This window comes from Heterodontus francisci, chromosome 16, assembly GCF_036365525.1.
Source record: "Heterodontus francisci isolate sHetFra1 chromosome 16, sHetFra1.hap1, whole genome shotgun sequence".
NCBI classification, from domain to species: Eukaryota; Metazoa; Chordata; class Chondrichthyes; order Heterodontiformes; family Heterodontidae; genus Heterodontus; species Heterodontus francisci.
The window spans coordinates 39499021-39643199 of record NC_090386.1 but is presented as its reverse complement, the minus strand read 5'-3'; the positions used below and the strand labels follow the sequence as shown (position 1 = coordinate 39643199).

The 144179-nt window shown below is 44.7% G+C and overlaps 1 protein-coding gene across 1 annotated transcript; it reads left to right on the top strand.

Moving 5' to 3' along the window:
• The first annotated feature begins 31108 nt into the window (after positions 1 to 31108).
• On the top strand, positions 31109 to 143434 carry LOC137378264 (bactericidal permeability-increasing protein-like). Its single transcript, XM_068048504.1, has 15 exons — positions 31109 to 31276; positions 33270 to 33402; positions 39446 to 39560; positions 49880 to 50008; positions 54460 to 54615; positions 62451 to 62514; positions 65601 to 65664; positions 71727 to 71818; positions 72753 to 72929; positions 94779 to 94838; positions 102318 to 102485; positions 102577 to 102644; positions 112180 to 112222; positions 129917 to 129980; positions 143325 to 143434. The coding sequence occupies exons 1-15, from the start codon at positions 31109 to 31111 to the stop codon at positions 143432 to 143434; spliced, it is 1611 nt and encodes a 536-aa protein (XP_067904605.1).
• The last annotated feature ends 745 nt before the right edge of the window (positions 143435 to 144179 follow it).

The following is a 144179-nucleotide window of genomic DNA, read 5'->3' as shown; positions in this document are numbered from 1 at the left end:
ACTATGTTTGACCTGATGCCATGAGAGATCATGGGGTCCAGAGTCGATGTTGAGGACTCCAAGGGCAACACCCTCCTGACTGTATACCACTGTGCTGCCACCTCTGCTGGGTCTGTCCTGCTGGTGGGACAGGAAATACCTGGGGATAGCGATGGCCGTGTCTGGGATATTGTCTGAGAGGTATGATTCCGTGAGTATGACTATGTCAGGCCATTGCTTGACGAGTCTGTGGGACAGCTCTCCCAACTTTGGCACAAGCCCCCAGATGTTAGCGAGTAGGACTTTGCAGGGTCGACAGGGCTGGGTTTGCCATGGTCATTTCCTGTGCCTCGGTCATTGCTGAGCGTCTATCCAGTTTAATTCCTTTTTGACTTCGTAGCAGTTAGATACAACTGAACAGCTTGCTAGGCCATTTAAGAGTCAACCACATTGCAGTTGGTCTGGAGTCACATGCAGGCCAGACCAGGTAAGGATGGTAGATTTCCTTCCCGAAAGGGCATTAGTGAACCAGATGGGTTTTTACAACAATGGTTTCGTGGCCATCGTTAGACTATTTTTTTTAATTCCAGAATTATTAATTGAATTCAAATTCCACATTCTGCTATGGTGGGATTTGAACCCATGTCCCCAGAGCAACACCCTGTGTCTCTGGGTTACTAGTCCAGTGACAATACCGCTATGCCACCGCTTCCCCGCTACCTCCCACTTTTCCACTACTGTGAATTGCACAATGGCAACATGTCAAGCAATTTTCAAATTTGCACTGTGCATGGTCCATGGCAGCAGAGAGTTCCTAATAAAGGAAAATCCATGCACCAAAATCTATTTCTTCCTCCAATGGGTTTGTGTACAATGGATAGTGAGGTTGCCAGTATAACAAAATATATCAGTAGGGAGGAAAGGTGAATATTTCCAGCAGCAGCAAGTCAGTGTGGTTCAAGAATGGAAAATATAACTAGACATCAACATATTCAATCTTATTTCATGTAAAATCTGTTCACTCAGCTTGCACAATACAAATTCTGTCTATCTTGAAAACATTAGATTTTCTGATCCCTGCAGTCCAGAGGCAGTGTGTGTGTCTGAACCCTGCAGCCCTGTGGCAGCATGTGTTTGATCGCTGCAGTCCAGTGGCTGTGTGTGAGTTTGGTCCCTGAAGACTTTCTCTCTGGCAGTTCACTGTGAGTATGGGAGGGATAGAAGAATCCTAGTATAGGAATAGGAGGATAGAGCAGATGAATGCGTGGCTGAGGAGATGGTGCAGGAGGGAGGGCTTTCGGTTCCTGGATCACTGGGTCTGTTTCTGGCAAAGGCAGGACCTGTACAAGTTGGATGGGTTGCACCTGAACCGGAACGGGACCAACATCCTTACTGGGAGGTTTACTAGTGCTGTTGCAGGGGCGGTGGTGGGGGGGGCGGGGGGGTGTTTAAACTAATTTGGCAGGGGGATGTGTAGATGAGGGTAAAGCAGTTGATGTAGTCTACATGGACTTCAGTAAGGCTTTTGATAAGGTCCTGCATGGGAGATTGGTTAAGAAGGTAAGAGCCCATGGAATCCAGGGCAATTTGGCAAATTGGATCCAAAATTGCCTTGGTGGCAGGAAACAGAGGGTAATGGTCAAGGATTGTTTTTGCAAGTGGAAGCCTATGACCAGTGGTATACCACAGGGATCGGTGCTGGGACCCTTGCTATTTGTAGTGTACATTAATGATTTAGACGTGAATATAGGAGGCATGATAAGTAAGTTCACAGATGACACAAACATTGGTGGTGTCATAAATAGTGAGGAGGAAAGCCTTAGATTACAGGACGATATAGATGGGCTGGTAAGATGGGAGGAGCAGTGGCAAATGGAATTTAATCCTGAGAAGTGTGAGATGATGCATTTTGGGAGGACTAACAAGGCAAGGGAATATACAATGGATGGTAGGACCCTAGGAAGTACAGAGTGTCAGAGGGACCTTGGTGTACTTGTCCATAGATCATGAAGGCAGCAGCACAGGTAGATAAGGTGGTCAGGAAGGCATTTGGAATACTTGCTTTTATTAGCCGAGGCATAGAATATAAGAGCAGGGAGGTTATGATGGAGCTGTATAAAACGCTAGTTAGGCCACAGCTGGAGTACTGTGTACAGGTCTGGGCACCACACTATAGGAAGGATGTAATTGCACTGGAGAGGGTGCAGAGGAGATTCACCAGGATGTTGCCTGGGCTGGAGAATTTCAGCTATGAAGAGAGATTGAAAAGGCTAGGGTTGTTTTCCTTAGAACAGAGAAGGATGAGGAGGGACATGATTGAGCTACACAAAATTATAAGGGACATTGATAGGTTAGATAGGAAGAGACTTTTTCCCTTAGTGGAGGGGTCAAGAACCAGGGGGCATAGATTTAAGGTAATGGGCAGGAGGTTTAGAGGGGATTTGAGGAAACATTTTTTCACCCAGAGGGTGGTTGGAATCTGGAATACCCTGCCTGAAGAAGTGGTAGAGGCAGGAACCCTCACAACATTTAAGAAGTATTTAGATGAGCACTTGAAATGCCATAGAATACAAGGCCATGGGCCAAGTGCTGGAAAATGGGACTAGAATAGTTAGGTGCTTGATGGCCGGCACAGACACAATGGGCCAAAGGGCCTGTTTCTGTGCTGTATAACTCTATGACTCTATTTTGACCTTGAAATTCAAATTTAGTAAAATGCTGATTGCCCACGTACTGCATGTGTGCTTCATTGCTGCTTGTGCCTATCATGAAACACAGAAGGACATTAAATTAGTTCCACCAAACCTCTATATTTAGAATGACAAAATAATCTTGTGGACTGCATGACAGTCAACTAAATGAGTATTACTACAATGCATATTTCAGGTGACCAGTGAAGCTTCCATCCAAAAATAGGCACTATGAACTTCTAATTATGAACTTTTAAAGACTTAGATTCCTCTGATGGCATATTTCTAATGCAGTTGCATAACATTCTTTGGTGCATTAGTTTAACGCAATTGATTTAAAATAGCAAATGCATTTAAACAAACCAGTTAGCAGTGTGATACCAGTTAAAAATTAAACCTCCTGGTTGTTAATAGATTGGAGTCTGCATAAACATAATCCAACCATCGCATTTCTTAGTAACGTACAGAAATATCTGTTGATTCAGCTACGATATGAACTATAGATTTAGAATAAATTTAACGTTTGCCTCTTTCAAAGATTTCAACTCTTGTCTCCTCTGTTGGTTAAGCTGGCAAACACACTGGGCTGAACTTTTCCAGGAGGTGAGCTTCAAAAACGGCGCAGCGCACGTGCAAGATGTACGCTGCAGAGCTGCCACGATATTTAGCACGACATCTTATTTAAATAGATGGGGCAGACCGACCCCTCTGATGACATGGAGGGAGCAGGCACTCCATCCCCGGCGCCACTGTGCAGACGTCGCTGCCATTTTTAAAGGACTTAGAGCCTTACTGACAGTTTCAATTATTAAAGGGACAGTGTATGAGAACTTATTAAAAATAATGGCTGAAATATTTCCAGCCCCTCTTCCACTGCCCCAATAGTATTACATATCATTCCTGCCCTCTCCCCCGCTGAAATACTTACTTTGAATATATGACCTTCCACACCACCACCCCCGCCCCCCCCAGAGTTCAGAACCTTTTACCCTTACCCCTTCCATCATCCCCTCAACCAATCAGGTAAACTTTTTCCCTCTCCCCACCCTCCCACCCTGAAAACTTACTTGCTCCCCGCTCCCAACCATTGTCCCACCTCAGACCTCCAAATGGAGATCCGAAGGTGCGGAAGTTCAGCCAACCGGCCGGAATATCGCAGCGGGGCAGCTGTCGCGACGAACTACGTAGTAATTCATTTAGTTACGTAAATTAAAATATTATAATGAGGCTGTCATCGCTAAGCTGCCGAGGGGCTGCCACGAGGCCTCACCACCGCTGGTAAAAGGGGGTGGGCCTTCCCAGCATCGAGGCCCGTGGCGGGCCTCTCCTGGAGGTATATTCCAGGCCCCCGCACCGCGAACTCTGACGTCAAGAAGCTGGTAAAATCCAGACCACTATCTAGCATGTTACTGAGCCAGAGATAAAAGCATAAAAAGGTTAAGGATTACAAAAAGCTATTCATCCCATTGCAATTCAGTTATCATCATAACTCTCTGACTGTTGTATCCATTCTTACTTTGAAGACCTTTAAAATGTTTCGCTCTATTAAAACATTTTGCAGCTCATTTTAAACATTCATTATTCCATCAGCAAAGCTATGTGTTTCAAAACTATTTCTCACTCACATAAAAATGTGTTTTCTTGGCTAAACATGAAATAACATTTTGGATTTACTTATTATAAGAATCATAGAATCATACAGCACAGAAAGCGGCCATTCAACCCATCATGCGTGTGCTAGATCTTTGAAAGAGCTGTCAGTTTAATCTCACTGACCTGCTTTTTCCCCATTGCCCTGCAATTTTTTTTTCCTTTTCATGTATGTATCCAATTTCCTTTTGAAATTTACTATTAAAAGGATGGTGGAGGCAGATTCAAGATCATGGCAACTCACTGAGTAAAGAAATCCTCATCTCTCTCTAATTCTTTTACAAATTAACCAACAAATTATTTAGGGTTCATTAAAAATCCTTTAGATCTCCTGAGTGCAATGATAAGCAGTGACTAATTGCAAGTCCAGTTTGAGCAGACTTACTTTTTCTTCACTTTTTGACACAACCTTAACTTATACTTTACTAAGAGCCAGCATGACATGTACATGTTTTATATATATATCAATAATAACACTGCACATTCATGTGTGAGCTATGGATCCTAATAATTCTCTTTATATGACATGTTTTTCAGTCCTTTAAAAAAGGGCCTCTATTTCAGGGTTTCAAAAATATTAAGAAGCCTCTTATTTTCTTTTTATTATTCATTAATGGGATGTGGGCACCATTGACTAGGCCAGAATTTATTGCCCATCCCTAATTGCCCTTGAGAAGGTGATGGTGAGCGGCCTCTTGAATCACTGCAGTCCATGTTGGGTAGGGATACCCACAGTGCTGTTGGGAAGGGAGTTCCAGGATTTTGGCCCAGCGACAGTGAAGGAGTGGTGATATAGTTCCAAGTCAGGATAGTGTGTGGCTTGGAGGGGAACTTGCAGGTGGTGTTACATCGAAAATAGGAGCAGGAGTAGGCCATCTGGCCCTTCGAGCCTGCTCTGCCATTCATTATGATCATGGCTGATCATCCAACTCAGTAACCTGTTCCTGCTTTCTCCCCATACCCTTTGATCCCTTTAGACCCAAGAGCGATATCTAACTCTTTCTTGAAAACATACAATGCTTTGACCTAGACTGCTTTCTGTGGTCGTGAATTCCACAGGCTCACCACTCTCTGGGTGAAGAAATTTCTCCTCATCTCAGTCCTGAAAGGTTTACCCCGTATCCTTAGACTATGAACCCTGGTTCTGGACTCCCCCACCATCGGAAACATCCTTCCTGTATCTACCCTGTCAAGTCCTGTTAGAATTTTATAGGTTTCTATGAGATCTCCCTTCAGTCTTCTGAACTCCAGCGAATATAATCCTAACCAACTCAATCTCTCTTCATACGTCAGTCCCGCCATCCCAGGAATCAGTTTGGTAAACCTTCGCTGCACTCCCTCTATAGCAAGAACATCCTTCCTCAGATAAGGAGACCAAAACTGCACACAATATTCCAGGTATGGCCTCACCAAGGCCCTGTATAATTGCAGCAAGGCATCCCTGCTCCTGCACTCGAATCCTCTCGCTATGAAGACCAACATATTATTTGCCTTTTTTACCGCCTGTTGGACCTGCATGCTTACCTTCAGTGACTGGTGTACGAGAACACCCATGTCTTGCTGCATATTCCCCTCTCTCAGTGTATAGTCGTTCGGATAATAACCTGTCTTCCTGTTTTTGCTACCAAAGTGGATAACCTCACATTTATCCACATTATACTGCATCTGCCATGCATTAGCCCACTCAGTCAACTTGTCCAAATCACCCTGAAGCCTCTTTGCATCCTCCTCACAACTCACCCTCCCACCCAGTTTTGTGTCATCTGAAAATTTGGAGATATTACATTTAGTTCCCTCATCTAAATCATGAATGCATATTGTGAATAGCTGGAGTCGTAGCACCAATCCCTGCGGTACCCCACTGGTCACTGCCCTCCATTCGGAAAAAGACCCATTGATCTCTTTGTCTCCTGTCTGCCAACCAGTTTTCTATCAATCACAATACACTACCCCCAATCCCATGCATTTTAATTTTACACGCTAATCTTGTATGTGGGACTTTGTCGAAAGCCTTCTGAAAGTCCAAATAAACCACATCCACTGGCTCCCCCTCATCAACTCTACTAGTTACATCCTCGAAGAATTCTAGTAGATTTGTCAAGCATGATTTCCCTTTCATAAATCCATGCTGACTCTGCCCGATTCTATTATTGTTCTCTAAGTGCTCTGCTATAAAATCTTTGATAATGGACTCTAGAATTTCTAGAAAATGGAACCCCACTACTGATGTCAGGCTGACTGGTCTATAATTCCCTGCTTTCTCTCTACCTCCCTTTTTAAATAGTGGGGTTACATTAGCTACCCTCCAATCTGTAGGAACTGTTCCAGAGTTTACAGAATCTTGGGAGATGACCAGCAATGCATCCACTATTTCTAGGACCACTTTCTTAAGTACTCTGGGATGGATACCATCAGGCCCTGAGGCTTTATCGGCCTTCAATCCCATCAATTTCACCAACACCATTTCTCTACTAATAATGATTTCCTTCAGTTCCTCTCTCTCACTAAGCCCTGTGTTCCCCAACATTTCTGGTATGATATTTGTGTCCTCCTTTGTGAAGACAGAACCAAAGTATGCATTTAGTTGGTCAGCTATTTATTTGTTCCCCATAATAAATTCCCCTGTTTCTGACTGTAAGGGACCTACATTTGTCTTCACCAATCTTTTTCTCTTCACATACCTATATGGTTGTTCCCAACCATTTGCTGCCCTTGTCCTTCTAGGTGATAAAGGTCGTGGGTTTGGAAAGTGCTGTCTAAGGAGCCTTGGTGCATTGCTACAGTGCATCTTGTAGATGGTACACACTGCTGCCACTGTGCATCAGTGGTGGAAGGAGTGAATATTTGTGAATGGGATGACAATCAAGCGAGCTGCTTTGTCCTGGATGGTGTCGAGCTTCTTGAGTGTTGTTGGAGCTGCACCCATCCAGGCAAGTGGACAATATTCCATCACACTCCTGCCTTGTGCCTTGTAGATGGTGGACAGGCTTTGGGGAGTCAGGAGGTGAGTTACTCGCTGCAGGATTCCTAGCCTCTGACCTGCTCTTGTAGCTGTGGTATTTATAAGGCTACTCCAGTTCAGTTTCTGGTCAATGGTAACTCACAGGATGTTGATAGTGGGGGATTCAGGAATCGCAATGCCATTGAATGTCAAGGGGAGATGGTTAGATTCTCTCTTGTTGGAGATGGTCATTGCCTGGCACTTCTGTAGCGTGAATGTTACTTGCCAGTTATCAGCCCAAGCCTGGATATTGTCCAGGTCTTGCTGCATTATTAACAGGTCATTCTCTAGCACCTTCAGTCTGAGAACTCCCAGAACCAGCATCATTCTTTCAATTTGCCATGGAAGGGCATTGGTTCTGGAGTATGTGAGTTTAAAATGCAAAAGAAAAGACTTGATCGTCACCACTTTTCCCAAAGATGTGTCAAAGTACTTTACATTCAATCCATTAGAGTGCACATGATTTTATAGGCAAAATTGGCTGACAATTTGTCCATAACAAGTTCCCACAAATAGCAGTGAGATGGTTAAGAGAAAAATATTGGCCAGGACACCATGAAAATCCTGTTTCATTGGTTTACAAGCAGGTATATGAATCCTTGGTTTAACATCCCATTCCAAACAGGCCCACTAATAATGTTATATAATAAAAGCAAAATACTGCGGATGCTGGAAATCTGAAACAAAAACAAGAAATGCTGGATTCACTCAGCAGGTCTGGCAGCATCTGTGGAAAGAGAAGCAGAGTTAACGTTTCGGGTCAGTGACCCTTCTTCGGAACTGACAAATATTAGAAAAGTCACAGATTATAAACAAGTGAGGTGGGGGTTGGGCAAGAGATAACAAAGGAGAAGGTGCAGATTGGACCAGGCCACATAGCTGACCAAAAGGTCACAGAGCAAAGGCAAACAATATGTTAATGGTGTTTTGAAAGACAAAGCATTAGTACAGATTAGGTGTGAATATACTGAATATAGAACATCAGCAAGTGCAAACCTGAAGAAAAACAACCTGAAAAAAACAGTGGGTAAGCAAACTGAACAAACTAAGATGAAATAAAATAAATGCAAAAAATGTAAAAAGGAATGCAAAAAAAAAGGAAGAAAAAATAACTAAAAATGAAAGTAAAGTGGGGGGCTGTCATGCTCTGAAATTATTGAACTCAATGTTCAGTCCGGCAGTCTGTAGTGTGCCTAATCGGTAGATGAGATGCTGTTCCTCGAGCTTGCGTTGATGTTCACTGGAACACTGCAGCAATCCCAGGACAGAGATGTGAGCATGAGAGCAGGGGGGAGTGTTGAAATGGCAAGCAACCGGAAGCTCATAATGTTGCAGTTTTTCACTTTTACACTGTGCTCAAGTCCTGCAATGAAGCTTGAGCCCGTCAGGTAAGAAAGTGGAATAGGTGGGCTTAAGACATAGGGCAGCACAGTGGTTAGCACCGCAGCCTCATAGTTCCAGCAACCCGGGTTCGGTTCTGGGTATTGCCTGTGTGGAGTTTGCAAGTTCTCCCTGTGACCGTGTGAGTTTCTGCCGGGTGCTCCAGTTTCCTCCCACAGCCAAAGACTTGCAGATTGGTAGGTAAATTGGCCATTGTAAATTGCCCCTAGTGTAGGTAGATGGTAGGAGAATTGAGGGAAGGTGGGAATATGGGATTAATGTAGGATTGGTATTAATGGGTGGTTGTTGGTTGGCACAGACTCAGTGGGCTGAAGGTCCTGTTTCAGTGCTGTATCTCTCTATGTAAATTCTATGAGACCAATTAAAAAGCATGAGCTTAATGGGCCTAAAGATCTTTTCCCATTTTAAAAAAATCTGTTATTATGATGAGAACCATTCAGACATAACATTAACAGTGGAGTTGACATCACCAGTTTCTTATGTGCTGTAATTCATGCCTAACATGCTGGTCCCAAAGAATGCTACTTAGAAATGCGCATTTCCTTCCTCTTCCTCATCCACCTTTTAGAATAATGAGCAGCATTCAAAAGTTATTTGTAAATTGTTTCTAAATTTGAAAATGATGGCATATTTTGTGTTTCAGTCTGTCTTAGGTATCTTGTAGTGTGCAATGACATTGGTTACTTCCGTAAGCGATCTGAACATCTTGTGTTTGTGAGAGTTGTGTATATGATAGTGTGATTCAAAGGGCATAACAATAGTACCACTTGCAACCTGAACCAAATAATCATGTCTACTCCTTCAATCTTGGGACGAAGTAAACAATTGGTGAGATGAGACTTGATTCAAATCATTATTCTGCTTTATCGCATAGCACGTGAACATACAGAAAGACAGTTATGATCAGATTAACTTGTTTCAATCTCTTGTCTTCACACGAGAATACAAAATAATGAACAAACTACACCTCCCCCATCAATCGCTCATCTAATTTGACTTATACAGAATAACTCCTCCAGTTCTGTTCTTTAGCCCAATGCACTAGCTCCAGTACCTGCAGCCTTCTGTCTATTAATCTCCTTGCCCCACTCTAGTAGCAGCTTTTAGTTAAACGCAACTCACCCCTCATGCATATTTAAGGTTATTAATTTAGTATAGTACTCTAGTTTCAGACTTAAGTACATCTCTTGCGAACTCATTATAAAATTCTATCATGCTCTGATCACTCTTCCCCAGACAATCCCTTACTATGATATTACTAAATAACCCTGTCTCATTACAAAAGACAAGATCAAAAATAAACTCTTCACTAATTGGTCCCATGATGTTTTGCTCTAAGAAACTATTGCGAATGCAATCCATGAACTTGTCTACTTTTGCCAATTTGATTTGTCCAGTCTACATGAAGATTAAAATCCCCCATGATTATTGCATTACACCTAATAGTTTTACCATTAGTTAGCCTTGCCCTTGCAAGTTCCAAAAGTTCTGTAAAGGGAGCATGAATATTCATTTTGAAAATGTTAAAAATATTCCTCAAACCAATTTGTGTTACCTTTATATTTAATTAGCACTGTCATGGCTTCTTGCAGTGAAATTCAGCATTGCAATGTTGATCAATGGAAGAACTCCATGTAATGCAGGAACATTGAAAGAAGGGAGTGGCAAATCAACATTCTACACAATCACAAACTCAGATACACAGGTTCCAAATGTTAGAGATGAGACATTATCCACCTGGTAGGAAGGTGAATCATGCTTGGGGCAGACTTAAAAGTCTTACAGCAGCTAGAAAAAATGCAGTGCCTGTCGTGATTAGCAAATTAATGTCACAATGTCTGGTTTTGGGCATGAGATATAAAATACATCAAACCCTATATTGTAAAAAATCCCCCATCTGGAAAGTTTGCAGAGATAGGGCTAAGATAAATTTTCAGAATTTTCATCTTATTATCTGGTAGAAACCTCAGCTGAAAAAATACACTATATTTTACTTCACCACAGCTTTTTTTTAAATGTCTCACTTTTTTTTGAAAAGCATGCCTGATCTCGGTACTGTGGATCTTTCAGACATTCCTGAATTTCAAAAGTCGTTCAGAATACTAGAGGCAATGTTTCATCTATCAGCAATAGCTAAAATTCCCCATCAGGCAGACATTCAAATGTGTGCTATTTTTGGCTCAGTGATCAGCAATCCCATTCCTTTGTATACTATTGTACCAAAGGCATTAACCTGTTTACTTTATCAACTGTTATTCTATTCTCCTCATTCACTACTGTGATAATACTTCTGAATTTTCATATACCGTGCCCCAGAGGGCAGTGCCGAACTAGTTGGTGTTTAGATTGAGGACAGTGACAAAACTCTCCAGCTTTTCAAATGATACCAAAAATGAAATGCCAGCCTATATCAGTGTTCTTGTCCTAGAGTGGCTTGAAGTCAAGACCTCCTAACCCTAGGTAAAAATGCGAATGACTGATTTGTAGGGATTCTCAGCATTGTGCCAATTGCAGACAAATCATTCATTGCTGTTTTCTCCTGACAAAATAGTACTTTTTACTCACGTACTTTTCTCCTAAAATTCCCATACACAGGAAACTCAGGCCCAACGTTTTTGTCATTCACATGTGTATTTTATGCCATAAATTGGCTTCAATCAGAGATAAAACTCGGTGTAAGACTATAAGAAAATTAGGGATGATAACGGCCATTCAACCTATCATGTGTGTGATGTTGTATAATAATGGCATCATTTAGACTGAAATTTACATGTTCTTCTCATTATATGTGGAACATTTTAAGAAATGGCAACAGCTCCGATGCGTAAAAGTTATTTTTAATTTAATGGCCGCTAATTCCATGGACGTTCAGCAAAATAAAATGTGTGTTGCTGTTCAACATTAAATGTTGTTCAGATTCATTTCATCATTGTAACTTACAATATTACTCAAATTATACACAAAACCATTCTTACTGCAAATAAAAGTCTGCAACTGAAAAATATCAGTCATGAACTGTAATTGCAATCATTGTTTTGCACAGAAAGAAAAAACATCTATTCATTTCACAATGAATGAAATGTTAATCAGCCAAAAAGATAACAATATGCTTGGAAATAACAATCATATGCAGGACAAATCAATTTCAGCTGAAGATAATACATATATAGCCATTGGCAGGGCATGAGTCGACTTACTGAAAGTTGAAACTCTAGCTCCATCTATCTGAATGAATAGCTGTTTCTCCAGACCCAATTATCGGTAATTGGAATCTCCACATTAAAATAGCTATAGACATGTTGGGGAATATACTTCAAATTCCATATATTATCACCGATGTTGTTAGAAGGGTAATGTTAGGAATAATACATAAAAACAGTAAGAGCTTGCAAATCAATTTAAACATGCAGTCTTGTATGTACTCTTCAGAATGATATGTCAAAATGCATTGCATTTTAAAGCAAACTGATTGACACTTCAAATGAATGACACTTAGCAATTCAGCTCACCCACACACACTTTAAAGTCACCTATACTTTGTATGCTGTAAATTGTAAGCAAGATTAAGTCGATACATCACTATTTGAAGTCTATCTTATGTTATGAATCAACCCAAATTTGATACACAGAGATTGATTCCTTAGAAATCACATTCATTGAAGCAGAAAAAACACTGGAGATTATATAAGATAAGGAGAGTTTGTGATGTTGCAAACATAAGAATATAAGAACTACGAGTTGGAGTAGGCAATTCAGCCCCTCGAGCCTGCTCCGCCATTCAATAAGATCATGGCTGATCACATCTCAGCCTCAACTCCACTTTCCTGCCCGTTCTCCATGACACTTCAACCCATTACTAATTAAAAATCTGTCTATCTCCTCCTTAAATTTACTCAATGTCCCGGCATCCACCGCACTCTGGGGAAGTGAATTCCACAGACACTTTGGGAAAAGTAATTTCTCCTCATCTCTGTTTTAAATCTGCTACCTCTTATCCTAGAACTATGACCTCTTGTTCTAGATTGTCCCACCAGAGGAAACATCCTCTCAATGTCTACTTTGTCAATTCCCTTAATCATTTTATATACCTCAATTAGATCTCCTCTCATTCTTCTGAACTCGAGAGAGTAAAGGCCTAAACTGCTCAATCTCTCTTCATAAGACAAACCCCTCATCTCTGGAATCAATCTAGTGAACCTCCTCTGAACTGCCTCCAAGGCAACTACATCCCTCCTCAAGTAAGGGGACCTGAACTGTATGCAATACTCCAGGTGCGGTCTCATTAATGCCTTGTACAGTTGCAGCAACACTTCCCTACTTTTATATTCTATTCCTTTAGCAATAAACGCCTTTGCCTTCCTTATTACCTGCTGTACCTGCATACTAGCTTTCTGCCATTCATGCACGAGGACACCCAGATCCCTCTGCACCAAAGCATTCTGAAGTTTCTGTCCATTTAGATAATAATTTGCCTTTCTATTCTTCCGACCAAAGTGGATAACCTCACACTTAACCATGTTAACTCCCTCTGCCAAATTTTGGCCCATTCACCTAACCTATCCATATCCATTTGCAAATCTCTTATTTCTTTCTTGCAACTTACTATCCCGCCTATTTTAGTGTCAGCTGCAAATTCGGCTATAGTACCTTCTATCCCTGCATCCAAGTCATTGATATAGATTGTAAATAGTTGGGGCCCAAGGACTAAACCCTGTGGCACCCCACTAGTTACATCTTGCCAACCAGAAGATGAGCCATTTATCCCAACTCTCTGTTTTCTGTTGGTTAGCCAATCCTCTATCCAAGCTAATAAATTGCCCCTAACCCCATGTGATCTTACCTTGTGTATTAACCTTTTGTGCGGCACCTTATCAAATGCCTTCTGGAAGTCCAGATATACTACATCTACAGGATCCCCATTATCCACTTTGCTTGTCACAGCTTCAAAGAACTCTAGCAAATTAGTCAAACACGATTTACCCTTCATAAAACCATGCTGATTCTGATGGATCGCATTTTGACTTTCTAAATGTCCTGTTATTACTTCCTTAATAATGGATTCTAATAATTTCCCAACGACAGATATTAAACTAACTGTCTGTAGTTTCCTACTTTCTGCCTCTCTCCCTTTTTGAATAAGGGCGTTACATTAGCTTTTTTCCAATCCACTGGAACCTTTCATGCATCCAGGGAATTTTGGAATATTATAAACAATGGATCCACTATCTCTGCTGCCACTTCTTTTAAGAACCTAGGATGTAGGCCATGAGGCCCTGGGGACTTGTCTGCCTTCAATCCCAATTGTTTTCTCAGTACTTTTTCCCAGTGATGATGATTTTTCTAAGTTCCTCTCTTTCTATAACCTCTGCATTACCTGTTACTAATGGGATGGTACTAGTGTCCTCCACCATGAAAAGTGAGGCAAAATACTGATTTAGTATCTCCACCATTTCTGTGTTCCCCTCTATTAACTTCCCAGTCTCATCCTCCAAGGGACCAATATTCACTTGAGCTACTCTCTTACGTTTTATATACTTACAGAAGCTTTTGCTATCTGTTTTTATATTTTGCGCTAGTTTTCTTTCATAATTTATCTTTTCTCTTTTTATTACTTTTTTAATAACCCTTTGTTGATCTTTAAAAGTTTCCCAATCTTCCAGCCTGCCACTGGCCTTTGCAATATGGTATGTCTTATTTTTTGTCTTTATGCTATCCTTAACTTCCTTGCTTAGCCAAGGATGTTTTTCCCCCTGTTAGAATCTTTCTTCCTCTTTGGAACATATTTAGTTGGGAGGAATTGAATATCTCCTTAAACATCTGCCTCTGCTCATCAACTGTCCTACCTTTTAGTCTTCCTGCCCAGTCCACTAGGGCCAAATCTGTCCTCATGTCTATGTAATTACCTTTGTTTAACTCTAGAATGCTAGTGTGGGACTCCAGTTTCTCGCCCTCAAACTGAATTTGAAATTCCAGCATGCTATGATCACTCTTCCCTAGAGGATCCATAACTATCCTCTAAAACCCACCAAACAAGGCTGGGTTTTCTGGAATGAGTAACATTTATGGCCCAAGCTGTGCCTTCTTATATTCTTAAGTAAAGAAATGATTGTGTAAAATTGCTTTGAAAATTTGAGCATCAGTTTGCCTATCCAATATTAGAATATTCTACTCAGATCAAACTTTGATATTCCAGTTTCCCAGCACAAGCAATATGATATAATTATGAGTTCACATGATTGTGCCCTGAATACATAATGTCACTGTCCACAGCTTTTATATAATTATGGTATCTAATTTCAAGATGTGATAAATGCAATTCATGATAGATTGGAAGGGATCAAGCATAATTCGAAATATTGCCATAATCATACAGATTGAGCAGGGCTTTTGACCTCTACTTAAAATAAGTGTGAAGCCAGCACCACCTACCCTCAGCAAGTGTCAAGAGGCCCTTAACTATTTTCAGGTTTGGGTCTCATTTGGTTATAGCTGGCGAATTGCAAGCACTAAACAGGTGCTCCACTGCTATTGGCCAGTTACTGGAGGGCTGGCCCATACACAGGAGAGGTTGGTCTTGGGAGGGGAACTCATTCTAAAAAGTGGGGACAAGCACTGGCAAGCAGCAAGCCACAGTATTTTTGTGAAGCCAACAAGAGCCCTCCTTTTCCTAGCCCTCAAAAAATCAAAAAAAAAGAACATTTGAGGCTGTTTTATGGAGCAACCACCAGCGTACATTTCAAGGATCACAGATGGTTGCTCACTGCCTGGTACAAAATTAATCATCTGTATGCTTGGGGTCAACTTGCACAGTTAAGTCATCACCACCCAGCTCTATCATTCTTGATCCTTTGATTTTCTTCTCAAATTCATCAACCACCCCCAAACCCTACCTTCCAACCTCACCTCAAATATCAAGACTATCCATGCAGCTGCCTCTACTGTATTCTTTCCTTCTTCTTGGCCCCAAGGCCCAGCCTTCACAGTCTCCCACCCTCAAAGCCACATCTCTGCAGCTTCACCCCATCTTCTCTTCTCTCTCTAAGCTCATCTCAGCTCTGAGACTTACCTCTATCTCACCCATCCCTTTCTCAGACAATACCTGACCACCCATTCCCCTTCCTAGTTTCCGCGCTAGCTGAGATTATCAATGGTTCACTCTCCTTAGGTGTCCTCTCCCCTTCAATGCCATCATTATCACCACTCCCTTCTTCATAAACACCACCCCCCAAAGTATCAACTTTCATAAATATCCCCTATGTCCAACTCCCTATTCAACCTATTTTGTTTCATGCCCATCTCTCCCACAACTTGCTGTTCAAATCCCTTCAGTCCAACATCCACCCACCTCACAGCATTGAAACCGCTCTCACCAAATTCACAGGTGACATTCTTTGTAACTAGGACTGTGATGCTTTATCCCTTCTCTTCTCCTCAACTTCTTTTCAGCATTCAAGTCCATTAACCATCCTGCTCCAATGCCTCTCCTCCATCATCTAGTCGGCTGACCAGGCATGGTTCCATTCCTACCTCTCCAAACATAATGAGCTGCAACTCCAGCAATAGCATTTTTTTCCATCATTCCCACTGTCACTTCTGGAGCCCTCCAAGAATCTAATATTGGCCCCTACATCTTCCTTATCTACATTCTGCACCTCATTGACATTCCACATTTCTGCCTCTCCACCATCTCCCTCAACCCCTCAATTGCCTCTGTACTATATGTCTGCTAATCTGACATCCAATTTTCCACACCACTGCAAAGGAAAAAGCCACCGTCTTCAGTCTCCAACACAAACACCACTCCTTTGCCAATTCCAGCCTCTCTCCAGCCACTGAGTCAGTTTCCACCAAACCGTCTGCAACCTTGGTGTCATGTTCAACCTTGAGCTCCAATTCAGACTCCTATATTACTACCTCCCATCTTTTCTGAACACCCTATCCCTCTGACTCTGAACTTTACGTATCCCTTCTTACCGTTTGCTTTCCATTGGTAGTGAAGTATTCAGCTGCAAGAATCCTGCTGCCTAGAATTCCCCTTCCAAACCCCTTGATCTACCTCTTCACCTTGAACAGTATGTAATGGAACCGACGAGGGAGCGAGCTATCCTAGATCTAGTCCTGTGTAATGAGACAGGAATAATTAATGACCTCATAGTTAGGGATCCTCTTGGAAGGAGTGATCACAGTATGGTTGAATTTAGAATACAGATGGAGAGTGTGAAGATAAAATCCAATACCAGGGTCCTGTGCTTGAACAAGGGGGACTACAATAGAATGAGGGAGGACTTGGCTAAAGTAGACTGGAAACAAAGATTTTATGATGGGACAGTTGACGAGCAGTGGAGGACTTTCAAAGCAATTTTTCAAAGTGCTCAGCAAAAGTATATTCCAGTGAAAAGGAAGGACTGGAAGAAAAGGGGTAATCTGCCATGGGTGTCTAAGGAAATAAGGGAGGCTATCAAATTGAAGGAAAAGGCATACACAGTGGCCAAAAACAGCATGAAACTATAAGATTGGGAAAACTTTAAAGGTCAACAGAAAGCCACAAAAAGAGCTATAAAGAAAAGTAAGATAGAACATAAGAAAAAACTAGCACAGAATATAAGGACAGATAGCAAAAGCTTCTATAAATATATAAAACGAAAAAGAGTGGCTAAAGTAAACGTTGGTCCTTTAGAGGATGAGAAGGGGAATTTAGTTATGGGATATGATGAAATGGCCGAGGCATTGAACAGGTATTTTGTATCGGTCTTCACAGTGGAGGACATTAATAACATGCCAGTAATTGACAAAGAGACGAACGTAGGTGAGGTCCTGGAAACAATCATTATTACGGAAGAGGTAGTGTTGGGCAAGCTAATGGAGCTAAGGATTGATAAGTCTCCTGGTCCTGATGGAATGCATCCCAGGGTACTAAAAGAGATGGCGAGAGAAATAGCAGGTGCACTGGCAGTAATTTTCCAAAATTCGCTGGACTCTGGGCTAGTCCCAGCAGATTGGAAAACAGCAGATGTGATGCCACTGTTTAAAAAGGGAGGTAGACAAAAGATGGGGAATTATAGACCGGTTAGCTTAACCTCTGTAGTGGGGAAGATGCTTGAGTCTATTATCAAGGAAGAAATAGCAGGGCATCTCGATAGAAATTGTCCCGTTGGGCAGACGCAGCATGGGCTCATGAAGGGCAGGTCATGCTTGACAAATCTTTTGGAATTCTATGAAGACATTACGAGCAAGGTGGACAATGGGGACCCAGTGGATGTGGTGTACCTAGATTTCCAAAAAGCCTTCGACAAGGTGCCGCACAAGAGGCTGCTGCATAAGACAAGGATGCATGGCATTAGGGGTAAAGTATTAGCGTGGATAGAGGATTGGTTGACTAATAGGAAGCAGAGAGTGGGGATAAATGAGTGCTATTCTGGTTGGCAATCAGTCACTAGTGGTGTGCCTCAGGGATCGGTGTTGGGACCGCAATTATTTACAATTTATATAGATGATTTGGAGTTGGGGACCACGTGTAGGGTGTCAAAGTTTGCAGATGACACTAAGATGAGTGGCAGAGCAAAGTGTGCAGATGACTGTGAAACCTTGCAGAGGAACATAGATACATTGTGTGAGTGGGCAAAGGTCTGGCAGATGGAATACAATGTTGATAAGTATGAAGTCATTCATTTCGGTAGGAGTAACAGTAAAAAGGATTATTACTTGAATGGTAAAAAGTTGCAGCATGCTGCTATGCAGAGGGACCTGGGTGTCCTTGTGCATGAATCGCAGAAGGTTGGTCTGCAGGTACAGCAGGTAATTAGGAAGGCAAATGGAATTTTGTCCTTCATTGCTAAAGGGATTGAGTTTAAAAGCAGAGAGGTTATGTTGCAGCTGTATAAGGTACTGGTGAGGCCGCACCTGGAGTACTGTGTGCAGTTTTGGTCTCCTTACTTGAGAAAGGATGTACTGGCACTGGAGAGGGTGCAGAGGAGGTTCACTAGGTTGATTCCGGAGTTGAGGGGGTTGACTTATGAGGAGAGACTGAGTAGATTGGGATTATATTCATTGGAATTCAAAAGAATGAGAGGGGATCTTATAGAAACATATAAAATTATGAAGGGAATAGATAAGATACAAGTAGAGAGGATGTTTCCACTGACAGGTGAAGCTAGGACAAGAGGGCATAGCCTCAAGATTAGAGGGAGCAGATTTAGGACTGAATTAAGGAGGAACTTCTTCACCCAGAGGGTTGTTAATCTATGGAATTCCTTGCCCAGTGAAGTCGTTGACACTTCTTCAGTAAATGTTTTTAAAGCTAAGGTAGATATCTTTTTGAACAATAAAGGAAATAAGGGATACGGTGAGAACGTGGGTAAGTGGATCTGAGTCCACTAAAAGATCAGCCATGATCTTATTGAATGGCGGAGCAGGCTCGAGGGGCCGGACGGCCTACTCCCGCTCCTAGTTCTTATGATCTTATGAAAAGTCTTCTCAAAACTCTTCAAGCAAGTTTTGTCTCCTCACTATCACTCTCTGACTCGGCATTGGTTTTTAATGATGTCCAACAGTAAGGCACCTTTGAATATTCCTTACATTACAGACACTGTATCACTCATTTTTTTATTATTATTCTGATTGTTATTATTGTAGAGGTAAAGTTCCAAAGGTTCAAAGTGATGGTCTTGTTAACAGACTGAATATGTACATCCAGTCCAAAGCTAAACTCAGGCCTGTGTACTAGACCAAAATTCTACACTGTCACATTCAGACAGCGAGGATGGTGGAATTGAGTGAGAGGGTGTATGACTTCTGACAAGAGCCAAACAGGATGGTTTCAGTTTTGCCAATGTTTCGCTGGAGAAAGTTCTGGCTCATTCAAGAGCTGATGTTGTATTTACTGTCCATCAATATAGCAAACAGTCACATATTCAAGGGTTGTTGCAGAGAGGTAAATGTGAGTGTTGTCAATCCAAATAAGAAAGATGTTGAAGACCTTACAGGCAATGGTGTTGAGTAGTAACATGTATAAAGTTAGATGGGGCCAAGTTGTAACATAATAGCACATTGGTGGTGGCCATGCGGATAAAGGAGGAGAAACTATTGCAGGTGATGTGCTGGTTACTTTGAGAAATGTAGGAATGGAGCCAGGAGAGAGTGGCGCTACAGAAGAAAACCACAGAAGTGAGGCAATGGAGGAATCTAGAGTGGTGAAATATATTAAAGAGCACAGAGAGGTTGAATAGAACAAGGAGGAGCAAAATATCACAGTCTATCACTAGTGATTTTGCCCAGAGCAGTTTCTTTGTGGATGAAAGTTAGACTTAACCATTTCAATTTTTACCTCCATCAAGCACTGCCAGCTGGCATACATGGGCCATAATGGACTGGGGAAAGAGGCAAAAAGCTGTTAGTTTGGATTTCCTTCCCTTTTGTGCACCAGATGTATTTCTGTAGGACGGTGGAATTTTTTTTTAATTCATTCATGGGATGTGGCCAGGCCAGCATTTATTACCCTTCCCTAATTACCCTTGAGAAGGTGGTGGTGAGCTGCCTTTTTGAACTGCTATAGTCCATGTGGGGTACGTACACCCACAGTGCTGTTAGGAAGGGAGTTCCAGGATTTTGACCCAGCGACAGTGAAGGAACGGTGATATAGTTCCAAGTCAGGATGGTGTGTGACTTGGACGGACCTTGCAGGTAGTGGTGTTCCCATGCATTTGCTGCCCTTGTCCTTCTAGTTGGTAGAGGTTGTAGGTTTGGAAGGTGCTGTCTAAGGAGCCTTGGTGCATTGCTGCAGTGCATCTTGTAGATGGTACACACTGCTGCCACTGTGCGTCAGTGGTGGAGGGAGTGAATGTTTGTGAATGGGGTGCCAATCAAGCATGCTGCTTTGTCCTGGATGGTGTCGAGCTTCTTGAATGTTGTTGGAGCTGCACCCATCCAGGCAAGTGGAGAGTATTCCATCACACTCCTGACTTGTGCCTTGTAGATGGTGGACAGGCCTTGGGGAGTCAGGAGGTGAGTTACTTGCTGCACGATTCCTAGCCTCTGACTTGCTGTTGTAACTATGGTATTTATATGGCTATTCCAGTTCAGTTTCTGGTGAATGGTAGCCCCTAGGATGTTGATAGTGGGAGATTCAGCGATGGTAATGCCATTGAATGTCAAGGGGAGATGGTTAGATTCTCTCTTGTTGGAGATGATCATTGCCTGGCACTTTTGTGGCACGAATATTACTTGCTACTTATCAGCCCAAGCCTGGATAAGTCTTGCTGTATTTCTACACGGACTGCTTCAGTATCTGAGGAGTCACGAATGGTGCTGAACATTGTACAATCATCAGCGAACATCCCCACTTCTGACTTTATGATTGAAGGAAGGTCATTGATGAAGCAGCTGAAGATGGCGGGGCCTAGGACACAACCCTGAGGAACTCCTGCAGTGATGTCCTGGAGCTCAGGTGATTGACCTCCAACAACCACAACCATCTTCCTTTGCGCTAGGTATGATTCCAACCAGCGGAGTGTTTTCCCCCTGATTCCCATTGACTTCAGTTTAGCTTGGGCTCCTTGATGCCATACTCAGTCAAATGCTGCCTTGATGTCAAGGGCAGTCACTCTCACCTCACCTCTTGAGTTCAGCTCTTTTGTCCATGTTTGAACCAAGGCTGTAATGAGGTCAGGAGCTGAGTGGCCCTGGTGGAACCTAAACTGAGCGTCAGTGAACAGGTTATTGCTAAGCAAGTGCCGCTTGATGGCACTGTTGATGACACCTTCCATCACTTTGCTGTTCCCAGTTGGATGACATTATTTCACTCTGCATGCTAATTTCCAATTTTGAGCATGCGGAACACCAGATACAACCATGTCCATAGGTAATGGGGAATATTCCATACTCCTGTGTTCCCAACAGGTAGTGAAGCCCATAGACTTAATTTTAAGGAGCAGAAAAGCATTGGCTCTTAGCTGACCAATCAACAATTAAACTCAGAGTAACCTCACACAGTATTTGATTTTTACTGCTGAACTGGAAGATTGAAACAAGTCATTTTTCTGAAGACAACTCAGAGCAAAGAGTTCATATATCCTTAAAGAATTGTCATGTAATGCTGTAGACATGAATAACTCCGAGCCACAATTTATCATACTCCCACACACTACTTTGAATATAGATAGAGGTAGGATTTTGTCTTTAGTGTTCCCCAGACAAAGCTTTGGGAATGTGGGCATGAAGTTCTAAGACAGGAATGCAAAAAGCAAATATTACTTCACACTCACATAAGCTCTTATTCAGAAATCTAACACTTGAAAGATTTTTATGAATAGAATAGCATTATGCTTTCTATTTATCTGAAAAATAAATCAATTTATAATATATGCCATTCACCGGAAAATAAAGAACTCTTGATGCATTAAACAATAAAGTACAGAACAATTCAGATAAAAATACAGTGCAGACCAGGAAATATGTCAATGCACTTTAGTTTAAAGTTTTGTCCCTTACGCTTTAACCACCAGGATAAACATACCAAAGTCAGCTTAAAAGTAGACCAGTAATATGATGGCCTAGAGCCAGTCTATAATGAGCCCTGTGCAGTCAAACTGTGGGCTCAACTAGTTTCCATGGGGGCTAATTAAAAGCATTAGATCTCTGGCAGAATGAGTTTATGCCACATTTCGTGTGAGTTCCATTCTAAATAAATCAAAGCATTTAAAGTGGGATTTTTCTGAAATACAAACATGACTAATTTTTTCCATCAAGAAATTTAATACATGCATCTTATTGCAGTCCTGCACACTGGTAAACAGGAGTCAGTCTGAAATCTCATTAAAAGGAACAAATGCATTGTTTTTAGAAACTGTTTTCCCTTTAAGCTCTGATGTTACAAGGGGAGAAATTAGGGCAAATGCCACTCAATCTTTCACTTGCAGCAACCTAATTTGGCAGGATAGAAGTCCCTTTGAGGCTTCCAATGGTGCTTTTACATTTGGTAGAGGAAGAGCAGCTTTTAATGGATAAAAAGGCATTCGCAACTAGACCTCAAGCATAATGTACTCATCCACCCTTACCTCCAACACTCATTTACTGTCCTAGACAAACCTTCCAGGGCATCTTCAGCACCTTCTTTTCACAATAGCTCATGCTGTATAGCTGTGCCATTTCTTGGAAGCTATCCATGAAATAACTTACACCATGTCAATGGATCTACCTGTGAACATTAAATCTTTTACATCATACTGCTTCCAAGCCACCACCAAGAACATGTGTTGAAATTGCTCTCCACAGCTATATCACGAAAGTGATAGACAATGTTTGTAAGGGGCAACATGTTCATCACTTTCTCTGTGGAAAGGAGACACTACACAGAACTTTCCCTGGATTGCAGGGTTTCCAGGAGTGCAGAGTATCACAGATGGCATCTATGTATTGCATAGTCCAATGTACCCAGTTGTCACCTCCTGGCAGGAAAGGTACATTGCTTTCTTTTGGGATGGCACTCCGGAGAGTCAAGCAGGGAAGTTCTTCTTGCACACATCTTATAAAGTAGCAAATCCATTTGAGAGGCATCAAACAAGGGTTGCATTCTGTCACTTGCTTACAGACTTTGGGGGCAAAATTCACCTCATCAACGTCCTGGGCACTAGGTGTCCCCTTAGGGTTCAAAAATCGCTTCCGCGGTGCATACAGATACTTCTGATGTGAAGCACACAGGATACCATCTTGGTAAAGGGGTTAGCAGGTGCATACTTAACAGTCCACTGGAACCATGCACAGCAGGGAGATCATGACATCAATCAATCAATGTGCATTGCTTAAATAAAATACTGCAGACGCTGGAAATCTGAAATAAAAACAAGAAATGCTGGAAATACTTAGGTCTGGCAGCATCTATTGGAGAGAGAAGCAGAGTTAACATTTCAGGTCAGTGACCTTTGATCAGAACTTCATCAGAAATGTGCATTGCGTATTTGACACCAATGCTGCCAATGGCCTCTCTTAACCTTGCACAGCTGAACATGCATTAAGGAGTATGAAGCACTATTTAAAGGGTTCATCAACCACTTGCATGTTAGCTGATGCCTGATTTCTTCTGGCTGTTGCTTTGATTCCTCATGTATTTGGTGCTTTGTTTAGTTGTTGCAAGTTGTAAAGATCTACAGGTAGTTGTGTGGCAGGTGCTGAAGAACTTTTTGCTGACTTCAAAGCTTCTGCACAAACCAAATTCTCCCAGACATGGGTGCATTGGTAGACATTCCCTTTGGAATGGAATGATTGGGAGAATAAGCAGAGGCCACATGGAGCAGGACAAGGTAATAAAAGTGGAAGGAGGGGGATGGGGAGAGGGGCTCTCATCTGGAGGCCATATCTGCTGAGGGTGTTTAGGGAGTAATTCTCCTGCCTGAACCTCAGCGATGTTTGTTTGAGACATGTGCGCTTCAGTAATGATGTCATCACTTGAATCTACTGCCTGCTCCACAACTCTAACCTCAGAGTAGGACAAGGACCATGTTGCCAGTGGCTCCTTCCAGGCTGATTCTGGTGATCTTAGTAATATCTCTGTTTGCAGTACACTGTTCCATAAGGGAGGTCACTAAGCATCATGGTTCAAAGGAAATTAATTTCATTTTATTCCCTCTTGCCATAGAGAAGCAGGCAAGCAACCACAAGGGTTTCCAAGGATTGTGGGCCATTGACTGCATGAAAATTGCTTTGCACGATTTGTATGTGTCGCCTGCCATGTACTTGAACCAGAAGGGATTCAATCCCTTCAACATGCAGCTGGTGCATCATGCAGGTCAATATCTGATATCCCAGCAGCAGTCATACAGTAATAGTATTGCTGCCACAAGAAATGTGATAGAGCAGACCATTGGTGTGCTGAAGCAATGTTTAACTCTATGCACTGCTCTGGAAAAGCCCTGCAGTACTCAGCTTGAGTGGGTCTCAAGACTTGTGCTGGTATACTGCATGCTGCACAACCTAGCCATCATGAGGGAACCACCCGTGCCACCACCTATCAGGCAAGAAGCTGAGGAGCAGGAGCATGAGGAGGTGGAAAATGAGGAAGGGGAATGGAGGCTGAAGCCGCGACAGTTCCTTTCTGCCCAGGCTGGACATGAAGAATTAATTCAATTACAATATTGGTGACCTCAACAAAAATTTTCTATTCATCAACAGGTCCCATCCTCCTTACCTTCCCTCTGTCACTATCAGATTGTCCTATAGGCTACAATGCAAAATTAAAAGCCAATACAAACTACACATTCCAAACCAAATTTATAAATTAAATCATGACCTATTGCAAACAAAATTAAATTAATCAGCTTGTGCATTTCCTTAGTGCCTGTCTTCCAGGTGCCTTTGCCTGTCCTGGTGCTCCCATTCAGGGCTACCCAAGTGGCTGCAGCATGTCTGATGGAAGACTGCTGAATTTCAGTGCGAGAGTCTTGAAGAACAACCTCAAGCAGCTGTGGGCCTAGAAGATTCGGCTTCAGACGGCACGAAATTGGCATGGGCGGCAGCAGCCTGGACTGGCATTCTGACAGGCAACAGCAAGAGTACTGGCAGGTGTAGGAAGACTGCAAGTTCGTGCTTCATAGGAACAGAGGAATATAGGAACAGGAGTAGGCCATTCAGCCCATCGAGCCTGCTCAGCTACTCAACTAGATTATGGCCGATCATCTACCTCAATGCCACTTTCTCGTACTATCCTCATATCCCTTGATGTCATTAGCATCCAGAAGTCCATTGATTTCTGTCTTGAACATGCTCAATGATTGAGCTTTCACAGCCCTCCGGGGTAGAGAATTCCAAAGATTCACCACCCCCTGAGTGAAGAAATTCCTCCTCATCTCAGTCTTAAATGGCCTACCCCTTATTCTGAGACTATGTTACCTGGTTCTAAACCCAGCAGCCATCGAGCCACGGCCACTCCCCCTCCCCGGGGCAGTGCCTCAGCAATCTGAGTAATATGATGGAGAACAGATTGCTGGACTGCTATGATACTCTGAAAACACCTTTGAACACTGGTATTTAGAGCCATGATAGCAGCAGTCTGAGCCTTTGCATGACAGCAAGCTGATATTGCATGACAACCGTCTGAGCTTCTACTACAGCACTCAGGGTTTTGGTGGAAGCTGCTTGTGCTTAAATGGAAGCTAAGAACATCAGCCTTCAGCCATCATGATCGGGCTTGATTTTCAATTTACAGTTGGGAACCCGACACCCGGATCATTTCTGGGCCCTGACCCTGTGCCACACCTGCGTTGTCGCGCGCACTATCTTTACATGTAAACGCGCTAATTGGGACAGAGGCGAGCTTTGCATCCAAGTAGCAGGTGCGAGCATTACTAGGAGGTGGGATCTGCCTGCAGAGCATGAGCAGCAAAGGCACAATAGGACTTGATGCTGCCTTGTAGAGGAGATAAGGCAACACCTAGGAGGGCCAGCAGTCTAACCGTGCGGGAAAGTGGTGAAATGAGAGGTAATGCACATGATCTGAAGCAAGATCCCTCAGGTCCGGAGATTTTTCACCCTTTAAAAAAGATTTTAACTTCTCCCCATATTGAACCCGGCAGCTGTGCTCTAATGTGCACCAGACTGTTTGGATTCACTGATTTGCCAATTGAAAATTGTATTCTCATCCTCTCCAATCTGTTAACAAGCTCCTCAAGGAGCTTAACAGGTCATTAATTGAAGGCAAGCAAGCTCCCGACACCCTTTGCCCCACCCCGCCCTCACTTTAAAAATTGGAGCATGTTCCGGAGGGGTCAGGAACCAGAGACCCCTTCTGAGAACACAATCTTCAGTCTGTGCCTGCACCTGAACTCACCCTTAAAGTGCTTTGAAAATCCGGCCCAGTGTCCAGATGTGTACGAATGGAGTTGGCCACCAGTTCCACATTGGAAAGTATGGGCACTAAGCACCCTGCAAAGCCCTGTACTAAGTTGGTGACGGACTCCTCCAAACTGCTAGCCATTGAATGCAGGCTTTCTGGCAGGCCTGACAATGCACCCGTCAACTTTGTTCTGTAGCCTGCCCATCAAAGTCCTCATGTGAGTCCTCTGCAACAGAATTCATGTGCAACCTCACTCTCCAGTGTGCTGGCATCTGCACTATCTTTGCCACCGCCTTGGCTGCAGCGCACATGTACTCGGTGTCTCACCACATGCAGATTCCGCCTCTAATATATCCTGTAAATATGCGCAGTGTCACTATCTAAGCTGGTGGCTGGAAGTGTGAAATCAAGTGACAGTCCTGTGCCTTCACCATCACTGCCTTCTTGGTCTTCCTCCACTGCCTGGGAAGGTTGCAGTTTTTAAGAATCTGAAAGGGAAAAGGGACAAGGGTAAGATTGTGATGAGGCGAGTGCAAAAAATAAGAAGTGCATCTTTATGCTATCTGCATCATGTAAATCAGGAGAGTATGGGATGAGTGGGTAGTGGGTTGTGAGAAGAGAAGGATTAGGGTACCATCATCTGCAAGGGATTAAGCCCCTCTACTGGTCACAGCCTCAGCAATGGCCTTCCTCTAATGGTCTATGCCGTCTCCTCTATGGGGGTTAGAACATGCAGGTACATCTCTTCCCCTCTGGTTAGTTATGAGCCACCTTCTCCTGCAAGAGAGAGGGAAATGTGTCAGCCATGGCTCAGTTGATAGCACTTTTACCTCTGAATCAGCAATTGTAAGTTAAAGTCCTGCTCTAGGACTTAAGCACAGCAATCTAGACTGACACTCCACTGCAGTAATGAGGGAGTGCAGGACTGCTGGAGATGCTGTCTTTTGGATGAGACATTAAACTGAGGCCCTGTCTGCCCTCTCATGTGGATGTAAAAGAATCCAGGGCACTATTGTGCAGAAGACCAGCGGAGTTACCCCTGGTGTCCTGGCCAATATTTATCCCTCAATCAACATCCCAAAAACAGATGATGTGGTCATTATTATATCACTATTTGTTGGAGCTTTCTTTGCAAAAATTATCTGCCACATGTTCTACATTACAACAGTGACTACACTTCAAACGTACTTCATTGGCTATAAAGTGCTTTGGGGCATTCGTTACTTGCCTGTCATGGTTGAATAGCTGGTAGTATATGCAAGGTGAGAGGCTTACAACAGTCCCAGGTGTGTGAGAGTAAGGTGAAGCATATGAATGTGAGATATGCGTCCTGATTGATAAAGATTGTTGACAGGTGAGTGATGGGAGGTCAGGTGAATTGAAGTGTCTGAGGCTAATGGTGCATTTGGTAGGATATGGCATTTGCAGATGCTTTCACTGACTTTGACTTCTCGTGTGAGATCATTAAACTTCTTGTGGCACTGTGTCCAAGTACTTGGGGCTAAATTCCTGGCACTGACCTTCGCAGCTATCTGTCCCCACTCCCTTTTCATTATGTATCTGCAGGGCCTCTGTTTTCTTGCAAATACAAGACATCTCTCATTCTTTCCACCTCCTCCACCGAGGCCTCCAGTGCATCACCAGAAAACCTTAGTGTATACTCTTTTTTGTCCAAGATATACTTTATTCATAAAAATCTGTAAAAAATACATTACAAAACAGTTCCAAAAAGCACCAAGCCAAACAATACAAAGAGTGCAAAGGAGATCAGTTTCCTTCAATACTGGAGTGAGTTGCTTCACAACCCTTCCATTTCATTTTACATGCCATGTACATTTTACAGCAAGCAAATATTTTCTGGCTACAGTTCGAGGGGTTTTCCATGGATCCAGCCCCTCAGTTCACCTTGGTGGGGGGGACCTTACACAGTGGTCTTTCCCCATTGAGCCTTTGCCGCAGCCGCCCCTAGCTTTAGTGCGTCCCTCAGCACGTAGTCCTGGACCTTGGAATGTGCCAGTCTGCAACATTCGGTCATGGGCAACTCTTTGCGCTGGAAGACCAGCAAGTTTCGGGCAGACCAAAGGGAGTCTTTTACTGAATTGATAGTCCTCCAGCAGCAGTTGATGGTTATTCTGTTCTTTTTTCTATTTCCAAAATATATCTTATTCATAAAAATCTGTAAAAGATACATTACCAAACAGTTTCAAACAGCACCAAGTCAAAAAATACAAACAGTGCAAAGGAGATCAGTTTCCTTCAATACAATCATGAGTTGCCTCACAACCCTTCCATTTCATTGTCATGCCAGATACATTTTTACATTTTACAGCAAACGAAAATTTTCCCGATACAGTTCGAGGGGTTTCCCATGGATCCAGCCACTCAGTTCAGCTTGGTGGGGGGACCTTACACTGTGGTCTTTCCCCATTGAGCCTTTGCTGCAGCTGCCCCAAGCTTTAGTGCATCCTTCAGCACGCAGTCCTGGACCTTGGAATGTGCCAGTCTGCAACATTCGGTCGTGGACAACTCTTTGCGCTGGAAGACCAGCAAGTTTCGGGTAGACCAAAGGGCGTCTTTCACCGAATTCATAGTCCTCCGGCAGCAGTTGATGTTTGTCTCGATGTGCGTCCCTGGGAACAGCCCGTAGAGCACAGATTCCTGTGTTACAGAGCTGCTTGGGATGAACCTCGACAAAAACCACTGCATCTCTTTCCACACCTGCTTTGCAAAGACACATTCCAGAAAGAGGTGGGCAACCGTCTCTTCCCCAGCACAGCCACCGCGAGGGCATTGTGCGGAGGGGGTGAGACTTCGGGCGTGCAGGAAGGATCTGACGGGGAGGGCTCTTCTCTCCACCAGCCAAGCTACATCTTGGTGCTTGTTTGAAAGTTCTGGTGATGAGGCATTCTGCCAAATGACTTTGGCGGTCTGCTCGGGGAACCATCCGACAGGATCCACCATCTCCTTTTCCCGTAGGGCCTTGAGGACATTTCGTGCAGACCACTGCCTGATGGATCGGTGGTCAAAGGTGTTTTTCCGCAGAAACTGCTCCACGAAGGATAGGTGGTACGGCACAGTCCAACTGGATGGAGCGTTCCGCAGCAATGTGACCAGGCCCATCCTTAGCAACACCGAGGACAGATAGAACCTTAGCACGTAGTGACACTTGGAGTTTGCGTACTGGAGGTCTACACACAGCTTGATGCAGCCACACATGAAGGTAGTCATCAGGATCAGGGCCACGTTGGGTATATTTTTCCTGCCCTTATCCAGAGGTTTGAACATCGTGTCCCTCCGGACCCGGTCCATTTTGGATCCCCAGATGAAGCGGAAAATGGCTTGGGTGACCGCCACAGCGCAGGAGTGGGGTATGGGCCAGACCTGTGCCATGTACAGCAACAACGTGAGCGCCTTGCATCTGATGACCAGGTTCTTACCCACAATGGAGAGAGATCGCTACCCCCACATGCTCAGCTTGTGTTGTACCTTGGCTACTCGCTCCTCCCAGGTTTTGGTGCACGTCCCGGCCCTTCCGAACCATATCCCCAGCATCTTCAGGTAGTCTGACCTGACGGTGAAGGGAACAAAGGATCGGTCAGCCCAGTTCCCAAAGAACATGGCCTCGCTCATTCTGTTCTCTCCCATGGTCAGGCATTGAAGATTGTTACACAGCACTTTTCCCAATGATTTCAGCACCTCCAGCAGCCACATTGCAGCTTCCCTTTGAGAGTTGCAGGCTAATTTTAAGCAGTGCAAGCAACTAACAATACTGGGCCCCCTGCTGATGCGTGTAGCCAAAGAACAGTGCAATTAACGCTGGCTGCATGCAGCAATCATAATAGTGAGCAGACAGTTGATCTGCTTCCTACTTTACACCAAATGAGCATTGTGGGTAATCACACATCACGATTGCTGCACCCATTATCAGGGGCTCTCCAATTTAGCCCCCTTAATTTATCACTTCCACATTTGCTTTGCTTACACTTTATTTTTGCCCAGCACTTCTACACTCTCCCTACTCACAGCATTACAAAGAATGACATATTTTGAATGTATATTGAACCTTTATAAAGGCTGAAATAATATTTTCTCTCAAGTGCAACCATTTACCGAGAAGTGGAGACATCCTTTTAAATTTGAGCTGACAGACAGATCTTCCACATCCTCTATTAAGATAGCTCCCAATTCAAAGAGATGTGATGGGAGCTTATCCTCATTATTCAAATGACCTGACCCCACAAAATCATGCCAGTCAGCAAAGTGGACTTCTGGCTACCTGCCAAACATTCCTAGCACATATTTTGTCATGACTGCAATATCAAGGCATATTATTCACTAACATCTTAAATTAGAATTAATTAGCTACAAAAAAAGTTGGCAGCAATTGTTTTTTTTTAAGTTACTGCCAACTTATATTTCATAGTGATGGGACAAATTAAGCTCTGGGTGAAAAAGATCATAATTGTGGTTTCCTTTTAAAAATTAAAGGCACAGATGGAATTTGAAGGAATTCAACTAATTAAAATCAGAGTTAAAAAAAAGCAAAAAAAAACTCCAAAGTGATTCATGACAACGCTTCGTCATCGCCGATGTCATCAGGATGCACCGCGGTGCGCACATGCGCAGAGGGTCTCCTGCCCTCTGCGCATGCGCTGCGGTCCGGCTTGCCACAGACGCTTTGCGCATGCGCAGATGACATCATCGCGTTACGTCGTCCCTCGGGCAACGCGCCAGGTTGGCCTCTGTGCATGCATCAATCTTCGGATATTCACGCATGCGTCAAAGCTTCGGCGCGACTTTTTGAGTGGAAGGAGGAGAGGTTTCGTCGGGCATTTTCTCTGAATTATTTAGTCGTTTTGGAGACTTGCTTCATTTTTATTAGACACAGGAGATTGTTCCAAGGTAAGTTGCTCTGCCTTTGTAAGTTGCTTTGAAAACATTTGGTGGGGAGAGGGAGCATGCAAAATGCAGGGACCAGACAGTTGCAATGCCTGAAGTACTGTGGAGAAGTAGGGGAGAAGCAACTGGATTGGGCATCCGCAGCTGGAGGGAACGGCTAAATGGAGAGGGCCGGAGGCGAGAGGCCGTAGAGAGCTGCGGGGAGCGAGTGTGCGAAGACCTTGGTGTCGCCGGGTCCAGGGACTGGCCGGTAAGTCTTTTGCTGTTGTGTTTCTGGCGCATGCACAGAAAAAGGCACTCCTCTTCCGCTCCGCTACTCCCCCCCCCCACTCTCCTCCACCCCCCCACTCCCGCCCTTCCCCCCCTCTCCCCTCCCCCCCTCCCTCACCCCCCTCCCTCTTTCCCCCCTCCCTCACCCCCTCCCTCTTTCCCCCCTCCCTCTCTTTCCCTCTCTTTCCCTCCCTCCCTCTCTTTCCCCCCCCACCCCACCCCTCCCTCTCTTCCCCCCCACCCCTCTCTCCCCCTCTTCTCCCCCCCTCCCTCTCTTCTCCCTCCTCCCTCTCTTCTCCCTCCCTCCCTCTCTTCTCCCCCCCCTCTCTTCTCCCCCCTCCCTCTCTTCTCACCCCCCTCTTTTCCCCCCTCCCTCTCTTTCCCCCCCTCTCTTTCCCCCTCCCTCTCTTTTCCCCCCTCCCTCTCTTCCCCCCTCCCTCTCTTTTCCCCCCTCCCTCTCTTACCCCCTCCCTCTCTTCCCCCCTCTCTTTTCCCCCCCTCCCTCTCTTCCCCCCTCCCTCTATTTCCCCCCTCCCTCTCTTCCCCCCCTCTCTTTCTCCCCCCCCTCTCTTTCTCTCCCCCTCCCTCTCTTTCTCCACCCACCCCCCCCCGACACCCTCAATGCTGCTCTCCCCGGCCCCCACGCTGCTCTCCCCAGCCCCCGCGCTGCTCTCTCACTCCGGCCATTGTATACTGCCACGTGTTCGTTAGGTGTCCTCTGTGTGATTCTTTGAGCAGCGCCATCTTTAGTCCTGGCAGCTGCTACAGTCGCAATCTGTGACGTTTTCGTGGCACATGCTGTATTTGCGCATGTGCCAAAACAGCGCCACCTACCATTCGCGTTGTCAACAAATGCGGTCGCATCAGACACTCATGATTAGAATATATTGGGAAACAATAGTTTACTGCAGATTTGACCACAAAAACTCACTTTCAATTATGAGAAATATAAATCTCACCAATTCATGGAAATTCAATTTTAAAGTTTTGGACAAACATTTAGGTTCTCCCCAGGAAATAATTTAATAAAACTTGAACCAGTCAAGAATGTTGGTCACTTTACAAACACTTACATTTATATAGTGCCTTTCACGACCTCATGGCATCCCAAAGCACCTTACAGTCAATTCGGTACTTTTGAAGTCACAATTGTAAAGCAGGAAATGCGGCAGCCAATTTGCGCATGACAAGGTCCCACATACAGGAATTTGATAACCAAATAATCTGTTTTAGTGATTTTGGTTGAGGGATAAATATAGGCCAAGACACCAGGAAAAACTCCGCTTGGAAATAGTACCATAGGATCTTTTACGTCCACCTGAGCGGGGAAATGGGGCCTCAGTTTAAGGTCTCGTGGGGCAGTGTCATGAAATGTGGGCCTGAAAATTTGAAAACATATATTTCTTCAGTATTATTAATTTAAATAATACTGCTGCGTGAAAAAGTGGACTAAAATCACTTCCGCTGAATGTCAGGACAATTTGATACAAAATAGGGTAGAATGGGATTTTTGCGGCATAAAAACTCATGAGAGGTTGTTTTAATTTTTACCCTATAGATTCAAGGCTTCAAGGAAAAGATGAATTGGGCTGGAGATCTTGTTTTCTGCACTCTTTTTCTCCACACAGTCAGTGTGTGGACCATTAACCCTGGATTTGAAGGAAAAATCACCACCAGAGGAATTGATTATGGTATGTTATCACAATTTAATATTCTATTACTTTAAAGGAGAACATAAGAAATAGGAGCAGGAGTAGGCCATTCAGCCCCTCAAGTCTGCCCCGCCTTTCAATAAGATCATGGCCGATCTGCCCCAGACCTCAACTCCTCTTTCGTGCCAGCTCCTCATATCCCTCAACTCCCCAAATGTACACAAGTAGGTGCAAGTGGTAACACTTTTCACATCAGCTTTGTATGAAGTTTGATGAACAGTTGCTCTACAATCATCCACATATTTTGTAGTCATTAATGGAATAACAATATTGTAGAACAGAAATCAATATGAAACCAGGTAACACTGAATCTCCATTTCTCCAGGAGGATACGTAGTTGCTTTATGGTTTTCAAAGTTATGTTCAATGAGATTTTCCATGTGTTGGCTAAGACTTTCTTCTCCTGTATTTAAATTGCACTTTCTGTAAATGCTGTTCTTCAACAATCCCTCCTTGCTCTCATTACAACAAGGTAGCTTGCATAGGCAATATCATGCCACCTACAAACTGTAATTAATTTTACGCACCTAGTACAAGAAATGTGGAATCTAGCAGGGATGATCTACCCCTTTAGCACTGGGAAACAATAAGGGTTGCCTGCCTATGCTATGGTTCTGATCTCTTCAATAGGTGGGAACACAACATTATGACTGATCATATATTTCAGGTGAACTACAAATTTGTATTGATTGCATGCACAAAGTTATATAGAAAGTTATATAGAAGTACAAATAAATCAGAATATAAAATAGCAATCCTGCAGCTAACTCAGTGACAATTTAAACTATTTACTGAGGTCAATATAATGAGATGCTTCAAATTATTAGTTGTCACACATTTAAACTGCTTATTTTGATGACCGTTTTACACAAGTGAAGCATATTGATGAAGCCTCAATTTTTACTTAGTTTTCATTTATTCATATCATGAATTACTTATATGAGTATATGAAATTGATGGGAAGGAAAATTAATCTGGTCCATCAAACCTGTCCCACAGCATGATGGCTGGACTATTATGACATACTAATCAAATTTCATTCATTTATTCTCATTTCTATTATGTCGTGAAGTCCAGTGATTTTCCTGCCAAGTGCTGCCACGGCCTCGTCCTAGGCCTCAAAGAAAAATTATTCATCAGATAATCACGACTCTTCTGCTCACTTTTGGGGTCATTCCACCTCTCCTGAATAGTCTCATTGCAGCACCAGCCACAATTCCCTTCTCATCAGTGGCAGCTTCTCTTTGGTGTTAGGGATCAAAGGGAGAGACTGCATTGACAAAAGACGGGCCAAGACCTCAGCAGAGTTTGGGGGATGCGTAGAAGTCCTGCGCTGATCCTGCTCCAGTGGTAGGAGGAAAAAGCAGCCAATATTATTTCTTTCACTGTATGTTTCATTGTCAAGACATTCATAATCACTGTTAGGAGCCTGTAATAAAATCTATATTTTCATTTATTAATAATTATGAATGTTCAAGCAGAAACATACCATATTATATAAAACTGAGGTTTAAGAAGATAGACATTTGGAACAAAACATTAGGGATGTAGGAAGAGAAGGAGGCTATTCAGCCCCTCGAGTCTGTTCCGTGATTCAGTTAGATGACAGCTGATCTGTTTCTTTAATCCATTTACCCACCTTGGTTCCATGTTCCTTAATATCCTTAACTAACAAAAATCTAGCAATCTTAGTTGTGGAATTTTCAATTGATCCCCAATCACAACAGCTTTTTGGTGATGGGGGAAAAAGTTTCAGATGAGTTTATTTATATTAATGCTTGAATCGGTTGGCAAAACTGTTGCATTTGAATCAGACCCCACTACAGACATGACCACCTACCCTAGGCTATTAACAGAGTGGAGTACTGAGGAAGTACTGTATTTTCCAAAGTGCCTGTCTCCAGATGAAATATTAATCTAATATTCCGTCTGTTGGTTCAGGTGGACGTATAAGGTCCCATGCCACTATTCAAAGAAGACCAGGAAATTCCGCTGCATATCACCAAAAAACAGTTTTTAGTTGATGGGAGCTTCTATGTAAATTAGCTGTTACTCTTGTCACAGAACAATAATGACTGGAATTCAAAAGTAATTAATTGCTTATAAAGCATTTGAGATGTAATGAGGAGGTGACATTAAATAAATACAGGTTCTAAGAGAAAAAAAATTAAAGCAAAAAAAAGCAATTTTGGTTAGCTTCTAATTTTTTCCGAGTGATTACGTTTCTGTTTACAACTTCAAAAATCAGGAAACACAGACAGCCCATGTCTCCATTTGGTGTCTCTCATTCCTCCCCTGAATTTATGTAACTGTGGCAATGGAACAATTGGTAAGAACACCAGACTAAGTTTGTCTGAAATCAGACATGGTCTCCTGCTCCGAGCAGTAATAATATCTGAATAGATAAGGTTTTGCCTAAATTGATGCTTACATATACCAAATTGTGACTACACTGTCTTTCTTACCTCTGGACTTGACTTACCCAACCCACTCTTGAACGGTCACCCACATTCTTCCCTCCGTACACTTGAGGTCATCCAAAACTCCACTGCCACATCTTAACTTGCACCAAGTCCCGTTCACCAACTCCCCTATGCTCGCTGATCTAAACTGGCTCCAGTTAAGCAACACTTCAATTTTAAAAGTCTCATCCTTGTTTTCAAATCCCTCCAATGCCTCTCCCCTCCCTATTTCTCTAATCTCCTCCAGCCCCACAACCCTCTGAAATATCTATCCTCTTCTAATTCTGGCTTCATGAGCATCCCTGATTTTAATTGCCCCATCATTGGTGGCTGTGCCTTCAGCTACCTAGGCTCTGGAATTTCTTCCCTAAACCTCTCCACCTCTCTTTCCTCCTTTAAGACGCTCCTTAAAATCTACATCTTTTGCCAAGCTTTGGCCATTTGCCTTAATATTGCCTTATGTAGCGCAGTATCAAATTTTTAACACTCCTGTGTGTAGGATTTGTGTCCAGTTAACTTTTGGTCCAGACATGAGAATTATGAGAATAATGGAATGTACTCAAACTTCTGGATTAAACAAACAACTTTATTAAGTTAGCTCAAAATATATCTAAACCATACAAAACAAACCTATACTCTCCTATGGAATACTTAGCACTTACAATAAATTGTTCAAAATATGAAGCAAGCAAAACATAAATACAATCACTTGAGAGTGGCCAACTTCATGTTGATTAGAATTTCCCAGTGACTGGCCAGGTCACTCTTCCCTATGGCTTCAGCAACAAGCTTCTGCAAACAAATAATCACTTTTTATACCCTTCTTTCAGTGATGAACAGGATGTGCCACTGACAGGGCCTCACTGTCCAGAAAAAGTCCTTCATAACCATACATTATTCAATGGAATGTCGAGTTCTTTGTTTGAACTATGGAGTTAAAGCCTGACCTGACATTATCCAGCTTTCATGAGTTCCTGAAGCCTTAAGCAATCAGGTTTTACACTATCTTCTTATCTCTTCCTGTACTGTCTCAAAGAACAAAGAAAGAACAAAGAACAGTACAGCACAGGAACAGGCCATTCGGCCCTCCAAGCCTGTGCCGATCTTGATGCCTGCCTAAACTAAAACCTTCTGCACTTCCGGGGTCCGTATCCCTCTATTCCCATCCTATTCATGTATTTGTCAAGATGCCTCTTAAACGTCTCTATGGTACCTGCTTCCACCACCTCCCCCGGCAACAAGTTCCAAGCACTCACCACCCTCTGTGTAAAAAAACTTGCCTCGCACATCCCCTCTAAACTTTGCCCCTCTCACCTTAAACCTATGCCCCCAGTAACTGATTCTTCCACCCTGAGAAAAAGCTTCTGACTATCCACTCTGTCTATGCCGCTTATAACTTTGTAAACCTCTATCATGTCGCCCCTCCACCTCCGTCGTTCCAGTGAAAACAATCCGAGTTTATCCAACCTCTCCTCATAGTTAATGCCCATCCAGACCAGGCAACATCCTGGTAAACCTCTTCTGTACCCTCTCCAAAGCCTCCGCATCCTTCTGGTAGTGTGGCGACCAGAATTGCACACAATATTCTAAGTGTGGCCTAACTAAAGTTCTGTACAGCTGCAGCATGATTTGCCAATTTTTATACTCTATGCCCCGACCGATGAAGGCAAGCATGCCGTATGCCTTCTTGACTACCTTATCCACCTGCATTGCCACTTTCAGTGACCTGTGGACCTGTACGCTCAGATCTCTCTGCCTGTCAATACTCCTAAGGGTTTTGCCATTTACTGTATACTTCCCACCTGCATTAGACCTTCCAAAATGCATTACCTCACATTTGTCCGGATTAAACTCCATCTGCCATTTCTCCGCCCAAGTCTCCAACCGATCTATATCCTGCTGTATCCTCTGACAATCCTCATCACTGTCCGCAACTCCACCAACCTTTGTGTCGTCTGCAAACTTACTAATCAGACCAGCTACATTTTCCTCCAAATCATTTATATATACGACAAACAGCAAAGGTCCCATCACTGATCCCTGTGGAACACCACTAGTCACATCCCTCCATTCAGAAAAGCACCCTTCCACTGCTACCCTCTGTCTTCTATGACAGAGCCAGTTCTATATCCATCTTGCCAGCTCACCTCTGATCCCGTGTGACTTCACCTTTTGTACCTGTCTGCCATGAGGGACCTTGTCAAAGGCTTTACTGAAGTCCATATAGATAACATCCACTGCCCTACCTTCATCAATCATCTTCATCACTTCCTCAAAAAACTCAATCAAATTAGTGAGACACGACCTCCCCTTCACAAAACCATGCTGCCTCTTGCTAATAAGTCCATTTGTCCATTTGTCTCCTATGACCAGTTTTCATTCTTCCCTTAAAGAATCTCTTTTTCTCTTTGTTCCTATTGGCATGCTTTCAGTTATTTATGTTCATAATGGTTATCCAGTCCCAAATGATTTTATCAGACAATTGAAATATAACTGAATCACTAAGGCCCACACACTAATTTACATTTGCATTCCAGCAAGCATAATGACTTAACACAGCTTCGAAGCATGATTGTCCAGTGGCATAATCCTATATGATGAATGTGGGCCTCTCAGCCAAACATTCCGTGGCCTTCAAAGTGTGTTCTCTGTCACAATCTAGTGGCTCTTGCTTATCTGTGAAAAAGCAGCGTGCTCCTTTCAGCAGGTTACTTTACTTTGAAAAGCCTTTTGGCCTTGCAAAACATGCTGGTAAAAATTGGTGAATTTTAAACTTGGTCAAGTTGTATCAAATATGTATTCTTACACGTGAAGCACCTTAGGCCATTGCATTATAAATAGAAATTGTTGTTGAGTTGGGGGCATGATGTTGGTGGGGGCTCAGAAGCCTGGGAGCAGGGAGTTTGGAGGCCAGGTGGAGGAGATCAGAGGCCTGGGGTGAGGGGAGTCGGAGGCCTGAGGAAAAGGGATCCTAGCTCTCGAGGCTGAGGGCAAGTGGGACCGGTGGCCTTGTGGGGAAGTTGGCGTGTATGGTTTGGGTCCGGAATCTGAGTTTTAAGACTTCAACATTCGACCAAAATCCGCTTTTGTTATACTGTAATGTTCCCCCCTATTTTTCAATGAGGATGCTTCAATCTGATTGATTGAAGAAATTCACTGATTCTGCTCTGCTCACAAATTCCACATATTCCCCCGTAGAGGGTGCCATTTTGGATCAGATGACCAATGGTAGCAAGTTTATGCTGAACAGTCCACACAAACATTGTGGGTAGTGTAGTGAACCAAGTGATATTCCTTCACTGCTGACTGCAGAATCCAATATGTTTTCAAGTCCTTCATAATGGTGCTGATACCAGGATCATTGAATTACAGAACCTGGTACCAAAGGCTGGAGTCTGATGATATAATAATGTCAATTATGGATATTGAATCACCACATGGTTTTGGAAAGACAAATGAAAATCACTGAAGACTTTTGATAATCACAACACCCCATCAAGATTAAAGTACATTTTGCTGTTTCAAATTATTTGTAAAAAACTGGTACTATTGTTTTTCAGGTTGCCAGATCGTAATGTCTGTTTTACAAAATAGGTTGTTTGGTATGAAACTTCCAAGCATTTCAGGCAGCAAACACATTAATGTCTTACAACAACTTCAGTACAAAATAGACAGGTATGTTAATTATAGTTTCTTTGATTATAATTATCTAAAGGGTGTGTCTGTATCTTATCCATTAGAGACTCAGTTTACCTTAAATAAGTGTCATCAAGCATGGCTTTTACACTTGAGAGCAAATAGCATTTTCCAACAATGCAATAACAAAGTCTAAGAGGGGGAAAGGCATTTATACCTTTTACACTTTCTGATTCAAGGATTGAGTCAAGGTTCATACTTTCTTGTTATCCTTTCCTATGTCTGGATATTGAAATCCCCTTACCGCATAACTTGCCATAATTCAGTTTCCAGCAGCACCATCATATCTGGAAGTGCAATTCATTTTTGACCATTTTGGATTTGTAATTGTTCTTACATTTGTTGAAACCTTAGTAACTCAATATCTTAAGGCAAATATTATGCTAAACCAAATTGGTTTAAGTTCAAAGATTGAAATCCCAAGGGCTGTTCTTACAGTCCCATTGGTGCTTCATGCTAGATAGCATCCTTTCTCCAGTGTGGTAAATCAATGGTGGCTTCTGACAAATCATATCACAATGGTAGTGGGTAGTGAATGAACTCAGGACTCCCAAATCTTGGTTGCTCATTTACCAAATGTCCCTTACATTCCTGCACATCCTTGAACATCTTGGCCCCAAATTTGCATAAGACATGAACTCCACATAATGCCATGATGGTGCTCTCCAGGGCTAAAGCTACTAAAGTATGTAGGATCAGTGGGAGAGCACTTAATTTGTATGGACCCGACAGGTACTCACACGACTATGGGTGCATCTTGGGTGTCTTCCAGCTGACACAGACTAGAAGCTTTGGTATTTGCTGGAACTGGTCCTTCTCACTGCCTGCAGAGAAGCTATTTTTCCACCTCTTTGGTCATCTTTGTAACAATATTTTTAATCAAAAAACTTACCAGTTTATTTCCCTAATCTGGCTGCCCTCTCCCCTCACCTATAGGAATCACTTGTGCTGGCTCGAGGTTAGTACATCTGACGTCTCTGAGCAAACCGGCCTCCCGCCTTACACCAATATCGACTGAGACTGGGCCATTGGAACTCCCAATATCCCTTCGCAATGGAAAGCAACCATGTTTTAAGTGAATAGAGGTTCACTCAAGGTCCCTGCAAACTCCCAGTGATGTCCAGGAACCAACATAGGATGTAAATGCATTGGAGGTAGTACAGCAAAGGTTTACTAGACTAATACCTGGAATGGGCGGGTTGTCTTATGAGGAATGATTGGACAGGCTAGGCTTGTATCCACTGGAATTTAGAAGAGTAAGAGGCGACCTGATTGAAACACAAGATTCTGAGGGGTCTTGACAGGGTGGATGTGGAAAGAATGGTTCCCCTTGTCGGAGAATCTAGAGCTAGGGGTCACTGTTTAAAAATAAGGGGTCGCCCATTTAAGACAGAGATGAGGAGAAATTTTTTCTCTCAGAGGGTCGTGAGTCTTTGGAATTCTCTTCCTCAAAAGACAGTGGAAGCAGAGTCTTTGAATATTTTTAAGGCAGAGGTAGATAGATTCTTGATAAGCAAGGGGGTGAAAGGTTATCAGGGGTAGGTGGAAATGTGGAGTCATCAGTTTCGCCATGAACTTATTGAATGGCGGAGCAGACTCGAGAGGCCGAGTGGCCTATTCCTGCTCCTAATTTGTATGATCGTATGTTCATAAAGCAAGGTCAAGGCCCATTTGTGGGATCGTCCGCTGCACACCCACCAGAGATTTGTTGTGAGTGTGTCAGACTGTCTGTGCAGATTAGAGGGCCTTTTTATTTGTGGCTAAAAGCAAAGTGCATCTTTCCTGTTTACGTGAGTTAGCTCCTTTTGTGGAGGAGGAGATATTTTTAGTGGCCTTTCAAGTGAAGATGTTAATTCTAAAGCACAGAAATTGTCTACTTTTTGACATTCGGCAAGACCATCAAGACCACCTAGGTCAAGCATAACACAGTCCAGATGTTAAGTAAACCTCCCTCATTTTGGCTTAAATAAACCTTAAATTCAATTTCAGAGTAGCACTAGTGTGACTTTATTTTTCATTATATAAGCTACCTAAGATATATAATTTAGTGTCAATTTGTGCTGAATTTATGAGAGGTTTTTAGACAACGTTTAGTTGAAATTGTATCTTTAGCATTTTGCAGCGTTGAATGAGGCCATTCAGCCCACCACACCTGTGCCAGCTCTCTGAAAGAGCTGCTACATAATCCCATTCACCTGCCTTTTTGCCATAACTTTTTATTTCTATTCGTAAATGCATATCTACTTCTCGTTTAAAAGCTATGGTGAATTCTGTGTATACACTATTTTCTGACAGGGCACTCCCATGTTTTAAAACAGCATAAAAATTTCCTTAACACTTTGTCATTTTGTACTGATTTAAGCCCTCTGGCTAATAATTCATCAACCACATAAATAGTTTATCTCATCTAAAGTCATTATCACCTTCTATTCTATCTCCTCTCAATCTTATTTCTTCCAATGAAAAGAATCCCATTTTTTCTATTCTCTTCTCATAACAAAGACCTTTCATCCTTTGTATCACCTTGGTGAACCTAATCTGGACACTTCCATGACTTTGAATTTCTTCCTGAAGTACCTAAAACTAGGCACAATATTCCAATTGTAATCTAAAAAATGAATTATATAGCTTTGGTGCTGCCCTGTTTATTAAATCTTGGATCCTTTATTTTGTTTTTATAACTTTGTCACTTGGTCCTCCCATTTTTAAAGATTTCTATATCTGAACCTCTAAGCCTTTCTGTTCTACTATTTTAAAAATTTTAACATTTAGTGTATATTTCCTCTCAAAATGTTATATTCCTCTTCATTAAATTGCATGACATCTACCTGCCCAATCTACAAACCAGCCTATACCCTCCTGAATTTGCTCACAGTTCTCTTCATAGTTCCCATTTTTTATTTTTGTGTTGCCTGCAAATTTTGGCACACTATCCCGTACACCAAATTCAACAAATATAAGCAGCTGAATTTGTGGGAACGGAGGCAGGGCGGCTCCCGAAAATATCGGCATTGGGTGGTGTGTCAATTTCAAGGCATCGATACCAGTACCAACAATAATCACCAAGGTGGGGTAAGGGCAGGACAGGAATCCACTCTCCTCTCAATTAAAGCCAATTACATTATTGAAAAGCCCATTAAGAGCCTGACAGGGATTCAAATTCAAATTTTTAAAGAGGTCATAAAATTTTTATGACCGGTGAGAAAGGGGTCTAGGGGTCCTTCTCAGCCTTCACTGGTCTTACCGTAACAGGGTTTAATTTTAAATACACTTTGTTTTTCGCTCCCCTTGGTGAATCCTTGTTCACTGCTTTCCAATTATGAGGCAAAGAAACCAGCACAAACAGGTTTTCTTAGGTTTAAAGAAGAAAGGTTGAAATTTATTAAACTAAAACTTAAACACTAATTCGGTTAATGCCTACGGATGCACGACGTGCTCACGCTAGCATGCATGCGCATACATACATGCAGATAGAGACAGAAAAGAGCAGAAGAAATAAAGTGGAAAAGTTTGAAGCAATCTCTGAAGAGGGTTTTTGTTACCGTTCTTAGAGCTCACTGTAGAGTCCTTGATTGTAGGTAGATCTTGCTTTTTGTTGGGACACAGTATTCTTCTTAAACCTTGATCATTGTAGGAGAATTTTCTCTCTTGGGGTTCATGTGCCTTCAGTGGATTTGGAGTTCCATGAGAAAGAGATGGGAGAAGACATCAGAGGCTGTGGAGAGCCAGCCAGGAGAGGTCTTTTCAATCCAAGAGCAAACAGACACTCTGAGTTCAAACTGTTTGTACAATTCAGAAAAACCCAGGTTGCTAAGTAGGTTAGTCATGTGACTAGTTGGTCTGAACAAGTCTGTTTGTGGATTCTCTGGTCTTCGCCGACCCTGGAATGTCTCCTCTTACACACAATAGCTGGTGCTCAAAGTCCATTGTGGGTTAAATTGGAGCAGCGAATAGCCCCTTTGTCCTTCACAAGCACTGTCTGTTAATATGCAAATGTCTTTCCAGCCAAGGGCCTGGTGATTTTTTTTTTAACAGGTCCATTCTTCACTTCAGCAACAGTTTACAAATCAATGATCATCTGACAAAATTAATGTGCCTCATTCTCGGCAGGGTTGTGGGGGGGGTCTGCATGACAAGGTGCACAGGTAACATGCGCCTTCTGAAACAGATCAGGTGAGGGGAGGTGGATACTCAATGGAGAGCTACTCATGGCTGCCCCAGGACATCACCTCAACCCTATAAAAGGGTCAGTGAGGCAAAGGGGGATTCAGCTCTTGCTAAAGGAGTGCCCTTGGCACTGCGAAGGTGGCAGGGAGAGTGGGCAATCATGCCCAGGCATTGAACAGGGCTGTCACCTCCTGGCATTATTGGGGTAGAGGAGCAAGAGGCAAGATTTCCAAGGATAGTTGAGCAGCCACCAACCCAGAGGATTTTGGGCCCACTGGCAATGACGAACAATACCCTCTGTAGAAAAGACAGAACCCCAAGCAGCAAGAGGGTACAGGAGAGGAAAGAGGGGCAGGAAGGACACAAAGCCATTCCCTCAGGACAGAATCTACTGCCAAAAATGGAGCTACCTGGAGATGACTGAGACCCACTGCCACAGGAGACTGTGTCTCTCCAGGCAGATAATCACAGGTCTCTGTGACCTCGTCGCCAAAGACCTCACACCTCGCAGCTCTGGTTGCCATGCCCTGCAGTGGTCATCAAAGTCACTGTGGCCTTGAACCTTTTTTGCTCTGGCTTCTTCCAAGAATCTGCTGCAGACCTTATTGGGATCTTGCAGGTGGCAGCACACCACTGTATCTCACTGGTCACTGAGACCCTCTTTGCCACAGCTGAACAGTGCATTCAGTTCATGACAGACACGGACTTGCAGGGACATTGAGCAATGGGTTTCACCACCATCGCTTGATTCCCCTCGATGTAGGGCATTATCGATTGCACCCATGTGGCATCAAGGCACTGACTGACCAGTCACCGAGATTCATCAACAGGAAGGGCCTCCACTCCCTCAACCTTGAACTGGCCTGTGATCACAAAAAGAGCTTCCTCCATGTTTGCACTTGCAATCCTGGCAGTGCCATGACTCCTTCATCTTCCACTAGTCCAGACTGCCGCGGATCTTTACTCTAAACCCCAGAGTGTGTGGATGGATCCTAGGGGTCAAGGGCTGTCCCTTGAAAACATGGCTACTCATCCCATTATGGGAGCCCCATTCAGAAGCACAGAGGTGATACAATCAGAGCCATCTGCTCAATGGGACAACCATTGAGCAGGCACTGAAGATGCAATTCTGGTGTCTGGATCGGTCAAGTGGCACCCTCCAATACCCTCCTGCAAGGCTTTTGGTCATTATGGTGGTCTGCTGCACTCTCCATGACATGGCCCTCCAGAGACGTGTGGACCTTGATAATGGTGAGGCCCTAAAAGGAGACAGCTCATCAGGGGAAGAGCAGGAGCAGGAGGCGAGAGGAGGAGCAAGTGGAGCCAGAGGAAGGTATCACAGAACAGAGATGTGTCCCTGCTGCACAGAGAGCTGGCCGGGCACAGCTCAGGGTGCAAAGGGCTCATAAGGAGGCAATGAATGTCAGGGATCTCCTGATTCAGCTAAGTTTCAACTAAGCCCCTCTGACCCAGGTTGAAGGGCATGGCCTGGAAGGAAGTCTGAGATAGCTGTGCTAACACATGGATGGAGGATGCAGTCTGGAACATCTAATCACTATTAAGTGTATAGAGAGGAAAACAGTTGCCAGAGACAGCAGGAAGACACAACAGTGACCCACTTAATACGTCAGTGTGCAATTCCTGCATGCACTCCGAATGCTGCCACGTATTGGTCTCCAAGAGTTTGGCCACTCTCTATATGGAGGAGCTCATGTGCTCATAGCCCTGACCCATGGTGGCACACATGAGCTAGATGGATTCCTCCATCCTCTTCCCAAAACCCTACACATTTCCTTCTGCTGTTAAAGATAGAGCCTTCTATTGAGTGACTCCTGAGGCCCTGCACCCTGTCTGTCCTCTGTCCTCTGAATTGAACTGACCACAGCTCCCTCTGGCTCTGGCACCTCCTCCTGCCCACTAGTGCTGTGATCATCACCCTGTGCCACCATATCTACACGCACACCAGGACCCACCGAGGTGAGAGTATCTGCACTGGTGCACTCATAAGGTGTGACAGTGCTTCTTCTTCTTATCCCTCATAAAGCTCAGGTCCTGTGGAGGTTGAGGGAGAGCGTGCCCTGGGTTAGGCGTCTGCACCTGTTGGAGACAGAAGAGATGATAGCCTAGCAGTGCTCAGTCTAGCCAATGTTACACAGTGAGGGATTGACTATCGGACGGGATGGAGTGCTCTGCACCCCTTAATGACTACTTTGCTCTCTGAAATTACCAGGTGCAACAGGAACTATAGTCTCACCAAGCCCAACTGCCTTCTCCACCAATTTCCCGGCTATGTCCAAGGCCTCCTCCATGGGAGTGATTCAATAGAGGAAGGGCACCCTCCTCTCATCTGATCCCTCTCCCTTACGTTGTGAGCACATTTCTCCTGCAAGGACAAAAGAGATAAGGCACCACTGTCATCTGTGTCCAATGTCATTTGCTCCTATCCATTAGGATATGCGTGTCACAGTGGTAACAGGTCTTCATCAGCACTATGGCTGTAAGCCATTATGAGGAGTCAGTAAATAGCCTGGGCATGCACCCTTCCCATGTTCAGGAACAGCATGCACCTTGAGGCTCCTCAGATGTTGTGGTTGCTGGAGGGTGTAAGCCCTGAGACCTGTCTGGAGAGATGGGGTTCGCACTCACCTTACCAGAGCATGTGAGCCAGTCTAATCTTTTCCAGCACTGGTTTCAGGATCTCCATGTCTCACCTGCCATTCACAGCAGCAGCAATCTCGAGACAGATCTTCTTTGATGTCAGTTGGTGGCCTCCTCCTGCCACCCTCCAGAAAAAGGACCTCCTTCCTCTCCCTCATGACCTCCAAAAGACATTGAGGACCGCATCAATGAAGCAAGGGGCATCCCTGCCCCGGGTGCTGGTCCTTCGGCTTCTCCTGCATCATCACACCTCCCCTTGGATGAGTAGCAGGCTTTGGCACGATGCACAGTTTTCTTCCGGACAGCCAGTAGCCTCAGTAATGGCTGCTTTGGGGCATCTAAATCAGCCCCCCACTTCACCTGACACACCTCCATTCTGTCCCCACTGGCTCTAATTGGACAGGAAACCCGTCTCCATACCAATTAAGGGCTTCTCCATGTGTAAATCAGGACTTTAATCAATTTCCCACCGGAGGTGGGTTTCTGACGCAAAAGTAGACCAGGCTCCTTAATCCCATTTCCAAGGTAAAAATTCAACCCAAGGTGTTTATGTTTGGGGAGAATTTTTATTTTCCAGAGAGACCTGGCTATACAGAAAAAGCTAAAGAAGACTTGACCATATTTATAGTTTTAAACTGTCTGGTATTATTATTTTAAACATTATTAACAATCCATTTTAAATCCACTCTATATAGTTTACATAGAGCTGGCCTTTAAGAGCTCACCACTGATCTCAGCAGGGCCACATGCCAAAGAGCCACCACAATCTCCCGCGCGGTGGTTCATTTAAATGGCCAGAGCCGCCAGCTCCGCCCAATCAGGTGGAGGGGCGGGCTGTCTGTCCCCAGCAATGGCGTCAACTGCCTATCCACAGGCGCTGGCACCATTTTTAAAGGGCAGCCAGCTCTGCCAGCACATTTAAATTTTTAAAGAAGGAACCCCCAAAATTAAATAAATTAATAACGCCCCTTTCCCACCTCCCAATAACAATTACAGTAACTATTTGCCCTTCCCCCCAAAACACTTACCTTTTACATCTGACCTTCCCCCCACAAACTGCACAAAGTTTAAAGATCAACCCTTCCCACCATCCCCTACACCCATTATATTTATTTGACCCCATTCCCCCCAACCCACATTGAAAATCTTACCTCCTCCACCTCCCCACCAGTGAGGTGCCATGTTTCCCTGAACAAGGATTTGAAGGCATGGGAGTGCTGGCCACCGTGCTGAAGATCGTAGCAGGCTCTCAAGATTGCAGGTAAGTCTATTTAAATGTATTCAATTTATTGATTTGAATATTTTAATTGAGGTCCCATTGCACAGCGGCGGGGGTGGGGGGGTTGCTGCCACAAAGCCTCGCCGCCGCTGGGGGATCAGGCTGGGCCCTCACGCATCAAGGTCTGTGGCGGGTCTCATCCTCAGCTGCCTTCGGGCCCTGCCCACCACGGAACCCGACGCCTGGGGGAGAACTAGATCCAGCTCATAGTATTACATAGTATTTACAACACTGAAACAGGCCATTCAGCCCACGGGTCCCTGCTTATGTTTATGCTCCACACAAATCTTCTCCCACCCGTCTTCATCTAATACCATCAATATATCGTTCTATTCCGTTCTCGCACATGTGTTTATCCAGCTTCCCCTTAAATGCATCAATGCTATTTGTCGCAACAACTCCTTGTGGTAGCAAGTTCCATATTCCAACCACTCTCTGGGAAAAGACGTTTCTCCTGAATTCCCTATTGGATTTATTAGGCACCGTCTGAGATTCATAGCCCCTAGTTCTGGTCTCCCCTGCAAGTGGAAACATCTTCTCTATGTCTGCCCTGTCAAATCCCTTCATAACCTTTTCAGCCCAGGCCAGGAGGCCCACATCCAGCACAAAATGCAGCACAAAGAGTTTTATAAACTGTGATTATTTAATTGTGCATGGATTAGTATACTAATAGTTCTGATGAAAGGTGATCGGCCTGAAACGTTGGACTGGATTTTCCTTGTGGACTTCTGAACCCCGTGTCAGGCTCAATGGGATTTTCTCTGGAGTGGCCAATTAATGGCCAGAGGGTGAACTTGCCATCTTATTAAGGATGGACAGCAGGCTCTCGAAGCTGGAGGGCCAGTCAGAGGCCTTCCAGCTTGAAAGCAGCAGCAGAATGCAATGACAGGTAAGTGAGGGAGAGGGTGCTTCAAAATGGAGGCGATCTCTAGCTAACTTTTTGAAATATAAAATAAAAGAAGGTCTTTTCAGCCCAGTCGCTGTGATGGGGGAGCCCCTCTACATGGCAGCCTACAGCTGCTGCAGCTACCGAAAAGCCCAGTCAGCCTCCTTCAATTGGCCTTAAGCGGCCGTTAACAGGCCCACTGTTTGCAGCACTCAGTGCAGGCAGATAGCACTGCTGCCCATTCACTCCCCATCCACCCATCCTGTCTCTGGATAAATAGCCCTGGGGCGGGTTGGAGCCAGGAAACCAGTATGCTGGCCGGCAGCACTATTTTTAGCACCTGTCCTCCTGCCTTCCCTGTTCCGGGTGGAGCTCAAAATCCAGCCTGTTAACTCTGTTCCTCTACCCACAGATGCTGCCTGACCTGCTGAGTATTGTCACCATTTTCTCTTTTTATTTCAGATTTCCAGCATCTGTAGTATTTTGCTTTGATATTATTTGTCATGTATAACCGTTCTATTGCCTTAAAGTTGTTTATACTCAGGTATAACAATTTAAATGACAATTTTTGATGAAAAAATTAATTAGAACCATATCATTTGAAAGATGAAACATCAACAAAACATCATCTATTGTAACAAACTAAAAGCATAATAACTTGCAATTATATAGTGCCTTTAGCATACCAAATGTTCCAATGTATAAACAGGCCAGGCTGCAGGCAGCTACGTTTTCAATAAATTGGAGCTTATAGAGAGTGAATAACGAAGGTGGTGGACTGATGGATTAGATTTGGAGGCAACAATAGTGAAAAAGAGCTTTGGGAGGGATGAGACAGGCAATGTTGCAAAGGTCCAGGCCAAGTTTTGTTCAGACTGAGAAAGTAGCAAATGACATTGTTAGTATTAGAGCAGGGTTTATGTTAAGTGGCAAAAATAATAATTTAACTCTTCCCAATACTCACTGAAGGAAGTTGCGATTCATCCAAGATTTAGGGTGTAATTTTAACCTAATGCGTCCAGCAGGTAGCTGATAGAATCGGCCACTCATTTTACACAGTACATGAATCCTATGAAAATGCATCACTTGAACATTGGAACTGAACTTATAATATATATATCAATCTATGTAAGTATGTGAGTGTACATGAGTGAATTTATTCACATGTGCACAGATGCATGTTTTTTCTTGGCCAGCATCACTGAAGTATCTGAAATGGAAATCTTTCATGTTGTAGGCTCAGGATACTGCATACCCTTATTGTTCAAATTATAAACATAATTCATTCAGCAGACTTTTTTTTTCCAGGATTACCATTAGTAACGTGAACTTGCCAGATATGAGTATCACCTTAGTCCCTAACATCGGATTAAAAGTTGCTATGTCTAATGGCTACATTGAGACGAATGGTAACTGGCAGATCATATCAAATATTTTGTAAGTACTCCTTACTTCAGAAAATAAGTTACAGCAGTATTATTTGAATCATTTATCTCGACTGGTACCCTTTGGGACTCATTTTGGAGACCTATTTACAGTCTTATTGTAGAATTAAGTCATTCCAAATACACCAGAAACAAACTCTGAATACACCAGATTTGAGCAATGCCTCATTTCCATTTAGAGTTTGCATTTTCTTTCCACATATTTGTGTTCATCGCAAACAGGTTATGGGTCTAAAAATCTGGCAGAAGTATGGCAGAAGGGCCATAGTTAGCTCAGGATCCAAATATGCCATGACAGTCTGATCCAGCATTTTTTGTGTCGCATTGTGAGCGGGTAAAGTCAATAAGGCCCCAAGAAGGCCACTGATGTGGAAGGCAATGGGGCTGCAGTCCCCAGCCCAACTGACCCCCAGCAGGTCTTTGGTGGTGATATGGTGATACAAAAGTGGGCCCATCTAGTGATCCAAGCCGGAATGTGGCCTTGATTCCTGATGAAAAGAATTACTTTTCTGAAAATAAACTTATTTAGATGCAACCTCCTTGCAAAGTGAATTTGTTTGTGGGTGGAGCATGGACAGAGTTTTCCAACCTCTGGGGGGACCGTGGGCAACCCTTGATACACACCCATGGTTTAGTCAGCTACCATTGGCAGTTAACTGAAGGGACTTCCCCATAGCCCAAGCAGTTTTGGCAGCATCAATGCCACAGGTCAAGGTGAGCACATCCCAGCCTTTTGCCAGATACTGCCCACCACACCCTCTCCTGCAGATTTTCGGCCCATGTTTACAGAAACCGCCAGATGTATCACAGGAATTTTAGCTGCAACAATCTGTCATATTTCACAAATGTTCAGTCCATAGGGAAGCAGTGGCATAGTGGTATTGTCACTGGACTAGTAACCCAGAGATCCAGGGTATTGTTCTGGGGACATGGGTTTGAATCCTTTGAATTCAATTAATAAATCTGGAAATAAAACCTAATGATGGCCATGAAACCATTGTCGATTGTTGTAAAAAAAAACATCTGGTTCACTAATGTAGGGAAGGAAATCTGCTGTCCTTATCTGGTCTGGCCTACATGTGACTCCAGACCCACAGCAATGTGGTTGACTCTTAAATGCCCTCTGAAGTTGCCAAGCAAGCCACTCAGTTGTATCTAACTGCTACGAAGTCAATAAAGAATGAAACTGGATGGACCACCCGGCATTGACCTAGGCACCACAAACGACAACAGCAAATCCAGCCCTGTCGACCCTGCAAAGTCCTCCTTACTAACATCTGGGGGCTTGTACCAAAGTTTGGAGAACTGTCCCACAGACTAATCAAGCAACAACCTGACAAGAGTCATACTCACGGAATCATACCTCTCAGACAATGTCCCAGACACCGCCATCACAATATCCACGTATGTCCTGCCCCATGGACAGGACAAATCCAGCAGAGGTGGCGGCACAGAGATATACAGTCGAGAGGGAGTCGACCTGGGAGTCCTCAACATCAACTCTGGACCCCATGAAGTTTCATGGCATGGGCAAGGAAACCTCCTGCTGATTACCACCTACTGCACCACCCGCCCACCCCCCCACCCCCCCCACAACTAATGAATCAGTACTCCTCCATGTTGAACACCACTCGGAGGAAGCACTGAGGGTGGTAAGGGCGCAAAATGTACTCTGGGTGGAGGACTTCAATTCCATCACCAAGAGTGGCTCGGTAGCACCACTACTGACCGAGCTGGCCGAGTCCTAAAGGACATAACTGCTAGACTGGGTCTGCGGCAGGTGGTGAGGGAACCAACAAGAGGGAAAAACATACTTGACCTCATCCTCGCCAATCTGCCTGCCACAGATGCATCTGTCCATGACAGTATTGGTAGCAGTGACCACCGCACTGTCCTTGTGGAGATAAAGTCCCGCCTTCACATTGAGGATACCCTCCATCGTGTTGTGTGGCACTATCACCGTGCTAAATGGGATAGATTTCGAACAGATCTAGCAATGCAAAACTAGGCATCTATGAGGCGCTGTGGGCCATTAGCAGCAGCAGAATTGTACTCAACCACAATCTGTAACCTCATGGCCCAGCATCTCCCCCACTCTACCATTACCATCAAGCCGGGAGAACAACACTGGTTCAATGAAGAGTGCAGGAGGGCATGCCAGGAGCAGCATCAAGCATACCTCAAAATGAGGTGTCAACCTGGTGAAGCTACAACTCAGGACTATCTGCATGCCAAACTGCATAAGCAGCATGCGATCGACAGAGCTAAGCGATCCCATAACCAACGGATCAGATCTAAGATCTGCAGTCCTGCCACATCCAGCCGTGAATGGTGGTGGACATTTAAACAACTAACTGGAGGAGGTGACTCCACAAATATCCCCATCCTCAATGATGGGGGAGCCCAGCACATCAGTGCGAAAGATAAGGCTGAAGCATTTGCAACAATCTTCAGCCAGAAGTGCCGAGCTGATGAACCATCTCGGCCTCCTCCTGAAGTCCCCAGCATCACAGATGCCAGACTTCAGCCAATTCGATTCACTCTGCATGATATCAAGAAATGACTAAAGGCACCAGATACTACAAAGGCTATGGGCCCTAACAATATTCCGGCAACAGTACCGAAAACCTGTGCTCCAGAACTTGCTGCACCCTAGCCAAGCTGTTCCAGTACAGCTACAACACTGGCATCTACCTGGCAATGTGGAAAATTGCCCAGGCAAGTCCTGTACACAAAAAGCAGGACAAGTCCAACCCGGTCAATTACCGCCCCATCAGCCTACTCTCAATCATCAGTAAAGTGATGGAAGGTGTCATCAACAGTGCCATCAAGTGGCACTTGCTTAGCAATAACCTACTCAGTGATGTGCAGTTTGGGTTCCACCAGGGCCACTCAGCTCCTGACCTCATTACAGCCTTGGTTCAAACATGGACAAAAGAGCTGAACTCAAGAGGTGAGGTGAGAGTGACCGCCCTTGACATCAAGGCAGCATTTGACCAAGTATGGCATCAAAGAGCCCTAGCAAAAGTGAGGTCAATGGGAATTAGGGGGAAAACCCTCCGCTGGCTGGAGTCATACCTAGCGCAAAGGAAGATGGTTGTGGTTGTTGGAGGTCAATCATCTCAGCTCCAGGAAATCACTGCAGGAGTTCCTCAGGGTAGTGTCCTAGGCCCAACCATCTTCAGCTGCTTCATCAATGAACTTCCTTCAATCATAAGGTCAGAAGTGGGGATGTTCGCTAATGATTGCACAATGTTCAGCACCATTTGCGACTCCGCAGATACTGAAGCAGTCCGTGTAGAAATGCAGCAAGACTTGGACAATATCCAGGCTTGGGCTGATAAGTGGCAAGTAACATTCACGCCACACAAGTGCCAGGCAATGACCATCTGAAACAAGAGAGAATCTAACCATCTCCCCTTGACATTCAATGGCATTACGATCACTATCAACATCCTGGGGGCTACCATTGACCAGAAACTGAACTGGAGTATCCATATAAATACCATGGCTACAAGAGCAGGTCAGAGGATAAGAATCCTGCGGCAAGTAACTCACCTCCTGACTCCCCAATGCCTGTTCACCATCTACAAGTCAGGAGTGTGATGGAATACTCTCCACTTGCATGGATGGGTGCAGCTCCAACAACACTCAAGAAGCTCGACAACATCCAGGACAAAGCAGCCCACTTGATTGGCACCCCATCCACAAGCATTCACTCCCTCCACCACTGACTCACAGTGGCAGCACTGTGTACCATCTACAAGATGCATTGCAGCAAATCTCCAAGGCTCCTTCGACAGCACCTTCCAAGCCCACGACCTTTACCACCTAGAAGGACAAAGGCAGCAAATGGGTGGGAACACCACCACCTGCAAGTTTCCCTCCAAGCCACACACCATCCTGACTTGGAACTATATCACTGTTCCTTCACTGTCGCTAGGTCAAAATCCTGGACCTCCCTTTCTAACAGCACTGTGGGTGACCCTACCCCACATGGACTGCAGCAGTTCAAGAAGGCGGCTCACCACCACCTTCTTCAAGAGCAATTAGGGATTGGCAATAAATGCTGGCCTAGCCAGCGACGCCCACGTCCCATGAATGAACAAAACAAAGTCTACAGATATAAATCAAGCTGAATAAACAGAGCTGTGATTTAATGTCAAGGGAATTCTTTTAATTTTATAGCCTTTGAAGTCTCTGAAGTTCACAGGTAACCTGAGAGCACAACAGCACACATAGCTTGTAAAGAAAGATATTAATGTCAGGATATTATTATCTTTCTGCAAACATAATTTAATGATTTATCCATCAGAGTAATTAAGTTTGTTTATTGCTTGGCCTGTTAACCTGCAAGAATTAACATTTTGAGCATTCAGTTCCAGCATCAATTAACATTTGGCATTTACAAATTTTAACTTATATTGGATTTTTTTTCTGCAGCAGGACTCACGGTACTGTAAAGGCACAGATCAGCAACATCGCCATCTCATTTTACCTTAAGTTTGGCAAAGCTAATACGGGCAGGCCTACAGTATCAATAACGGACTGTGCAAGTTACATTTCAAAACTCCAAATTTATGTTTCAGGAAAAGCTGGGTAACTGCTCTTTCTCACACTTTTATACTGCATTTTTCCTTCATATTTTGTTATTTGTTGAGTAAATACCAGTGTTTGCATTATGATATTCCAAATGTTGCCAGACCCGTTGAGTATTTCCAGCATTTTCTGTTTTTATTCCAAATTTCATAGTCAGGTTACACACATGCGCCCAATGTCTGCGACTGTATAACCTGACCATGCACATGCTCTTTGAGATTTAGAGTGTGCATTGAAAAACATTTGTCAGTGAGGCTAGCAAGGATGAACTTCAATCACAAGTTGCATTAGATTTTTGCAAGACTGATCCACATTTATCATCTCTAAGTTCTGATGATCCCATTCATCATTTTGACTACCCTGCCCTATCCAACTTTTCACTTCACTGCAGTTTTCCTGGTCTTTCTGTGATTTTAAAGACTAATATGCTCATGCTACTCTGAACTTTCTTCTCCTATTCTTTCGAAACTCTAAATATATTGTCCTTTTCTGCAACTTAAAGTTGATATAGAGACTTATTGCGCCAATTCTTATTGTAAATCATACATTCCCAGATTTCAGAACTATGGAGCTCTTTATTCCCCGCCCACCCCCCAACCACTCTCTTCTCTACTCTTTATCATCTGAACCCTTATAAAACCCAAGTTTGGCTCCACATAATGATTACTTGTTGTCTTATCTTCTATTCTTTTCATTCTCGGTAGTGTCCAGCATGGATTCTTAGCTCTTCACCCAGGTTCTTAATTTAATAAAAAGATTGATCTATTTATTACACTTGTCAATCCTTTCAACTCTCAAAAGGACACTGCAGCCAAAAAAATTAAACATTTATTTTTTGGTTGGCGAGGAAGAAAGCCACTCATCCCTTTCATCAGAATTACATCATGTGCACGTGAAGAAATTGACGCTGATTTTCTTCTGGTCAGTTTCCAAAAATATTAGTTTTTCTCAGTTGTAAAAGTCGGGAAAATTAGATGGTCACACTTAACCCCAGGAGCTGGATTTTATGGAGTGACAGGCCGCTCAGGCCAATAGCGGGGTGGGGACGACCCGCTTCAGCAGTTAGTGGGAGCCGGGGCTGCCGCCAGGCTGCCATCCCTACTAAGCACGGTGGCCCACCAGCTTAGAGCTGCCGGCAAATCAGAGGGCCAGGATCACCAGCCTCAGCAGCGCCACTTGTAGCAGTGGCCACTGCTGGGGCTGCACCTGCAGAATGAGGGCACATCGATGGCCATGTGCCCTCAAAGGGGAGCACCGGGGTCAGTCAGGATGGGAGGTCACTGAGTGTAGGCGGCACCGTTGCCATGGGGACAGCCATTGCCGCCGGGAGGCCCCTCCATGGGCCAAAGAGTGTCTGATCAGGAGGGCCCTCCCCACCCCAGGAGCCTGCTGAATGGCTGACAGGGTTTATCCAATAGTCTCCCCACATGGCGGAGGGCCCCCCGAGCACTGGTAAAATGCCAGGGGATGTGGGAAAAGACCCTTTAATTTGCCACTTAAGTGGCTCAATTGGACTGCGGGGAGGCAGGCTGTCTGCCACCTTTCCCACCACTGGCAAGATGACATGGTTGTGGGAAGACAATAGGCATGCTACCCGTCACCTTCCCGCACCATTTGCCAGCCTTTCTGCTTCCCAATCTATCCCCGACTGGTAAAATCCAGCCCCAGGTCTCCACCCCCATTAAGTTGTTCTGAATTTCTTGGGCTTTCCCCAAGAAGACAGAGCAAGGCATGCACCGTCAATAGTCATAGGCCAATGCTGCCATGGTAATAAGGCAGAAGGGGGCATTCCCCACCTCCACCTTAATTTCTTGTGGTTGTGTCTGAGGGGACAATCATTTCCAATAATGTCCCAAGGCAATAGGCCAGAAGCTCGGACCTCACTGAGAATGGAGATCTGAGCAGGCCTCTCAGGGCGTCTGTCCCCAATTCACAGTGCATGACCTTACTAGGATGAGCCAGTGCAACCGAGCCATATTACAGACCTGGCCACCAAATATTGGGAAAACACAGAGAAGTGGGCAAGTGGATTGCCCCAAAGTGCTCTCCGCCTCTACAGTGCTCAGACAAGGGGGGATGGGGTGGAGGGAACAGGAAAATCAGCCTATTATGTTTTCAATATGATTACCATATGTGTGGGCAAACAAAAGGTAGTTTGTCAAACAGTTTTGCACTGAAACTTTTCACAATCATTTAGCTTTCTATTATGGGTGACAAAGTTAGAGGAATTAAGGTCATAAGGTCATAAGAACTAGGAGCAGGAGTAAGCAATTCAGCCCCTCATGCCTGCTCCGCCATTCAATACGATCATGGCTGATCTTATCTCAGCCTCGACTCCACTTTCCTGCCCGTTCTCCATAACACTTCAACGCATTACTAATTAAAAATCTCTCTATCTCCTCCTTAAATTTACTCAATGTTCCGGCATCCACCATACTCTGGGGTAGTGAATTCCACAGACTCACGACCCTTTGAGAGAAGTAATTTCTCCTCATCTCTGTTTTAAATCTGCTACCCCTTATCCTAAAACTATGACTTCTCGTTCTAGATTGCCCCACTAGAGGAAACATCCTCTCTACGTCTACTTTGTCTATCCCCTTAATCTTCTTATATACCACAATTAGATTTCCTCTCATTCGTCTAAACTCTGGAGAGTAAAGGTCTAAACTGCTCAATCTCTCTTCATAAGATAAACCCCTCATCCGTGGAATCAATCTAGTGAACCTCCTCTGAACTGCCTCCAATGCAACTACATCCCTTCACAAGTGAGGGGACCAAAACTGTACGCAATACTCCAGGTGCGGTCTCACTAATGCCTTGTACAGTTGCAGCAACACTTCCCTACTTTTATATTCTATTCCTTTAACAATAAATGCCAAAATTCCATTTGCCTTCCTTATTATCTGCTGGACCTGCATACTAGCTTTCTGCGATTCATGCACGAGGACACCCAGATCCCTCTGCACCAAAGCATTCTGAAGTTTCTGTCCATTTAGATAATAATTTGCCTTTCTATTCTTCCGACCAAAGTGGATAACCTCACACTTATCCACGTTAACTCCATCTGCCAAATTTTGGCCCATTCACCTAACCTATTCATATCCATTTGTAAATTTCTTATTTCTTTATTGCAACTTACTGTCCCACCTATTTTAGTGTCAGCTGCAAATTTGGCTATAGTACCTTCTATCCCTGCATCCAAGTCATTGATATAGATTGTAAATAGTTGGGGCCCAAGGACTGAACCCTGTGGCACCCCTCTTGTTACATCTTGCCAACCATTTATCCCAACTCTCTGTTTTCTGTTGGTTAGCCAATCCTCTATCCAAGCTAATAACTTGCCCCTAATCCCATGTGATCTTACCTTGTGTATTAACCTTTTGTGCAGCACCTTATCAAATGCCTTCTGGAAGTCCAGATCCCCATTATCCACTTTGCTTGCTACAGCTTCAAAGAACTCTAGCAAATTAGTCAAACACGATTTACCCCTCATAAAACCATGCTGACACTGATGGATTGCCTTTTGACTTTCTAAATGTCCTGTTATTACTTCCTTAATAATGGATTCTATCAATTTCCCAACGACAGATGTTAAACTAACTGGTCTGTAGTTTCTTACTTTCTGCCTCCCTCCCTTTTTGAATAAGGGCGTTATATTAGCTTTTTCCCAATCCACTGGAACCTTTCCCATATCCAGGAAATTTTGGAATATTATAACCCATGGATCCACTATCTCTGCTGCCACTTCCTTTAAGACCCTAGGGTGTAGGCCATCAGGCCCTGGGGACTTGTCTGCCTTCAATCCCGATAGTTTTCTCAGTACTTTTTCCCTAGTGATGATGATTTTTCTAAGTTCCTCTCTTTCTATAACCTTTGCATTTCCTGTTACTATTGGGATGGTACTAGTGTCTTCCACCGTGAAAACTGAGGCAAAATACTGATTTAGTGCCTCTGCCATTTCTGTGTTCCCCTCTACTAACTCCCCAGTCTCATCCTCCAAAGGACCAACATTCACTTTAGCTACTCTCTTATTTTTTATATACTTATAAAAGCTTTTGCTATCCGTTTTTATATTTTGCACTAGTTTTTTTTCATAATTTACCTTTGCTCTTTTTATTACTTTTTTCGTAGCCCTTTGTTGATCTTTAAAAGTTTCCCAATCTTCCAGCCTACCACTGACCTTTGCAATATGGTATGCCTTAGTTTTTGTCTTTATGTTATCCTTAATTTCCTTGCTTAGACATGGACGTTTCTCCCCCTCTTAGAATTTTTCTTCCTGTCTGGAATATATTTTATTTGGGAGGAATTGAATATCTCTTTAAACATCTGCCACTGCTCATCAACTGTCCTACCTTTTAGTCGTCCTGCCCAGTCCACTAGGGCCAAATCTGTCCTCATGCCTATGTAATTACCTTTGTTTAACTCCAGAACGCTAGTGTGGGACTCCAGTTTCTCGCCCTCAAACTGAATTTGAAATTCTAGCATGCTATGACACTCTTCCCTATAGGATACTTAACTATGAGATCATTAATTAATCCCACCTCATTACACAATACCAAATTTAGAGTAGCCTGCTCCCTGGTTAGTTCCACAACATATTGCTCCAAAAAACAATCTCTAATACCTACAATTAACTCTCTCTCGAGGCTACCCTTGCCAATTTGATTAATCCAGTCTATTTGCACATTAAAATCACCCATGATTATTGCAGTACCTTTCTTACAAGCCCCCAGTATTTCCTGGTTTATTATGTGCCCCACTGCAGAACCACGTCAGCAGACGTGGTCTCTTCAGACTACTAGAAAAGATCGGATGTCCACCAAAGCTACTAAGTATCATCACCTCATTCCATGACAATATGAAAGGCACAATTCAACATGGTGGCTCCTCATCAGAGCCCTTTCCTATCCTGAGTGGTGTGAAACAGGGCTGTGTTCTCGCACCCACACTTTTTGGGATTTTCTTCTCCCTGCTGCTTTCACATGCGTTCAAATCCTCTGAAGAAGGAATTTTCCTCCACACAAGATCAGGGGGCAGGTTGTTCAACCTTGCCCGTCTAAGAGCGAAGTCCAAAGTACGGAAAGTCCTCATCAGAGAACTCCTCTTTGCTGACGATGCTGCTTTAACATCTCACACTGAAGAATGCCTGCAGAGTCTCATCGACAGGTTTGCGTCTGCCTGCAATGAATTTGGCCTAACCATCAGCCTCAAGAAAACGAACATCATGGGGCAGGATGTCAGAAATGCTCCATCCATCAATATTGGCGACCACGCTCTGGAAGTGGTTCAAGAGTTCACCTACCTAGGCTCAACTATCACCAGTAACCTGTCTCTAGATGCAGAAATCAACAAGCGCATGGGTAAGGCTTCCACTGCTATGTTCAGACTGGCCAAGAGAGTGTGGGAAAATGGCGCACTGACACGGAACACAAAAGTCCGAGTGTATCAGGCCTGTGTCCTCAGCACCTTGCTCTACGGCAGCGAGGCCTGGACAACGTATGCCAGCCAAGAGCGACGTCTCAATTCATTCCATCTTCGCTGCCTTCGGAGAATACTTGGCATCAGGTGGCAGGACTATATCTCCAACACAGAAGTCCTTGAAGCGGCCAACATCCCCAGCTTATACACACTACTGAGTCAGCGGCGCTTGAGATGGCTTGGCCATGTGAGCCGCATGGAAGATGGCAGGATCCCCAAAGACACATTGTACAGCGAGCTCGCCACTGGTATCAGACCCACCGGCCGTCCATGTCTCCGTTATAAAGACGTCTGCAAACGCGACATGAAATCGTGTGACATTGATCACAAGTCGTGGGAGTCAGTTGCCAGCATTCGCCAGAGCTGGCGGGCAGCCATAAAGACAGGGCTAAATTGTGGCGAGTCGAAGAGACTTAGTAGTTGGCAGGAAAAAAGACAGAGGCGCAAGGGGAGAGCCAACTGTGCAACAGCCCCAACAAACAAATTTCTCTGCAGCACCTGTGGAAGAGCCTGTTACTCCAGAATTGGCCTTTATAGCCACTCCAGGCGCTGCTTCACAAACCACTGACCACCTCCAGGCGCGTATCCATTGTCTCTCGAGATAAGGAGGCCCAAAAGAAAAAAAGAACTGCAGAACTACTGTTTGGGGACCTATAGATTACTCCCATTGGGGACTTCTTTCTCTTGCTATTTCTTATTTCTACCCAGACTGATTCTATGCCTTGATCTCCAGTGCCTATATCATTTCTCACTACAGCACTGATCTCTTCCTTTACTAACAAAGCTACACCTCCTCCTTTTCCTTCCTGCCTATCCTTCCAAAATACTGAGTACCCTTTGATATTCAATTCCCAAACCTGGTTTCCCTGCAACCACTTCTCAGTAATCGTCACTAAATCATACCCATTCATCTCGATTTGCGCTATTAACTCATTTATTTTATTCCGAATGCTTCGTGTATTCAGATACAAAGCCTTTATGTTTGTTCTATTATCAAATTTCCCTACTCTTGTACGATTCCTTGGTGCAATATGACATTCACACGTCCTGTCCCTTCCTTTTATTTTTTGGTAACTATCAGCCTCATCACTAACCTGCACTCCTACCTTCCCCTTTAACTTTGACTTCCTAAGTTTCCATGCAACTGAACCTTCCCCCCTTCCCCCCAACTATTTAGTTTAAAGCCTTATCTACAGCCCTAGTATTTAATTGTAGCTGCAGCAATGTGAATTAACAGCAACAATGGCTCCAATGTTTCTCTCCTATGCACTGGGGGAAACATCCTCATCTTGGTATAGGTCAGCCAGGCTAGCACCCATACACAGGGCAACCAGAGAAAGTTGGTGACAAGTCATGCCCTTTCTCAAATCAAAGTCAGAAAGGCTTAGAAAGCCAAGTGTCATCCCTCCTATCCAAAGTGTTTCATTGAATCATCAGTATACAAAATTATGAGGGGCATTGATAGGTTAGATAGGAAGAAATGTTTTCCCATAGCATACAAGGCTACAGGCCAAGTGCTGGAAAATGGGATTAGAATAGTTAGGTGCTTGATGGCCGGCGCGGACACGATGGGCTGAGGGACCTGTTTCTGTGCTGTATAACTCTATGACTGGGGCTGGAGGCATTCTGGCTGATATTTTTGGAAATGCCTGGATCTCCTGTCATAGGGTATGGAGAACATCAGGCCTATGCAAATGATCTGATCATGAAAATCCAGGAACTTGAGTATTCTCCACCTGACATGTATGCAGACAGGGGAGAGAAGAAAATTGGAGCCAATATCTTTTAAGATGGAGTTATTTCACTGACACAACTTGTATAAGTCAACTGTTAGCACTTGGGAATCCTGAACAACTTCGATATTTGCCAACACAAATCACTACAATCAGGATTTTTATGACTCCCCCACTTCACCCACTCCAGGCAAGTCCAGTGGCTAGTGCAGCAAATATGATTTTCTCCTCTATTCCAGTTGTTGCCAGCACTAAGGACATTTGTTTCCACATGCTGAAGGCAGGAACGTCCATCGAAAATGGGAGTTCCCACTTCCCCTACATGGGGCAGACATCAGGGCCATTAGCACTGGCAAAACGGAAAGTACTTCATTGACTGTAAAGCACTTTAGGACATCCTGAGGATGGGAATGGTGCTCTATAAATGCAAGTCTTTATTTCTGTTCTTTCTTTCACTAGTCACTGGACTTGGCTGGGGGCATAGATTTTATCAACTTGACTGTATACTGTGCATAGAGGCTGAAAGGATAGAATTATGCTAATAATAATAATTACATTGCTTACCTAAAATTTTCTAAAACTTTGCAGTTGATTAATATTCCATAATTGTTCTTTTATATCCAGCTGGTTGTACAACCTAATCATCAGATGGTATGAACCATCCTTAAGAAGATATCTGAGTGACAAGGTATGATATGAAGCATATTTAATTTAACCAAAGTTACGCGTGCGAATTGGGAGCAACTCCAAGAACTCTATCCACCGTTATATGTTATGAATATAAATAACACAATATAATGGCAATTCCAAGATTTTGTGACAAAAAAGAATATTTTTTGTGAACAGTTTATTTGATTTTCAATGTTATTTAGCAATTTAGATGTTAGCACGTGAGCAAAGTTGTTTTCTTACAGATTTTTAAGAATACAGAACTTGCTACCACAAGCAGCAGTTGCAGCGAATAGCATAGATTCATTTAAGGTGAAGTTAGATAAATGCATGAGGCAGAAAGAAAGAGAAGGATATGCTGATCAGGTTTGATGAAGTAGGATGGAAAGAAGCTCATGCAGAGCATAAACATTAGCATAACCAGCTGGGCTGAATAGCCTGTTTCTGTGCTGTGATTCTATGTAATTCAATGTAATAAAAATATGGTGAAAAATGCAAGGAGGAAAAGGGAAAATTGGGGTGGAAAATGAAAGAATGCATTATTATTTTACTCTTTTTTTTAGAGAGAGATACAGCACCAGAACAGGCCCTTCGGCCCACCGAGTCTGTGCCGACCAACAACACCCATTTATACTAACCCTATTTTAATCCCATATTCCCTATCACATCCCCACCATTCTCCTACCTACACTAGGGGCAATTTACAATGGCCAATTTACCTACCAACCTGCAAGTCTTTGGCTGTGGGAGGAAACCGGAGCACCCAGTGGAAACCCACGCGGTCACAGGGAGAACTTGCAAACTCCGCAAAGGCAGTACCCAGAACCAAACTGGGGTCGCTGGAGCTGTGAGGCTGCGGTGCTAACCACTGTGCCACTGTACCACCATAAGTATTTTTTAATTTTAAATATTACATGCAGCTTGCTTCAATAAGTTTGGCAAATCCTAAAAATAACATGTAAGAAAAACATGGATATTGGCTAATGCTATCAAAGGACAAATTTCAGCTAGGATGTCTATGAGAAGATTTTTATTTTATTAATAAATGGAGGAAGAACAAACTTTATTGTGCAAATGCCAATATTATTTAAAATAATATTACCCTCTGCTAAATTATATGATACTGGGATCAATGAGTATTGTGCAAATAAATGTGGCAAACATCTTCCATTGAAGCAATCTTCCCCAAGAGATTTTGAAGTCTCTATCTTCCATCACTCACCCTTCTTAGAAATTTTACCTTTTTATATTAGCTTCTGAGCATCATATCAAATTTCGATAGGCTATTTACTGCATTTTGTGTAAATATTAATAACTGTTCTAAAAAAATATTTGCTAACTATTTCCTTCATTGACAGAATGTTTAAATATTTATAAACCTGAGTTAGTCAAAGTAAACAATAAGGCCTCCAGAAGAATGTCTTTTGTTCATAACACATAGGAGCAGTACGACTGTATGATATTCATGTTTGTACATGTAGCAAAAAGGCCCAAGCTATAGAAAACCTACTGCAGTCTATCTAAGTGGGGAAGGGGTGCAGACTAGAAGAGTCCCTGAAAGTTAAGATTGAACAGGCAGCTGTATAACAAAGACTTGACAAATAGTCCAGGTTCTGATCAGAAAGGTACCCTGAGCATAATTTAGGCAATTTTGCAAAGAAGAAAATGCATCCCGCTTGCTGAACATATCATAAGCTATGATGTCAATAAAAATGTCACAAATTAAAATAAGATACTAAATTAGAATTCTGTATTGTTAAATAATTTACCACCCTTGACTTATGCAAAGGACTTCTTCCTCTATTTTTATGGATAATAAACAAAAGAAATTGACATTGGCCCAAAACAAGTAACACAATTCCAAATTTTTACCTGAGGCTCGATAAACTATTCTTTATAGAATTCCCAAAATTTTTTCTCAGTTTCAAAATACAGAATATAAAAAAGCCTATTTTAAAGAACGATTAAACAACATGTTTAGCAAGTTGTTCAGTATTTTCAAAAAGCCATTAAACAATCTGAGATTCTTCATTTTACAAAATAAAGGATACCAATGTATGCAAACCCAAAAATAATATGGGCAGATTAAAGGGTGACTGCAATATTCCAGCTCCTGATTCAATTCTTATGCTAATTCAATCTTCTGTATAGTACAGGTTACATCATAACAAAATAAGTTGAGGAGTAATAACATGAGGATTCCAACATACAAAAACAATGGAAGCTGATGTTGGAGTCAAAATATAATGCAAATAAATATTTTTTGCAAATAATTGGAGTTTTTTAAATTGTCTAAGTTTACGTATTTAAGAAAGACAGAGAAATTAGTGCGTTAGAACATCCCAGAGTTAGTGCTTTGAAATATAAGATTCTGTAACAAAGGGCTGAATTTTACATCCCTCCAAAGAGCGGGATGGTAGTGGGAGTGGGGGTGGGGGGGGGGGCACGTAAAATGGAGTGGGAGGCTCCTGGAGCCCTTCCTGCCCTCCTGCCTCAGGCCAATCAAGGCTCTTGAGTGGCCACTTAACGGCCACTTAAGGGCCTTCGCCCGCCTCCACAGGGATTTTACCCGTGACTAGTCGGACAGTCGAGGCCCAAGGTAAGCTGCCTGACAAAAGCAGGCATCTCTCTGACGGCCCGGTGCCCGATGGAGGGCCACCCCTGCTGGCCCAACCACCCCCAACACCCATATGCCCCCGTCCCCACCCCCCCGTCCCCCCAATCAACCACCCTTGCATTGCTGGGGCACAACCGATTACCCCCGGCGAGGCTATCAAAACTCATCATTGTTCCAGGCTCCCCGACATCTTCTTCTTCAAGCTGGCCTGTAGTCCCAGCAGCTCCGGTGGCGTTGCTGGGACAGTTAGCTGCCGGCCCTCTGTTTGGCCGGCAGCTCTATTAGACGGAAGTTCCTACCTCAAGCGGGTGGAAGTCCTGCCTCACACCAATTAAAGCCTGGCGACCCACAAAATACGGGTCGGATCCCCAGGCGAGGCGGAAACGGGTTTGCCACCGACTTTTCAGTTGGTGGCCGGCTCCTGTCTGCCCAGGGTTAAATCCCAGTCAATGTTTTAATTGTTGCAATAATTTTCTTTACTTTTGCAGCTCTGTCTTGAAGTGCAGAAAATCTTCAGTGAAAAGATACATCCGTTTCTCCACACTGTGCCAGGTGTGAAAAAAATATCAAATACTTAGGCTGCAATACTATAAAATAACTAGCAGATATGGCCTAGCATTGCTTATGGTAAATTGTATAATATACTGTTTCATAATGATTGGGGCATTATCCTATTTAAACAAAATATATTATATATATATAATATATATTGTAGCATAGACAAGACACCATTAAGTACAAGGAAATCTTTATCAAATAAAGATAGTAATTATAAAAAATGCAATATATATCATGTTGCAGTATAATATAAAACTAAGGATGGCCATATTTCCTTCAGTAAGAAATTTGATCAGTGCTACGATACTGTCAGGAGAATTGGAGAGGATTGGCCCCACCTCCTACGAAATGAACTCCCCTCCTGCACCCAGACACCAGGGTTATGAAATGGATGGTTCTTCTTGTATACTGCCACCAAAGCTCCATTAGGAGTGCAGTAGAAGGTCTTGAAATAAGACAGGAGTCAGATATGCCATATAGATATATCTGGCATAAAGCGTGAGAGAAGTGTTGTGATAAGAGGCCATAAAGCTAACGTAGGGAAGAATCTGAAAAAAAATTCTGAATCTGAAATATTGACATCAAAGGAGTGGTGTAGCCTGAAGAATTACAACTTGTGTTTAATTTAGCATATAGTTAAGGCAAGTGTTTCGTTTATAATATAATTAAGTCAAGTGTTTAATTAATTAATCAGATTTAAGGTCTTAAAATCAACTAAACAGAGGATATTAACAATAAAGGATCCTGAATTTTATTAAATTAAAATCTGGTATATAAATATAACAAATAGGATTTCAGGAAATAATAAAATAAAGTTAATAAACAAAAAAGGCTAATTAACTACAAATTAATCTGAAATCAAGCTAAATCCATCAACAAAATATAATCTAGATCTCAAGTAATTCTACTTCATCTAGAACTGAATTAATACTAATAAATAAATAGGAAAATGGGAGTGCAGGGTATCTGTCAGGACTGTAATATGTTCGAGATTGTGGACTGTGCTGAGTTTTATGACAAAGTCAGAAGTTCCGTTGCTGGGGCAGAAAGAGGGAGTCGAGCCCAATTCAACTGGCAGCAGGAACCGGGGAAGCATATTCCCGGCGGTGGCCAAGTAAATAGCCACCGTGTGGGGCTGCCATCCCTATTAATGATGGCGGTCCACCCGCAAGAGCTGCCCGCCCAATCAGAGAGCCAGCAGATCAGCAGCCTCAGCAGTGCCACTGCGAGCAGTGGCCGTAGCTGGGACTACACCTGCAGCATGGTCAGGCGACCTTAAAGACAGGTAAGTGTGGTCTGGGACCCCAGGGCCAGGCAGACAGGCTCCAGCAATCGGGGTTGGAGGCGCCGTTGCTTCAGCACAGTCATTGCTGCCAAACGGACCACCTCAAGAGCCAGGGAGTGTCCAAGAAGGAGGGCCTCCATGTCAGAGCCTGCTGGAAGGCTGCCAGGTTTCACTGGACGGCCTCTTTATGCAGCGGTGGGACCCCTGCTACTGGCAATAGCTCATGGAGTCAGGAAGAGGCCTTTAATTGGCCACTTATGTGGCTGAATTGGGCTTTTGGTGGGCAGTTTGTCTGTCAGTTTTCCCGCTGCTGGCAAAATGGCATGGCAATGGCAAGGCATCGGGCATGCCCCCCAATGTCTTCCCCCACCATTTTGTCAGCCTCCCAGCCCATCACCAAGGGGCTGGTAAAATTCTGGATTAACATATCTGCAGTCAATGTCTCTGGTTGCAGACACTGTGCCTCAGTCTTTGAGCTGGACTGCAAGTTAGAAACACTCCCAACACATGAGGGATTAGGATGGGAAAGGGGTGTTGGTGAAGTGGGGGGGGGGGAGCGGTTTGTGCAATTTTCTTCAATGTTTGGTCACACTTCAAAGGAAACAACAAGTGCAGTAAGGGGAGATTGTAATGGCTAGTCACTAGGGTAAAGGAAGCCAAGGGGAGATAGAGAATGAAATCCCAGCGTCAATGGCCCTTTCCAATAGGTACATTGTACTTGCTACTTGTAGTTGCAGGTGGACAGGCTAGAATGCAAACTATGGAGCAGGTGATAGTTTAAGGGGTGCAGGTTTGGGGGAAAAGAGTAGAATAGAAAGATTGTAGTTGTCGAGGATTTAATAATTCAAGAGATAGATAGCGTCCTCTGCAGTCACGCCCAAGAATCTAGAAGGGTGTGTTGCCTACCTGGTGCAAAGGTAAACAATATCTCAGAGCAGCTGCAGAGGAACTGGAAAAGGGAGGGGAAAGATCCAGTTGTTGTGATCCATTTTGGGACCAATGGCATAGGGAAGAAAAGAGAGAAGGGTTTACTACAAGAATATTAGAAGTTATGAACTAAATTAAAAGAAAGGACCTCATGGGTGGTAATCTTGGTATTACTACCTGAGCTATGTGCTAATTGGCATTGGAATATCGAGCTCATGAAGGTGAACACGTGGCTGTGGAAAGGCAGGGTTCCTTTTCGCAGTACACTGGCACCAGTACTGGAAGGAGATGTACCACTGGAATGGGCTCTGTCTGTGCCAGAGTTGGACCAGTGTCCGAGCAAAGAGGATATATAGGATTGTGAACAGGACTTTAAGCTAGTAAAATGGAGGGAGGGATCTGGTGAAAATAACAAAAATCTGCGGACAGAAGGGGGAGATGAGAATTAAGGAAGGCCAAGATATGAAACAAGGGTATCATGTATAGTCTTGGAATAATTACAGTTATAAAACAGAAGTATGAAAGGTTTGTTAAAAATAAAGCAAAAAGAACAATTAGAGATGAATTAAACCGCCTGTACTGCAATGTACACAACATCTGAAATAAAACAGGGAGACGGGAGGCAATAATCCATAACAAGGAACCAGATATGGTAACAGAAACGGAAACATGGCTGCACAAAGAACAGAACTGGCAATTAAATGCTGCAGGTTATAACATAATCAGAAAGGGTAGGAAATGAAGAACGGGGTGAAGTAACTGTACTAATTAGAGATAACATCATGGCAGTAGAAAAAGGGACATAACTAACAGAAGGTTAGAAATAGCATCCATATGGATTGAAATGAGAGATAAGAATGGGTCGATCATCTAATAGACCACTTATTAGTGGAAAAGAGGTGGAGGAAGAACCATGTAAACAACTATGTAAAATGAGATAATTGATAAACTAATCAAACTTCGAGAGAATTAAACCCCTGATCTGTATTTTTTTGCATCTGCACATATTAAAAGAAGTTGGGGAAGTGATAGAGAGGCATTATTGTATGTATATAAAGATCATTAATAAAGGGAATAGAGTCAGAGGACAGGCAGGCAGCTAACGTGATTGCTATATTTAAATCGGGAGATAGAACAAGTGCAGGAAACTATAGACCAAATAGCTTAACATCAGTGGTAGGAAAAATAATGGAATCCTTACTCAAAGATGTAATAGAAAAACATTTGGAATGAGAAATCGGGATCATTTGTGCCCATTATTTGAGCTCTACAAGTGGCCTTTGAATTCCAACATGACATCCATGGTGCACAAGCATGCTTGTGGGGCAAAATGTGCTGGACGCCATATGAATGGAAGTCTGCAGAACGTACAGATCATGACGTCAATCAGTGTGCAACGCTGATTGGACACCAGTGGTGCCATTTATTTTAGAGTTCAATGTTCCAGCCAACGCCCTCATTTAACCTTGCACAACACAGCACATTAGTTGCTGTTTGATTTCACTTGGCTGTTGCTTCAATTCTACAAGTTTGTGATGCTTTCTATAGTTGTTTCAAGTTCCAAATGTCTGCGAGGAGTGGTGTGGCAGCTGCTGAAGGAATTTTTGCTGACTTGAAGGCTTCTGCACGAACAATTGCTCCAAATGTGGGTGCATGAGTATGAATTCCCCTTGGAATGAAGCATGACTTTGAAAATGAACAGAGACCAAGCAGAGCAGGATAAGCTACTGGAAAAGGGAGGAGGAGGAGGGGAGAAGAACTCTCAGCTGGAACGAAGAACAAAGAACAATACAGCACAGGAACAGGCCATTCGGCCCTCCAAGCCTGCCTGCCTAAACTAACACCTTCTGCACTTCCGGGGCCCATATCCCTCTATTCCCTTCCTATTCATATATTTGTCAAGGTGTCTCTTAAACGGCACTATCGTATCTGCTTCCACCACCTCCCCTGGCAGCAAGTTCCAGGCACTCACCACCCTCTGTGTAAAAAACTTGCCTCGCACATCCCCTCTAAACTTTGCCCCTCGCACCTTAAACCTATGTCCCCAGTAACTGATTCTTCCACCCTGGGAAAAAGCTTCTGACTATCCACTCTGTCCATGCCGCTTATAACTTTGTAAACCTCTATCATGTCGCCCCTCCACCTCCGTCGTTCCAGTGAAAACAATCCAAGTTTTTCCAACCTCTCCTCATAGCTAATGCCCTCCAGACCAGGCAACATGCTGGTAAACCACCTCTGTACCCTCTCCAAAGCCTCCACGTCCTTCCGGTAGTGTGGCGACCAGAATTGCACGCAATATTCTAAGTGTGGCCTAACTAAGGTTCTGTACAGCTGCAACATGACTTGCCAATTTTTATACTCTATGCCCTGACCGATGAAGGCAAGCATGCCGTATGCCTTCTTGACTACCTTATCCACCTGCGCTGCCACTTTCAGTGACTTTCAGGCCATATCTGCTCAGGGTATTCAGGGTGCAATTCTCCTACCTGAACCTCAGCGAGGGGCAATGTGAGAAATGTCTGCGCTTTAGTAAGGATGTCCTCACTGAAATCTTTCACCTGCTGCAGGCACAAATGCAACCTCAGAGGAGGAACAAGGGTTATTTGCCAGTGGTTGTGAAGATGACCATGCCATGAACTTTTATCCATTTGTATCCTTCCAGGCTGGAGCTGGAAATATTTACATCTTGTAGTTTTCCATCCACTTTGTGGGAGGGAGATCACTGAGGCTCTTTATTCAATGAGAGCTAACTACATTTCATTCTCTCTTGCCAGTGTATGAGGATGCTGTGAAGCATATAAATGTCAACTATGAGTCCTGACTGATGACGATTGTTGGGAGTTGAATGATGGAGGTGTCATGAATTGAGCAGTGTCTGAGGCTGGTCATGCAATTGTAGATATGGCATTTGAAGATGCATTCATTGACATTGATCACTCATCCGATGTCTTTGAACATCTTGCAGCACTGCATCCAGGTCTGCGGGGCTTCACTCCTGGCACTGACCTCCATGGTTTTCTGCTCCCACTGTCTTCTAAGCATGTATCTGGAGGGTTTCCTGGCCTCCTGAGAAAATAGGACATCTCTCCTCCTTGCCACCTCCTCCATCAAAGCCTCCAGAGCTGGAGCCCACTATCACCCATGTTGTGCTATTCTTTAATGCTTCCCAGGTCAGATCATACAACTACCAGCACCTACCCCAGCTGCAATGCACCTTCCCTTTAATAGATGCAGGCTGGCTTTCAGCAGCGCTAGCCATTCATGATATCAGCCCTTTGTAGATGTGTCCAGCCAATCAACAGTGCGGTTAGCATTGGCTGGTCATTGAAATCATTGAAATGAGCAGGCAGCACCCTATGAACTTCAACAGATGTGTGTTGCACACTGCAGCACTGCTGAATGTCCCTCCCTCTATATGGTAGTAAATTAGTGAGTAACTTTTCTGCTATAAACCCACTCGCATACAGATAGAGGGCTACTTCAGGAAACTTTAGCAAGTTAGTAATAGGGTCATGTGGGAAGTTAGTCATTCTTGTGCGACCCCTGGAATTTCAGACCCTGTGCTGACAATAGGAATCCACTGTACACTGCAACAGGTTGGAAATAAACAACATTAAATTTATATTCTTTCAGCAAGGTAATACATGTACTTACTTACCTAGTCAGATTAAATAAATTTGGGTAAACTCTAACCACATAAATTTGATGTAGTTTAATAGGAGTGGGCTTGGTGAAGCAAATGATCTTTACTCATTTTAAACTTTTCCATTCTTATGTGTTACACTGAAGAGCACTCTAAAATTTGGCAACATTTTAATGTATTCTCACTCCTCGACTCTTTCAGTGACAAAGAAAATTGACAACTATGTTGGGATTGACTACTCTTTAACCAGTCCTCCAGTAGTTGCAAAAGATTCACTGATTCTGCCCCTCAAGGTATGATAGAGCACTGTACAATGAAAAGATGAGTAAGCAAAGTTTTTCAATTAAAGGAAAATAGATGTTTCTCCAAAAAGAATCTTTTTTACAGAACTATCTTGTTTCACTGTAAAGCTAATAAAATATAAATGGTACTCATTTAGGGTCTTTAATTGTGTATTCAGGAGAATGTTTTATCTAGAAATGTGCAGATCTCTCATGTCATTACTCATGTCAAGTCAGAGAATATACTATGTCTGAGGTACAATGTATTATATAATACACCACCTGATCTCCAGCTCATAGAAAAAAAGTTGCTGTCACTGAAACTATCTATCTTATTCTTTCCTAGTCTTTAATCTTTCTATGTCACTTTCTGCATATTTCTACCTCTCCTTTTATGAGATTGTTGGTAGAAGCCCACACCAAGACTTGAACAAGAACCATGCTGCAATGCAGCACTGAAGGCAAGCTACTTTGCTGGAGGTGATTTCTCTCAGCTGAGATATTAAACTAAGATCCACCTGCCTGTCCAAATGGTGACATTATTCAAAGAAAAGCAGGGAGTTCTCCTGTTGGCCTGACCAATATTGGTTCTTGATAAAATATTTAATTTCAATAATAAAAGCAAATTGACTGCTTATTCATCTCATTATGGGAAATTATTGCTGCAGAATTGCTGCTGCATTTGACTTGATTACAGTTGTTGCTTGTTTAAAAAGTAATTCATTGTATGGAGTGCTTTGGGATGTTTCAATAAGATATGGCACAACAAAGTATTTATTTTTAGTTCTTTCTGTTTGCTCTTTGGATATCTTTTATTCTTTATCTATTGTGCACATACTTACTGCATTAGTACATGAAGTTATACGAAGAAAAACAACTTTAATGGCTTATTGAGAAAACCATTATGGATCAGAAATATAGTAACTGCAATGTTATTTCATACCAGGGAGAATTCTATAATCTCTTGCAACATACCAACATCCCTTTTTCTGCTCCGCCACTGGACTTTTTAGTGGGCCATGACCGTATGCTTTATATTGGATTCTCTGAATATTTCTTTAACACTGCTGGCTATGTATTCAACTCAGTTGGAGATTTATCCATTAACATTACTGATGACATGGTGAGTAGAACATGATTCATGTATTACTTTGCAATCATATCATCGATGTAGAAAATTCTATGTTTAAAATTGTGTCAAGGATCTTCAGCCTGAATAAGACTCTCGACAAATTATTACTTAATCACTGGACTAAATCCAAAAATCAATAGAGCAGTTATCACTTTAATATATTTTACAATTGAGGTGGGTGATCATATTTGTAATTTTAATGAAGTATGAATTGATCTCCCATTATGTTGCAATCTGGGCAGAATTTAATGCGGCCGTTTGAAGTGGGAATGATGGTATTGGGAGGGTGATGGAGAATTGCATCGGACTTGTCCGCCCGGAAATTCGTGACATCGGTTCCAGATTAAGTCAGAGGCGGGAAAGCACCAAGGTGGCATTGCTGCCCCGACACGATGGGAATCTCATTTAAATTGCTGAGCAAATGATTGAGGTGGATTAGATGCAAATGCATTACAATTTAATTTTGGGCTTGTGATTTAATGCACTCCCATGCCTTCGGGTTCAAGGCCATTAAGAGCTGGTGGCACTGACGCAAGAGGCGACAGACTGCACCATGAACAGTGGTGCATAGGGGAAGAGGAGGGTCTGGAGGCCATTGTCGGACTGTGTTGCTGTGTGGTCAGAAAGGAAGGGTTGAAGACTTGGGGTCTCTGACACTGGATTCCGGGTCTCGGGGTCTCTGACAGTGGATTCCAAGTCTCAGGGTTTCTGACAAGGAGTTTCAGGCCTCGGGGTCTCTGACAGTGGATTCCAAGTCTCAGGGTTTCTGACAAGGAGTTTCAGGCCTCGGGGTCTCTGACAAGGGTCTCCAGGTCTCGAGGTCACTAACAATGCGTTTCGGATCTCGAGGTCACTGACAATGCATTCCAGGTCTCAAGGTCTCTGATAGGGGTTCTCGGACTCAAAGTCGCTGATAGGGGGTTCCGGGTCTCGGGGTCTCTGCTGGGGGGGCCGGGGGTCCAGGTCTCGGGGTCTCCGATGGGAGGGGTGGGGGACAGGGGGGTCCGGTCTTAGGCTGTCTGACTTGGGCTCCAGGTCTCGATTGCTCTGCAAGGTGGGGGCCTGGGTTTGAATGGCTGTATTGGGTGGCTAAACTGTTGTGTGAGATGTTTGGTCACCCATACTGCTGGATGAGAGGGTCAACTATCAACAAGGGTGGGCGCTGAGGGCCATCTGGGAGTCTGCCGGGAGAAGTGTCAAAAGCTTAGTTGCCAAGACAGGGTCTTCTATGCATCAACAGCGTTTTGTAGGCCCACAGGTGACCAGGAATGGGTCTCATACACCCTGTATTTTTTGGATCCCTGTGGTGTAATGCGACATCTCCAAAGAAGGAAGGGCCAAAAGGCAGCTGCACCTGCCTGTGATGCACCACAACGAGAGCAACAGGAGCCAGCCATGCCAAGAAGGGCCCAACAGCACCACAGAGTGAATCAGCTACCTCCAAATGTCTGAGCGGCACTGTCATCAGCGAAGACTGCAGCTCTCCAGGGAAGCTGTCACCGACTTATGCATCTTGCTGCAGGACGATTTGTGGCCTATGGGATTTAGGGATCACCCTATGGGATTTAGGGATCACCCTATGCCAATGGCCCTGAAGATCACAGAGGCACTGACCTATTATGCGTCTGGATCTTTTCAAGAATTCACCGGGCACATGTGTGGGGTCTGACAGGCAGGAGCGCACCACTGTATCAAGGAGGTGACCAATGTCCTGTTCAAGAGGGCCAGAGACTATGTGCACTACCGGACTGACCCTGGCAGTTAGGCTGAGAAGGCCATCAGATTCAGGGCCATCGCTGGATTTCCCCGGATGAAGGTGTGATAGATTGCATGCATGCGGTCATCAAGGCTCCAACGGACTCGCCAGCCGCCTTCATCAACTGGAAGGGCTTCCATTCAGTCAATGTTTGACTGATCTGCGACCACCAAAAACGTTTCCTGTAGGTGTGTGCTCACTTGCCGGGAAGCAGCTATACTTCAACAGTCCCAGGTGCTACAGCTTCAGGCCTTCGATTCACCTTCAGGAATGGATTCTTGAGGACAAGGACTACCCATTGAAGCCATGGCTACTGATGCCGCTGAGGATACTGTGAAGAACCCTCGCAATGCAGCAGAGCAGAGGTACAACAATTGCCATGGCTCCGTCAAGCAGGCCATTGGGCTGCTGAAGATAACATTCCGCTGTCTCAATCAATCCGGGGGAGCCCTGCAGTATGCCCCAGCAAGGGTCTCACGTATCGTGGTGGTTTGCCTGTTCTGCACAATGTAGCATTGCAAAGGGAAGAGGCCTTGTATGATTACGAGATGCCTGAGCGTCACTCCTCCCCGACAAGGACGCAGAGGAGGGAGAGGAGGAAGCGCCACTTGACGTTGAATCCCTTGCATCGGGGGTCAGGCAGATTGAGCAATAGACCAAGGAGGCAAGAGACAATCTCATAATTACTCGCTTCCAGCCTCTCTGATGTCCACTTACAGAGAAACCAATAAAGGCTCACCTCAATGCATGTGGACTGTCATCTCCTTTCCATTTGTGCTCCCTGAACTTGCCCCCAAGTGCAAACCGCATTAGTGCCGATGGGAGATCAAATATTGATGAGTTTTGTGGTAACATTGGCATTCCGCTAAGGGGGGAGGGTTAAATCAGCAGTTCACAATTAAGGCATAATGGAATAATGACTGTTACACAATGATCATTAAGTTCCCGAACAAAATAACTTTATATTAATCATTACATGTCAGATGGCAGACACCCATGAATCCCTAAGTGTGCTAGGTGGAATTCTGAAAATGTTTCTGAGTGCTCCTACAAGGTGTGATCACTGCGACAGCAGCTGGGCTGGAGGCAGGCTGCTGATCAGACTGCCCCTCGGCCTGTGATGACTTTGGCGGGTGTCCTCTGGCTATCTGAGGCCTGGATGACCCTGACTGCCTGAGGGTTTCCTGCACATGTGCAGAACTCTCCTCAGGCACTGCAGCTGAGGATCATCAGCCTGGGGCTCAGCATGGGCCTGGCCACCCACAGTCCTCTGACTGTCAGAGGCCTCGGCTGTCTCAGCCTCAGCCAGCTGCTCGGGCATGTGTGCAGTGCTCTCACCAGCTTATGACCTAGGTGCTTCCGACGAACAGAAACACACCAAAGTATCTGCGCTGGAGGAAGGTGCTGTTGTGGGACCACCTTAAGGTGACCACCTTAACATGCTGTAAGTGAAGATCACTGTAGGAAGTGATGTCATGTCACACATGACCAGGGAGTTGTGGGTGTAGCCAAACAGAGTGAGATGTGTGTAGATGTGCTCAGGTCATAGCTATATATATATATTCTCCAGTTAAGTTATAATAAAAACCCACGTATTCTTTAGATATTACTTGTAGTCCTGTGAATCTTACAATAGTTCACATATCAAAGGAAGAAGTAATATTACAGGTGCAGGACAGTCATGGGACAGTGCATCCTCTGACTGCTGATCCTCCTCAGAGGTGGTATTTTATCCCATTTCCACTGAAGTCTCCTGCGGAGGCCAACCTGCATGAGAGAACGCAAACAGGTGTGGGTCAGGATTAGCAGATCTCATCTTGCCAACCCTGCGTTATGGGGGTCTCCAGAAGTGAACTGTATGTGGATGGAAGTCAATCCTCACTGTCTTGCACAGAGACTCCAGTCTCACCATCCGCTATTGAGCGGCCGCCCTGTGTCCCGTTTGTTCAAGTGCCTCCTCTATAGCTGTGGAGAGAGGCCTGATATCTAGGGTCCTTCCACCAGTCTGTGATGTCTCCCTCCTGTTAGGGGCACTCTTTTCCTCCAAGCGGAAAGAGGGAGATAGTCATACTTCACAGAGAGATCAACACAACAGTTCTGCTAGTGGCAGCCCCTCATCCCCTACTGGGGTTTCCTATACAGCTCATCTTCCCATCAGCTCTCAGGGGAGTTAATGGGGGTGAGCTGTGACAGAGGGTGGACTGTGGACAAGCTGCAGCCACGCACCTTTCAGGATGAGGTGATGCGTAACCCCCTTTGCCTGCATTTTTGTGGTACCTCCCTCCCCATGTCACACTTCCTCCTGCGTAGCATCTTCCAGGACAAAGCAGCCCACTTGATTGGCACACCATCTACAAACATTCACTCCTTCCACCACCGACGCGCAGTGGCAGCAGTGTGTACCATCTACAAGATGCACTGCAGCAATACACCAAGGCTCCTTAGACAGCACCTTCCAAACCCGCGACCTCTACCAACTAGAAGGACAAGGACAGCAAATACATGGGAACACCACCACCTACAAGTTCCCCTCCAAGTCACACACCATCCTGACTTGGAACTATATCGCCGTTCTTTCACTGTCGCTGGGTCAAAATCCTGGAACTCCCTTCCTAACAGCACTGTGGGTATACCTACCCCAAATGGACTGCAGCGGTTCAAGAAGGCAGCTCACCACCACCTTCTCAAGGACAATTAGGGATGGGCAATAAATGCTGGCCTGGCCAGTGACGCCCACATCCCATGAATGAATTTTTAAAAAACGCTATCCCTAAAAAAGACGGAGGTAAGGAGCAATCCCCTTGGCAGAATGAAAGAGATCCTTGACCCTCTGGCAGCACTGAACCCGTGTTCAGGGGGTGACCCCATGGCTGCTGACCTCCTCTGCGATCTCTACCCAGGCTTGCTTGGTCAGGCAGGAGGACCTCTTTATGCTTTCACTGGGGAAGTGGACCTCCCACCTTTCCCTTGCAGCCGGGAGGAGAATCTCAAAGGAGGCATCGTTAAACTGTAGGGCCACCAGATAGGGCCATGGTCACTGCAGGCTCTGATTCAGCTCCTTGACTATCAGGCAACAGAAGGGTGCTAGGGCAGCAAACGGCACTCTTTCAGGCACTCTTTTAAACCAGGCAGGAGTGACTGCAGGGCTAACAGGCCTTTAAATATGATGCCAGCACCTGCTCCAGGTCATCTGATGCCACCCACCCCCACCATGTGAATGGGGGGTGGGGGGGGGTTGCAGGGACCCCCTGGATGGTTTGGTCCTCATCATCCTTTTGTTCATCATTTTAACTGACCAGGAAGAAATCTCTCTCCTCCTCCTCCCACTTCTGTTCATTCGTTTACTGAAATTGGATTGGAAATAAAGGGTTTAAGAATAATGGCACCACGGAACTTAAAGGTATTCAATGTCTCTGCGATTGGTTAACCTTCTTACTGAAAATCGTGTAGCCTACTTTAGGGTCATGATGGGATTTAGGCCTACTCCATCACTTCCATTTCCACTTCATTATTTTCCTCCCACTTTTTACTTCTTTTCTCTCTACCCCGCCTAGACACTTTTCTCATGTCATTGTGCTTCCTTTCATTTCACCCTCTCAGATACTCTGCTTTCCCCAAATCCCTATCCCAAATCTTTCAGTACTTCCTATTCAGCCTTCCTATTCTCCTCTCACTGTCCCAGGCTTGATTCCCTCTTAGATAAGCGTGCAGCTTTCCTCTGTGCCTCTCTTCACATTCTCCAAAAGGCCCATCAAGGCACTGGCCACTGCCTCCTCACAAGCAGCAACCCCAACTTCTCCATCTTCCTCTCTCACTGACCTTCCCACTCAGCATGCTGATTGGGGGCTCAGCTTGCCAATCTCCTCCCTGTCCAACTCACTCTTCCCAGTGCTTATCCTGTGAACTCTGCCAGTGGTCCAGCTCTCACCTCCCCTCTCCACATCTCCCTCCAGAATGTCCGTTCACTCGTGAACAAAGGCCTTGCCATTCATGTGTTTATCGTGAATGATTGCATTGACATCATGGCCTTGATGGAAACCTGGCTGAGGGGTGATGACACCATCCCCCTAACAGAAGCCTCCCTGCCTGACTGCACCTTTCACTACTTGCATCACCCAGACCGCTGCGGTGGCAGTGTGGCTCATAACCAAATTTCACCTTGGTCTGTCCCCTTACCCCTCTGGCACTTTCTCCTCCTCGGAGCATCTCACCTCTCATATCAAATCCTTGTTCTCTACCACCCGTCCAAGCGCCATGCCAATTTTCTGAAGGAGATATCTTCACTGCTTTCCTCCCTCAGCCTCTGCACTGAGAGACTTCTCATCCTAGGTGACTTCAACTTCCATCTCTATCATCATGTTCCCTCTACTCTGAGTTCAATGTCCTCCTATCCTCCCTTAATCTCAACCTCCCCAACCCTTATTCATGATCACCTACTTGAATTTGCCATCACACGTGGCTTCGCTACTTCCATAGTGTTAGTTACAGATAAAGCCATCTCTGATCACTTCATTATATCACTCTCCACCCACATCCCGCTTCCCCCTCCAAACCCTATTTCCTCTGTGTCTCCCCTTGAAAAAAATCTCTCCCACAACTCACTTACAACTGCACTCTCAGAATCCCAATCATCCCTCCAATCACCACGACATTTCTGCAGCTACCGATCTACTCAACTCCACCCTGATCTCCATCTTCAATGCCCTAGACCCCATTAAAACCATTGCTTTCTCTCACCTTGACTGTTCCCTCTGGTACGGCCCTCATCTCCACTTCCTTTAAGTCCGAGGGACGCAGATTTGAAAGAATATGGCAGACAACTGGTGTAAGCATTCACTGTCAGATATAGCTGGACCACATAAAGAACCATTGGGCCCTGCTCTCATCTGTGAAAACTGCTCACTATTCCAGGATCATCCTGGAATGCAAATGTAACTCTCGACTGAAAACTGTCTTCTTAAACCCCTCTTCCCTGTCTCCTCCACCCTCACCTTCAACAACAAATGGAGGAGCTCATAGATTTCTTCGTCACCAAGATTGAGACCATCTGATCAGCTGGCTCTGCCACTTCCCTCTCTTTCCCTAGCCCACTGGGCTGAAATTCCTTTAAGTCTCCCACTGCCCTAGCCCTGAACTTGTATCTTTCTATAGTTTCTCTCCTATCTCCCGTCATACCCTCTCTAAGTTCATCTTGTCCCCACTTCTGCTCTCTCGACCCTATTCCCACTAAATTACTGACCACCCATCTTCCCTTCCTGAGTCCCATTGATGTTGCTAATGGTTCCTTCTCCTCAGGTTCTACCCCTCCTTCAAATTTGCTGTCATCACCCCCTCCTCAAAAAACAACTCTTGACCCCTCCATTCTTGCAAACTACCACCCCATCTCCAACTTCCTTTTCCAAAGTCCTTAAGCGTGTTGTCACCTCCCAAATTCGTGCCCATCTTTCCCAAACCTCCATGTTTGAATCCCTCTAATCAGATTTCTGCCCCTGCCAAGTACCAAAAAGGCTCTTATCAACTTATATACTATGTAACCATGACAAAGGCAAACTATCCCTCCTCGTTCTTCTCGACCTGACTGCAGCCGTTAACACAATTGACCACACTGTCCCCCTCCAAAGCCTCTCCACCGTTATCCAGCTGGGTGGGACTGCACTCGCCTGGTTCCATTCTTATCTATCTAATCATAGCCAGAGAATCGCCATCAATGGTTTCTCTTCACACTCCTACATAATTGCCTCTAGTGTTCCCCAAGGATCTATCTCTGGACCCTTCCTATTTCTCATCTACATGATGCCCCTTGGCAACATCATGCATAAACACATAGTCAGTTTCAACATGTACGCTGACAGCACCCAGCTTTGCCTCACCACCACCTCCACTGTCCCTGGATTGTCAGACTGCTTGTCCAACATCTAGTACTGGATGAGCAGAAATTATCTCCAATTAAATATTGGGAAGACTGAAGCCAATGTCTTCAATCTCCACCACAAACTCCACTCCTTTGCCACCGACTCTGTCCCTCACCCCGGCAGCTGTTTGAGACTGAACCAGACTGTTTGCAACTTTGGTGTCATATTTGACCCCAAGATGACTCTTCAACCATATAACCGCACCATCACTAAGATCCACCCATCTCCACCCCTGCCTCAGCTCTTCTGCTGCTGAAACTCTCATTCATGCCTTTTTTATAGAGTCATAGGGCTGGATTTTTAAAGCTCGCTGAGTATGGGTGCAGGGGTGAGCGCGATTAAAAGATTGCAGTATTGGGACCCGCCACCTCTGGAATATGAAACCAGTTTTAAAGGGATGCTGGGAGGCGGGAAAGGGCAGCCCTGCACTCCTCCAATTAATTGCTTGTTGAGCTCATTATGGAGCTCATTAACAGGCTTGTTAGCAGCAGTTTGGGATTTTTAAATGTAGGAAACAGGATGAACCCCATGTTTTGAACATGACAGAGTGACCAAGATGTGAATACTGCGGGGGGGTCATGAGAACTATGGGAAGGGCTGATTAAAATAACGTTGAGGCACAAAATTAAACTCAGCAGCTTCCAAAGTGACACAGAGTAGCCAGTGCTGGAGTTGTGAGACTGTTTTTTCTCAGTGGTGAGTGGTAGGAATCCAGAGAGGCATGTGAGCCTGCTGGCATCACTTGGGCGCCTGGAGTTGGCAGGGGAAGGCCTGGTGAACAAACAAACCCCAGCTGAGGGAGTTCTGATGGGACCAGGCTACTCTGACATTGGACAGAACAGCCAAGATAAGTTTCAGCAGATGCAGCATCCTGGACAGCAGAAGGTCAGAGGAGCACAGTGGGACTACCAAGACAATGGGTCTACCACCCAAAAGTCAGCAACATGCAAATGACAGAGCGCCAGTGCCATAGAAGGCTGCACCGATCCAGGCAGACTCAGATCTTTGTGTTCTGATCCACAATGACCTGAGGCCTCTCATCCCCCATTTCTAGTCCCTTACCTGCAGCCATCAAAGTCACCGTCACCCTGAATTTCTATGCAACCGGGTCATTCCAGGGATCTTCTGTGGACCTAGTGGCATCTTGCAGTCAGCAGCTTATCACACCATCAGGCAGGTCATGGATGCCATATTCCAGATGTCGGGGGACTATATCCACTTTGACACAAATGGACCTGTGCAGGCACGGAGGGCATTGGGTTTTACCTCCATCACTGGATTCAGGTGCAGGGCATCAAGGCACCCAGTGACTGGCCACTGAGATCCATCTACAGGAAGGGCTTCCACTCCTTCAATGTCCAACTGGTCTGCAACCACAACAAGAGCTTCCTCATGTGTGTGCTCCTTTTCCTGGCAGCTACCGAGACTCTTTCATCCTCCACCAGTCAAGACTGCCTCAGATCTTCACTCGAACCCCCAAAGTGCACAGATGGATCCAAAGGGACAAGGGAAATCCCTTGAAGACATGGCTATTGATCCTTCTAAGGGATACCCAGACAGAGGCACAGAGGCGATACTACCAATGCCACCTTCTCAGCAGGCCAACCATTGAACAGGCCATCGGGCTTCTGAAGAAGCAATTCCAGTGCCTCCCATACCCTCCTGAATGATCTCGGTCATTGTCACGGTCGGCTATATACTTCATAACATGGCCTCTGGAGAGGTGTGAATTTTCAGGACAGTGGAGTCCTGGAAGGAGACAGCTCATCTGGCGAGGAGAAGGAGGTAAGAGAGGAGGAAGAAGAGGAGGCGGAGGGGGATAACACAAGAGAAGTGCCCCTGCTGCACGACAAGGTGGCCTCCTCTTTGGGAAAAGGATGCCCCTCCTCTCCCTCACAGCCTCCAGCATTAGATCCAGGTCAGCATCGATGAACTGAGGGTCTGCCCTGCGCATAGTACCAAGCCTCCAGCTTCCCTGTGACATCTTGCCTCCCTCTGGTGCTGTGGAAGGCAGATATCTTCCTCAGGACAACCAGCAGCCTCAGTGATGGCTGTGGTGGAAGTCAACATGAGTCCCACATTTGATCTGAATCACCTCTATTTCCAGGCCCACTGGCTCTACGTGGACAGGGAACCCGTTTCCATACCAATTAAGGGCACGCCCATTTGAAAATTGCAATCTGAATCAATTTCCCACCGAAGGTGAGTTTTTGACCCAAAACAAGACCCAGTCCCTGTTTCCTGCCTCTGTAACAAAAATCTAGCCCATAGAGTCATAACGGCACAGAAGTAGGCCAAAGGCTCTCTGTAGAGCATCCAATCAGTCCCACTCCCTAGCTCCATCACCGAAGCCCTGCAAGCTTATTTACCTCAAATTCCCATCCAATTTCCTTTTGAAATCATTCATCGTCTCTGTTTCCACCACTCTCATAGTAGCAAGTTCCAGGTCATTACCACTCACTGCGTAAAAACATTCTCCCTCACATCCCTCCTGCATCTCTTGCCCAAAACCTTAAATTTCTGTCCCTTAGTCCTTGCACCATCTGCTAATGAGAACAGCTTTTCTTTGTCTACCATATCCAAACCTGTCATAATCTTGTACATCTCTGTCACATCAACCCTCAATCTCCTTTGCTCCAGGCAGAACAACTGCAGATTCTCCAACCTAACCTTGTAGCTAAAATCTCTCATCCTATTCTGGTAAATCTCCTCTGCACCCTCTAAAGGACCCTCACATCCTTCCTAAAATGTAGTGATCAGAATGGACACAATACTCTAGTTATGGCCTAACCAGAGCTTTATAAAGGTTCAGCATAAACTCCCTGCTTTTATACTCAATATTTGTATTTATGAAGCCCAAGATCCCATATGCTTTGCTAACTATTCTCTCAATATGTCCTGCCACTTTCAAACATCTATGCACATGAACCCCCAGGGTCTGTCCCTGTACATGCTCTAGAACTGTAACATTTAGTCTATATTGCCTCTCCCGATCTCTTTTCCCAAAATGTATCACCTCACATTTCTCTGTATTAAATTCCATCTGTCACTTGTCTGCCCATTCTGCTAACCTATCTATGTCCTTTTGCAGTCGATTGGTATCATCCTCACTGTCTGCCATACCTCCAAGTTTGGTATCATTGTCAAATTTTGAAAATTTACTCTGTATTCCAAGATCCATGTCATTTATATATAGCAAGAAGGCAGTGGTCGCAGCACTGAACCTTGGGGAACTCCACTGTCTACCATCCTCTAGTCTGAAAAACAACTATTTACCACGACTTGCTGTTTTCTGTCCTTCAGCCAATGTTTTATCCAAGCTGACACTAACCCTCTTTTCCATGAGCCTCAATTTTGTTTATCAGCCTTTTAAGTGGTACTTTGTCAAAGGCTTTCTTAAAATCCATACCGACAACATCCATTGCTTTCTCTTCATCAACCTTCTCTGTTACTTCATCAAAAAATTAAATTAGATTAGTCAAGCATGATCTGCCTTTTGCAAATCCATGTTGGCTATCCCTAATGAACGCAAACCTCTCCAAGTGCCTGCTGACTTTCTTTCCCTGATTATTGTTTCTATAACCTTACCCACCACAGATGTTAAACTGATTATTCTAATGCACACTTGGCTGATCTCCCACATTCTACCCTGCGTAAACTTAAATCATCCAAAACTCTGCTGCCCGTGTCCTTACTTGCACCAAATACCATTCATCTATCACTCCTGTGCTCGCTGACCTACACTGGATCCCCGTTAAACAGTGCCTTGATTTTAAAATTCTTGTTCTCAAATCCTTCCACGCCCTGTCCCCTCCTTATCTCTGTAATCTCCTCCAGCCTCACAACCCTCCAAGACAGCTGCACTCCTCTAATTCCAGCGTATAGAGCATCCCCAATTTTAATCGCTCCATTAGTGGAAGAGTGAGTGGAAGAGAGATGGGGATTTAATTCAGGGAGCTAGGGTGGAAGCTTAGAGCGAGAACAAACAAAGTTGTTATCTCTGGGTTGTTGCCCGTGCCACGTGATAGAGAAGCGAGGAATAGGGAGAGAGAGGAGTTGAACACGTGGCTGCAGGGATGGTGCAGGAGGGAGGGTTTTGGTTTCCTGGATAATTGGGGCTCTTTCTGGGGTAGGTGGGACCTCTACAAACAGGATGGTCTTCACCTGAACCAGAGGGGTACCAATATCCGGGGGGGGGAGATTTGCTAGTGCTCTTCGGGGGGTTTAAACTATTTAAACTAATTCAGCAGGGGAATGGGAACCTAAAATGTAGTGCCAGTGTACAGGATGTTGAGAGTAGTGAGGTCAGGGATAAGGTTACAAGGACGCAAGAGGGCACTGGCAAGCAAGAACCTGGTTTAAAGTGTGTCTACTTCAACGCCAGGAGCATCCGGAATAAGGTGGGTGAGCTTGCAGCATGGGTTGGTACCTGGGATCTCGATGTAGTGGCCATTTCGGAGACATGGGTAGAGCAGGGGCAGGAGTGGATGTTGCAGGTTCCGGGATTTAGATGTTTCAGTAAGAACAGAGAAGATGGTAAAAGAGGGGGGGGTGTGGCATTGTTAATCAAGGAGAGTATTACAGCGACAGAAAGGACGTTTGAGGACTCGTCTACGGAGGTAGTATGGGCCGAGGTTAGAAACAGGAGAGGTGAGGTCACCCTGTTGGGAGTCTTTTATAGACCTCCAAATAGTTCCAGAGATGTAGAGGAAAGGATAGCGAAGATGATTCTCGACAGGGGCGAGAGTAACAGGGTAGTTGTTATGGGGGACTTTAACTTTCCAAATATCGACTGGAAATACTATAGTTCGAGTACTTTAGATGGGTCAGTTTTTGTCCAGTGTGTGCAGGAGGGTTTTCTGACACAGTATGTAGACAGGCCAACCAGGGGCGATGCCACATTGGATTTGGTACTGGGTAATGAACCCGGCCAGGTGTTAGATTTAGATGTAGGTGAGCACTTTGGTGATAGTGATCACAATTCGGTTAGGTTTACCTTAGCGATGGGCAGGGACAGGTATATACCGCAGGGCAAGAATTATAGCTGGGGGAAAGGAAATTATGATGCAATTAGGCAAGATTTAGGATGCGTAGGATGGGGAAGGAAACTGCAGGGGATGGGAACAATCGAAATGTGGAGCTTATTCAAGGAGCAGCTACTGCGTGTCCTTGATAAGTATGTACCTGTGAGGCAGGGAGGAAGTTGTTGAGCGAGGGAGCCGTGGTTTACTAAAGAGGTTGAAGCGCTTGTCAAGAGGAAGAAGAAGGCTTATGTTAGGATGAGACGTGAAGGCTCCGTTAGGGCGCTTGAGAGTTACAAGCTAGCCAGGAAGGATCTAAAGGGAGAGCTAAGAAGAGCAAGGAGAGGACACGAGAAGTCATTGGCGGATAGGATCAGGGAAAACCCTAAGGCTTTCGATAGGTATATCAGGAATAAAAGAATGACTAGAGTTAGATTAGGGCCAATCAAGGATAGTAGTGGGAAGTTGTGTGTGGAATCAGAGGAGATAGGGGAAGTGTTAAATGAATATTTTGTGTTAGTATTTACAGTAGAGAAAGAAAATGTTGTCGAGGAGAATACTGAGATTCAGGCTACTAGGCTACATGGGATTGAGGTTCACAAGGAGGAGGTGTTATCAATTTTGGAAAGTGTGAAAATAGATAAGTCCCCTGGGCCGGATGGGATTTATCCTAGGATTCTCTGGGAAGCTAGGGAGGAGATTGCAGAGCCTTTGTCCTTGATCATTATGTCGTCATTGTCGACAGGAATAGTGCCGGAAGACTGGAGGATAGCAAATGTTGTCCCCTTGTTCAAGAAGGGGAGTAGGGACAGCCCTGGTAATTATAGACCTGTGAGCCTTACTTCGGTTGTGGGTAAAATGTTGGAAAAGGTTATAAGAGACAGGATTTATAATCATCTTGAAAAGATAAGTTCATTAGCGATAGTCAGCACGGTTTTGTGACCAGTAGGTCGTGCCTCACAAACCTTATTGAGTTTTTCGAGAAGGTGACCAAACAGGTGGATGAGGGTAAAGCAGTGGATGTAGTGTATATGGATTTCAGTAAGGCGTTTGATAAGGTTCCCCATGGTAGGCTATTGCAGAAAATACGGAAGTATGGGGTTGAAGGTGATTTAGAGCTTTGGATCAGAAATTGGCTAGCTGAAAGAAGACAGAGGGTGGTGGTTGATGGCAAATGTTCATCCTGGAGTTTAGTTACTAGTGGTGTACCGCAAGGATCTGTTTTGGGGCCACTGCTGTTTGTCATTTTTATAAATGACCTGGAAGAGGGTGTAGAAGGGTGGGTTAGTAGATTTGCGGATGACACTAAGGTCAGTGGAGTTGTGGATAGTGCCGAAGGATGTTGTAGGGTACAGAGGGACATAGATAGGCTGTAGAGCTGGGCTGAGAGATGGCAAATGGAGTTTAATGCGGAAAAGTGCGAGGTGATTCACTTTGGAAGGAGTAACAGGATTGCAGAGTACTGGGCTAATGGGAAGATTCTTGGTAGTGTAGATGAACAGAGAGATCTTGGTGTCCAGGTGCATAAATCCCTGAAGGTTGCTACCCAGGTTAATAGGGCTGTTAAGAAGGCATATGGTGTGTTAGCTTTTATTAGTAGGGGGATCGAGTTTCGGAGCCACGATGTCATGCTGCAGCTGTACAAAACTCTGGTGAGACCGCACCTGGAGTATTGCGTGCAGTTCTGGTCACCGCATTATAGGAAGGATGTGGAAGCTATGGAAAGGGTGCAGAGGAGATTTACTAGGATGTTGCCTGGTATGGAGGGAAGGTCTTACGAGGAAAGGCTGAGGGACTTGAGGTTGTTTTCGTTGGAGAGAAGGAGGAGGAGAGGTGACTTAATAGAGACATATAAGATAATCAGAGGGTTAGATAGGGTGGATAGTGAGAGTCTTTTTCCTCGGATGGTGATGGCAAACACGAGGGGACATAGCTTTAAGTTGAGGGGTGATAGATATAGGACAGATGTCAGAGATAGTTTCTTTATTCAGAGAGTAGTAGGGGCGTGGAATGCCCTGCCTGCAACAGTAGTACACTCGCCAACTTTAAGGGCATTTAAGTGGTCATTGGATAGACATATGGATGAAAATGGAATAGTGTAGGTCAGATGGTTTCACAGGTCGGCGAAACATTGAGGGCCGAAGGGCCTGTACTGCGCTGTAATGTTCTAATTCTAATTCTAATTCTAATTATTGGTGGCCGTGCCTTCAGCTATCTCGGCCCAAAGCTCTGGAATACCATGCCTACACCTCTCTACCTCACTTTCCTCCCTTAAAACACTTCTTAAAACCTACATCTTTGACCAAGCTTTTTATCTCTGTGCCATTTAGTCTATATTGCCTCTCCCTAACTCTTTTGCAAAATGCATCACCTCACATTTCTCTGTATTAAATTCCATCTGCCACTTGCCTGCCCATTCTGCTAACCTATCTATGTCCTTTTGCAGTCAATTGGTATCATCCTCACTGTCTGCCACACCTCCAAGTTTGGCATCATTGGCAAATTTAAAAAATGTACTCTGTATTCCAATCTCCAAGTCATATATATATAGCAAAAAAGCAGTGGTCCCATCACTGACCCTTGGGGAACACCACTGTCTACATCCTCTAGTCTAAAAAACAACTATTTACCATGTCTCACTGTTTTCTGTCCTTAAGTTAATTTTTTATTCAAGGTGACACTGACCCTCCTTTCCATGAGCCTCAGTTTTGTTAACCGGCCTTTTAAGTGGTACTTTGTCAAAGGCTTTCTTAAAATCCATATCAACATGTCCTTATGTGGCTCGGTATCATATTTTGTTTTAGAGTGCCTCTGTGAAGCACCTTGGAACATTTTATTAAGTTAAAGGTGGCATATAAATGCAAGTTGTTGTTACTCTCAGCAGGCTTAGGTCCTGCAGGCCTGATGGCATCTGTCTGTCTCATGATATGATGGACTGCACCCAGGGTGTATGTCACTTCTGGATTGAACATCACCTGTTGTGGCTGTAGAGGCCGACTGGTGAGTGGCAATCCCTTCCACAGCTGGCACAGATGCATATCGTTGGCCCGAGGTCGACTGATGTTTTTTCCTTCTGTCGGGTTCTCTTTTCCGCCATCTGGTCGTTTCTTATACCTTCTATTTTATCCACACCCTTCCTGACTGCTTATCTCCAGACACTCTGGTCAGCAGCAAGGACTTCCCATGAATCGACTCAAGTCCTGGTCAACTTGAGGCCTTTCTTGCAGACATCCTCGTATCACAGACGTAGGTGTCCTGTTGGCCTCGTGCCGATAGCAGTGCTCACCATACAGCATGTCTTTGGGGATGCAGCCATCATCCACTCGGCGCACATGATCCAACCAATGGAGTCGCCGCTGAGACAAGAGGGTAAGCATGCTGGGGATCCCTGCACATTGGTGTAGTTCCATATTCGGCACTCTGTCCTGCCACAAGGTCATCTGAGGCAGCAGAGGTAGAAGCTGTTCGGCATCTTTTCTTGGCTTGCATACTTTGTCCATGCTTTGTTACTGTAAAGGAGAGTGCTGAAAACATATGCCTGGTACATGTGAAGTTTTGTATTTTCGGTTAGTTTGCAGTTGGTCCACACTCGCCTTCTCAACTGTGACATGACAGTTGCAGCCTTGGCAATCCTGGTGCTGATTTTGGCATCGAGGGACAGGTTATTGATGATTGTTGATCCAAGGTATGTGAAGCTGTCGACAACCTCCAGAGTGAGGTTGTCGAGGTTGATGGAAGGTGGAGTCTCTAAGTCCTGGCCCATAACGTTCGTCTTCCTGATGCTGATTGTCAGTCCAAGCTCCTGGTACACCTGGGAGAACCGATCTACAAACTATAGCAAGTGAACTTCAACAACTCATGGACCAAGACTTTATGCACTTTGGTCTTGGTGCGCAATCTTGCCAAGTTGAACGGCACCCTCATTTGAGTATCAGAAAGCGTACAATAGCAGCATGGAGAAGAAAGTTGACACCAGGACTCAGCCTTGCTTTACCCCACTGCTGATCTTGAAAACGTCTGATGAAACCCCCTTGTAACAGATGGAACTGTGCAAGTTCTTGTGGAAAGAAGAAATGACGTCCAGGATTCCAGGAGGACAGTCTATTTTCAGCAGCAGCGTCTCTCTCTGCTGACGAGATCAAAGGTCTTGGTGAGGTCTATGAAGGCAATTTAGAGCGGTTTACCCTGTTTGCGGCACTTCTCCTGTAACTGCCGAAGTGAGAAAATCATGTCGACTGTCGATCTGCCAGCTCTGAAGCTGCACTGAGACTCAGGATAGATGCGTGATGCCAGAGTTTGGAATCTGGCCACAGCAACGTGAGCAAAGTCCTTTACCACAATACTTAGCAAGGAGATGCCTCAATATTGTTGTAGTCACTGCAATTCACCCCTTTTTTTGTGCAAGGTGACTACGTTTGCATCACGCATGTCTTGACGCACTGATCTTTCCTTCCAACAGAGACACAGAAGTTCATGGAGATGCTGCAGCAGTATCAGTTTCCACTTTTGATGATTTCAGGTGGAATGCTATCATTTCTCGGGCTTTACCACTAGCGAGACGGTCAATGGCCTTGTTGAGCTTTACTATGGTGGGCTCGCTGACCAGCTCCTCCATCACAGGGAAGTCTGGAATGGCGCTAAGAGCAACTTCAGTGACAAGTTTCTCCGTTGTGTAGAGTTCGAGGCAATGCTCCACCCAGCTTTCTATCTGTTTGCTAGCTTCAGTGATGATCACCCTGTCTTTGTCGTCACTGGAGCTGATTTGGTTGCTACTGGGCTCATTGCTTTCTTAATTCCTTCATCCCTCTAGCATCTCAGATTATATGCTGTTGCAGACTTTCAACCAATATTGATTGGCACAGTCTGTTGAGATTTGATTCTGGCAGCTCTGAGAGCATCCAGGTTTTGTTTGCTGGGGACTTGCTTGTAGTTCAAGAGATCTCTCCTCTTGGTTGCAGTAACTGACTCCATTTCAGTCCAATAAGCCTCAAACCAGTCAGCATTCCTCCGATCTCTTTTCCTGTATGCAGTGAGCGCAGAGTTATAGATAGTGATACGCACATGATCCCACTTTCACACCGCACTCTAGCCTTGGGCATTGTTGTCCAAAAGAGCCTGATCGAGGATGTTGAGGAAGACTAGGGTCCTTTCTGGTACAGTAAGTGTTGATCCGAGGACAACCTTTCTTCTTGGTGTGTATAGCTTCCTTGGCTGAAGCCTGACTTTGCTACATACCAGGGAGGTCAGTGTCACATGCAGTGGTGTGATAGCTGTTAGTGATGGCGGGGGTGGGAGGGGCGGTGGTGGCACATCTGGTGATGATGAGGTTTAGCTGGTGCCAGTGACGTGATCTCGGATGTGGCATGGCTTGATTTGGAAGTAGCTATTCATCACAGAGTCCATGGTAACAGCATAGCTCCAGCAACCTCTGTCCATTTTCGTTCATCTTGCCAATTCCTGGTGCCCTATGCACATTGGTCAAGCTGTGCGGTCAGTACCCACCCCTAGTATGCACAGTCCCTTGGTACTGGGAATTCTACTGATGGCAGCTTCAAGGTTCTCATAGAACTGATCCTTGACATATGGGGTGGAAGTGAGTGTCAGGGCACAGATGCACATGAGGCTACTTGGGCCCACACTTCTTGACAAGCAAAGAGTAAGACGTCTCTCTGAGGCTTCAGTGGGGGGGTCCAATCATCACAAGTAGCAAGTTTTTTTTACTGCAAAACCCACTCCACGCTCATGTGTTGCCTTTTGTGTTTTCCCCTGCCAGAAGAACATATAGGGCTGAATTTTTTTGGCGCACCGCACATTGCGGCGGCATGATTTGAAGTCGGCGGCCTTCAGGTGTGGATGCGCTGTCGCTGTGCCCCTGCAATATTTCGTGCAGGGGCTCATTTAAATGGAGGGGGTGGAGCAGCCGCTCCCGATAACACAGAGGGGGCGACCGCTCCATCCCCAGCAATGGCATCCGGCGCCACCGCACAGGCGCCGGCGCCATTTTAAAGGGCCTCAAGCCCTACATTTTAATTACCATTTTTAAAGGGGCAGGTGTTAAAACATTAAAGTTTAAGCTTTATTATCAGTGGAAAGCCCCTCTCCCACCACCACCCCCCAATAAGTCCTCAATAAGTAAAACTACCTCTACTCCCAGAAAACAATTTTTCAAAGAACGAGTTTTAACCCCCCCACCTTCAGAACATTTGACCCTCAACCCCCTTCCCACCATCCCCACAACCAATCGGAGTGGTTTTTCCCACTCCTATGCCCCTCCTGACCTGAAAATTTCACTACTCTCCCCCCCCGACCAGTAACACGCCTCAAAACTCCAAATGGGGTTCCGAAGGTGCGGGACTTCCGTTTGGCAGTTGTAATATCGACCTTGGACAGCCGCTGGGACAAGGTAAGTTGGTATAAGTTAACTTCCATTGATTTTAATATGTAAATGAAGGCTCCGCCACAAAGCAGCAGGGGGGCCGCACCAAGGTCTTGCCGCCGGTAAAATGCGGCGGGGCCTCAGAGGTCGTGGTGGGCCGCTCCCACAAGTATTTTACATACCCCCCCGCCGGGTCCCTTGACGTCGAGGGGCTGGTAAAATTCAGTCCATTGTGTTTCTCTTTAAGGGATCCACTTTGAGCAAGCCTAGTTTCTTGCAACACAGCAATGTCCACATTGAGCCTTGTCAGTTCTTTGTTGATCAGAGCTGTCTTGTGTGCGTCATAAACCTGCAGAGGTCACTGGTAAGGCCAGGACACATGGTCCTTACGTTCCAGATTGTGATACAAAACACTGGTGTCTTCTTTGTTGAGTTTGTCTTGCCTGGTGCATAGATTATTGACCTGCCTGTCAAGAGATGACACTCTAAGCTCCAAGCACCCACTGAAGCAAGCAGGCCATGTCAGGACAGCACCTAACTGACTGGGGGCTGCCCAGGTTGGGGAGGGCTATAGCTATCCAATGACACGCAATGATCTCTTGCACCATCGGAAGTAATCCCTGATGATCATGCTCTACACCAATCAAGAGAGAGCTTATAACCTGTAACTGTTGCTTCTCATGATGTGCCAACATTAACCACAAAGCTAGAGTGGCCTCTTCAGGGCTCAGACCTGGGCAAATAGTATGGAGAACCTGAGTTGCCCAAGCATCAAGAACCCCTCTCAGCATTGCTAGTATTGTCCAAGGGAAAGGCAAAAAAACAGTACTTTTAGGTACCAGTTCTGCTGTAGGAGTTGCTGGAAAGCTGCCTGATAAATGACAGATAACCACCTGTCAGACTCCACTCTGGATTTTCTGTTGGGGTTTACTCCCTTTGCCTTTTTCTGTCCCAAGGCGCCCTCAAGGCAGTGAGGCTATTTACACATAGCTGGGGGTCTGGTTTGTGGGCACCAGGGCAGAACCACACGCTGGTGGACCTGCTTGTCCCGTGTCTGGGGGTCAGGCCTCCTCCGAGTCCCCTGTAGTTTAGCCTGGGACTGCAGGGTACCCAGTTTGCGTATGTCGCCATGATGAGGCACTACATAGAGCTTGCTGATGCAGAGGCTATGTGCTGGCAGGGAGAGACTTACACATTCAGCTCTCTTTTTCACAGTACTTGTATTGCCAGCCAGTAGTGAGAGCTGAAAGCGAGAGATGACAAGCAGACTAACCGCTATGCACCACCAACCGGAGATACTGCAGGCCCATTAAGTGATATATTGGCCAGGGTAGCCCAGAATTCCCCCAAAGCTGGCTGCAGAAGTCGGGGAGGGGGACAGGAGCAAGAGGTTGGGTGAAAGGCACCACCCCTACCTGATAGGAAGTTTCAACGGAGCTCCAATGGGCTGGAAGCATAATGGACACAGGGTCTGCTCCAGATTCCTGTTCACCAGCATGTGCAACTCAACTTCCATCTCCCCTCATGAAGGAATTTCAGACCCAATTCATTCTACTTGCTATTTTGAGAAAATCATTCACTTATCTGGGTGTCCACTGTTCTGTAGGGAGGAAATCATTCCAGTCTCAAGCCTTGCTTGAGGCTTGTTAATTGTGTTATATCCGCTAACTCTGTGCTAGATCTACATTATTATAATTTAGTACACATGTCTCCTCTCAAACTTTTCTCTAATGAAAACAAGATCAGTTCTATGAATTTCCCCTTTCAAATATAGCCCAAACTCTTGGAATAATACTTGTTGATCTATTTAAATCCTTTCCATCAATGCCTTTTAAAATGCTTTCCATAATATATCACTTCAAATTTGGAAGCCTTCCAATATTCTAAGTACAGCAAAAAATACAACATACTGGCCCTGATTAGCCCATCCAGGCATAAGTTTCAAAATATATGCACCCTAGACCTTTGTTGCTGCCCCACCAAAGTTCACAGAGTCAGTGAGAGTCCTTCATAGCTTACCACTGAGGGGCTTGTAGGCAACCAGGGACACATTTAGATTGCCCGCTATTGAAGTCAAACCAAAAAAGCCCAGTAAAAGTGCTAGTTTCTTTTGAGAGCTGATAATTGTGAAATCTAAATCTCAAAGCTTATCTATTTTTTGGAATGCTGTTGTGTTTATATAGAGGTGGGGGGGTCCTAATAAATTGCATTGGATGATTGCTTAGATTGTAACTGGAGGCCAATTTCACAAATACATTTCAGATGTAAGATGACGATCACTGAATCTGCAAATGAAGCATTTATATTTAGGTTTGGAGTAAGATGTTACTAGTTAACCCATGAAATATCTTAATTATCACCCAGTATAAAAAATGAAGCAATAGACAACTCCTTTCAAACTACAGTCTGTTTACATTACAGGAAATTATTTCCATTTCTTGCTTTATCTTTCCCCATAATAGATTTGATTAACTTTCTTAAAAATGTTGTATCAATCTTAAAACATCCAGTATGACTTATATGTTGTGTACTGAAGATACAGTAACTAATCGAAAATGATAAATAAGGTCCGGCTTACACAAAAAAAACCCTCCCCAGCTCAGAAAAACCCTTTGCTATACATAGGGAAAGTAGCAAGCTATGTAAAACCTGCTTATATTTCACTGGTAAGCACCAATTCAACTATAATGCTTTTGCCCAGGAATTATGAGAACATCCATTAAAATAATTCCAGCCATTAACTGGAACTGTTAATGCACATTTTTCTTTTTGCAGCTTCCCGAGAATTCACGTATACACTTGGATACGGCAACCATTGGAACTCTGATACCACAGGTAATACATGGATATTTTCAAATGCACTTTTTACAATATATTAGTATTTGTTCTGCAATAATTGCATTAAAAGAAAAGTGTTATAATTCTACAGTTAGTTAGAATTTAATATACAAATGATCCTGCTTACAATAGGCCTGTTTTGTACAAATCATTGCTTCTGATGAACATACTTAAATATCCTGAACCACTTGTATGTATTAAACATATTGCCCATTTGGAAGTAACTAGCTTCTAATAACTTGCCAATTAGCCAGAATCCAATGCTACCAGTGGGGAGTCAAATTAACAGGGAGAAGAGGTTGGATATAGGCCCGCAAAATTGTTGGCATAATTTTCAGGCCTACACTTCATAAAAGCACAGCTCCCTACAAGAAGCACAGCATTGCAGAATTACCCTTTGTACTTCAAATAACTGGGACTTCTTTGAGAATTCTGTACCGTCTTTTCCTTGTCCAAACTGAACTTTCGCTCTTTTGACCCTTGAATTTGTATTACTGAAGTAACTAATGTTATTCCAGTTGGCATGGAAAATAGGAACAGGAATAGGCCTTCAGCCCCTTGAACCTGTTCCACTATTCAATTAGATCATGGCTGATCTGTATCTCAACATCATTTACCCACTTTGGTTCCATATCCCTGAGTACCCTTACCTAACAAAATAATGGGCAAGATTTTCCCTCCTGGGTCAGGAAACCAAAGTCGGGACTGTTTCTGGGCCCTGATCCTGCCTTTTGGGGGTTTATAGTCACAGCCCGTGATTTTGAGAGACGGGCTGCTAAATGGCTGGAGGGAAGGTTAGGCGGCCAATTAGCAGCTGCACGTGCAGGATGGAGGCAGGACTTCTAAAGTGCAGGCCCGATTTAAAGGCATCACAGCAGCAATAACTGTGGCTGCAGTTTGAAAGAAAAAAATGGATGCATCAGGAGGAGAGGCAGAGGCCTGGCTCCTGGGACAGGGCTGCCCCTTGCTTCTCCAATGCTGACCTCGAGGTCCTCCTGGAGGCTGTTTGGGAGATGAGGGAGGAGAAGGCCACCCAGCCAAAGATGGCTGGAGGTGGCTGAAACAGTCAGCAGTAGAAGTGTAGTCCAGAGTAACTGTGTCCAGTCCGTAATAGGTTCAATGTCCTTCTTCACTCTGGCAAGGTGAGTGAAACACCAAACACTCAGGACAGGACTTCAGCTATTCAACCTCCAGCAGATACACCAGCTAAGGAGCTTGAGGGTGCATGCTGCTCCTGAAGATGGGAGGAATGTGTTCCCAAGGTACTTGCTGACCGCTCAGCAAGGCTCAGAGCTGTAGTGCTGTTGAGGACTGGCCAGCACTGATACATAGAGCTGCTGGCTTTGGTGAGAGAGGCCCGCATTGCCTTATCTCTCTCTTTTGTCCTTACAGGAAAAAAGGGCACACAATGCCAGGGAGAGCGCGTGCACAGGTGACGGAGTTCCCCATCTCCACATCATCACTCCCATGGAGGAGGGAGCCATGAAAATTGCCAAGCTGGCCCAGCAGAGAAATTCAGGGAAAGAGAGATGGGCATTCCTGGTGAAGAGGGTGAAAAGATATAGCAATCTGTAGATGAAGGGGGTGGAATGCACTCCTCCCTGTCCAGCAGGATACCTAAGCCTCAGCTGCACTGGGAAGCCTCAGTATTGCTGAGGCTACTGCTTTCGAAGGCTGGTTCTCATGATCTCCTGCTTGTGTCTCCCACAGGTTCTGACATGGAGAGGGAACGTCTACAAGCGCCCCCTCCACCAGCGCAGATACACTTACATCACTGGGTCCTCACGGCGCTTAGATAATGTGGCACAGGGTGAAAAGCACAGAACTTGTGAGCAGGAGGAGGCGAAAAAGGCAGAGGCAGCTATGGGCAGTCCCCCTTAGAGGATGGAGGACAGACACAGCCATGCTCAGCTGAGTGCAGATGCAGGGTCTCGAGAGTCCCAGGAAAGGAGGCTCTACCTAGACTAGCAGCAATAGATGTGCTCCTACATGTCAGAGTTCCTTGAGGCAATGTGGTATCATGGGCAGAGAATGGAGGAATCCATCAGCTCATGTATGTCACCATGACTCAGGGCTTCGAACGGATGAGCACCTCCATTGAGAGAGTGGCCAACCTCATGGAGTGACATATGCAGCAGTCAGAGTGGATGCAAGAGCAGCACACTGACATGCACAGAATCCATGCAATACTCTGTAGCATTGACTGGTCAGTGGTGTTCATTGCGCAAAGGTGTTTGGAGTGGATGCCAGTTGCACCCCAACTGGTGGTCCCGCTGGCCATCTGTAGCACCATCCAAGGGCTGAGGCAGGCACTGAAGAGGATGAGGGGTGCCACTCCTCATGGGGTGCCATCATCTTCGGCCTTCTTCGCCCCTCTGATTGAGGGACATCTATGCACCAATGACGGAGGCTGCCTCCGCATTGGCGCCAGTGCAGCAGCCTCTGGACGTGTGCCCATGGGCAGCTCTGCCACAACCAGATACATGAGAGCAGGCTGCCTCCACCTCATCTAAGGCCACAAGGGGAGAACCGCATAGAAGTAGCCAAGAGCGGAGGCCACCACATCAAGCAGAGCACTGAGTAGTTCGCTGGGGTTTGCTTCCCCTGTAAATGTGCACTTTGTCAATTTTGAATACACTGTAATTATTGACACATGATGCCGATGTGTGAGCTTCCATTCTTTAATGGTGAAACTGGAATAGAAGTGGCGAAGGGAAGCAAAGGTCTTTGAAGGGGGGCAGTGAGACCTCTGGACTGATCTGAATCATTCATTGATGATAAGAATGGATTCATTCAAGGCTGCATCTGCAAGGGAAGTGCTCTCACAGGCAGATCAAGACGTCCTCCTGGGTTAGAAGGGCTCAGCTGAAACATACCTAGATTAAATGATCCTTGACAGTGACAGCATCCTGATGAGATCTTTGAGTCCTCCGCTGGCCCTGGCCACCTCCCTGAGCAGCCAGGGAACCTTTCTGTTCCGCATCCTCCTCCTCTTCCTCCAATGAGCTGAGTCGTTCCAAGGCCTCACCCTCTTCAAGATCCACTCCTCTCTGGAGGTTCATGTTATGAAGAGAGCAGCAGACCACACAATGCGTGAGATCCTTGCAGGAGTGTACTGCAGGGTGCCACCCAATTGTTCTAAGCATCAGATAGGCATCATCAGAAGCCGACGGCCTGCCTGATGGTGGTCCTTGTGAGCAGACGTCTTTGGTTGCCTCTGTGGCTCTGTCTCAGGATCATGTGAAGAGGTGAGTAACCATCTCTTCAAGAGATAACCCTTGGCCCCTAGCATCCATCCACAAAGTTTAGGGGCTGGAATGAATAGCTGCAGCAGCCTGGACCACTGGAGGATGAAAGTCATGGAAGTTGCCAGGGAAGCGAGCGCACACATACAGAAAGCTCTTGTGTCGCAAACCAACAGAACATTGAGGTGTGGAAGCCCTTCCTGTTGATGAATCTCACTGGCCAATCACTCGGTGCCTTGATGGCCACTTAGGTGCAATTAATGATGCCCTGCGCCTGGAGGGATCCAGCGATGGAGGCAAATCCCACTGCCCTGCGTGCCTGCAAGGCCCTGTCTTTTTGAAATTGTATGTATTGGCCAGCTCTCGCAAATAGGACATCAGTGACCTGCGTGATACAATGGTGTGCTGCTGTTTGCGATATGCCAGCAAGGTCTGCTACTGATCCTTGGAAGGAGCCAGAGGCAAAGAAGTTCAAGGCCACAGTGACTTTGATGGCTACTGGCAGAGCATGAGAAGCAGTGCTGTGTGGTCTTCCACAATGAGGGCACAAATTTCAGTGGCCATCTGTCTAGATAGGCACAGTCTCCTGCGGCACTAGTTCACTGACATGTCCAGGTAGCTTCATCTTTGGAGGTAGACCCTATGTTGAGGGTATGGTCTCCATTGCGTTCCTGCCCCTTGTCCCTCTCCTCTGCCCTCCTCATTCCCAGGGCTTTGTCTCTGCTGCTGAGGACGTTGATCCTCATCGCCACTTGACCCAATATCTGAGAACTGTAATCCTATCACTAATTGTTTCCTCACTTGGCACTCAGTTGCATTCACGATAATGTCAGGAACCCAAACCCCTTCCTCTTATGTCACTGCAATGCCAGGACGTTCACGAAGCCCAACATTGCCCGAGTAGCTACAGGCTACTCTCCCTGCAACCTCTATACACCTGATAGCGTCTGTATGCCAATGGCTGAGTGCCCCTCTCAGCCATGCTCCCTTTTATGGGCCCATTTAATTTCATGGTGCAGCATGCCTGGTTCCCCACTGTGTTGCCGCCTCCATGCACACGGTCTGTACCTGATACAGCGTTCAACCTATGCACCGCGACCAAAATTCCAAACTGGCCCTTAAACTGACAATGAGCTTGTTAACAGTATTAATTGGCCTCATTCCCAAATTGGGCATGTTTCCGGGGCTGGTTTTCCCCCATCCTGAGGAAAATCGACAGTGGCTGGAATAGCAACGTGAAACTGGCATGCCAGCTGGAGGCACTACTTTTAGAGCCTGCTGACCTCTGTTCTCACCTCTATCAGGACCTAAAAATCCTGCCCAATATCTCACTCCTTCATCTTGATTCAATTATGTCATTCATTCCACTGTTCTCATTTGCAGGGTCACCGGTAAGGAAGTCAGGTTGGTATAAAATCCATCACTCCAACTTAACACTGGCTTTCTGCTAAGGTGGAAGAATTTCCTTTCATTATCTGAACTGAAATATTAAGAATGACAATTTGGTTGAGGCACCAAAGTGCACTTACTACCCATGAAACTGTATCTTTATTAAGAGGTGGATGGAGAGAGGAAAGGAGAAAACAAGTGGGGAATGAAAAAAAACAGCTCCTGATGTGACTATAAAACTACTGTGAAGACATTCTAGTAGATTTACTGATTTCTATCCTTAAAAAAGAACTTAAACATGCAAAAGAGGGAGAAAACATAAAAACAAAGGGCTGGATTTTGTGTGACTGTTGAGGGTGGGCATGGTGGCAGTTGGGGGGGAGAGGACACAGAGAATTGTAACGCAAAGGGGTCCAGGGTAGCAGGGAATCTGCAAAGGGGTTCAAGGAAGTGGGGGCTCTGCAAAGGGTTCTGTGGTAGTGAAGGCTCTGCAAAGTGGTCCAGGGAAGCAAGGAATCTGCAAAGGGGTCCGGGGTAGTGGGGGCTCTGCAAAGGGGTCTGGCATTGTCTTCTGCCTTCCTCAGGGTTGAGGGGAGTTACAGGACCCAGTGGGACAGAATTGTATGCTGCACCATATTCAGGACAGGAGTGAATGCAAGGCAGGCAGGACTTTAAATATGGTGCCAGCACCTGCTCCTGAGTCATCTGAGGCTGTAATCAATAAATCGCTTCCTGTCCTCATCACATGATTGGCAGGGGGAACCTGAGCCTCCATCATGCAGAATGGGCGCCCGACACATAATCGCGGTGGGACAGGCGCCCACATGACGGATGAGAACGGCAACATTTATGGACGGGATCGGTGGGGTGGGGGTGGGTGGTGGGGGGTGCTCATTAAATTCAGCCAAGATGTGCAGTTAAATTCTAAGGAGAAATCATTTTGGCCAAAATGCTTATAAATTCATTCAAAATAAAGACAGTATTCTTAACATGATTTTTTTAAACAAGCCTTCATTTTCCTCGGCTATAAACTGCTAATCCAGCACACCCCAGGGTTTGAACTTTTTAAAAAAGATTTTTTGATCAGTGCAACAATAGTGACCCCTGCTGTTCGAAACTAGTTATCATCAATGTCAATCTAATCTTGCCATAAACCAAAAATTACAAATGACCATTTTACTGCTGCAGTATACCTCATATCATTAAGATAAAGTTTTGAAAAAAAAGTTTATAAATGCAAAATTATCAAAAGAATTATTAAAATCCAACCTACATAAAATTTCAACAAACGAATGAAACTTACATCACCCTGTCTCCCTTCAGTTGCCGGGACTTTTCAGGCCAGGGCTAAACCTGCAAAGGTTTAGAGGCCTCTATCCTCATTAAAATATTTATTTGGTCACCCCATCTCCTGGGAGTGGATTGGCTCCCAGCCCCTTGTCTTGCCTCCGTTAAACTCAGAAGTGTGCGAGTTGGAGGTGGGTTAGGGTCAGGTTTGAGATTTTTAAAGTTTTAACATGTCACCAGCTCTGTCACCTACTGCAGTGATACTCATCTGCCTACACTGCTCTGTCTGCGGCTCTGAAAGTGATCACCGCACTCAACTTTTCTAAACAGTAGATCATTTCAGACAGCCACCGGCGATCTCTTTAATATCAGCCAGGTTGCAGTATGGGCATGTAATCATCAGATGTCCTTTACAGGAGAGCTTGCAGTAGGTGACAGAGCTGTCCTCTTGTCTCTTTGATGAAGTACATTCTCCTTATGCACAATTCCTCAGAAGACCTGTACTGCCTGTATATTCGATGGGGATTGGGAGGAAAGATAGATAATGGGCTGAAATTTAACAACCAACAATGGGTGGGTTGGGGTCAGATGAGTATCAGCTCTAATGCTAGCAGCAGGTGTACCTTATATATTTGAGTCTAAATTACCCTGAGTGTGTTTCCTGTGGAACACTAGGAATGTCGGAGCTGTGCCACTGTCCTGAAGTCAGTTGGGACTCGAAGAGCAGATCACAGTAAAGGCCAAAAAGCATGAGGGAACTCTGGGATTGTGGAGGAACAGTGAACTAATAGTGGAAAATGAGCAGAAATGGTTTTTGCACAGGAAATACAATGACAAAGGCAAGGAAATTCATACCCCCCCCCCCCCAACCCTTCAACTATTCTTACTCCCCAAAATATTACATCACTTAGCACTGGAGTCCAGCCCAATGATAAACACTCTTTAGGAATTAATAAACTTCTTAATGGAAGAAATTACCAAAGTAAAACTTACGACCTACTGGTTGGCTGCCAATCATTGTCATATTAGTGATCCAATTGCCGAGTAGTCCTCATTTTAAATTGTCGTTGCTGAAAGATATTTGATACCACATGGGATCTGATGATAACAGTCTTATACGTTTATCTAAAATCATAGAAATTAAATGTGTATTTTTTATTCTTTCATGGGATGTGGACGTCACAGTCAAGGCCAGGTTTTGTTGCCAATCTCTAATTGCCCTTAACACCTGAGTGACTTGCAAGGACAGTTAAGAGTCAACCACATTGCTGTAGGTCTGGAGTCACATTTAGGCCAGAAGACTTCCTTCCTTAAAGGACATTAGTGAAGCACATAGGTATTTGCAATCGATGATAGTTTCATGGCACCATTACTGAGATGAGCTTTTAATTCCACATTTTTAATTAATTAATTGAATTTAAATTCCACCAGCTACCATGGTGGGATTTCAGCCCATGTCCCCAGAGCATTACCCCAGGCTTCCAGATTATTAGTCCAGTGACATTATCACTACACCACAATCTCCCCAAGATAATTGTTCATTCAATCATTCCAGGTGAAAATAATGTATCCAGACATGAGGATGAAGCTTCACCTTATAACTGATTCAGCACCATCTGTGGCTTTTGTCTCTGGTAAAATCCTCCTCACAACATCTGGAGATATCTATGCCTTTGCTATCTTACCAAATTCTACATTAGCTCCACTCTTCAATATTAAACTGGTGAGTTTTTGTCTTCACACAATTTGCAAAAATAATTTGATTTACAAGTTATGTTGGAATCTGACAGCTCAACCTTTATTTCCATTCACAGAACGCACAGATCACAACCACAATAGGTATAAAAGATGACAAGATTATTGGGCAACTAACGTTGGATAGGTAATGTTAGAATATATGATATAATAAAGTGATTGAGAGAAACCATTGATGCACTCAGCTTAATAAATTGTGTTGATCAACGGTTCTCAATCTGTGGTCATATCTCCTAAGTTTAAATATCTGTTAAATGGGTTCTCTGATCTCCCAAATCATTCCCCTTCAGCACTCCTCAAAATTGACCCCTCCCCTGTCTCTGATTTGTAACACTGCTTGTCCGACATTAAATACTGGATGAGCAGAAATTGACTCCAACTAAATATTGAGAAAACTGAAGCCATTGTCTTCGGTTCCCGCCACAAACTCTTTCCCGAAACACTGACTTCGTCCCTCTACCTGAAAACTGTCTGAGGCGGAACCAGATCATTTGCAACCTTAGTATCATATCTGACCCCAAGATGAGCTCCGATTACATATCCACTTCATCACCAAGACTGCCTATTTTCACCTCCGTAACATCACCCGACTCTACCCCTGCCTCAGCTCATCTGCTACTGAAACCCTCATCCATGCCTTTGTTACCTCCATATTTGACTATTTCTGGCTGACCTCCCATCTTCCATCGCACGTAAACTTGAACTCATCCAAAATTCTACTGTCCATATCCTAAATCACATTAAATCCCATTCACCCATTAACCTTGTGCTCACTGACCTACATTGGGACCCGCTCCAGCAACGCTTTAATTTTAAAATTCTCATCCTTGTTTTCAAATCACTCCATGGCCTCAGCTCTCCCTATCTCTGTAACCTCCTCAAGCCCTAAAAGTCTTCCCGATCCCTGCACTCCACGAAGTCTGGACTCTTGGGCATCCCCAATCTTAACCATTGGCAGTCGTGTCTTTAGTTGTCGAGGCTCTAAGCTCTGGAATTCCCTCCCGAAACCTCTCCGCCTCTCAATGTGTCTTTCTTCCTTTAAGATGCTCATCTGTCCTGATATTCCCTAATGTGGCTCAGTGTCAAATTTTGTTCACTAACACTTGTGAAGCACCTTGGAACGTTTTACTATGTTAAAGGCAGTGTATAAATGCAAGTTATTGTTGTTGTTGCCATTCACACTGCAGTAGCTCCTACTTGCTAGATCTGGAGATAGTGCTTATGGGACAAACACAAACTTTGAGCTTGTGCAAGTTCCCAAGCACATCTCTATTGACATATCTTTGATAAAAAGTACAAACTAGAACTCCCAGCAAGCATCTGGCAAGTAATTTTCTTCTGAATTATTGTGTAACTTCTCATGTGTTTCTTATATCATTAATTGTGTTTTTAGATTTATATATTAAATGGCTCAGGAAACATAATCATCAAAAGAAAACAATTGAGCAATTTGATTGTGGAGGGAGAACCAACAAAAGAGAAAAATCTACTTGACCTCATCCTCACCAATCTACATGTCACAAATGCATCTGTCCAAAGAACAAAGAACAGAACAGCACAGGAACAGGCCATTCGGACCTCCAAGCCTGCGCCGATCTTGATGCCTGCCTAAACTAAAACCTTCTGCACTTCCAGGGACCATATCCCTCTATTCCCATCCTATTCATGAATTTATCAAGATGCCTCTTAAACGTCGTTATCGTATCTGCTTCCACCACCTCCCCCGGCAGCAAGTTCCAGGCACTCACCACCCTCTGTGTAAAGAACTTGCCTCGCACATTCCCTCTAAACTTTGCCCCTCTCACCCTAAACCTATGTCCCCTAGTAACTGACTCTTCCACGCTGGGAAAAAGCTTCTGACTATCCACTCTGCCCATGCCGCTCATAACTTTGTAAACCTTTATCATGTCGCCCCTCCACCTCCGTCGCTCCACTGAAAACAATCCGAGTTTATCCAACCTCTCCTCATAGCTAATGCCCTCCAGACCAGGCAACATCCTGGTAAATCTCTTCTGTACCCTCTCCAAAGCCTCCACGTCCTTCTGATAGTGTGGCGACCAGAATTGCACGCAATATTCTAAGTGTGGCCTAACTAAGGTTCTGTACAGCTGCAGCATGACTTGCCAATTTTTATACTCTATGCCCCGACCGATGAAGGCAAGCATGCCGTATGCCTTCTTGACTACCTTATCCACCTGCGTTGCCACTTTCAGTGACCTGTGGACCTGTACGCTCAGATCTCTCTGCCTGTCAATACTCCTAAGGGTTATGCCATTTACTGTATACTTCCCACCTGCATTAGACCTTCCAAAATGCATTACCTCACATTTGTCCGGATTAAACTCCATCTGCCATTTCTCCGCCCAAGTCTCCAATCGATCTATATCCTGCTGTATCCTCTGACAATCCTCATCACTATCCGCAACTCCTCCAACCTTTGTGTCGTCCGCAAACTTACTAATCAGACCAGCTACATTTTCCTCCAAATCATTTATATATACTACAAACAGCAAAGGTCCCAGCACTGATCCCTGCGGGACACCACTAGTCACATCACTCCATTCAGAAAAGCACCCTACCATTGCTACCCTCTGTCTTCTATGACAGAGCCAGTTCTGTATCCATCTTGCCAGCTCACCTCTGATCCCGTGTGACTTCACCTTTTGTACCAGTCTACCATGAGGGACCTTGTCAAAGGCTTTACTGAAGTCCAAATAGATAACATCCACTGCCCTTCCTTCATCAATCATCTTCGTCACTTCCTCAAAGAACTCAATCAAATTAGTGAGACACGACCTCCCCTTCACAAAACCATGCTGCCTCTCGCTAATAAGTTTGTTTGTTTCCAAATGGGAGTAAATCCTGTCCCGAAGAATCCTCTCTAATAATTTCCCTACCACTGACGTAAGGCTCACCGGCCTATAATTTCCTGGATTATCCTTGCTACCCTTCTTAAACAAAGGAACAACATTGGCTATTCTCCAGTCCTCTGGGACCTCACCTGTAGCCAATGAGGATGCAAAGATTTCTGTCAAGGCGCCAGCAATTTCTTCCCTTGCCTCCCTCAGTATTCTGGGGTAGATCCCATCAGGCACTGGGGACTTATCTACCTTAATGCTTTGCAAGACACCCAACACCTCCTCCTTTCTGATAATGAGATGACTGAGACTATCTACACTCCCTTCCCGAGGCTCCTCATCCACCAAATCCTTCTCTTTGGTGAATACTGATGAAAAGTACTCATTTAGTACCTCGCCCATTTCCTCTGGCTCCACACTTAGATTCCCTTCTCTGTCCTTGAGTGAGCCAATCCTTTCCCTGGTTACCCTCTTGCTCTTTATATACATATAAAAAGCCTTGGGATTTTCCTTAATCCTGTTTGCCAATGACTTTTCATGACCCCTTTTAGCCCTCCTGACTCCTTGCTTAAGTTCCTTCCTACTGTCTTTATATTCCTCAAGGGATTCGTATGTTCCTAGCCTTCCAGCCCTTACAAATGCTTCCTTTTTCTTTTTGACTAGGCTCACAATATCCCGCATTATCCAAGGTTCCCGAAACTTGCCAAACTTATCCTTCATCCTCACAAGAACATGCCGGTCCTGGATTCTAATCAACTGACGTTTGAAAGACTCCCTCATGTCAGATGTTGATTTACCCTCAAACAGCCGCCCCCAAATTCTTCAGTTCCTGCCGAATATTGTTAAAATTAGCCTTCCCCCAATTTAGCACCTTCACCCGAGGACTACTCTTATCCTTATCCACAAGTACCTTAAAACTTATGGAATTATGGTCACTGTTCCCGAAATGCTCCCCTACTGAGACTTCGACCACCTGGCCGGGCTCATTCCCCAATACCAGGTCCAATACGGCCCCATCCCTAGTTGGACAATCTACATATTGTTTAAAGAAGCCCTCCTGGATGCTCCTTACAAATTCTGCCCCATCCAAGCCCCTAGCACTAGGTGAGTCCCAGTCAATATAGTGGAAGTTAAAATCACCCACCACTACAACCCTGTTACCTTTACATCTTTCCAAAATCTGTCTACATATCTGCTCCTCTACCTCCCGCTGGCTGTTGGGAGGCCTGTAGAAAACCTCCAACATCGTGACTGCACCATTCCTATTCCTGAGCTTCACCCATATTGCCTCGCTGCATTACCCCTCCGAGGTGTCCTCCCGCAGTACAGCTGTGATAGTATTGCAGGAGTGACCACCATAGAGTGAAGTTGCATCTTCGCACTGAAAACACCCTCCATAATGGTGTGTGACACTGCCACCATGCTAAGTGGGATAAATTCAGAACATAATGAATGGGCAGGATTTTTGTGCCGATATAGGGGTGGCAGGCATGGAATTTCCCAATGCAGGCCAGTGTGCCGCTTTCTCACCACGGTCCTGAGTCTTGACCCTTTTTCTGGAGGCTGGAACAGGCATAGAATGGCTACCCACCCACCAGTAGCAGGTAACCTGTTCACTCAATTAAGAGTCCAATTAAGGCCATTGATCAGAGGCTGACTGGAATTTTTCAGTTGGCCTGTAGGCGACCCCCCGCCCCCCACCACGGTGTCAGGAGCCTGACCGATGCCTAGAGGCAGCCTCCCGGCAGCAGACCAGGTAGGCCTGCACTCCAGGATCACTTTGAAGCAACCCCCACTCCCCCCCAAGCACACACCCCCCCTCTCCCAGGCACCAACACCCCACCCCCCATCCCACCCCACCACAACCATCATACTAACCTGGACACGTCTGCGGCCACAGTCCACCCTGTGAAGGGCTTCCCCCTCCACAATGGTGGCCCGGCAGCTGTGGCCATTTCTTTTTTTCAGTTTTGAAAACAAGATGGAGGCACCCGCTCTCTCCCTTACCTGCAATGACAGGTTGCAGCTATTTCTGTGCTGGAGGGCCTCCTATTGACCCTCCAGCTTTGAGAGCCTGCCCACTGTCCTTAATGGGACAGTGAGTGTGCCCTCTGGCCATTAATTGGCTAATCCTGCAAAGATTACTATCAGGTGACTATTCCTGGCATGGTGTGGTGTTGGGATGCATACTTGATCCCAGTGTTGGGGACCCAACCCCAAACAGAAAATCCTGCCAATTAACCAAAACTGGGCATGCATGAAGTGCAGTGGACCATCAGCAGCAGCAGCAAAATTGCATTACACCACTGTCTGTTTCCTCATAGCCTGGCATATCCCTCACTCTACCATTACCATCAAGATAGGCAGCCAACCCTGGTTCAATAAAGAGTGTCAAAGAGCATGCCAGGAGCAGCAACAATCATCCCTGAAAATTAGATTCCAGCCTGGTGAAACTACAGCACAGGACTACATGCATTTTAAACAGCTGAAGCAGCATGGTATAGACAGACCACAGCTATTCCACAACCAATGGATCAGATCAAAGCTCCATAGTCCTGCCACATCCAGCCATGAATGGGGGGGCTAATTAAACAACTAATGGGAAGAGGAGGCTCCATGAACATTCCATCCTCAATGATGGCAGGACCAAGCACATGCATGCAAAAGACAAGGCTAAAGCATTCACAACCATCTACAGCCAGAAGTGACGAGTGGTTGATCCATCTCAGCCTCCTCCTGAAGTCCCTCCCATCATAGATGCCAGTCCTCAGCCAGTTCAATTCACTCCACGTGTGGAGAAATAGCTGTGCATACTGGATACAGCAAAGGCTATGGGCCCCAACAACGTCCTGGCGGTAGTGCTGAAGATTTGTGCTCCAAAACTATTTGCGGTACAACTACAACCCAGTTATCTACAGGGCAAAGTGCAAAATTGCCAGGTACGTTCTGTCGACAAAAACCAGGACAAATCCAATCTTGGCAAGTATTGCCATATCAACCTACTCTCAATCATCAGTAAAGTGATGGAAGGTGTTGTCGACAATGCTATCAAACGGCACCTGATAACCGATGCTGAGTTTGGGTTCTGCCAGGGCCACTCAGCTCCAGGCCTCGTTACAGCCTCAGTCCAAACGTGATCGAAAGAGCTGAATTCCAGAGATGAGTTGAGAGTGACTGTCCTTGACATCAAGGCAACATTTGACCGAGTGCATCATCAAGGAGCCCTAGTAAAATCATCTCAATCTCAGACATCATTGCAAGAGTTTCTCAGGGCAATGAATAGGCCCAGCCATCTTCAGCTGCTTCATCAACAACAACAACAACTTGCATTTATAAAGCACCTTTAATGTAGCAAAACATCTCAAGGCACTTAACAGGACCATTATCAAAAACATGACACCCAGACTCTGAAGGCATTTTCGGGGCAGATTTTCAAAGCTTGGTCAAATGGGAAGGTTTCAAGGAGCATCCTAAAGGAGGAAAGTGCAGCAGAGAGGCAGAGAGGTTTCATGAGGGAATTCCAGAGTTTAAGGGCGAGACAGCTGAAGGAATGGTCACCAATGGTGCAGCTTTGAAAATCAGGGATGCATAAGATTCCAGAATTGGAGGAGAATCTCAAGGCTTGTTGGGCTGGAGGAGGTTACAGAGATAGGGAGGGGTGAGGTGATGGAGGGATTTGAAAACAAAAATTAGAAATTTAAAATTGAGGTGTTGTCAGACCAAGAACCAATGTATGTCAGTGAGCACAGAAGTAAAACTTGAACCAGACTTGGGCTGGAATTTTTCAAAAAGGTAAGTTCTGCCATTGTCGGAACCGAAAGCGGGACCCGACCACACACAGGGTGGCATTTTACCAGCGGCGGTCAATTAAGAGGCTGCCATCCAATTGAGGACTGCAGCCCACTTCCCAGAGCTGCTGGCCCAATCAGAGAGCCAGCAGCTCGACAGTGCCACAGATACAGGTGGCTGCTGCTGAGGCTGCAGGAAGAAGAGGGTGTCCCAAAGCTGAAGTGCACTCAAAGGCAAGGTAAAATTTTCTTACCAAGCCAAGGCCAGGCAGTTGGCCTCAGCGATCGGTGGGGGTGATGGGTGTGGTGTGCACCCTCCAGCAGTCACTCCATAGCTGCAGGAGCCATTGCCACCAGGGGGCCCTCCAGAAGCCATGGAGCAGCCACAAAGGAGAACCCCCTCCACCCAGGGAACCTGCTAGGATGCTACCAGGGTTCACCTGGAGGTCTTTCCACATGGCCGCAGCCTCTCCCAATGCCAGTACAATGCCGGCAGGGGCAGGAAGTGGCCGACAATTGGCCAATTGAGTGCCCGCCTCCAGTCAGCGGGCAGGCATGCCACTGAGGTTCCCTACACTGGTAATATCCCATGGTGGTGGGAAGACATCGGACCCACCCCCCTCACCACCTTCCAACGCCTTCCGCCGCTATTTTATCAGGCCTCCTGCCTCCCAGCCCATCTCCAGAAGGTTGGTAAAATCTAGTCCTTTGGGTGAGTTAAGGTACAGGCAGAAGAGTTGTGGATGAGCGCATGTTTATGTAGGGTGGACGATGGGAGGCCAGGAGAGCATTGGAATAGTCAAGTCTAGAGGAAACAAATGCATGAATGAGTGTTTTGACAGCAGATGAGCTGAGGCAGGAGTGGAGTTGGGCAATGTTACAGAGGTGGAACTAGGCAGTCTTGGTGATGGAATGGATATATGGTCAGAAGTTCACTTTGGGATCAAACACAACACCAAGATTGCCAATGGTCTAGCTCAGCTTCAGACAGTTGGAAGGGATGGAAATGTTAGTCAGGGAACAAAAGCAATGGACTTGGTCTTCCCAATATTTAGTTGGAGTAATTTTTTGCTCATCAATATTGGGTGCCGAGTGAGCAGTGTGACAAATCAGTGACAGTGACAAGGTGGTGGTAAGGTACAACTGAGTGTTGTCAGCATTCATGTGAAACCTGTTTTTGTGTTTTCGAATTATATCACCAAGAGGCAGCCAGTATATGTGAAATAGAAGGGGGCCAAGGATAGATCTTTGGGAGACTCCAGAGGTGAAGGTGCTGGAGTGGAACAGATCCCATTGTAGGTGATTCTCTGGCTATGATTGGATAGATAAGAATGAAATCAGGCAAGGGCAGTTCCACCCAACTGGAAAGAGAGGAGAGGCATTGGAGGAGGATCATGCGGTCAAATGTATCAAAGGCTGCAAGTACGCGAGAAGGTTGAGGAGGGTAGTTGACCACAGTCACAGTCACATAGAATATCATTTGCGACTTTGAGAAGAGTTGTTTTGTTATTGTGGCGGGGACAGAAAGCTGATTGGAAGGATTCAAACATAGAATTGAGGGAAAGCTCATTATGGATTTGGGAGGTGGCAACATGTTAAAGGAAATTAGCGAGGAAAGGGATATTGGAGATGGGGCAGTATTTTGCAAGGACAGAGGGGTCAAGGGTGTTTTATTTTGAAGAGTGGGCTGTTAATAACAGATTTGAAGGGGGGGGGGGTGCAGTACCTGAGGTGAGGGAGCCATTAACAATATCAACTAACATCGGGCCCAGGAAAAGAAGTTGGGCAGTCAACAGTTTGGGTGTAATAGGGCTAGAGCAGTGAAGAACATTCGGGAAAGTTTGACCCAGTGGGCTAGAAGAAGGGGGGGAAATAGCAGAGGCAGCTGAACAGATGGTCTTAATCTATGTAACAAACAAGCTCATGAGCTTTTCGCACTAGTTGTAAAAGGTGAGGGTGGAGGGGGCTGGGGAGGGTTGTCTAAGAGGATGGTTTGTAATGGTGGAAAGAAGTCAGGAGTTATATTTGCATTCCCCAATGATCTTTGAATAGCGAGCAGTTTTAGCATTGAAAAGCAGGACCTCTGTGTGCTTTATTTGTTCCAGCCAGATCTGGTGATGGATGGTTAAACCAGATGTTCAAATCTGTGTCCCTTAGGCTTGAGGGACTTAAGGGAGCACAGATGAGGGGTATACCAGGGGAATGACGAGGGTGAGAGAGTAATATTTCAATGACCTTCCTTCTATTATGAGGTTAGAAGAGGGAATGTTCGTTGATGGTTGCACATTGTTCAGTTCCATTTGCAACTCCTCAGATAATGAAGCGGTCTGTGTCCACATGCAGCAGGACCTGGACAACAGCAGGCTTGAACTGATAAGTAAAAAGCACCATAGGTGCCACACAACTGCCATGCAATGACCATCTCCAATAAGAAAGAGTCCACCCACTTCCACTTGACATTCAAAGGCATTACCATCAAAAATCTTTTGCTGTCACTGTCAAGAACCTGGAACTCCATTCGTAATAGCACTGTCCGTGTACCTACACCACATGAACTACAGCGGTTCAAGAAGGCAGCTCACCACCCTTCTCAAGGACTATTAAGGATGGACAACAAATGCTGGCCTTGCCAGCGATGCTCACACCCCGTGAATGAATTTTTAAAAATTATCAACATCCTGGGGTTGACCAGAAACTTAACTGGTTGTGGTTCAAGAAGGTGGCTCAACACCACCTTGACAAGTGCAATCAGGGATGGGCAGTATGTCCACATCCCGTGAGGGAATAAATTTTTAAAGAACACTTTAAGATATGATGCTTTTGAAAGAGATGGCACTGTAGACATATATTAGCCTCAAAACCTTGTATACATCTAATAAAGATAGATATAGAACATATCGTACTTCCTTTCCACTTCAAGCCATTCTAGTATCTCCTAAAACCAGCTATGAGGTATCTAATTAATATCAAATACAACTTTAGATAATACTAATGGATGTCTGTTGTTCTCCTTTAGGCTACAATTATCTTTAAAGAAATCAAACATTGGTCCATTTCAAGTAAGTATTCTTCAATCTTGATTTTCAGTTGCAATAATTCCAAACATTTTTTAATGTTAATGTCAAGTATGCTAAATGAGGATAAGACACCTTTTCCAGAATTTCCTCAGAGGTGCTCCCTCTTGCTGCACTACCATAACTTCATATGTACAGCTGAAACCCCACTATGTGCATAAATGGTGTTCCCGTCACATTTCTAGATAATTTTCAATGACTCTATGGTTTTGGCAGTGGAGTGAGGGCAACTCTGAGAAAATTCCCAACCATATCAACACATCTCTGAGCTGGTTAGCATATGAGTCAACACAAACAAAAATGAGAAAGCTGGAGTCAGATTCATCTAAGCAAATCATTCAAGTCTATTCAGTTGTCTATAACTTGGTTTTGTCTGTCCAAACTGTTTTGATTGGTCAGTTTAAGGGGCGTATCTGTTGGTGGATTCATTTAGTGGACAGTGCCAGGCTCATGCAGAGGCACGTGGGATGTGTGGAGGATTGGAGCACGTGACGCATGTGCGGAAGCCAATGGTTGGTGGCGGCAGCAGTAGGATAAAAGGGGTTGGTGGAGAACAAAAACAGCAGAAGGTAAGGGGAGTGCAACAACAAAGTTACCCTCGCTGGAGAGAGTGGTACCATGAGGGATGGGATGGGAGATGGGATTAATGAGAGACATGGGGATGGCAAGAGTGGGATGGGAATGGCATGGCGTGGAAGGGTTGGCATGGGAGGGAGGGCATGCCTGGGAGGGGTGGATGAGATGATGGAATTGGTTAAGTGTGGAAAAATGGCAGGGACAATTACTTGATACAACTTACTATTCGAAAGCTATTGTGCTAACAATGAAGATTCACTAGATTTGAATGAAAATGTTTCAGAAAAGCTTTAAGGTGAATTACAAGAATACATCAGCGTTGATTCTATAGATGAAGAAGATGATAACAGTCTATACCCTCTAGTGTTTCCAGACAGTCTAACTCCAATGGACATATCACCACACAAATTTACACTGAAGGAAGGAGCAGCTATAACGATGCTATGAAACATGAATCCTAAACAAGGACTTTGTCATGGAACAAGATAGGTAGTTAGGAAGCTGCTTTCTTCGATGACAAATGCTAAAATTATAACACACATATTTCAAGGAAATAGAGTGTTTATTCCTCGAATAATATTGAGCCCATCATATGTAAATCTGCCTTTTCAACTCAGAGAGAAAACAGTCTCTGATTAGACTTTAATATTCTATGGCGATAAACAAGTCACAAGGCCAGACTCTTGACAAAATTTATATTTATATTCCTAGACCTGTTTTTATTGGACAGCTTTATGTAACTTTTTACAGAGTGAGAAGTTTTGCTTCTGTTAATGTATTTGGTGAAAGAGTCCTGTATTTAAAGAACTACTGTTGCAACAATGATACTAATTTGACCACAGATGCTTTCTGGATCTCTGTCAGTTACACCCTAAGCATTATGAAGACAGAACTAACTAGTCATGGGCAAGCAATATATTTCTCCTGAGCTGTGCAATGTTAAAATACTACTTTAAACAAAGTAATGTAAATTCAGACTTGTCAGAGGAAACAAGCTTTTTGAAGTATGGTGACAGCTGGACTAAGCAATACTCTAGCAAGTAAATTCTATTTTTAATAGCTATTTTTACATCGGCAACGTACTGTTATTGAACAAGACGCTTGACCCCATCAAGCTTCAGTTCAGCATTTTAAAGGAGTTTATACAAATGGTTACAGGTCCATTTACAGATATTTTCCAGAATTTACTAGGCTCAAGGCAGATCCCAGAGATCTGTAAAATAGCAAATGTAAGTTCTATCTTCAGATTGGTGATGAACATCTGTAAGGTCTCCCACAGTTACGCCCACAATTCTGGATCATATCAACGCTCTATGTGAAAAGAATTCTCCTCATTTTCCCTCTGGCTCTTTTACTAATTATTTTAAATCAATGATATTTGGTTACCAACCCAGTGGCCAGAGGAAACAATTTTTCCATACTTGCTGTTTCAAAACTCATCATCATTTTAATTACCTTTATTAGGTCTTCCGTTAGTCTTCCCCATTCTAAGGAGAGCAATCCCAGCTTCTGCAATCGCTCCACATAACTGAAGTCCCTTATTTATTCATAGAGGGTAGTTAATATCTGAAACTGTGGGAGTACCTGAAAGGATGGTGGAATCAGATTCAATAGGAACTTTCAAAAGGCAATTAAGCATGTACTTAAAGAGGATTAATTTGCAGGGTTATGGAGAAAAAGCTACGAAGTGGGACTAAATTGCACAGCTCTTTCAAGGAGACAGCACAGACAGGCAGGCCAAATGGCTTCTTTTTGTGTTGTGTTGCATTAAATTAATGGCAAAGTTGAAAGAAAACAATGAGCAGTAGTAAATGGGAAAGCACTTGACAGGGAAGGGGCTTCCAGAAGTGCACCACAGAGAGTCAGTTCAATGGTATTTGTACTTTCAGATAGCAGCAAAATGGGAACAAAATGGCAATGAAGAGCGCAAGTGGACCAAATTCAGAATAATATGGAAATGCTAGGTCCAATTTTCTTCTGCTTAAATTCTAAGGTTTATTCTTCATTAATCATTCTTGGGGTATGGGCGGCGCTGGCAAGCCCAGCATTTATTGCCCATCCCTAGCTGCAGTGGAAAAGGTGGTGGTTGGTCCATTCTTGAACTGCTGCATTCTGTGTGGTTAAGATATTCCCACAGTGCTGTTAGGTAGGGAGCTCTAGAAAATTGGCCCAGTAACCATAAAGGAATGAGAATAAATGTGCGAGTCGGGATGGTGTGTGATGTTTCCATATACCTGCTGCCGTCATCCTTCTAGGTAGTGGAGTACATAGGTTTGTGTGTTGTAGTCAAAGAAGCCTTTGCAAGTTGCTGCAGTGCATCTTGTAGATAAGTCTACACTGCAGCCACAATGCACACCAGTTGTGGCAGGTAGGAAATACAAGAGGAGCACATCTTCTGGGGAACGCCCATTGTGGGCGAGAAGTTCCAACCTGAGACCAGCAGAAGGTTTTAAATAGTATGCAAATAATGAAAGTGGCATCATAATGTTTTCCACATCATTTTCCAAGGATTTTGTCAGGTAGCTACCTGGAAAGATGTATTGAAATGTACGAAATGTCCTGGTTGTTAGCAATTATAATACAGCCTCTTCAGATCAGAGGATCCGTAGAGAGCAGACAGCACCTTCCACTGACTTGAAGCCTTTTATTTTGATTATTCAGTGCAGGGCTGTTAGGGCAGAGGCTATTTGGTTGCTGTTTCTAACTTACCTGGCAGGGGAAAAGTCTTAATACTCTCCTTGGGCTGAGTGTAAGTGCCTAGTGTGAACATTTTCGTTGGTATCAGCAAATCGAAGGTGGCGGCAACAGCGACAACTTTTGAGCTATGGCTGCTGCTAGTACCCGAGCTCTGGGTCAAGGGGTTCGCAACACTGTTAGGGTGACAGTGAAGACCTCAGCCCAAGGAGCCCCCGTAGACTGGACCTTCTTTGTAAAGTGGGTCCTGTTGGAATGCTGTGGGTTGGAAGCTGCGGACATCTTCTGCCTGCAGGATTTCCCCAGCACTGGATACTTCGCTGTGACATTTAAAAAGGTAGAGTGATGCATCAAACTCCTGAACATCTTCAAAAAGAAAGGAAGCCAGGCGCTGTTGTCAATCCTCACTGCGGAGCCTTTGTTTACTCTGCCAACGCAAAGAAACTGGGTGGTGACCATTCACATGTACAACCCCCATATCCCTCTGGTGGATGCGCTCACCTTCCTGGGCAGGTACATTGAGATGGACGAAACCACACGGAGGTTCAGGACACATTTGGCATCTGGACAAGCAAAAGGCAGATCAGGGTAACCTTGAAGGTGGATGCCAATGGAGCTATCCTCCACCTTCCTTCCAACTTTGCCATCGGTGGAAGTCGAGGTTACTTAGTTTACGCAGGGCAGCCCAAAGTCTGTTGCACCTGTGGAAAAAGTGGTCACCTGGCCGTCGACTGCAGTGCAACATTCTGCTGGAAAAGCAAGCAGGAAGGGTATTTGACAAAGGACTGCAAAGAGAGAAAGTGCTGCAACCTATGTGGGGAGGGTGGCCATCTCTACAAGGCCTGCCCAAAACATTCTGCCACCGATGTGCAGGCCATAAAAGCAGGAGCAACAACCAGGCCTGCTGCAAAGATGATTCACCTCTCCCCCAACCTCCCAACTTCCACCAAGACCTCTGGTGCACAAAAAAATGGGAAAGAGGGCATGGCATCCAAAGAAAATGTGAAGGACACTTCAGAAATTGACCAAACCCCTCTGCCTCCTCCAGAGAAAGCAGATTCAATGCAAGAAGAGGTATCACCAGAAGGAGAGTGGCAAATTGTTTCAAGGAAGAAGACAGAAAAAGGGAAAGCCAGGAGGGCCGTCACCAACAAAAGAAGCGCCAAAACACCAAAGAGGCCCGGGGCCAGAAAACACTGGAAGCAGTGAAGGGCCAAGGGAACACCTGCTTTGGGACACCAGAGCAGCGACACAACCAGTGCCCCCCAGCTGTGGGAAACTGGGAGCAGCAATGGCCTTGACGAGGAACAAAACAAAACTAAAACTCCACCTCAGCACAAGGAAATCTTTCCTGAGTTCACGACCACCCCCACCCACCACCCCCCCCCCCCCCACCCCACCCCCGACGTCACCCAAACTCCTGTTGCAGAACAGGGCTCTTTTCTCAGCCCAAAGACTGTGGAACAGTTTAAACACACCACAGGTCTGCAGCAGCACAACCAGGAATTGAAACTTGTATAGACTTTTGGATGTATAACCTAAAATCTTTAAAATGGATTTTAAAATTTCCTCCATTAACGTGTAGCATTAAGTCCACTACACAATGTGTTTCAACCTTAAATTATCTGGCCAGTGTCAAGGCTGACCTGCTATTTCTGCAGGAATGTGCGACACTGCACCTCAGCTTTTACAGGCAATGGTCAAGGTGGTGGTCCCATTGGCCATCGATCTGGTCAGGGGGAAATGATTCCTGTTCCTCTGGCTTGGGTATTCTGCTGCAAGGGGGCAACTTCACTATCTCTGAAGTTAAGGAGATGGTGGGGGTGGGGGGGGGGAGGTGGGGGTGTCACCTCCTCATAGCAGACGTAATGTACAACAATGCTCCACTCCGGTTAATCAATGTGGGCGCCCCGGTCTGATACAGCAAACGGCTGACCGTCCTCCAGCAGCTCCCACTGCTGCTGGCGACGTTCAGGCTGGTCATTCTAAGCGAGGACTTCAATTGCATCATCAATGTAGCTGGACGATCCAGCAGTGACGACAGCAAACTGGACGCCACGTCCAGATTCCCCATGGAAACAATAAACGATGCCAAGCTGCACAACGTCTTTAGCAACCCTGCAGATGGAGTGCAGTGTAGATACGCCTGGTCAAGACCGGATGGGTCTGCCCGTTCCAGGTCTGACTTCCTGTTTGTGTCCCGTGCATTCACGGTCAGATCCACCGATGTCAAACCGGTGTTCTTCTCTGACCACTGCCTCCTACTAGCTGACTGTCACTTACAGGATGACCAGAGGGTTGGCAGGGGGACATGGAAGCTGAACATAACCCTGCTGACCCCAGAAAACATTGAGGAATTCAAAAGGGATTACAAAGGTTGGAGAACTGTGAAACCCCTCTTTGAGTCTCCGGTGCACTGGTGGGAAGCGATCAAGGCGAACATCAAAAGGTTCTTCATCCTCAAAGGTGTTCAGAGGGTGAGAGAGAGGCAGAGGGAAATGTCCAGAAAAGGATGCAGAATCTGGTCCGGCTGCAGTCGATGGAGGTCGAGGTCAAGGAGGATCTCCAAGAGGTGAAGAGCCAGCAGGCCTCGCTCTTTGCCACGGAAGTCTCCAAGATCACCTTCCAGTCCACAGTCCGCTCTGTTGAGCAGGATGAGATGTGTTCACGTTTCTTCTTCCAAAAGATACACACAGAGAGCACTGTGATCAGCAGCATGAAGGAAGAGGATGGCACGGTAACGTCATCGCAGTTCGACATACTAAGGATCAGCAAATCCTTTTATGCTGGGCTGAACGACGTGAAGCCCATGGGCAGCATGGCCTCCCAGTCCTTCCTGTCATCTATCATGGAGGTCTTAGATGACAGAATGCAGGAGAGCCTGGACAAACCGCTAACTCTGGATGAGCTGACAAAGGTCGTCAGGTTCTTCGAGACAAGTAAAACTCCCGGAAGCGACGGCTTATCGGTTGAGTTGTATTCAACTCTGTGGCACTGGATTGGCCCAGACCTGCTCAAAGTATACGAGAGTATGCTCCTGGCTGGCAGCATGTCAGAATCCATGAGGAAAGGCATCATCACCCTCATCTACAAGCGGAAGGGGGAGAGGGCGGAAATCAGAAATTGGCGGCCCATCTCACTGCTTAATGTACACTACAAGATTCTGTCAAACGTCATTGCCAGTCGGGTCAAGTCTGCTCTGGAGTTGGTGATTCACCCCGATCAGACCTGTACTGTACCCGGCAGGAAGATCTCTGATAGCCTCGCACTACTCAGGATACGATCGTAATAATAAAAGCAAAATACTGCAGATGCTGGAAATCTGAAATAAAAACAAGAAATGCTGGAATCACTCAACAGGTCTGGCAGCATCTGTGGAAAGAGAAGCAGAGTTAACGTTTCGGGTCAGTGACCCTTCATCGGAACTGACAAATATTAGAAAAGTCACAGGTTATAAGCAAGTGAGGTGGGGGTGGGGCAAGAGATAACAAAGGAGGTCTAGATTGGACCAGGCCACATAGCTGACCAAAAGATCACGGAGCAAAGGCAAACAATATGTTAATGGTGTGTTGAAAGACAAAGCATTAGTACAGATTAGGTGTAAATACACTGAATATTGAACAGCAGCAAGTGCAAACCTGAAAAAAAACAGTGGGTAAGCAAACTGAACAAAGAAAGATGAAATGAAATAAATGCAAAAAAAAGATTGCAAAAAATGTAAAAAAGAAAGTAAAATGGGGGGCTGTCATGCTCTGAAATTATTGAACTCAATGTTCAGTCCGGCAGGCTGTAGTGTGCCTAATCGGTAAATGAGATGCTGTTCCTCGAGCTTGCATTGATGTTCACTGGAACACTGCAGCAATCCCAGGACAGAGATGTAAGCATGAGAGCAGGGGGGAGTGTTGAAATGGCAAGCAACCGGAAGCTCAGGGTCCTGCTTGCGGACTGAACGGAGATGTTCCGCAAAGCGGTCACCCAGTCTGCGCTTAGTCTCCCCAATGTAGAGGAGACCACACTGTGAGCAGCGAATACAGTATACTACATTGAAAGAAGTACAAGTAAATCGCTGCTTCACCTGAAAGGAGTGTTTGGGGCCTGGGATAGTGAGGAGAGATGAGGTAAATGGGCAGGTATTACACCTCCTGCGATTGCAGGGGAAGGTGCCCTGGGACGGGGACGAGGTGGTGGGGGTAATGGAGGAGTGGACCAGGGTGTCGCGGAGGGAATGATCCCTTCGAAATGCTGACAGGGGAAGGGAGGGGAAGATGCGACTGGTAGTGGCATCACGCTGGAGGTGGCGGAAATGGCGGAGGATGATCCTTTGGATATGGAGGCTGGTGAGGTGAAAAATGAGGACAAGGGGAACCCTGTCACGGTTCTGGGAGGGAGGGGAAAGGGTGAGGGTAGAGGTGCGGGGAATGGGTCGGACACGGTTGAGGGCCCTGCCAACCACAGTGGGGGGAAATCCTCGGTTGAGGAAAAAGGAGGTCATATCAGAAGCACCGTCATGGAAGGTAGCATCATCAGAGCAGATGCGTCGGGATACGATCACCTGTGTGCAGGACAGGGGGGTGGACACCTGCCTCATTAGCTTGGACCAGGAGAAGGCTTTTGACAGGATATTGCACACCGACATGATGGAGGTGGTCTTCAAAATGGGGTTTGGGGAGGGAATCCACAATTGGATCAAACTGCTCTACAAGAACATCAGTTGCACAGTCTCAATAAATTGGTGGGAATCAGAAAGCTTCCCCATCAAATCTGGAATCAGACAGGGCTGTCTTCTCTCCCCTGTCTTGTTTGTTTGCTGTATCGTACCTTTTGCTGAGTCCATTCGGAAAGATGCGGACATAAGAGGGGTGACAATCCCAGGCAGCGGAGGCACTCAGATCAAAGCCTCCGTGCACATGGACATGTCGCCATCTTCTGCGCGGATCAGTGATCTGTTTGCAGGCTGATGAGCATCTGTGACCGGTGTGAACTGGCCTCGGGAGCCAAAGTAAATCACGGCAAGAGTGAGGCCATGTTCTGTGGGAACTGGGCCGACCAATCCTTTGTTCCCTTCACCATCAGGTCAGACTACCTGAAGGTGCTGGGGATATGGTTTGGAGGGGACAGGGTGTGCGCCAAAAACTGGAAGGAATGTATAGCCACGGTAAAACATAAACTGAGCATATGGGAGCAGCGCTCTGTCTCCACTGTGGGTAAGAACCTAGTCATCAGATGCGAGGCACTCATGTTATTACTGTACATGGCCTAGGTCTGGCCCATACCCCACTACTGCCGTGGCGATCACCCAAGCCATCCTCCGCTTTATCTGGAGATCAAAAAATGGACTGTGTCCGCAGGGACACAATGTTCAAACTTCTGGATAAAGGGGGAAAAATGTACCCAATGTCACCCTCATCCTGATGGCCACTTGTGTGTGCAGTTGCATCAAGCTGTGCGGAGAACCCCAGTACGCAAACACCAAGTATCACTACGTGCTGAGGTTCTATCTGTCCCCGGTGTTGCGAAGGATGGGTCTGGCCCCATTGCCGTGGAACGCTCCATCCAGTTGGACCGTGCCGTACCACCTATTCTTCGTGGAAAAGTTTGTGCAGAAAAACACCTTTGACCACCAATCCATCAGGCAGTGGTCTGCACGGAATGTCCTCATGGCCCTACGGGAAAAGGAGATGATGGATCCTGTTGGATGGTTCCCCAAGCAGACTACCAAAGTAATTTGTCACAATGCCTCATCACCAGGCTTTCAAAAAAGCACCAAGACATAGCTTGGCTGGTGGTGAGAAAGGCCATCCCTGTCAGCCCCTTCCTGCATGCCCGGAATCTTACTACCTCAGCACGCTGCTCTCGAGGTGGCTGCGGTGGGGAAGAGACTGTTGCCCACCTCCTTCTGATTTTGCCTTTGCAAAGCAAGCGTGGAAAGAGATGCAGTGGTTTTTGTCGAGGTCCATCCCAAACAGCTCTGTAACATAGGACTCTGTGCTCTGTGGGCTGTTCCCAGGGATGTACACTGAGATAAACAACAACTGTTGCTGGAGGACCATCAACACGGTGAAGTACGCACTTTGGTCTGCCCAAAACATGCTGGTCGTCCAGAGAAAAGGGTTGTCCATGACCGAGTGTTGCAGACTGGTCCAGGACTACATGCTGAGGGATGCACTAAAGCTTGGGGCAGCCGTGCAAAGGCTCAATGGGGAAAGGCCACTGTGTAAGGTCCTCCCGCCATAGTATACAGAGGGTCTGGAACCTGTGTGAAAACTCCTTGGGCTGAATGCACTAAAATGTTTTTTTATTATGTAATGCCAATGTACATTGCCTTTAAAATGGAATGGCAAGAATTGTGAGGCCATTCATGTTTTTCTGTATGAAGAAATCTGATCTCTATTTTACTTTCTGAAATATGAACTGTTTTGTGATGTATTTTTGCAAATGTTTATGAATAATGTACATTCTTGGAAAAAAAAGATTGGTTGCTGTTTCTAACAGCACCCAGCAGCACAAAACAATGCCTGAAATTTGTGCTACTGTAAACCTTTAAGGGCTACAGCAGCATATAGCTCCCCTTCCTTTGAGCACTGATTCCCAGATGACAGTCACACCCAGCCCTTACCCAACATACTTAAAATAATTGACCAGAATCTGTGAAATTCAGTTGAGATCAACTTGTGTTAAGAAGTGCAATGCCCAACTTACGTTGAGGCAAAGAGGAAGAAAAATCTGTTGGGTTAGATGCTACAAATTACGGGCGGCACAGTGGCGCAGTGGTTAGCACTGCAGCCTCACAGCTCCAGCGACCCGGGTTCAAATCTGGGTACAGCCTGTGTGGAGTTTGCAAGTTCTCCCTGTGTCTGCGTGGGTTTCCTCCGGGTGCTCCGGTTTCCTCCCACATGCCAAAGACTTGCAGGTTGATAGGTAAATTGGCCATTATAAATTGCCTCTAGTATAGGTAGGTGGTAGGGAAATATAGGGACAGATGGGGATGTGGTAGGAATATGGAATTAGTGTAGGATTAGTATAAATGGGTGGTTGATGGTCAGCACAGACTCGGTGGGCCAAAGGGCCTGTTTCAGTGCTGTATCTCTAAACTAAAATTGACAAATGTAGTTCAATGCAAGTAGAACAAGTGATGAAATTTAGCGAAAGAAAGGTAACATTGTCAACGTACTGATTGGAAACATGCCGGAGATTTTGGAATCTTCGTAAACAAACCAGTAAGATCATTAGCCCAATGTTCCCAAGAAAGCAAAAAGAAAACTGGTCTTCAGAGAAACAGGCATTATATACAAACTGAAAGATGCAATTTTACAATTGTATTCGGCCTTAGTGAGAAAGCATGCATTGTATTATGTCCAATTTTGATCCTTCTACTTCAAAAAGGACATTGTTATTGAGATGATAAAGGAGATGATTCTAAGATTACTAGAACTTATAGTATTGTCATTTGAAAAGTAATTGTGTAGCCATGTTTTTGCAGAGAAGACTATAGGGAAATGTAATTAACGTTTTTAAGATTATGAAGAGTTTGATAAGTTGAGAACAGACATATTTCTCTCCCAAATACAGAATTCCAGAATAGGGTAGGAATATCGAGTTACGACAGGGAAAAGATAAATAGGGATTTAAGCCAAAATATCTTTAACAACAGAGTGTGGAATATGTTCCAGTGCATGGAGTAACAAGCAACTTAAACGGGTTTCAAAAAGGTAGTCGATAAATTTATGTCATTGAAGGAAACATGGTTATTAAATTTTATAAATGAAACAGAGATATCTCATATAAAGAAGGATAAAGGAAAAGGCTAGATGCCTAAAGGTCTTGTCCTGTCAGAAATACATTACAATTTTAGCTCCAAAATGGATGAAAACATTTTAAAGAAGGCTTTTGTAATGCCTGTGCAAAGAAAGATAGGGTATTAAATAAATAGCAAAGATCAGCATTCCAATTCGCACGTTTGTGTATTATTATTAAATCATTATAAAAAATGTAAATACTAATATAAGTGTTCTGTTTCGTACCCCAAACAAGAAGAAACAAGACTCATGATTCCTGTGTGTCTGCAGGTCGTCTGGATCTGTCTTAGTTTCACTTTTGGAACCATACCCCCTCAGGGTTGACTGACAGCATAGTAAGCAATCTTACAAACACAGCACAAAGCAATCACTGAGAAATTAAACACAAGTCGAATTTTATGGTCTCTCTTGCGAGCTGGTTTGGAGGTGGGAAAGCACAAAATCATGTAGGATGGTGCCCAGGGTAGGGGGGCCTGTGAACAGCCTTCCCACCCCACCACCAATTGAGGCCCTTAAGTGGGTAATTACCCCCAATTAAGGGCCTCTTCATGCGGTAGCCGTCCTGTCGGTGCATGGGAAGCAGGGCACGAGAAACCGTCTGGGCTGCGTCCCGGCTCCGGAGGGGTGGGGGGGGAGCGGGGGTACCTCGTTCAAAGGCCCCCTGCCCTTGCAGGTGACCCCCTCACCCCCCACCCCCCATACCACCCCTACCCTGTGAGACTCCTCCCACCCTGACCTGCCTGAGGCCTAGGACCAGCGTCAATGCTCGGCCTCCAGGATGGTCATCTCCAGCAGCAGCCACCATCTCTGCGGCGGCGCTGCAGCTGCCAGCCTCTGATTGGCCGGCAGCTCTCCAAGGGCAGGACTTCTGGCAACAGGGTCCTAAATCCTCTGGAACGCCCGCTGCCATCCTCAAGTGCCTGATTCGTCTAATGGTGACCATGAAACTATTGTCGATTGTTGTAAAAACCTATCTGGTTCACTAATACCCTTTAGGGATGGAAATCTGCCGTTCTTGCCTGATCTGGCCTACATGTGATACCAGACCCACAGCAATGTGGTTGACTCTTAAATACTCTCTGAAATGGCCTAGCAAGCCCCTCAGTTCAAGGGCAATTATGGATGGGCAATAAATGCTGGCCTAGCGCATGACACTCAGAACCAACAAACGAATAAAAAAAAGATGGGCACTAAATTCGGCAGGCCTTCTGGAACATAGGCAACACGGGGATCTCAGCATCAGTTTCTCCCGATATTAAGACGCCTGCCTCCAGCGTAAAATTCCCCATAATATATGTTCCCCCCTGTCGACTAAGAAGCTTATTTTGAATTAAGAGTTCATAAGCATCAAACAGATAATTACTGAGTCATTTCTTGGAGTCCATTTGTTCCTCTAAGTACACAAATAATCTTTGCGATATGGAGGTCTTCAATCATCACTCCGAGATCGATGAAGACGTGGTTGTAGTGCAGCGTGATCATCTTGATGAGGTAGATAATCAACATCATGATCGCAAACCAGAAAAGGAAATGTATCCCTCATAGTCACAATCTTCGAAATCTCCATGCCTGCTCACAATCCAGCATTGCGCGTTCCAGTTGGTGTTGTTATCCAAGAGATAAGCATTGGTACCAAGCATCCGCTTGATCTGCTTCAGTCGCGATAGAGATAATGCGAGCTTGTGGTTGCGATTTGGATGTTTGGTATGAACCCAATCTCCAACTGCGAATCGTGGTTTCCTTGCGTGTGTTCGTTTCTCAGAGTATGCTTTTACTTTGCCTTGTCGCTTCGCGATTTCTTCTGCTTTCACTCTGATATTTGCATTGGATGGCAGTGACAGCTGAAGAATGGTCAGTGGCATGTGAATGTTGTAACCAATCATAATTTCGGTCGATGTCTTTCCGGTCAGTGAGTGTGGTGTGGATCAATATGTGTGAAGTAGTATATAAATGGATTGTTCAAACATTTTCCCCTCCACCATGCTAGCTCTCAAACTGTCCTTGATCACCCTGTTGAAACATTCAATGCCACCATTCGATTGCAGATTGTATTGCAATGTGAGATGGTAGTGAATTCTGTAGCTTGCTAGGAACTCTGTGAACTGATGGAAACAAACTGCAGTCCATTGTCCGTAGTGATAGCCTCCGGCACTTTGTAAGCAACATGTCTCAAATGTCAATGACCCAAGTGGTGGTCATGGAATTTGTTATAGCAATTTCTGGCCATTTGCTACGTAGATCATTGACAACAAGCAAAAAATGTTGATTGCTAGGGGCTGCATGCACTTTTCCAAAAATATCTACTTGGAGTTGTTGCCATGGTTTTGTTGGTTATGGGGTCGATTGTAAAGGTGTGGGACATGGTTTAGCAGACTTTTCACTCAGTGTAAATGCTCTGCAGTTTTTGATTAACTTTTCTAAACCGCGATCTATTGTTGCCCACCAGACTGCTTCACGGGATTGTTGTTTCATTTTAACAACACCTGGATGTCTTTCATGGGCAAGACACAACACCCCATGCTGTCATGCTTTTGGAATAACTGCTCAAGTTACGCGTACAATACAGTTGTACAGTTGTCATCAAACAATGTGAGCTCATTGCATACTCTGCAGTATGATACCAGTTATTCCTCTATTTTGGAAGGCCAGTCAGTTTTTAGATACTGGCTTACTTTCTGCAGTACACTGCACGACTCTGCCTTCAACTCCTCTCACGTCACAAATTTCGAGGTCAAGTGCAAAATCACCGCGACTACGTAGTCTTCAATGTCACAAGTCGCTTCGCTATCGCTAATGCGGTCTGCGATAGTACAGCTAAGCATGTCAGCTACTCGGTTGTCTGACCCTGCAAGATACTTGACCTCGACTTCGTACTGATGAAGGCAATCAGACCATCGGTAGGTTCACAGAGGTCGATGACCAGATACTGACATGGCTATAAATGTAGTGAGTGCTTAGTGAGCGGTGGGGTGAACATCCTACCATAGAGATACATGTGCCAATGGTCACAAGCATAGACGCAGACTAGTGCTTCCCATTCTCCAGTGGAGTATTTGCATTCAGTTTCCAACCACAGGCATGATGCCTATTTGATCGGTCGTTTGCTTCCTGCAATGTAGTATGAGAGTACAGCTCCTATCACATTTCCTGATGCATCTGTTGTGATGTACGTTTCTGCATGTGGGTTGAAATGCACGAGGACTAGCGGAGATGCTATCTTCACTTTTAACGTGTCAAACGTTGTTTGTTGTGCAATTGTCCATTTCCATTGTGTATCTTTGCTCAGTTGCTTCCGAAGATATTCCACAATCTCCATGTACTGGGGCACAAATTTTGGATAAAAGTTGGTAGTACCGAGGAACGATACAAACTCTTTCACATTAGACGGGGTCAGAAGCGCATGAATGACGTTGACGTCGTCATACGTTGGCTTCACTCCAACTGCTGTCACTTTGTACCCAAGAAAGTCAATCTTGGATGCCGTGAATGTGCATTTGTCCTTGTTGAGTGTCACATTGTGTGAGTTGAGCGAGCACCACGGATAACGCTGATCATGTTCTGCTTTGTCCCTTCCATGCACGATGATGTTGTCGAGAAGTTGAGCACTCAATTTCTGTCAAGACTGAGGAGACAAACGTTTGGAGCGCACTTGGTGCTGCGCTTAGTCCATAGGGAATTCTGTGGTAAAGAAACACGCTGTCATGTGTAACAAAGGCCGTAAGGTGTCGACTTCACTCAGCCACTGGTATCTGGAGATAGTTCCATCAAGTCATGCTTCGTGAAGACTGTGGAGTCATGAAATTATGCTGTTAGCTCTTGGATCATGGGGAGCAGTTACTTGTTTGGAATAATTGCTTTGTGATCGATTTATGGTCAACGCATAGTCTAGGTTTTCCATTTTTATGTTGCGCAACGACTAGGTTGGATATCCATTAGGATGATTTGATTTATTCAACAATACTGTCTGTTTCCAGTTGTTTCAGCTGCTGTGACAATTTGACATGGATTGCGAATGGCAACCATTTCAAATTTTGTGAAACAGGCGAAATTGACGCGTCAACACGAGGAGCATGGCAGGACCTCTTAATCTCACCAAATCTATTGAATAAGGAAGGATATTGCTGTGCATAGTCTATATCATCGATCATATTAATGTGTGCTCTGGTGGGGCCTGCAAGTTTAAAGCCAGGCTTATCAAACAGGTCTAATCCCATAAGGTCCCTACCTTTGGCACATAGAACGTGAACTTGTCTAGGTTGACATTTTTGGAGTGCACTGAAACTGTGATTGTTCTGAAGGATAATTGAGCCATCATAAGCTGGAAGAGTGTTTGTCACTGGAGTGAGAGAAAGTTGCGGAAAATAACAACAGTTAGAGGTCTTCGCCCAATCTGTATACTTTCACACCCACATCAAAGAGGAGTGACACTGAAAAGCCTGCGAGCGGGACTGTGCAATCTTTGAGGTGATCCCCCGACATGGGACTGGGCGCTTTACTGTCTGCGATAGTATACGCATATCATATTTCATTCTCAGGAATAGGTTCATCCATGTGTCGAACTGACAAAGTCTTCTTTTTCGATGACCTGCATACCTTCGCGAAGTGATTCATCTTTGAGCATGAGTTGCACTTTTCCTCTCGTGCTGGTGTTTTGAATCCATGGTTACCCCCACAATTTGGGCACATTTTTGAGGGTGCCTGACCACGATAGGGCAAGTGTTGATGACCCTGTTGAGGTCTCTTTGTCTGTAACCCATGCACTTGAGCTGATTGGGCAAACTGAGTCCGTGACCCTGAGCCTGAGGGTATATTTTTGTGTAACATCTTCAAATCTAACATGGCAGATTCGATTTGGATGGCCAAGGATGTAGCCTTTTCCAAAGTCAAATCATTATCCTCCTTGAGTAGGCATTTCCCAATTCATGAGATTGAAGTTTTTTCAATTAGTTCATCACAAATTAGATCATTAGTGTGACAAAATTGCATGTAGAAGCCAACTGGTACAACGGTACCACATATTGTTTTATGGGCTCACTATTTCCCTGGCTTATCTGGCAGAACGTGTATTGTTCAATCATCACAGTTTTCTTCCGGTCAAGGAATTTCTTGAGAGTCCATACCACCTTATTGAATGTAGATGTATCATCCGTCCGCTGCTCGAATATATGTTAGCTTTCTGTTCCAAGGCAATGCACATGTATTGCCTTCTTGCGGGTCACTTCTACATCTGTACCATCCATACTGTAGCAATCAAGTAGGTTTTAAACTCAGAAATCTATCTGCCCCACTGCATGAGAGGATCTCCCGGCGATGACAGGAAAGGCGTAGGGAAGGTAAATTTAAATTATTTGCCATACGCGTTGCCAGATGTTCTGTTTCGTACCCCAAACATGAAGAAACTAGACTCACAAGTTCTGCATGTGCATTGCTTTATTCAAATGGCTGCCCGGATCTGCCTTTGTTTCACTTTTGGAACCAAGCCCCCTCAGGGTTGACTGACAGCATAGTGAGCAGTCTTAAAAACACAGCACTGAGCAATCAAACACAACAGTAAGATCCTGCATTTTGCTTTGAGATGTGCAACTGATCTTTTGGCCATTTCCAGTTAGGAAAAAATCAGCAACGTAAACATTTCTTTCTTCCTTTGCATCGAAAAAAAGTCTTTGATATATTTCAGGTTGGTAAGCTGGTGTAATTTTATTAGTGCAGCTGAAAATGAGTTAATCAACAAAAGTAAGCATTTTAGTAAGTGTATCTGGTACTCCACCTGATTTTAAATCATTGAAAATGACCAAAAAATGATATTGAACTATTTAATAGTTTCATTGGTGTACACTCGTCAGTTTCTTAGTAAATTAAAGTTTTTCATGTTAAAATATTTTTAATCATGCTTATAAATGCCTTTGCTCTGAAGAAAATTAGCACAATTTGAAAAGGCTTCCCAAAGTGCAATTAGTGGAATCTTGTAATTTTGACCTGGAGGCACGGCCAGTTTTGTGGGCAGGGCATGATTCGAGTGAATTGAATCTTGAACCAATGTAAAAGATCCTGGAAAACAAACACAAGTGGCTTTGGGCAAACCTCTCTCACGTTAAAACTTGCACAATCTTTTGCACTGGAATCTGGGCACAAAACTAATGGAATTTTTTTACCCCATTATTTCTGCATGTGATGGCGAACATCTTCTATTTCTTTCACTCCAGATCCATAAGTATGTTAACTTTGACATAAACAACTATTGCGCTGCTTCATCGAGATGGACTTTCACTCTTTATTTTAAGTCAGTCAAAAACTATACAATTGGAGAATTGTAATGAACTCAAGACGATTGTGAAACTTGGTTATTCTTAAAACATCTTATTCTAGATCTCTTTCTCTTACTTAGGTAGTGGAATGTAAATTAAATAAAATTTACGTCCGGGTCCATTAATGCCTGTGACATATTACATGTTGGTTTATATTCCAAAGTGGCTTTTAACCAAGTCTCTTACTTTGCATGGTCAAAAACAGTTAATAAATTACTCAGAACTAAACTGATCATTTGAATCAATTTTATAAATGTTTGAATATAGCACTTTTTCCTCACCTGTATTAATATACTTTATTTTCACAGGTAAACTGCCTGCAAACTGCAATTGATTTTCTGGTTTCTATTGTTATTTTACCACGTATTAACGGTAAGTAGCAACCTGGAAAATATAACTGGACTTAACAATTATTAACAGTTATGAAAAGTTGTGATTTACACTAGCGTTTTTCTGCATTAAAAGCAACACTAAATTCCCAAAAGTACAAAAATCCCTCAATTGCTTAAAAATGTAACTTTAGTTCTCCTAATGGCTGTGAGTTTCTTGGAAGAGCAGCTGAATCATAAAAACCAGGGAAGTCACAGCTTCAGTGCCTGGTCTTTTGAAGTAGCCGTTTGCAGCAAGAACTGCAGTAGAAGTTAAGGAAACAAAAATCAATTAAGATTCCCGCTACTGACCACAATCTAGCAATACTTTGCTCCACAGCATAGGCTCACATATTATGTATGGTCATTTGCCTGAGGTTCTGCAAACAATCGATGCTTTCAGGAGAGGAAGAGAGTGCAGAAAATTGGTGAAATAAATGTCATCTACTTTTGGAATATTAGTAAGTAATAAACCATAACATAGTTCAGGTGGTGAGTGAGGTTCCTGTCGCCAGCACATACTCACACAATTACTCTCAATGTTTTAATATGGTGTAGGGAGGAAGACAGATCTAACTTCCAAACTTTTAAGGGCAATAAATAGTTACTGTCACAATCACTGAGAAATTTTATGGAGAATCTAAGAAGGAATTTCAACCCATTAGCAGTACGCCAAGGCTGAAGGCAGAGGGGACTAAGAAAAGGAAACCAATAATGAAGGAAGGGAAAGGGAACCCTAGCTGCAGATATAAGACTGCAGACAAGTAACAGGGAAAACCAGCACTCAGTTTCAACCTGTTGGCTGCTGACATTGAGGTTGTGCTTTACAAGCTGTTTGCAAGAAGGGTTGTTCGCATTGTCTCCGTACTACAGCATGGTACCACACCTCTATGTCATCAATGCAACTTAATGCAAGGAGAAGAGACAACTGTCAGCCCACAGTTGACAGTTACTGCCAGCATTAAGCTTCACAGTAGCCATAAGTATTCTTGCAGCAGATTCTTGCAACACAATTCTGCACCCGCCTCTCTGCTGACCCCGACCACAATAAAACAAATCATCCAGTCATTGCCACTTGGTGCGCCAGGGCCAAGAGAAATGGTTGATGGCATCTTCACAGCTGTGCAGCCAAATAAGGCTGCCATGCCTTTCTTCATGTAAAGTGACTAAAAGCATGACATACTGTGGGAGGGGTGTTTCTGAGGAAACATCAACATTTTGGTTCGTTAGGCATTCACATATCTTAGTGATGCTGTCAAAGCCTACTGGTGTTTCTTCCTTTGGGAAGAGGAGTGTCCCCAGCACTACGTCTGCCAAAGCAAGGTCATTTCACTTCTATCTACAGATGATGCCGTGCAGGTGCTGGCAGTTAGACACAGAGCCTAGTCTGGCGTCACATTGTGAGTTTTTCTTTTCTTCAAGACACATCAGTCAGGGGCATTCCCATTGGAAAACCCATTGCTGCTACTAGTAGTACTGGGAAAAAGACAAATTAGCATCAAATTGCCACAAATACTCATGAGAACCTAAGCATCAACAGTGGGAGAAAGAAAACAAAAATAGATAAAGATAGAATTGACACAGATAAAGATACAGCTAAAGATACAATTACATTTATTTTGTTGTTTCCTTTCCACGACATTCTGATTGTTTATTGCAACCTGGATTCCCAGATAAAGTTCACGTTCTTAGCATCATGCGTCATGCACAACAGAACTGGATGCAGTAATAAAAGCAGAAAGTGCTGGAAATACTCAGCAGGTCTGGCAGCATCTGTGGAGAGAGAAGCAGAGTTAATGTTTCAGGTCGATGACCTTTCATCAGAACACTGATGAAGGTCATCGACCTGAAACGTTAATTCTGTTGCTCTGTCCAAAAATGCTGTCAGACCTGCTGAGTATTTCCAGCACTTTGTTTTTATTTCAGATTTCCAGTATCTGCAGTATTTTGCTTTTAGAACTGCATGCAGGCTTGAAATGCTCTGAAATTAATGTTAAAATAAAACATCATCTGTTGGAAGCTTCTAAAGCTGCTGGTCCTGTCCACCAGAAAATGAGTTGGACCATAACCCAATGCAGTTCTGGCAGGCTGCACTTCACCCATTTTCCTGCAACTGGTCCTCTTAAGGCCAGCTAAAAATTGAGCGGTATCAGACAGGGAATCCCACGACATATGGCAGCATCATGCACTCCCAGATATAATGGTTAAATGCAAAGTAAAGCTCTCTTTTCTCTGTCCTGACTTTGAAAGAACACCCCTACTGAATTAGAATGACTTTTTCTACTTCCTACCCCAGCCATCCTGTGGCATGTCTGAGTGAAACTGTCATTTCACATGGATCCTTACCAGATAGAGAGGCCTTGCACCTTATCAGTTTGGGCTGCCTTTGCAATCAGGTGCCAGAGTGTAATGGCCAATGTCTAGTGTACCATCCAGTCCTGCCTTCTCCATCACTCACAACAAGTACCTTGTAAAAAAGTTTAAATTTTGCAAGTGTATGGATGGGTATCTTTAAGGACTTTTACAATCTTAAAATTATCTTAATAGCAAAATGTTCAGCTCAGTCTGGCTAAATTGAGTTTAGTTATATCGAGCATCTAAACAAATATTACAAATGAGAAAAGTATATTTTCCATTTGCGAACATTTATCTCATATCCAGTTATAGTGGGTACATAACTTTACCCAAAGGATTAATGGAACACATAGAGGAAATGCTGTGCATAAGGGCTTAATTTGCAATCATCCATGTTATTTTTACAGTTAATCACATCTTGTTAATTTTATTACAGCAAAGTAGGTACCATGTTATAAAAGACTTTCACAGCATACAGTTCAAACAGAGACAGGACTATCTCTCTTAATAATATTATTCAATTCACTTCACAATGACCTGCTGTAACAGCAAAATATTGTAAAACAGACTAGATTGTTTTTCTCTGGTCCCTAGGAACAGGTGTTTTGAAAATTGGCCCGTAACTTTTCCTGTCATGTCAAGTAGAAGCAAAAGCAAAAACATGCAAATATAGCAGTGACAGTCATTGTTAATAATGAAAAATATGTATTTTGTTGCATCTTCATTAGGATAGTCCTGAAAAAATAAACTGTGCAAAATGATGTATATTGTATAAAGACCTTGTTAGAAAGCATGTTTAAGGCATGATCTCACATTTTCAACAGCTTTTAATTTTTAGGTTCAATCTTACTGTTTAGGATGTTCTTGAGTATATCACAGACTTATAATCTTGATCATCTTCCATTCTGTATATAAAATAAATTCAACTGCTACAGCTAGATAAACTGGGTTGTAGAGTGGGTGCAAAACTGCCTTTTCAGGCCTAATTTTAACCTATTCAAAACCCAATCACTTGCACAGAGTTAAAATCGGGCCCTTCATCTCAGAAATCAATTCTAGCCAAAGATGTTGGGATAACGTTCCTCACTTTCTGGTGTCAGAGTATAGAATCATACAGCCAGGAGGCAGTCACTCAGCCCATCGTGCCTGTGTCAGCTGCTTGAAAGAGCTATTCAATTAGTCCCATTTCCCTGCTCTTTCCCCATAGACCTGCAAAGTTTTACTTTTAAGTATATATCCACTTTTTTTTTGAACTTACTTAAGTTAAGAAAATAGTATTAGAAAATATAATGGCACTAAAAACTGACAGAGTCCCAGGATCTGGTGGTTTCAAACTCAAGAGAATTAGGTGAGAAAATTGCAGATGCTTTAGCCATAATCTTCTAAAACTCTCAAGTCAGGAATTCTTCCTTTAGATTAGAAAATTGCAAATGTAATTCCATTATTTAAGCAAGGTGAGAAAGATAAACCAGGAAATTATAGCCCTGCTGGTCTAACATCTGCGTGGGGAAGTTATTGGAATCTGTAATTAAGACAGGGGAATATCTATGGATGTAAGTTATATGGACTTCCGGAAGGCATTCAATAATAGACTACTAACGAAAATTTAAGGTCATGGAATTGAATCTAAATTATTGTCTGTTTAAGAGATTAACAAGGTAGTAGAAGATGGAAGGTAGGGATAATGGATATGTAATCGAATTGGAAGGAAGTGAGCAGTGGTGACCCACAAGCTGGGGCTTCAACTCTTCACTATATTAACAACGACTTAGATAACACAATAGAAAACCATATAACCAACTTTGCTGATGACATAAAGATTAGTGGCACAGTAAGTGGCGTGGACAGGAGCATAAAATTACCAATAAACTTTTATAGATTAAATGAATAGAATAAACTGTGGCAAATGGATTTCAACACAGATAAATGTGAGGTCATCCATTTTGTATGAAAATAGAATAGATCCCAACCATTTTTTTTTGAGGAACAGTGGCGTGCAAAAAAGATTTAGTGGTCCATGTACACTGATCACTAAAATGTAGTGCTCAGGTACAAAAAATAATCAAAGCGCCTAATGGAGTGTTGGGCTGGATTTTGTGTTCGAGGCAGGGCTCCTGGCGCAGGGCTAAAAAGGTGGGGGAAAGCCCGCCTCTTCCTTTTCGTGGCCCCCTCCCCCCAAGCAACCCTCTGGTGTTTTCAAAGCTAAGTGTCCCGCACCGGGATCCCTGTCCCTTTGAAGACAGGGAAACTGTGTTTAAGGGCTGTCAGCCAATCAAAGGACTGGTAGCTCAGCGGTATCAGCAGCACCACCAGGAGCAGTGGCCACTGCAGGTACTGCAGATGGTTTGAATCCAGGCCCAGCATTGGAACTCCGGACATCTGGTAAGTGAGGCAAGATCGCCGGGGCCAGTCTGGAAGGCTACAGCCTTTGTGTTACAAGAGGTGTCCTCCCCCCATGGCGGAGGCACCTGCCTCCGCCACTGATAAGATCCCAGGTGGCGGCAGGAAGAGACTCTTAATTGGTCATTAATAGGCCACTTAAGAGCCTCAATTGGCCACTGGTCGGGATGGCCATCATCGGTCTATCCTGCCCCGGGAAGATCGCTTGGCAACAGGCCCTCTGCCACCCCGTTTCCACCCCCCCCAGCCCCCCAACCACCCGTCGTGATACTCTGTGCCCCCGCGCCTCTAACCCTGCCTCAGGGGGCCACATAAGATCCTGGCCGATATATCTAGAGTGCTAGAATATCAGGCAGAACAAGTTTTGCTGCAGCTATACAAAGCCTTGGTTAGACTACATCTAGAGTACTATGTACAGTCTGGACACCACACTTTAGAAGGAGATTCACCAGAATTTTACCAAGGCTCCAAGGATTAAATTCTGAGGTCAGATTCAATAAACTAGGGTTGTTTTCCCTGGAATATGGAAGGCTAAGAGGTGATTTGATTGAGGTTTATAGGATCTTGAAATGAACTGATAGCGTAAAATTAAAGAGAGATATTGATAGATTACGAGAATAGGTAAAACTGTTGCAAATGGATTTCAACGAAGGCAAATATGAAGCCATTAACTTTGGACCTAAAAAGGATAAAACAGGATACTTTCTAAATGGTGAAAATCTACAAACAGTGGAGATCCAAACAGACATGGGGGTCCAGGTACATAGATCTGTGGATGTACCTACACCAGGTAGACTGCAGCACTTCAAGGCAGCGGCTCACCGCCATCTTCTCAAGGGTAATTAGGGATGGGCAATAAATGTTGGCCTTGCCAGCAAGGCTCACATCCCAAGAATGAATTCAAAAAATCATTAAAATGTCATGAACAGGCACAGAAAATAATCAAAAAGGCTAATGGAATGTTGACCTTTGTATCTAAAGGAATAGTGTACAAGGGAGTAGAAGACGTGTTATACAAAGCCTTAGTTAGACCACATCTGGAGTACTGTGAGCAGTTCTGGGCATCACATCTTAGGAAGGATATATTGGCCTTGGAGGGAGTGCAGTGTAGATTTATCAAAATGATACCTGCACACCAAGGGTTAAATGACGAGAGAGATTACACTAAGATAAAAGCAAAATACTGCGGATGCTGGAAATCTGAAATAAAAACACAAAGTGCCAGAAATGCTCAGCAGGTCTGACAGCATCTGTGGAGAGAGAAACAGTTAACCGGCTGGAATTTATTTACCCGCTGCCAGGAGTGGCGGCAGGTGAAAAAAATGGAGGACCACACGTGCGGGATGCGAGTCACATGCCGCCTCGGTCTTCCTCATGGTGACCCATGCTAATGACCCGGTCAGCCTAGCTCCCATCCCAATCATGTGGAGGGGGCGGGCTCTCTGACACCGGCAATGGCGTCAGCTGCCTGTGTGCACGGCTGGCGCCCTTTCAAAGGGCAACCAGCTAATTTAAATTTTTAAAGTTATAGCACCACCCCCCCACTGTTCTGAACAAAAATCGATCGCCCCTTTCCCACCCCCCCAAGAACAGCAAGATTCAGTAATTGCCCTCTCCCTGCAAAACTCTTAGCTTTCAAACATGACCTTTCCCTCCCACCAAACTGAACAAAATGCACAAGTCACCCCTTCCCACCATCCCCTACACTAATGATGAAAATGTGACCCTGTTCCCACCGGCCCCCCACCAAAAATCTTAACTTGCCCCCTTCCCAACCACTGCAGCGCCTACTTTCCCCAGACAGGAAAGTGAAGGCATATGAGCTCAGAAGATCGTGTCCCAACATTAAGATTGGAGGTAAGTTTATTTAAATATATTCATGTCATTAATTTAAATATTCAAAGCCGGGTCCCATCATTCAGCAGTGGGGGGGTGGGCACCACAGATTCTCGTCGCCGCCAGGAATATAAGGTCTGGCCCTCCCAGCATTGGGCTCCGTGGCGAGCCACTGCTGGTACAATCTTCCGCCCCCCCACTCCCCCCCACCCCCACCCCCGGCCCCACCACAGAGCCCGACAATGGGAGCTCTGTCCAATGTTTCAGGTCTGTGAACTGGCAAATCTTAGAAATGCAAAAGGCTTTAAGCAAGTGAAAAAGGGGAGGGAGGAAGAAGGGGGAGAGCAGAGGGCAGGAAATATTAAATGACAAAGATGTTACAGAACAAAGGCAAAGGGAGTGCTAATAGTTGTATTAAAAGACAAAGCATTAGTCCAGAGAGTGTTAATGGCAGCCCCGACACCTCGTCCCCTTCCCACGGCACCTTCCCATGCAATCGCAGGAGGTGTAATACCTGCCCTTTTACCTCCTCTCTCCTCACCATCCAAGCCCCCAAACACTTCTTCCATGTGAAGCAGTGATTTACTTGTACTTCCTTCAATTTAGTATACTGTATTCACTGCTCACAATGCGGTCGCCTCTACACTGGGGAAACCAAACACAGATTGGGTGACACCAATTTGTGGAACACCTCCACTCAGTCTGCAAGCATGACCCTGAGCTTCCGGTTGCTTGCCATTTGAATTCACCATTCTGCATCCATGCCAACATTTCTGTTCTGGACCTGCTGCAGTTTTCCAGTGAACCTCAACGCAAGCTTGAGCAATGCAAGCTTGAGGAACGGCACCTCATCTTCCGATTAGGCACTCTACAGCCTTCTGGAATCAACATTGAGTTCAACAGTTTCAGAGCATGACTGCATTTTTTATTTTATTTTTTAAACCATGGGCTTGTCTTAAACATGTTTTTCAGGTTTTTGCTTCACGACAGAGCTGTTCATTATTCCGCCATTAATACCTCCTCTGGACTAATGGTTTGTCTTTGAATACAACTATTAGCGCTCTCTTTGCCTTTGTTCCGTGACATCTTTGTCATTTAATCTCCCCTGCACTCTGCCCTATTACACACCTTCCCTTTTGTTTAGTTTAGAGATACAGCACTGAAACAGGCCCTTCGGCCCACCGAGACTGTGCCGACCGTCAACCACCCATTTTATACTAATCCTACACTAATTCCACATTACTACCACATTCCCACCTGCCTCTACATTTCCCGACCACCTACCTATACTAGGGGCAATTTATAAAGGCCAATTTACCTACCAACCAGCAAGTCTTTGGCATGTGGGAGGAAACCGGAGCACCCGGAGGATACCCACGCAGACACAGGGAGAACTTGCAAACTCCACACAGGCAGTCCCCAGAATTGAACCCGGGTCGCTGGAGCTGTGAGGCTGCGGTGCTAACCACTGCGCCACTGTGCCGCCGTTCTTCTTCCGCCCTCCCCTTTTCACTTGCTCAAAGCCTATTTCATTTCTAACCTTTGCCAGTTCTCTCTCCACAGATGCTGCCAGACCTCCTGAGTATTTCCAGCACTTTCTGTTTTTATTACATAAACTCGGGTTGTATTCCTGAGAATTTAGAAGGTAAAGCAGTGATTTCATCAAATTTTTCAAGTTATTAAGGTAAACAAATAGGATTGATTGAGAAAACTGTTTCTGCTGGTTGGGGAGTCTAGCACCGGGGGCAGAGTCTAAATATTTGAGTCAGACCTTTCAGGAGTGAAATCAGGAAACATTTCTACACACAGAGGGTGGTAGAAGTTTGGAACGCTCCTCCACAAATGACAATTGATGCTGGATCAATTGTTGATTTTAAATCTGAGATCGAAAGATACTTGTTAACCAATAGTATTGAGCGATATATGGGCAAAGGTGGGTATATGGAGTTAAATCAAAGATCAGCCATGATGTCATTGAATGACAGAACAGGCTTGAGGGGATAAATGATCTACTCCTATTCCGAGAGAAACCTTGTCTCCTGCTGGGAAGTCTAGGACAATAAGCCTCTAAATAATGTCCAGGCCACTGAAGAAAGATGGTACGAACACTTCTTCACACAAAGGGTGATATAAGTGTAGAAATCTCTCCCACAAAAAGTAGCAGATGCTAGCTCAATTAATAATATTTAATCTTTCAGAATGATAGATTTTTGGTAGCCAAGGATATTAAGGGATATGGAGACAAGGTGGCACCACCACTGACCAAGCTGTCCATGTCCTAAAGGACATAGCTGCTGAACTGGGTCTGTGGCAGGTGGTGAGGGAACCAACAAGAGGGAAAAACATACTTGAACCTGTCCTCATCAATCTGCCTGTCGCAGATGCATATGTCCATGACAGTATTGGTAGGAGTGACCACTGCACAATCCTTGTGGAGACAAAGTTCTGTAACCTCATGGCCCAGCATATCCCCCACTCTACCATTACCATCAAGCCAGGGGGATCAACCCTGGTTCAATGAAGAGTGCAGGAGAGCATGCCAGGAGCAGCACCAGGCATACCTCAAAATGAGGAGTCAACCTACTGAAGCTACAACACAGAACTACTTGCTTGCCAAACAGCATAAGCAGCATGCGATAGACAGAGCTAAGTGATCCCATGACCAACAAATCAGATCTAAGCTCTGCTGTTCTGCCACATCCAGTCGGGATTGGTAGTTGACAATTAAACAACTAATTGGAGGAGGTGACTCCACAAATATCCCCATCCTCAATGATGGGGGAGTCCAGCACATGAGTGCAAAAAATAAGGCTGAAGCATTTGCAATAATCTTCAGCCAGAAGTGCCAAGTGGATGATCTATCTCGGCCTCCTCCTGAAGTCCCAGCATCACAGATGCCATTCTTTACTCAATTCGATTCACTCCATGTGATATCAAGAAACGACTGAAAGCACTGAATACTGCAAAGGCTATGGGCCCTGACAACATTCCAGCAATAGTACTGAAGACCTGTGCTCCAAAAATTGCCACACCCCTAGCCAAGCTGTTCCAATACACTGGCATCTACCTGGCAATGTGGAAGATTGCCCAGGAATGTCCTGTACACAAAAAGCAGGACAAGTCCAACCCAGTCAATTACCGCCCCATCAGTCAACTCTCAATCAACAGTAAAGTGATGGAAGGTGTTGTCGACAGTGTTATCAAGAGGCACTTACTTAGCAATAACCAGCTCACTGATGCTCAGTTTGGGTTCTGTCAGGGCCATTCAGTTCCTGACCTTATTACAGCCTTGGTTCAAACATGAACAAAAGAGCTGAACTCAAGAGGTGAGGTGAGAGTGACTGCCCTTGGCATCAAGGCAACATTTGGCCGAGTATGGCATCAAGAAGCCCTAGCAAAACTGGAGTCAATGGGAATCAGGGGGAAAACTCTCCTCTGGTTGGAGTCGTACCTAGCGCAAAGGGAGATGGTTGTGGTTGGTGGAGGTCGATCATCTGAGCTCCAGGACATCACTGCAGGAGTTCCTCAGGGTAGGGAAATGGTGTTAGGGAAATTGATGGGAATGAAGGCCGATAAATCCCCAGGGCCTGATAATTTACATCCCAGAGTACTTAAGGAAGTGGCCCTAAAAATAGTTAGATGCGTTGCTGGTCGTTTTTCAAAAGATGTAATAGCAGAGCACTTGGAGAACAGTGACAGGATCGGACAAAGTCAACATGAAAGGGAAATCATGCTGGACAAATCTACTGGAATTTTTTGAGGATGTAACTAGTAGAATAGATAAGGGAGAACCAGTGGATGTGATGTATTTGGGCTTTCAGAAGGCTTTCGATAAGTTCCCACATAAGAGATTAGCGTGCAAAATTAAAGCACATGGGATTGGGGGTAAGGTGCTGACATAGATAGAGAACTGGTTGACAGACAGGAAACAAAGAGTCGGAATAAATGGATCTTTTTCCGAGTGGCAGGCAGTGACTAGTGGGGTACCGCAGGGATCAGTGCTAGGACCCCAGCTATTCACAATATATATTAATGATATAGATGAGGGAATTAAATGTTATATATCCAAGTTTGCAGATGACACAAAGCTGGGTGGGAGTGTGAGCTGTGAGGAGGAGCAGAGAAGCTCCAGTGTGATTTGGACAGGTTGAGTGAGTGGGCAAATACATGGCAAATGCAGTATAATGTGGATAAATGTGAGGTTATCCACTTTGGTCGCAAAAACAGAAAGGTAGATTATCTGAACGGCGATAGATTGGGAAAGGGGGAGGTGCAGCGAGACCTGGATGTCCTTGTGCACCAGTCGCTGAATGTAAGCATGCAGGTGCAGCAGGCAGTTAAGAAGCCTTCATAGCGAGACGATTCGAGTACAGGAGCAAGGATGTCTTGCTGCAATTATACAAGGCCTTGGTGAGACCAGATCTGAGTGCAGTTTTAGACTCTTTATCTGAGGAAGGATCTTCTTGCAATGGAGGGAGCGCAGCGAAGGTTCACCAGACTGATTTCTGGAATGGCAGGACTGATGTATGAAGAGAGATTGGGCCGATTAGGCTTGTATTCGCTAGAGTTTAGAAGAATGAGAGGGGATCTCATAGAAACCTACAAAATTCTAACAGGACTGGACAGACTAAATGCAGGAAAGATGTTCCTGATGGTGGGGGAGTCCAGGACCAGGGGTCACAATCTAAGGATAAGGAGTAAGCCATTTCGGACTGAGATGAGGTTGGATTTCTTCAGCCAGAGAGTGGTGAACCTGTGGAATTCTCGACCACAGAAAGCAGTTGAGGCCAAATCATTAAATATATTCAAGAAAGAGATATAGTTTTTAGGGCTAAAGGGATCGGAATACGGGGAGAAAGCGGGAAGAGGGTACTGAGTTTGGATGGTCAGCCATAATGGCAGAGCAGGCTCGAAGGGCCGAATGGCCTACTCCTGCTCCTATTTTTCTATGTTTCTATGTTCCTAGTGTCCTCAGCCTAACCATCTTCAGCTGCTTCATCAATAACCTTCCTTCAATCATAAGGTCAGAAGTGGGGATGGTCGCTGATGATTGCACAATGTTTAGCACCATTCGTGACTCCTCAGATAATGAAGCAGTCCGTGTAGAAATGCAGCAAGACCTGGACAATATCCAGGCTTGGGCCGATAAGTGGCAAGTAACATTTGCGCTACACAAATGCCAGGCAATGACCAACTCCAACAAGAGAGAATCTAACCATCTCCCCTTGACATGCAATAGCATTACGATCACTGAATCCCCCACTATCAACATCCTGGGGGTTACCATTGACCAGAAACTGAACTGGAGTAGCCATATAAATACCGTGGCTACAAGAACAGGTCAGAGGTGAGGAATCCTGCAGCGAGTAACTCACCTCCTGACTCATCAAAACCTGCCCACCATCTACAAGGCACAAGTCAGGAGTGTGATGGAATACTCTCCACTTGCCTGGATGGGTGCAGCTCCAACAACACTCAAGAAACACGGCACCATCCAGGACAATGCAGCCCACTTGATTGGCACCCCATCCACAAACATTTACTCCCTCCACCACTGATGCACAGTAGCAGCAGTGTGTACCATCTACAAGATGCACTGCAGCAATGCACCAAGACTCTTTAGACAGCACCTTCCAAACCCGCGACCTCTGCCACCTAGAAGGACAAGAGCAGCAGATGCATGGGAACACCACCACCTGCAAGTTCCCCTCCAAGCCACACTTCAACCTGACTTGAAACTATATTGCCGTTCCTTCACTGTCGCTGAGTCAAAGTCCTGGAACTCCCTTCCTAACAGCACTGTACGTACCCCATGTGGACCGCAGCAGTTCAAGAAGGCAGCTCACCACCACCTTCTCAAGGGCAATTAGGGATGGGCAATAAATGCTGGCCTAACCAGCGACCCCCACATCCCCCGAACAAATAAAAAAAAATGGAGTGAGGATACAGATCAGCCATGATCTTATCGAGTGACAGAACATGCACTTGGGGCTGAATGGCCTACTCCTATTCATGTTACTATTGAATCTGCTTCCACTACCCTTTCAAGCCGAGCATTCCATTTTTTAACTCACTGCTTTAAAAAACTTCTCATCTACCCAGCCACCTTCCCCCATCCCCAGAGTAGAGTATAAGGAACTTTATTCTGTACTTAGCCTGCGTACCTTGCTCCGGAACTGCTTATTGCCGACAAAATGGAAAACAGAGCTGGTACAACATCCACACCTCCTAGACAACAAAAATTCACCTTTTTAAAGAAATGTCATTTTGTATTATTCACATAATTGCTGTGTTGCAGGTGCACGCTCAACGTGAGCTGTTATGCAAACTCTTGCATGCGATATATTAAACTGAAATCACTAGCTTTAAAATGGGAAAAATATCTTAAAGTTAAGAGGTGGACACTGAGTAAAAGAAAATGCTCCAAAATTATATAAAAACATTGCAGAAAATGTTATTTCAACCAAAATAAACATATAAGCAAAACTAACAGCCATAAATTAGAGATCTCCACTTCAGCATTACCGTTGCATCCTGGTATATGCAAGGCATAACAAAACAACACTCTTCCCTATGTTGAACACATTTGACGATCAGCTTGTTCTAAACTTTGCATTATTACAGTATTTTGCAATTTTTGCAGTAAATCAAATGTGAAATGTGTTCATTGTGGGGATGGGCAGAAAAAGCCTATTGTTAATTTTAGAGTGATGTGCATAATATTTATAACTGACATGAAATCTACTGTTTTATACAGCTGCCCTGGCTGATGGATACCCACTTCCTCTGATCGAACACATCAAGCTTTCTAATCTTATTGTACAGCCACACAAGGTAAAGTTACTTAGTTATAGAACGAGTGAATAAGGAACAGGCTCCTAACATTATGAAGCAATATATGGTACAATACATTAATTATATATGAAGGCTATATTGCAACAAGCATACCAACCAAAAATAAGGTTCCACTATTATACTATAAAATACAACCAAGTTGCAACAATATAAAGGAATATAATGTAGGGGGTATTAGTGCATTTGATACTCAATGGGCTGAATTTTGTGCAGCCAGAGGGAGCGGAAGTGGAGGCGTGGGGAGCCTAAAAACCAGGACAGACGCGCTTGTGCAGACACTCAAAGTTGTTACATAGATTCCAGATTTTGTCAGCAACAGGAAAGCTTAGAGGCAGCGTTGCCACTGTCAGCCTGTGGTGCTGGGATCTCTTCCTGTTTGGTCTATATTTCTGGTGCAAGGGTACGGTGGGCATAGTATTGGGCTCTCTGGCCAGTTAGGCTATATTTCAGGCGCTGGGCTATCTGCAAGGGTGGGAACTGTCACATATGTGGAGTAACAAAGTGAAAGGTGCCAAGGCAAGTTCCTCTCTGCAAGTACAGGTCTCTGGAGGGCTAGGTCTCATACACCCCATCTTTCTTGACCCCTCCCACACCCCCCCCCCACCCCATGCAGCAGTGGCTCAGACAGAGGGAGGGTCAAGATGCAGCTGGGCTTGCCCATGAAGCTCCAAGAGAAGAGCAGCAGCAGCCAGTCACACCCAGAAGGGAAAACCCACACCAGAGAGTGTACCGGGCTCACCTCAGCTTCGTCCAAATG

Coding starts and splice junctions, on each gene's coding strand:
- LOC137378264 (XM_068048504.1), top strand. CDS start 31,109: ATGACAACGCTTCGTCATCGCCGATGTCATCAGGATGCACCGCGGTGC. Junction 71,819..72,752: donor CACTGATTCTGCCCCTCAAG/GTATGATAGAGC, acceptor ATTTCATACCAG/GGAGAATTCTATAATCTCTT. Junction 129,981..143,324: donor TATTTTACCACGTATTAACG/GTAAGTAGCAAC, acceptor TGTTTTATACAG/CTGCCCTGGCTGATGGATAC.